Source organism: Mytilus californianus, unplaced genomic scaffold, assembly GCF_021869535.1.
Source record: "Mytilus californianus isolate M0D057914Y unplaced genomic scaffold, xbMytCali1.0.p SCAF_9, whole genome shotgun sequence".
NCBI lineage: Eukaryota > Metazoa > Mollusca > Bivalvia > Mytilida > Mytilidae > Mytilus > Mytilus californianus.
The window spans coordinates 77,290,138-77,412,033 of record NW_026262745.1 but is presented as its reverse complement, the minus strand read 5'-3'; the positions used below and the strand labels follow the sequence as shown (position 1 = coordinate 77,412,033).

At 31.4% G+C, this 121,896-nt stretch overlaps 2 protein-coding genes and 1 long non-coding RNA gene across 9 annotated transcripts in view; all 3 read left to right on the top strand.

Moving 5' to 3' along the window:
• Positions 1-247: 247 nt before the first annotated feature.
• Positions 248-63,157, top strand: LOC127716289 (adhesion G protein-coupled receptor B2-like). Of its 7 annotated transcripts, XM_052222447.1 has the most exons (26): positions 279-423; positions 2,453-2,712; positions 7,235-7,410; positions 11,199-11,299; positions 12,507-12,760; positions 13,321-13,482; positions 14,610-14,650; positions 17,239-17,438; positions 18,257-18,445; positions 19,417-19,488; positions 19,923-20,031; positions 20,906-21,025; positions 48,760-48,832; positions 49,290-49,404; positions 50,202-50,248; positions 50,977-51,100; positions 51,721-51,824; positions 52,862-52,964; positions 54,080-54,230; positions 54,748-54,817; positions 56,073-56,139; positions 56,455-56,540; positions 56,966-57,092; positions 58,326-58,367; positions 60,892-60,975; positions 62,863-63,157. In XM_052222447.1, exons 1-26 carry the CDS (start codon positions 316-318, stop codon positions 62,917-62,919), a joined length of 3,042 nt encoding a protein of 1,013 aa, XP_052078407.1. In that variant the 5' UTR covers positions 279-315; the 3' UTR covers positions 62,920-63,157. The 7 variants fall into 7 exon arrangements, 2 of the variants coding, with proteins under 2 accessions (XP_052078408.1, XP_052078407.1); XR_007988850.1 differs by lacking the exons at positions 48,760-48,832; positions 49,290-49,404; positions 50,202-50,248; ... (7 more) ...; positions 56,966-57,092; positions 58,326-58,367 and adding exons at positions 22,288-22,360; positions 22,801-22,915; positions 23,793-23,839; ... (6 more) ...; positions 30,145-30,271; positions 31,375-31,416 and having other exon boundaries at positions 248-423; positions 62,863-62,887; XR_007988849.1 differs by lacking the exons at positions 48,760-48,832; positions 49,290-49,404; positions 50,202-50,248; ... (6 more) ...; positions 56,455-56,540; positions 62,863-63,157 and adding exons at positions 22,288-22,360; positions 22,801-22,915; positions 23,793-23,839; ... (5 more) ...; positions 29,083-29,168; positions 30,145-30,203 and having other exon boundaries at positions 248-423; positions 57,025-57,092; positions 60,892-60,930.
• Positions 63,158-66,305: 3,148 nt separating this feature from the next.
• On the top strand, positions 66,306-73,447 carry LOC127716319 (uncharacterized). Its single transcript, XR_007988861.1, has 3 exons — positions 66,306-66,570; positions 68,313-68,393; positions 71,744-73,447. It is a non-coding gene; the product is annotated as an uncharacterized LOC127716319 (long non-coding RNA).
• Positions 73,448-117,607: 44,160 nt separating this feature from the next.
• LOC127716294 (fibropellin-1-like) overlaps positions 117,608-121,896 on the top strand; it is a 16,445-nt gene continuing 12,156 nt past the window's right edge. The window contains exons 1-4 of the mRNA XM_052222455.1: positions 117,608-117,737; positions 119,379-119,540; positions 120,511-120,551; positions 121,262-121,375. Coding sequence (XP_052078415.1) covers positions 119,413-119,540; positions 120,511-120,551; positions 121,262-121,375 — 283 coding nt within the window. The 5' untranslated portion in view covers positions 117,608-117,737; positions 119,379-119,412. The remainder of the gene's footprint in view (positions 117,738-119,378; positions 119,541-120,510; positions 120,552-121,261; positions 121,376-121,896) is intronic.

Genomic DNA, 121,896 nt, shown 5'->3' with positions numbered 1-121,896 from the left:
CAGTCTTTGATGAAGTTTTTGATATAAATAAGTGTTATCTAATCAACCATAACATATAGACGTACAAACATAAAAGTAGATAAATAGGGATATAGAAAACGCTAGCGGGACTGACATAATTAAGGTACTTTTTCTCAGACAGGAAATATGAAGTACTGTCTAAATTTATGAAAAAAGTTGTAAATTTCGGGTATCATATTCTTTGTGGGAATCTATTAAATAGCAAAAATGAGAATAAAGAAATACACACAAAGTGTTTGGCTATATTTAAAGGTACAACATAATATGTAGTAGTCCTTTAAAAGTAAACAAAATATGCATGTCGACATTATAGTTATTGTATTGATATTAATTATACTAAAAAGCGTTGATGGATCCCATTTTCTCGGAGGAATGATAACATGGAAACATACGGATAATCAGGTACTATATAATTTATGTAATCATTGTGCACTGATTGTAGAAACCCTTTTACATACATTAATAGTGAATGTTTTACAGTGTATCTTTACTTTTTGGGATATGATTCGTCCTGTTGATTTACTTGGTTTTTTTATGTAACTTGCTGATAAAACATTATAAAAATAAGGAGATGAGGTATGATCGTCAATGAGATAACTATCCACCAACGTTTAGATAAAGTGGATGTAAGCAATCATAGGCAACCGCACGGCCTTGGACAATGATAAAATCCATACCGTATTGTCGGCTTTAAAGGCCCCGACATCAAAAATAAGCAACAATTTAATTGAGGAAACTAACGGCATAATTTGTTACAAAAAATTTACGAAAAACAAATATGACAGACATGAACCAGCGACAACCACTGAACTACAAGCTCCTGACTTGGGACAGGCACATAAAGAATGAGGCAGGGTTAAACATGTTTGTTAGTGCTCAACTCTCCCCCTAACCTGGAACAGTGGTGTAACAGCACAACATAAGAACAAACTATCAAAAATCAGTTGAACAAGGCTTAACTCATCAGATCGACACAAAGCAGAAAACATCAAACAAAAACTCAGACCGGACGTGGCAGAGTATTGTTCCATCCCTAATCCCTAACAACAAAAAGGACACTAAGTACAGATCTGAGAGCACTCACAGTTACTGACAGCTAGTTCAAAGTTAATTACAACAAATAAAAAAAATCATGTATTTAAGACTAAAATATCAATCAGTACACATCCAACGTCCAATGGATTTAGTGTAAAGACGTCATTAACAGTCAGAAAAAAAAAATATGACCTATACTTTCAAAGGGTACATTAAACGCATGTAGATGAATCGGTGAAATTATGTAACATTTCAAATTATAATTGCAAAGTGTTATGGATGCTATCAATACCCTTTTTAGCCTGTTATACACGTTTTTATGTTACAACTGGCCACTTAAACGCTCCACATTTCCATGTTCGTTTTTTTGTTATTTGGAAAATTAGATTTATCACTCCTTTTTCGTTTGTTACTTAACGAAAGCTACTGAAACTGTGACTCGGTAAACTATGGCTTACCCCCTTTCCCCACCCTCTCCATATCCCGGGAACACCACATCTTTAAGACTGTGTAATACTTTTTTTATGTAACTTTATCTCTCTATGTCGTCTAATATGTATCAAAGTCACAATAAAAGCTTGAACACGTTAAATTACTTATATTCAATGCATTTTGCGCCGTTTTGCATTTAATAACTATATACCATATAGTGAATTTTAGAAGGCCCTGACATGAAAAAGTTTAAATAACTGAAATGAGAAATTTACGAAAAATGAATGAAACGCGAAACAACGATAACCTCTGAACTACTCACTTAGAGCAGGCACATAAAGAACTTGGGAAAGTGGCGTAACAGCATAAGAACAAACTGTAAAATGAACAATTAATAAATGAATCATGTTATCATGTTATCCCAGACTGAATTAGCTATCAGTACACATCCAACGGATTTAGTGTAAAGTCGTCATAACAGGCCGATAAGCGCAAGATATTATGCTGTTAACCAAGATGAACATTTTTCTGTTGTAACAACCTCATATATTGACGTACCCTTGTCTGGTGCATTGCATCTGGTATTATGGACATAATGTAAGTAAAGCATACAACTGGTATTTAAATGCTATATTTAAACCAGTCAGTAACTGTAGGTTATGAGTTAAAGTTTCCAAGACAAAGGAATTAACTTCAAAAATAAAACAATTGTATTTTAAGAAAAGTTGGCATGATCCTGATTTAAAAATTTGAATACGAAATTACCTACACTAATTCTGCTTTATCAGTACCTAATGAAAGTTTGAAAGTATACTTTTGCATGTTTAAGTAAATGTTGTTCACTAAGTTTTTGAAAGAAAGCTTAACACGAAAATTTTAAATCAAGCATAAATCCATTTCGCGTTGACATGATTAAAAACTAATTTGTTATTTTCCATTGCTTCTATTGTTGTTTTTATTCCAGCAAATAGAAATAACATGTAGAGTATCATTCCGTCGAGATTTCTCTAACCACTTTTGTGATGAGTACAACATATTTAATACTGATGTACCGTTAAGTGGAGTAGGAGGTGAACTAGATTGCTATAGAGGTTGTAACTCTGTTCTACTGGCTGATCTGTCCTGCTACTGCACAGATTTCAGTGAAAAAGACAATTGGACATTTGGTCAGAGAACCGTAAATTTCTCTCTCCCTAAAACATCGGACGACATATACCAATTTCGGTAAGCTGAATATTAATATATGTCTTTATGCACTCACAAAATAATTACTTCTATTATACCTTACATAAATGAAAAACAATTCTATTGATTAACACGTAATACCGTGACATGGAATAATTCAGTTAATTTTCATTTAAATCCAAAGAAGGACAAAAAACTTAGAAAATCTACACCCAGCGATGATTGACCCTATTATACGACGGTGAAAAAAACCTTTTAAGCTTCTTAATGTGTATACGAGTTATCTCCCATAAAAATTACGTGACAGGCGTATGTAAACAAAATGGCAACGATCACGTAAGAAGACCATCGAGTGACAAGGGAATAAAGCTTGAAAATTCATCTAGTTCCGATAATATCTTTCATAAACGGTGCTTTTCAGTGCCTCTTATATTTTACAGAAAGAATCTTCCTTTGTTTTATATAGTCGAAATTCTAGCAGGACACATGCATAATTATTTTCTACCGTAAGTGTTTAAAGTATCTTTACCTACAGTAAGGACAGTGCTTCTTCAATGGTTCAAAATGCCCCTCCATTGTTAGTTCGGTATAAACAAAACAATTGTGGTCCCTTAGAAGCGATGCATATCCAAAATTGTCAATCCTAAAAGGTTATTCCCCATAAGGCTACGACCTCAGCGAAATAACCTTTTTTGGTTGACAATTTTGGATATTCACTTTTTCTGAAAAATCAAAACATAAATAAATATATATTGCTTTATAGGTACAGTTATGAGAACTCATTATCCTTCATCTTGTCGATACTGTTTACTTATATTTTGGCATTAAATAAAGGCAACAGTAGTATACCGCTGTTCGAAATTCATAAATCGATTGAGAAAAAAACAAATCCGGGTTACAAACTAAAACTGAGGGAAACAAATCAAATATAAGAGAACTACGACACAACATTAAAATGTAACACACACAGAAACGAACTAAAATATAACAATGGCCATTTTCCTGACTTAGTACAGGACATTTTAAGAAAAAAAATGGTGGGTTGAACCTGGTTTTGTGGCTAGCCAAACCACCCGCTTTTATGGCATTACACAGGCCATGCGTTTCTTAGACTGCTTATGACGTCTTTGCATAAATTGGTTGGGTATGTAGTGATTCGTACTTAATCTGAGAGATTATAATTTATTTATCAGTTGTAATTGGCTTTTAACTAACCTTCAGCAACTGCAAGTACTCTTATTACAGTTTGTGCTTATGTTGTTCTGTTAAGCGCTCACAGACATGTTTATCCAAGTCAAATTTAGCTTAGTCTTTAGTTTTCTATGTTGTGTCAACTGTGGTTGCCGGTGGTATATGTCTGTTATACTTGTGTTTTGTAAATGCTTTGTTATAAATTAGGCCGTTCGTTTTTCTCATTTGAATTTTTTTCACATTTTCATGTCGGGGGCTTTTATAGCCGACTATACGGTATGAATTATTCTTATTGTTGAAGGCCGCTTGATGGCCTATAATTGCTAGCATCCACTTCATTTATAACTCTAGGGAATAGTTGTCTTATTGGCAATTATACCATATCTCCTTATTATTATACACCAAAGAACAAGTGTCTTATGCTGCAGTTTCTAATTGACAACATATTTGTTTGAATTTGCGTGTAGTATTTTTCCAGCTTGTTGTTGGCATTCCTATGAGAAACAACTGTGTACTTGTCCTGATCGACTTTTTTCTATTTTCAATTAAGTCAGAGTTTCTTCCAAACTTTTCTCATTGGGACCCATAAATATATCATCCTGAAGTAGAGGTCATCAATTTTGAAATTATAAAGTGTATCACCTTAACATCAACACACCAACTTTACCAGGGATGGAGTATACATTTCTAAAATCATACGATATGTGCGACGCAAGAGGTGTTTACAGTGTTGTTTTCATTTTGTTAACTCTCGTCCTTATATTTTACTTAATTTGCACTTTATCGGGAAAGTGTATTCTAGTAAGGCATTATGTTTTAATTAACTGTATGTACAATCAACTGCAAACACTTTCTGTTTCCATTAGTTCCGTTGCAATTGGTTAATAATCTCACTTTCGATATTATCTGTTTCTATGGACTTCACTCGTTTTGAATTTACTTTGAACTTTTTAGTCGTATCATCAGTGTGAGCATGTGTACAAAATGATATAATATGTGAATTGGTCACCTATATCGCAACAACATATGAATGATACCGTTATCGCACAATGAGTATATATGAAAAAGTGGGGAAGTTTAAGCCGACGTGAGACTGATGTCGAAATTCAGACTACTTAGAATATACCTTTCAGTAAATCATTTTTTTTTCTTGCTTCATACTATAAAACACTGTACGAGAACAAAAAGAGGCTATGAACTATAACATAGAGATTAAGGAAAAACAAATCACGATGATTAACACATAAATTAAAATTGCAGACATCGAAATGGAGAAATAAATAGATTGATAGAAATTAGTGTCGGTGATTTTTTCGAATAAGCGGTAAAATATTTTCTTAAATCTTTAATTAACCTAGAAAATTACTTTTTGTAATTAGGGACACTTGTAAGCACTGCCACGAGAACATGAAAATAAACGTCTCCATGCTTCCATTAATAAGTTCGAACGAATATGACATCGCAGACTTTCCTTACAGTTAGACAGGATATTGGACATACTAAAACAAAATACTTCTCATAAATGGCATGTTTTGCCTCTCTATTATATCAATTGTAATATGGAGTTACATTTTATCCAAACGGCACGCTGGCACGTGGTCCATATCTATGACAAGATAATAAAAAAAACTTTATAGCAAACCTTCATATTTTCTAAAAACATGATATAATCATCTGAATTGCAAACATAACAATTTTGTATTGAAATATTTGTCATGTATGGAAAAATGCAGTTTCTTTTGTGCTCTAGTTTAGAAGGGTCCTTTAATTCTGTATTCTTTAATTTTATAAGCCATTTTTCTTAATTCTTTACAAATACTGCCTATTATTCTCTATTATTTTTATATTTTAGCACCCCGTTATTCTCTATTCTTAAAATACACAAAGAAAAAGGTTAAGCACCCCCTGATATATTGTATTATAGCATGTTTCCACGAATTTCAATTAAAATGCAAATAGTGATGTTAATAAGACAATTGTATAATTAAAAATATGTGCTCATACATGTGTGACCGGTAATTAAGATATTAGGGTATCATGCATGTTAGCCATGCCACCCATGCAATATAAAAAATTCAGTATGTCCATTCTTCAAAGGAATTAGGTGTTTAGGAAATGAAAACAAATTTCACAATTAACGAGTTACCATTGCAGCAAACAATGACGAAATGTGCATATCATCAACATATTTTGTATCTTCCTTGTTTTGCACCTAATTTTAAGTATATATTAGATTGGCAAAGTAACAAGAAACAACTTTATACTTGGTAGAATTATGTCAATAGTTAGAATAAAGCTTCTATTAAATCATGTTGTTGTTTCTCGGCTGTAAACGATGTTTCCACAATGAAAACAAACAGCTGAAAACTGCATACATTCTGCAGTTTTCTTCATTGTCATGAAAACGGTGGATATTATGACAGAATTGTGACGTCATAACATCAAAACTCATGTAATTCATTTATATTTGTTGTTTTTATGCATTCACAAACATTATGTGCATATTTGAAATAGTTCTCAAAAACTTTATTCTTTCGGGCCGAAATCGGCCCTTAATGCCCTACTCGTTTGGATATTTTGGTCCGGCGTTTTGGAAAAAAATGTTTGTTCCCTTTTAACATGGTATGAATATTGGAGGCTCAAAATGGCAAATTGTTGGCATGCGGTCAACAGGGATGTCCTTAAAAGCAATTGCACTTCAGATGGGCTATCACTTTACTGTTGTCAGCCGGCTCGAACCAAAACACATCCAAACCTACTCCGTGAAAAACTTGCCAAGATCCGGTAGACCATCCGTAACATCGCAGCGTAACGAATTCAATTTGCAAATAGTCCTGTTCTAAAAAGACAATGGTTACTAATAGACGTCTATCACACATAACAGTGAGTAACTGTTTGAAATCAGTAGTTGTTGACAACTATCTACTAGCTGCAAGACCTGTGTATATGAATGACAATATAAAGTCGCATCGTTCAAGGGTCGGAACTGACTATCTTCAAGGTAAAGCCGTGACTTCTACCCCATAGCCAACAATGAGATCAGCTTTCAATCATATAGATCATGTTTGGGACACGTAAGGCCGTAGTCTACAGGCAGACGAACCTCCTCTACAAAAAAACGTCAGTTGAAAGCAGCATTGCACTGGGAATGGCGACAGCTTCCACAACCCCATTATTCTCTATTCCTTATTTTCTTATCCCATTTTCCTGAAGTATTGATCCATTATTCTCTATTCTGTAAAAAACTATACAAACCAACAGTTTATATTGCTGTTGCTAGCCACATGTCCCTGACTTTGTCATAAGCTCAATTTCTTTGTTTTTGGTTAACATGACAACACTTTTAATCTAAATAAGTTATGATTACTAGATACAGTGGTTCAGCTTGGATAGATATAATTGGAGGTGGATCTGCTTGGTCATTGCTATCAACTGTTAATATATCTAAACGCCAAGATACTGGTAAAATCAATTCTCCACCAACATCATCTGTACCACCATTTATTCAATTAAAACAAGGATGTTTTTATGTATTGACAATTCCAGGTATGCCTTTTTTGTTTTATCATAGTTTTGATTCTAGAACTAGGAAATATATTTTTCATATTGACCCCTTAATATTTGCTAACAATGAAATACTTAGTACTGTAATCAGTTTTGGAATATTTGATAACGTTTTCAAAACCAGAATGTTAGGAAAATACATATTTCCTGTGACTATTATAAGACGTTAGGTTCTTTATTTACTATGAACATCAATAATTTATAAATAGTTGAAATCTGTTTAATGATTTGAGACATATTTTATTTCTAGTTTGTTGTAGTGTATAACACAACTCATCACAAGTATCAGGATTATAATTAGAATTGAGAATGGAAATGGGGAATGTGTCAAAGAGACAACAACCCGACCATAGAACAGACAACAGCAGAATATTGTATATATAGGACATGCGTTTTTTTTCGTCTAGATGGGACACATCGGTGACGCTCAAATCAAAACAGTTGAAAAGCCAAATCAAAAACAAAATAGAAGAACACGACAAAATGAAAATTCCAAAAATGTTATGCCAAAAAAAGCAAAAGCAATATATGCCCGGGGGTAGAAAAACAATATTTAAATATTTTCTAAAAAGTTGATTTACTAAAAAATGAACATATCAATGATACGATATGTCAAAACATGTCCTCATTATAAACGTGCTGTTATCTTTAGATCGCAGAAATATATATATATCCGGATGTAACAGAACAGTGATATGATATATTTATTAATTTTGTTTTCTTATTGAAATCAAATGTCCATCCAAATTAATGTATCTCAAAAGCAAACACATATAGTCGTATCTTTTTATTCATTATTTACGTAATCCCATATAAATATAGACCTAGTGTCTACGCGTTGCATATAAGGATGAGAGAACAGTCCGTTGTCATTTTGTTCTTGTAATTATTATATTAGCCAATGATATCCCTGAAGTTATGTATCATTACGTCAAATCTAGACTATCCCGAAAATATGTTAAAACTGAAAATAGAACGGTGTTGAGTCAGATATATTTCATGTTGAAACAGGATCTATTTCTTTTTATGCACTGCCAATAACGTTTCAATAAGTGTGAAAAATCCCTTATTATGATTTAAATACCCCCTATCCTTTGATTAATTAAGGATGTACTGCTTTGAGGAGCCAACAATTTCTAGAATTAAACTTTTTTCTTAACCTGATATTTGGGTTTATATGACTGTAAAAAAAAATTGGTGAAGAAACAATCATATGGTGGTGCACTTCTTTTTTTGCTACAGCCATTTGAAAGTACCTAATGTTGATGATATTCCTATTTTTCATCAATTTTTACCCATTTTTGGGCTATTATCATGAAAAAAAATCACAGTTTCACACTTAAACCTTTTTTTCATACTTTCACTAAGGATGAAGTGGACCAATCTGAATAAATTTAACTTAAAAAAACTATGGGTAGGTGTTAATATAAGAAAGTTTCATAAAATTTTGTTGCTTTTTCGTGTCAAAATTACCATGTTGTCCATTTTGTAAAGTTGGGATTTTTCTCTTTTTTTTAGAACAAAAAGCATATTGTTATAAGTGATTGAAAAAATACATATCTAATAAACTTGAAAAGAAAAAATTGATATGGAATGTACATGTATCTGGTAAATCATTTCTTGTACCCCTCACCCATATTGTCAACATTTTGGCTAATGAGATTGACTTGATTGAATATAAAATTTGAAAATTTTATTACTGAAAAACTTCTTATTGTAAATACACAATTTTTTCACAGAGTTAAGTTTGATTATAATATTTTTTTAAATTCATTGATATTTTCGACTTGTATTACATGTTTTGGAAATAATTCCAGAACGAGATTTCAACGTGACTGAAACGTCAGAAGAATACATCCTTAACACTTATATTTGTATCTTTTTATCTGTACATGTACAAATCTTTAGTTTTAGTTGTTATAATTATATAGTGATAAAGCTATGTAAACTTAGATCATGCATGAACATACTAAAAACAAAAAGCAGATCGAATGAGTGTATTGCAAAGTATTGGTGAAAAGAAACGAAAATAAATACGAGTTTCTCAATAACAGTAGAAGTCTCAATAAAAGAAACAAAAACAATATAAAAATCAATATACTTGTGAAACTAAAATCGTTAACTTTTTTCAGACTTCCTCGTTTGTACAGAAATCCTTTCTTGTATTTCTTTTTCTTCCGGTATCATTTCTCTTGGGTTTTTTCGTTAAACATCATAAATACATGAAAGAAGAATATGATATCCCTCAATTTTTTTTTATCTGATTACATAAGAAGATACAGTTTATCGCAATTGGGTATACCTGACTACCATTATTTTATATGAGGCAGAAGTTTCCTGTGAAAAGTGTCGTATAGTATGTTAGTTTGAATAAAAACAAGTCTTTAATAATAATTCAACATACACTATTATAAGATAGGAAACAAATGCAAAATTAGTTTTAGTGAAAATGAGTAAATAACGGGAATCTTTGTAAATAATGACTAAAAGCACGCCGACCTGTTTATTATTTCCTATTTCATGTAGAATTATTAATTAAATAATACTTTGATAACATGAAAACGTTACCTGAAAAACAAACCGTGTAGATTTATTTTCTTTGTTTGCTTAGATAATGACACCATAAATAAAATGCATAATAAAAGAGAGGCGAAAGATACCAAAGGGACATTCAAACTCATTACTCGAAAATAAACTGACAACGCCATGGCTAAAAATTAAAAAGACCATCAGACAAACATTAGTTCACAAAACACGACATAGATAATTATAGACTGAGCAACACGAACCCCACCAAAAACTAGGGGTGATCTCAGGTGCTCCGGAAGAATAAGCAGATCCTGCTCCACATGTGACACCCATCGTGTTGCTCATGTTAATACAAACCCGGTAATAATTCTAATTCGGTAGGTCACATGCGGGAAAAGGGGATGGGATTGTAGTTACGACATTAGGAACATATCCGCTATCATCTGTGAAACGGATATTCCGTAACGGTCAACAAACTCGTGATGGCGTCCGTGAAACATGACCAATCTCAGGGCAACTCCGTATACCAGCTTATTTTGCAACAGAAATTATGCAAAAAATGCAGTAAAACTGGTAATATCATTGTTCGTGGCTCCCTTTTGGTATCTTTTGCCTCTCTTTTAAGTATTTCCACTTTATTGTCCTGGTTATGAAATGGTATTGCAAAAAGTACAAAATAATGAATTCCTTAGCAATGATAAGGGATCCAAATAATAGATTTTTTTATTTATTTAATTTTGACAAAAAGTAAGACTGTTGTACATTGCTAGCTATGAGACTTTATAGTCTTTGACAGGTAACACAGGTAACACCTGCTCATTTAAAAAAAAATAATCAACAGAAATACATCCAAGATACCCCATTGATTTTGGTGATTTCAGCTGTTCATGATACACTAAAATATATGCATTTCGTCCACAAAAGCGTAAACCTGTGCCATTTTAAACAAATCATACAAAAGTTCGAAATTCGAATTATTATGTGAAAATAAGCCAAAACCATTTTATCACGTAATAAATATATTACACTTACATTATCAATTTGGATTTAAACTCTTAATTTGAGATGATAATAGGAGTAGTAATAGTTTTATTTTATCACTTAAACCCATGTTAAAATAGGACGTTTTATATACAGGCGTTTTCATTTTGAGCTATATCGAGGGTCAACTGTATTTATTAAAAAGGTCATAAAAATCAGTATGTTATATTCTATATTATTCCATGTAAACAATGATACAGTCGAAGACGGAGACAATGATATAATAGGATGTCGATGGGCAAGTGGCAGTAGTGAATGTGGCGGCGTATGTAACAATCTGATTAATTCAGAATTGAATAAGGTACAGGCATGCTCAAATATATATGTTAGACGCCAATGAAAAGAAAAACAATCTTTTCTGTTTGCTAGAGATAGAAAGGAAGATTTGTCGCAAAAGACATTTTTTGAAAGATTTTCTCTAACGTATTGCTTGTATTGGTTTATTATTGACAAACGTTAGTCAACAAAAAATGCTTGATATTCCATCTTGTACCTTTTGAATGTTTATATAAGATATAACAAAAGAAATGAAATGATATCTAACGTAAATGTTTCCAACCTTCATACTTCAATTAGACGACTAAACACCACCAATAATAGTATCATTTTCAAATCCGCCCATTCATGTATCAATGTCAGTAACCAAAAAAAAATTGTCAAAAGATGTTGTTTACAATAAGATTATGGATACCACCTTTATTGCTACCGATGAGCATTTTGAAAACTAATCTTTCTACAGTGAAACCAAAATATTTTGAAATTTAAACATAAAACAAACGTTGAAAAACAAAAAGATCAGAGGTAAAGCTAAACCTGAGCAAATGAATAAAAGCTTTGCATGGTATAGATACATTTTGCAATTTAAGAACAGCATATTTCAATTCCAGTATTGAAGAACTGGTTGCAAAATATGAGTAATGGGATTCAGTTGTATTTCATATTTTGTTAAAAAGTGGTATGAATTTAGAGATAATTTTAAAACGACAAAAATATATACACGGCTTTTATACTGACAGAAAAGAATTGAAAGATTTTTTAAATATATCTTAAGATTATAGAATATCCGTCTTCTAAAATAACTGGATATACAGTTACATTTTTGTTACTCTGGATGGTAATATCTCGACAAACTGAAAGGAAAGTTTTTTTTGAAAAAATTACAATTATCTGGCTGACCTTGGTGTAATATTTATTTGATGTCATTGGATTCTTTTTTATCAAATATCATATATGTGTAATAGTATTTGCATATTACATTATATATGACATGTTTTTTCATACAATTATCTATACTTGTACTTGTATTTTGGAGATGAAAATAACACTAAAATTATCCAAAATCGTTCGTACAGAACCGACTTCAATCAATCCTTAGACTCGTACTTCATATTTCCCTCCGTAACTTTTTTGATGAAAAAATGTTCAACATGCTCAAAGCGCATTTCTCATCTTGTTTTATTCCTGTTTAAGAGACTTTTGATTAAAACTTTGAGTGTCTCTTTTTTAAGGATGCATGCGTTATCTCGTATAACACAACTGTTGATCAAAGTCTGTACGCTGTTGCACTACAGATTGAGGATTTTGCCACGGAACAAAGAGACAATCATTTAAGCAGTGTTCCATTGCAGTTTGTAATCGATGTAACACAGAATGACTCAAATGAATCGTGTGAACTGAAACCAGAATTAGCCAATATTAATTCTAACGTCGTAATTCCTGTGAACACTACGTACCATCAGACTATTATAGCAATAGGAGCTGGGTGAGTAATATATGAGTGTATAATTAAATGCATGTTCCGTAAATAAAACAAAAACATTTGGGTCCCATCAATTACCTCTGTTTACAGTGAACCTGTCGATAAAGGTTTGATTTCTTTCCATAGAGTGCTGTAGAGAGGATTTACTGACGTTTCCTCATATAGGCATTGTCTTGTTCATAAAGTGTAACCACTAGTACTTGCAGACTTGGGTGTGCATTTTTTCAACAGTTTGATTATAGATGCAATTAAGATATTTATATATAACAATGTGTGTCATAGCCTTGACGGTTAAGTAATTTATGTTATTAATCGAAATGCTATTTTGGGTTTGAATTTTGGAACAGTTTTACTTAATGAAAAGTGTGTATGTGAAACTGATAATGAAGTTCAGCATTGTTCATTTTGACGGAATAGTGTCCCACATGTATTTACATTGAACTTCTACGTTGTAATTAATTGAGTGTTGCTTGCTTACCGCACTGACGGACTTTAATTATTTGAAGGGTTGATTTTGTTTATTTTTTTGAGAAAATAAAGTAGTATATTTAATTAATTTTTAGAATTTCCGAAATAAACGTTCTTACCTCGACAGAAATATCCAAATCGAGGTTGTTAAAGTATGGGACATCCAACGACCGATGGTATGTCAACGTCACATGGACACCTACAGAGATGGATATTGGAAATCATAGTTTATGTTATACAGCTTTTGATAGTATCAGGTAAACTTTTCATAGCAACATTAACGACAATACTTTTAAGTGTTCAGTTAACCTATGAAATAGCATTAATTAGACGAAAAAAATAGTATAAGATTCGATTTAAAATTCAGAAAAACTTCATGTTTTATCCTTGTCAAGTTTCTTTATTAATCAATGTACTTATATCATAAATAGATAGATGATAGCAATTTTAAAGGTATACAAATGGTACCATGATAAATTCTGAAAGAATGTTTCTTGTAAATGCTATGTAAAATTTATTTAACACTACAGAATGAATGTGAGGAAAGAACAAAGATGTCATGTAATCTACCATCACGGGTTTTATATTAAATATCATCCAATTTTTATGTTTTTATTATTTAGGTATATTTATTTATTCATTTATCTAGTATCTAATTGTAGTATTGTTCTTTTTATCTTTTTGTCATCTTGTTTGTCAGTGAAAAGTTAATGCTTTCATGGAGTATAGGTATTTTATGAATGATCGAATACATAAAATTATATTGACAAAGAATTATTAACTTAAAACATATTAATAGATGAGAATGACACGGTTTAAGGGTTAAACTATACCTAGGTAGAAATTATATGGTATAAGTTGACCGTTTTTTTTTAATTCTAGTTTTTTACTTGTTTGGTAGTACATTCTATATTGCGATCGGGGGGACAACAGTATAATTTCAGCTCACATTTGTTATTGACAGTTTTCCGTCACAGGCATATAAATCATATAATATATCTCAAATTTATGTGTTTTGATTACCGATTTATAAGATTCTAATCTGAATTACCAGTTTCTAATTTTGATGTTCTGAGAAAATAAAATGAATTACAACACACTAACGACTGGAATTTAAGAGTCCTACAAATAAACGAATATTGAACGAATTTGGTGTCAATTGAAATTGACATTGTATACATGGTGAACTTTTATATGCAATATTTGCATAGTTCAGTAATCTTAGAATGCACAGCTCATACATCAGGTACACATAAATCACATCTTGACTGGTAGATTGTAGATACTATCGAATAATCATGAATCTAATTAACTCAGCAATAACGCGACTTTCCTTTTTAAAATATCATTTAAAATCTTTGAAATGCATTACTTTTTATTGCAGTCAAGCTTCCGAAAAGAAATGTACAACTGTATACGTGACAAGTGAGTACAGGTATTGTATTTGTAATCTTGATATAGTTTGCGTATCCGTACAAGTATTTGTGATCCTATTTGTAAATGAAATGGCCATGTTTATCTGAAGCATCTTGATCGATCAAAATAATTGAAACATGTTTTAGGTTTGACATTTGGGAGATAAGTGCATTGTAATTTGTAATTCTGACAAATTCTGACAAATTATCAGCTACTGCAAATCAAATTTGGGGAAAAAAGACAAGGGATATAATCCAAATTAACTCAAAGTCATGATAAATTAGAGTATTCCTCTGGCTTGTAACCTTTGATACACTCTTGAAAGGCTGATTTGTTACTCGTATTCAGTCTGCAAGTCAATCTTCAGAAATATGAACTGAGGCGAATTCATATATGTTGAACTATCCTGTGTTCGGTCAATCTACACTAGTTAATTTTTAATACAGATATTCAGTACCTGCTTAATATTTAAGAACGGAAAGATATGGACTTGTCTTTATTTAGGCGACAGTAGTTTACCTTTGTTTAAATCTCGTAAATCAATTAGGAAGAGACAAATCCCGTACATGCATAAGACATTATTGATTCTTTCTTATACTGTAAAATTATTATTTTTTGTAATTTAATCAAAGTTACTCCTGGATATTATAAATATATATTTAAAATGAAATAGGAACTAGAACCATGGTCAAGCATTTGATAAAAAAAAAATTGTAAATTAAAATTAATAATAGAAAAAGATGTTTAACACTTTGTTGCCTAAACAAATAAACTTATGAGCTACACATCCTTGTATCTTTATAATAATATTTTGATCCCAGGTTTTCTGATAGTATTTCCATCACCCCTTTAATTATCATTTTGTCGTAAATCGTTGCAATATTTAATTGGGTGTAAGCTTAAACATTTCGAAAAGCTAGAAAAACCTCCACATTGAACAATAAAATGCTATGTCTTTAGTGTGATTTTTAAAATCCATTTGAATGGAACAGGTTTATTTACACAAGTTTTTGTTTCATTGTGTCGTTTTATTATGAAACGTCGTAATTGAAATAAATCAACCCTTTAAATTATAGTTATCGCTTGAATAACACGGATTTATTTATTGTAACGGAACTTCTTGACATAATCAAGTGTGGGTAGAAAGGTATGTCAATTATATAGATTTGATAGCTATTTGTAAGGCTATCAAAAGATATATCCAACGGAAGGGTGTTACGCCTTGAACAGTTTCACGCCTTTAAACAAAGTTAAAATGTTTGCTTAGAAAACCAATATACAAGACAAGTACAAATGATATCGTAAGGTAACATACTACTTTTTTTAAGTAATCATGAACCTATCGTAATGTATCAAAAGTTATTAAATTCATTCATTTCAATTGTTCGTGCCGAATCTCGAGATACATTGGATGAATTGCTTTTTTCATCATTTCAGTTTGACAAAATAGCTTACTATGGAATAAATCCATCGACGGACATATCTTTCAAAATATCTAGTATAATTTACATATATCTTGTTGCATTTTTACTCAATAATATCTAATGATTTATCTGTGTGTATAATGTATTTGTAATGACAGACAATCATTTAATCATTTTGATTGCATGCACGCAACCTTTAATCTAACCTAGATGGGCGAGTGGTCTAAGAAGTCGAACTACTCTATCACTAGCCTGTCACCACTGAGGTTGGTTGTTCGAATCCCACAATTGGCATGTGCGCCCGACTCATATCTTACTTGACTAGTTTGCCAGTTTCATACCGACGATCAGTGGTTCACTTTGGTCACTTTGGTTTCATACCACGAACAAAAACTAACCGCCACGAAATTGCATAATAGTGTTGAAAATGGCGTTTAAAATCAATCAATCAATCAATCAATTTAATTTGACACTTTTGTGCTCAGCATATTCAGTTATTAAAGAGAACAGCATGTAAAATTGTATTCCAACCAGATAGCCATGCGGAAGTACCATTTTCTTGACTGATTCGTCCAAGAAAAGCATTTTCTTGATGACCAGCAACAGTCTTCAGGGTTGTTTCACTTGTTTAATTATGTATTCTAGCCCAACACTAAACAAGAAATGCTAATACTGTATTATAATTTCATAGTCTTACGGTAACCATCACACATAGGTTGACCGATACGATATGACCTTATTTTCAATTCAATATCGACATATCTAAAATACCAGAATAATCCTATATTTTGAAATTTAAGCGATTGTGTTTTTCCGATTGTTATGTTTTGAAAGATTATGAATTCGCATGGCTGGTCATGCAAGCATACCAGATGGCGCTTATCCTGTCGACGTACCTAATTATGTAACATTGTTATTTGAACGTCACTTTGATGGCATTAACATTGACAAGATCGATAAGATATGATGAACAAGAAATAGTCCAAATCATACATGCTTAGAAACATTTGTAATTTTTTTCAAAGACACATAGTGTCGTACTTATAAACTGAGGTCGTTGGTCGATATACTAATAGTCGAGCGTTTTGATTTTGTCATGTTTAATGGACTTTCCCCTTTTTTAATTTACCTTAGATCTAATATTTTTGTTAATTCTTTTTTAACGTATTACAGATTCGACAAATATTTGTAGAGAAAATCTGGACAAATTTAATACTAAATGGAATATAGCAGCAGCAAATACACACGCTACATTAGCCTGCACTGGTGAATACACTGGTAATGCTTCGAGATACTGCGATAATGATGGAAAGTGGGAGGAACCGAACTACATCAATTGTATAAGTAAATCAATACAAAATCTGAAAGACCAGGTACATGTAATACGATCAACAAATTGGTTGTTTTCATACATGACACTTGTTTTATATTTTCTCAAAATCTTTGCCAGTTATTTGTTCTAAAAAAAAACTAAATATGTTGTTAAATTGTCAACTTCAATCAGACATATGTATGAAACAAACATAAAGATGTAACTAAACATGATCCCTTTATTCTCAATATAATTCAACGATGTTTTTTTTATAAAAAATATATTCTACATTGAAAGCAAGTGATGAATCACAATTTGTTTTTTAATTAAGAGAATAATCAACTATTGCGGATCTTCAAAAATAAAGTATACATGTTATTAACAGTGTGAATCTGAAAGTATAGCTTTAAACATAGCGATATATAACCAGTATTATCCCAATTGAAATTAATTGTTTGAAATAAAAAAAATATAATTCTGTCGAATTCAAAGTGAAAAGCTCAAACATAATAAAATAAACCAAAGTCTACTCATCCAATAACGCTATAATATTGAGAATGGAAATGGGAAATGTGTCAAAGAGACAACAACCCGACCCAAAAAATATATAATCAATGCCTACTTATATATTGAGTGAATGTAACATATCGAATTCGCGTACTGTTAATATGACAAAATACATCCTTTTAACGGATTTATATGCGTTATTTGTTTGCAGAAAGTAAAGGTACTTTTACAAAATACACTTATGATTATAGATACAAGATATTGCTATTTAATCAACTTGCTTGTCAGTTTTCTTCGAATATCATAATTTGAAGTATCTCTAAAGAAACGATAGAAAGTTATCTGATAATGTATGAAAAACAATCATTTTAGACAGTTAAGCTTTTATCTGGAGAGAGTGACGATACACTTGTGAGCACTATATTGAGAGATTTAGAAAACATAACAAAGGGTAAACATGGATTACGTTCTGGTGATTTGCTGACATCATCAGCTGTATTGAATGATATTGCCAAGTATGTTACAGAACACACTGAAAAACTTACAGTTGATCAACTACAGGTACGTTACGATGTAATACATTACATGTATCCATACAATATGTTCATATGGACCAGTAGAGATTCAAGATACAAACAAAACTTTCATTTATCACTATTATTTCCAGATCGTTCTTATTATAAAGCATTGTGACTGAACAAAATTAAACTATCAAAGGCATAAGGGTGCAAGCAAATAGAAAAACAACGATATTCTTAACTTTATCTGACTTGTGACATGCATATAAAAATGTGGCGGGATTAAACATGTTTGTGAGAGCTCTATCCCCCTTTTCCCCGTTAACCTATGACAGTGGTGTAACAGCACAACGTTAGAACAAAATGTACAAATTTGTTGCAATTGGATACACACAATGATGAGTCACAAACAAAACATTTGACACAATGGACTGCGATGAGAGTACTCGCAGTTATTGGAAGTTAGTTCAAAGCATATTACAACTAATAAATAAATCATGTTTCCCACACTTAATTATCAATCAGTATCCATCAAACAGATTTAGTTTAAAATACGTCATAAACAGTGTTACTTTGTGCATTGCAAAAATATCGGTGAACAGTATCGACAAGATGTATAATGAGTTGCAATAACTGTACATGTATAGCAAGTTATATTTGATTATGTTTTAACTTTTTAATCAAAAACAAAGTTAACGTTTATACCAATATAAATGATATTTAAAGATTTTGCTACTGTGTTACATTGAAAACCTTTGTGTGTTCAAAGGATCAATTATTTACATGAATCTTTATAAAAAACAACACCGTAAAAATTAGGTCGCGATTTACCGTTTTAAATAAGAACTTTACAGTAAAAGCTGAACGTCCTGACCATCTCTTTCGATCTATGAACATTTGTTTATTCAAATATTCAAATGAGTATTTAGAATTTACCAACTCTTATAACATAAAGTAGCACACTGTTTACCATAATGTATAAAGCTATTATCATGATAATATTTTGTATTTCAGATCTTTGGTTCTCTTTGCGACAACATACTAGATGATAGTAACCATCAGTCATGGGAAAAACTCAACAATGAGGTTGTAAATAGATATAAGAAGATGTGGTATGAGTGCCAATGAGACGAACTCCATCAAAGTCACAATTTGTAAAAGAAAAACCATTAAAGGTCAACGCACGGTCTTCAACACGGAGCCTTGGCTCACACCGAACAACAAGCTATAAAGGGCCCAAAATGACTAGTGTACAACGTTTATTAAGACAAAAAATGCGCCTAATCGTTCTTGCCAATGATATTCTTCAAAAAAAAAAAGTTTATAAATTTCATGCGTCCGAAGCCAAGTAGAGCTAAATTCCTAAAATGATTTGCCAAAATAACCTTCCGAAAATTGGGCAATGTACTTGTATGCTCCGGAAGCATAATCAATGATGGCTTCACTTGTACCACAGAGATAATAGATGCAAATATAATTCAGACATCTAATCAATGTTCTACTTATACTTTTTTCATTAGGGATTAGGTGGTGTTACTTCACTTGTAAACGCAGTTACAGAGTACAATAATGCGTTTAATAATGTTGTAGACGGTAAATTCTCAATAATCGTTGAAAAAGAAAATGTTGGTATGTTTTTAACTTGTTTGCTTCGGATGTATTGTCGTTGTTTTTTTCAATCGATTTGTTTTTTATACGGTTGGTGTAATGGCTTTTCTCTGACACAAAACACTGTTATAAACTAAATAAGAGAAACATTCAATTACTTACATGTTTTACAAATTCTCGAAGAAGTGTTTATCAAATACGTATTTTCTCTGTCTGATATCTGTGCAATCTTTAAAGACATTATCTGTACACACGAAATTAGCTCACGGACTTAAAATAACACAAGTAACATTGTTGAAATGTTAAAAGGAGAACAGGTTGAAAAGGAACAAAAACCAGGCTTTTTTTACTCGAAGTTGATAAATAGATATAAATTTCATCACTATTAGTTTTCTTGCCGTCCATTATCAGTTGCGTATCTCTTATTGTGCGATAAAAATCGAATCAGTTTGGTCAAAAGAAACAATATTTTTATCTGCATCTCAAGGCGACAAAAGAAAACGATAGCATGAAGGATCATATTTTGCACGATAGACATTTTGCATGATTTATTTGAAAACTTGAAACTTGATGCTGACGTTGTTCGAAAATAAATGCATTGACTGAAAGAATTCGCTATTCAGTCAAATATTTCAATTGTCAACAAGAGGCTCGAAAGTGTATTGTAACATTTATAATAATCATCGGTATCGATTGTTCTTCGTGTCTGTAAATAAAATAAACCACACGAGGACTTACACGGCTAAAACCAAACAGCATGAAATACAACAATAAAGCTTGTCTATATGATTCGAAAGTGTTACTATGAATGCATGTGTATGCATCGTTTGATATATTTATATATACAAATGTATAGTCCATTAATCAGTCATTCGAATTTAATCAATTATTTCAGTAATTGAAGTAGGGAAGGCTAGTTCGGATGAGATAATTGTTCCTGATCGTTCGAAAACATCTGATTCTTGGATAGCAGATTCAGCGACTGAAATTAAACTGAAGACGAACAGATGTAGCGGTAAGTAAATAATACTGATTTAAGTACTAAGCAAGATCAACCAAGGAGTTTTGAAACAAACCTACTAAAATATGTTTTAGTTAAAAACTAAACGGGAACCCTCACATTCGATAGAATATTGACGAATTCATTGATTGACCGGTGTTGTTATATAGATCATGGATTGACATTTCTTTTTAATTATTTATCACTTACTAATTTCTGATTTTCAACAAATATGTCTATATGTATATATATATATATATATTCAATGGTGCAATCATAGATGAAGTTCCGTGCGCAATTGAACTGAATTATGATATTTGTCAATTTGTAAATCTAAAACGTTAAGTAGTCTAGCTTATGAACTAGTATATATTTTAGTTTACCAGCCAGCTGAAGTCCGGCCCGTGTGCGTGATTATCTCCCTGTGTTGAAGACACATTGGGCTTTTTTTAATTCGTTGGTCGGGTTGTTGTCACTTTGACATATGCCTCATTTCCATTTTCAATTTTATGCTACATTTATGAGATAGCCATTGATTCATATGGCACAAGTAAAACTATCGGTTAATAAAACAGCATGTAAAAATAGAGAGGGAGTTACAACTATTCCATGTTTTTGGACATGTTAATCCAAAAGGAGTATCAATTACTCCTCGATTTATATCTTAACTGTAGGCCAGAAAATGTAATGATTTGTGTTTATATTTATTGCATATAACTTAAATTTTAAGTTAAAATAGACTATGTCATCATTTATTATAGAATAATGACACTTAACTACATGGAACTTTAAACAATTCTTTCTTTGCTAAAAGCTACGTGTTTTTCTTCTTTTTTTTAAATGGCAAGATGTATTTCTATATGTAATTGAATCAGCAGATCTGAAATAAATGAAACGGGTAATTGAGATTATACAGATAAGCCGTTACCGTTAAACGCTGACAAACGACCTACATCATAAAACAATGTACTAATATATCATTTTAAAGGTTATATTTTCAATGCATTGAAACATAAACATCAAAACGAAACAAGGCAATTAACAATAAACATAACAAGTGTTTCAAGGAAATAAATCTCCACAGGGTTTACTCATGTTGCCAGTATAAGAATTATGTGAATTTTTTCAATATATCACTATATAAAGGGCAAAACTTATAGTGAGCAATAATTTTGGATGACTGTATATATCATTACATTCATATTACATATAGTTGTCAATACTTATAAATCGAAGTAAAAACGAATGTGATAGACGATGAGGATTTCTTTGTTCAGGTTTGACGGGATATAGTAGCACATTCTATAGAAATATTTCAAGACTTTTTCCGGAGTATTTAATATTAAATGGGTGAGTTACATATTTTTAGTTTCAGATTTTTAGAATCAAAGTATAATCGATTATATCTTCTGCCCATTTCTCTCACATTAGTTTATCATTCACACCAATTAACAAAAAACAAGCTTAACAGGTATTCAATTTAAATATACAATTCTCACTAGGTGAACTTCAACAACTAGAAGAATATAAGGTGACATCTTGATTATTTATACACTGATGCTTTCTATAGTATATGAAACCTGCATCTGTATTTTCTTATTAATACTTTCCTGGTTGTTCCATGTTTACAGTATAACAATTAAATCGACTCTGATCCTGATAGACTAAGATATCAGCTCTCCTGCCGATGTTTTATGCTTCATGCTGGGCCTTCTGGCTTCAAAAACAAAGTGTGCTCATCATGGCGTGAAAGACCAATCAATCGTAAAGTTTATTTATTTAATTTTCAGGGAAATACAGTCTTTTAATGGGAGTTATGATGTAAATTCTATTATAGCTGATTTTACGATTCATGGAAGATCTTGTTCGAATTTTTCCTTACTAATAAAATTCGATCATATTTTGGTAAGTTATATATTTTTTTCCGTCTTTATATTTAGCTATCACTGTTACAACTCACTACATCTACTGTTTGTGAATTTATCTTGATGCATAGAATAGTTGTGCATGTACGAAGATAGATAAAAAGATATTTTATAATTTACATACTGTGGATTCATTTTTATTCGTTTGATATCAATTTTCGTGGATTTCGTGGTAACCCGGGAACCACGAGTTTTAAAGAACAAGGAATTACAAATTTTCAATAAGAATGTATGCAGACTTTGGCAGAACCCTCGAAATCAAATATCCAAGAAAATGCAAGTTTTCCTCAATTCACGAAAATTAGTACCAACGAAAATAAATAAATCCACAGTGCATGTACCATGTTGATTTACATATAAATAAGTTTTCAAGGTGGAAATTATCATTATTTATTAATCTTTCGTCATATTTCGACTTTAATTTCCTAGGTTATTTTTCATCATATTTATTTTGGTATATACAATGATTTTCCTGTTATTAATTATATTCAAGGGTATACATATTCAAAAGCGTACACATGTGCAGGCAACATAATATTGACGAATTATGAATATGAATATGCATTTAAAGCTCATATTTGTTCATTAATACCCGAGAGGTTTTATTTTATTTTTATTAATTTATTATTATACAGTATTTATAACAGCACATTATATAATATTAAAATTACCCTCAGTGCTTTACAACATATATCCATTCTCATATAAAAGTATTAACCATAAGATGCAAAATATATACACATTACATATAGCATATAAATCATTACAAATAACACATGAAGGATCTGCAGAAAATGATTCTATGACTCAAATTTGAAGACTACGCAATTGTTACTTTTGATAATCTATTTTACAAGGGAGACTATTCCAGACCTTTTTGTGGATTCTGGGATTTCAGTGCTCCGTAAGTATAAAATTATAAATGACAGTAACGGCATATGCAATGATGGTCAAAGAAGCTACTAAATACAAAACACCAACGATGGATGTATGACAAAAGACTATAGCAATGTTAACAATGCATACTATAAAGTAGGCTATGACATACCACTACATCACAAAAAGGAAAAAACAAATTACACGAGAAAACCAGCGTTCTGATTCCTGCTTGAACAATTAACGAAATCCAATTATATAGACAATAACGATTATTGTCTTTAAATATCAGCTGTAAATACGAGGCTAAGAAACAGGTGTAATGCGAGCTTCATCATGTTCATCGAGCTATTATTGCTGTTTCGAGCCGAGTGCAAATACAGCTCATATGTACAGACACTAAACAGTTATTGTCTTTATCCAGCAATTAATTTTGTACATTTTGTTTGCTTTCAAAGACAGAAAAACTCACATTTGTTGCATTTATTTTCGATTTATAATTCTTTGAGGCCCGTGTAGAATATGAATAAAAATAACACAACCAGATAATGACCGGTACGGTGAAAAGAATCTCGCATAGTCAACAATAAAACATCGCTTAAAAATATTTGATTTCTCATTCGGTTCAGAATTTTGAATTGTCCGTGTACTATAAAGTATTCACTGATAATTGACATTGTTGCATGGTTAATTTTGTGATTTAAACATTCAAGTTTTGAACTTGAATATTGGCGTCGTACAAAATCGGCTAAATCCTGCTGTTCTTGTTTGCCTATGAAAGTTGGTTGCGAATCGGAGACTGGAACATTCAAAGATGGAGCCATACGTCATGGAGTGCGATTGCAATACACATTTTTAGGTCACAAAGTTCATACAACACTTGTCAACAGCTATACATAAAAATTGTCCGGCAGATGGCGTAGCTCTAAAGCTGTATCTGTGTAAAATACAAATATTGGCTAGCAATATCTGTTGGGCTGTTAATGTACGATAAGTCTCCCAAATTGCAAATCAAAAATAAGAAACAAATGAATTCTTGGGAAGACATTTTGATACCACTTAACCCTTTTCTTCAATATTAACAATTGTGTACATAAATACGTGTCTCCAAAAAACAAAGAGAAAAACGATGTTAAATTATACTTCTTAAGCAGATTAGTAATATTTCAAATTACTCATATATTTTAGACCAAATGAGGTCATCAAAATGAAACCTATCGGATCTCTTTATAATGTTGGAATGTTGTCTTTATTTTGTTTTATTATGCATCATCTCAATGGAACGTCTCAAATATAAAAAAAATGTTAACACTTATGTGACGTTTTCGAGTACACTTAAATTACTTAGCTATTATGTTATTTCGGAAGATGTACAGAATTTGTAACATGTTTATTTTCTTTTTTTAAAGAAATACTGTTAATGGAGCTTGGTCCTCATTTGGTTCACAAGTTGTCGATGCTACAGATTCTTACACGATATGTGAATACAATCACACAACTAATTTTGCCATATTGATGAGTCCAGGAAGGACAGTATGTACATTAGTTATTCTAAAAGATATATGTACTAGTATATCAAAGTTTAAATTACCTATATATAAAATATACGCTTTAAAAAAGATGCCGAACTGCAAGAAAATCCCAAAGGAGAGGTCAATGACACCGAACAAAAACAAAAGCCCTTGACTATGTCAATTAGCGTAACGACATACTTTTTTTTCGATTCATGACTTGGTACCGGCATCTTTCGTAGGTTTGGTAGGTTAAACTTTATTTGTGAAAATCAGTTAAACTTGTCATTACACACATTCCATTTTGACTTCCATTACGGATAGCAAATGCCGTTTAGCTAAATTTTTTTGGCAGCAGATATGTTTCAGGTATATTTTCTTGCGTTCCATGTCATATCAGTTAAAATATCAGTCTAAACAATTTCAACGCCAGACGCTCTACACAGGTCTCATCAGTGACGCTCGATTTATAAAAGTCAATTTGCCAAATAACGTACAAAGTTAAAGACCATACTTTCCGAAAGGGTTTGACAAATACAGTCAAGGTAATCTATTCCTGTGGTAAACAATCCTTATTTCGAAAAAATAAATTTTTAAAATGGATTTGTCAATCTGTCTACCACTTTGTGATTTTGGATCTCTCTTTACTATCTTTCATCTCTTTTTATATGTGTACCATCTAATTATTATAATCAAGTTAGAAACATCGATTCAATTCATTAACCATTTTATGTTATATAATTATATAATATAATTAGTTTGCAACCGTATTTGATATAGATGTCAAACCAATTTTTTATTTTTTATTTTTTTTCAAGCCATTGTCTCACCAATTACCACTTAGCCTGATATCAGCCATTGGAAGTGGAGTGTCAATTTTGTTTCTGGTCATAACAGTTGTCGTTCATTTTGTTCTATGGAAGTAAGTCATACTTATTTAAATTTGATAATTTACATTGTTTTATTTGAAATAACGTAGTTGCCTTAAATATGCACTTGCAATTATCAAATTGGCGAAAATATTTGTTCACAAAAAAAAAACAGGGGTAGTTAGTTAGTTAGCAATTACAAAGAATTGGTTGGAAATATATCCCTAAAGTTACAATTTAGTTTCAAGAACTATATTCTTGAAGATACGGAAGCTACCAAGGTAGAATCAAAATTCGTAGGTTTAGGATAGATAAATAGATTTTAGTCAAATTGAAATACTTAGAACAGACAAACAACATTAAGAAAAGGCTATAACTTAACAATGGAGGACATTGAAACACGCACCCCACCAAAATCAAGGATTTGTCAAGTTATTCCAGAAAGGAAAGTTTACACACAAGGCCTCTTTCGTGTGTTCATTGGAAAAACAATTAGTTGCTGAGCATAACCGCATTATGACAAGTAGATTTTGTTTATTTTTGTAGGTATGTGGCAAATGATAGAACAAAAACACTGATGAACTTATGCGTTGCATTAATTCTGTCGTATTTTATATTCTTAGCTGGAATAACAAGAACAGAGAACAAAGTAAGAACATACAGTTATTAACTTGGGATCCCTTTGATTCAAATCTAAAACGGAGAGAGGAGGAGTATACAGAAGGAATATTTATCACATCAGCCAAAGATTAACATTACGAAATAGTGTAAAACGACAAAAGACAAACAACAAAGTAAAACAGTTTAAAAGGGGGGCTATGCATTTGTATTCCCTAATTTTAAAGTGTTAAAACCTGAATCCGTAGGCGTGATGCACATTGACCATTTTTAATCTTGCTAGCATAGAAGCAATAGCTAATACCTTGCGTTTTATTGAAATCATAGAAATAAAGACCACACTTTGATAGCAAATGTCAAAATGATACCGTTACTGCCTGTAAACCTTTGACAAATTTATATATAATTAGTAATGCTTGTTGATATATACTATTCAAAGGTTGTATGTTCAGCGATTGCAGTTACCTTACATTATATGTTCCTAACAGACTTTGCTCTGATGCTGGCTGAGGCTATTCATATAGTGAGAATGGTTGTTATTATTTTCCCTACCAGATCTATAGTTCATAAGCTGCTACCTGCATGTTGGAGTAAGTATTAAACAATAAAACAGCATAACTCCAAATTGATGGCGGAAACTCTTAAAAATCATAGTAATGTTGTATCCGAAGAAGCATATGTGTCAAAGAAAATGTGTTTTTGAAATAAAAAGAAAATATCATGATAATTCATTTGGTATGCCACATGAAAACATTTGTTATAATCGTAACGAAGAAATGAAGGTCACTGAAAACATTTACTTGTTATAAGTTATGATTGAAAGCCCCTGCAGGCATATTTTTCAAGCATTTAGCAATTGACTTTAAATAAAAAAAAAAACAGCACAGAACCCCTTGAAAGGTGAGTCAAAAACATGAATATCATTGGGCGTGGAACAAGATAAAGCATAAAACATTGGATGTAAAATGTATCGCTGTGTCATGAAAATGATAAGGTAGTTAAGTATATTCAGGATTGTAATTGATAGGAGTAGGTTACTAAGAAATAAAATTTGTTGTCATGCGGTTGACTTTTTGATATCACCTCTAGTGATTATAACGCTTTGTTTGATACAAAATATCATTGATTCTTTATTTCCAGTTGTTCCTGCTGGTATAGTTGGAATTTCGGCCAGTGCGACTAGACTTAACGGATATGGCAATCAACAGTTGTAAGTATTTACATTATTCGTTAAACCATGATGATTATGATGCTGGAATTTTGTATGTGTTGATCAATTAAATGCATCAAATACAAATGTTCAAGTTTCAACTTTGACCCAATTGAGCTTCAAAACAAAGATATTCATCACTCAAGTCTAGCACTATCCACGAATCAAATTAAGTCTGTGTATGCTATCCCCACAATCACATTTAACATACAACAAATATCAAGGATCGATTATTTCGTGTGTCCACTTGGACATGTTAAATCAAGACAATTTAAAACGATTTATAGATATTAAAATACTTTTAATACTTATCAATTTATCTTTTATGCGTTTCATTCCCAGTGGATACAAATGTCTTTTAGATTATGATCCTACGTTTTCATTTGTGACCCAAAAAGAAATGCTGTTTAATCATTTCAGTTGTTGGTTAACCCTTGAATCAAATCTCATCTGGGCGTTCATTGGACCAGCATTACTTGTGATTCTGGTATGTATGGATGTATGTTCATGCAAGGCGAATAACATTATATATTCAAGAATATCGTTGAAAAATATAATTGTGAAATTGTAATTATTCGTTCATAGTAATTTGAACTCTTGATTTACGTGATGTTTGATAGGCATACAAATATATATTGTACGCATCATTTGAAAATGATTTGATTTTTTTCTAAAAAATAAAATGCAACAACAAAATGATAAAAAGAAATACAAAAGAAAGTAAAAACATTAACAAAAACACAAATAAAACAAAAAAACTATGACGCAGTCAGTGCAAAGCGTTCAAATGATTATTTTATGTCTTCTTTTAACAACGGCAGATACTAGGATTGCTATCTTCTTCTGTTTTTTGTTTTATGGCACATGAAACATTCATGTAACAATACAAATCAAATATCGAAGAGACGCCAAAATTATACTAGTAAAACAACTTGTTAAATATCTGTTTAAAGAGAACTTAAGATTGAGTAACACATAATAAAGCAAGACCGAAGCTTCATGTTCAGAACACTTTTGTTTTGAATATGTGTAATAATTTTTTTTTTTATATCGCATGTTACAGATTAATTTGATTATCATCATTATAACTGTGCATAAAATGATGACCACTAGAGGGCTTGCTGCGAAATCACTTAAAGAGAAATCTAAGTAAGTTTAGTATTGGTAGTGAAAAGAGTTAACAAAAATACCGAACTCTTTTAAGTGAATTAGAAAAGAATCTAAGTCCGTAAAACCTGACTTAATCAGACGCTCGACAAAATTTGTCAAATCTTATATTTGATACCGTTAATGCTATAATTGGCATATTCGTTAAATTTGTTAAATCTATTTTGTGTTATTTATTATAAATAAAAAAAAAGAAATGTTAATAAACCTGCATAGCTACAAAGAAGCATGATGTTTGTTATTACGTATTGTCAACAGTCTTCATATTGAATACTGCCAAAAAAAAGGATTGATACATTCATGACATTTATCTTGTCATACAAGTGAGAGGTTTACCTAGCTACAAAACTAGGTTCAATCCACCATTTTCTACATAAGAAACTGTCTGTACTAAGTCAGGAATATGACAGTTGTTATCCCTTCGTATGATGTGTCTGAGCTTTTGCTTTTGCTATTTGATTAGGGACTTTCCGTTTTGAATTTTCCTCGGAGTTCAGTATGTCTGTAATTTTACTTTTTAATCATCAACAAATTTGTATTGATGAATATCAGAAAAAATTCATATGAAATAACAAAATCTGAGGGATGACGAAATTCATTAATCACATTTAGATAACTGGTAATACCAAAACTAATTAGGAGTATCCAAAAAAAAAAACAACACATGGTCTGTATGGATAAAGGCAAACAATAACGTATAATTCCGTTTCCTCTGGTACAGAAAAGACCTGCTGATTAATATTTATCACTTTTCTAATTTGAATGACATAGAAATTTGTCTTTACTCAATGAAACATAAATATACCCGCAATGATATGGTTGGCTGATAGTGAAGACTGCATGCGGTTAATATATCAAAAACATTAACATTTATTTTCAAATGTCACTACAGAAAGTTGAAAATTTTCTATAATGTTTTATGACATTAAACCTGTATGCTGTTTTTTTTTCTTCATAGGATTGGTTTGAAAAGTATTTGTGTCATCTTGCCGTTGTTTGGAGTAACGTGGGTACTAGGTGCTTTTTCTGTGAACGATGATCTAGTCATTTTCCAATACCTATTTGCAATTTTCAACTCTCTTCAGGTACTGTATACTATTACCTTTTTATCTTCGAATCAATTATATTTCAAAGAAATAAATCACATTAGTGAACAAAACCTACATTTTTACAAAAATATGGTGATTGTATAGTTAACAGTAAAACAAATCCACTTATGATTTCACGCATGATCACGTATAGTAACATCAAAACCATGTTTAAAACATTTACTTCACCAATAATTGAACATCAGAATTTTTTTTTTTATGACAAAAATCAATGGCAAGTTCATATTCTAAATCATTGGTTTATTGATCATAAAAAAAAAGAATATGTAAGGTGAAATATGCATGTTGTTTTTAACTTTAATGTCATTTGGTCGCAAATAGAATGTTGTTTCATTGACAACCATACTATAGGTACATCTTCTTTTTTTTATTTAATGTAAAAGACATTCAATGCTTGGCTCAAAACGAACAGCAATCTATAAAGGGCTCCAAAATGACTAGTGTAAAACCATTCAAACGTGAAAAGCAACGGTCTAATCTATATAAAAAACGAGAAAGGAGAAAAACTTATGAACCACATCAACAAACGGCAACTAATGAACATCAGGTTCCTGACTTAGGACAGGTGCAAACAAATGCAGCGGGTTTAAACGTTTTAATAAATACCAACCTTCACCCTTACCCGAAACAATAGTATAACATTATGACATGTATAACATGGAAAGACACACTATAAAATATCAATTGAAAATGGCTTTACTTAATCAAAAGACATATTAACACAAGTGAAAATACACTGAACGAATAAATTTGATCAATGACACAATGTAAATACAAAATCAATAAAATAAGGGGTGAATAAATAAAGGCAACAGTAGTATACCGCTGTGAGATGTTAAATAATTTCTAAAGGTCAACCATAACCTTAAACAAATAACCTTGCCGCCAAACAGAATAATGTACACAAGTAAAAGAAAAAAAAAATGTTGTTAGGTATACAGTAAAAATGGAGAACGGAAATATTTTTTAAAGTTTTGAAATGGAGGTAGTCTCTATTGTAATTCCTGTCTATGCTTATATGCAGGTATCATTGATTTTATTGTTTTAGAAGTAATCTTAATTTTATTTCCTTTAAACAGGGTCTTTTTATATGTCTGTTTCACTGTTTCTTGAATAAGCAGGTATTTATCTTAAAACAATGGAAAGCAAACGTTCGACGAAAAGTCAGATATTGACAGTGTTTATCATATGCATATATATTATCTGAAACATTAAATTTTAATGTAACATAAATGAATAATAATTTCAGACAAATGCAAAATAAACGTTGTTTGTTTGATATATCAGCTTTATTTGTTTAAAATTGTCTACAAGGTTAATTAAACTATTTCATCATAAAAATAATGGAAATAAATCGTTTTTCATATGTTGTATTACTATTTTGAAATACAAATCTATCATCATCATTAGAAAATATAAACTGTGTAAAAGCTGTGTCTTATAAACTAGAGTTGAATGATTTTTCTTTCCATTTTGCTCATTACTTACGTTTCGAAATGTATCCTGGTAAAAAAGACACATAATAAACCTAAAACACCAGGAACATTTTTAACGACTCAGAGGTATTTGAAAACTCTAAAAGCCAACTTTCCCTTTAAACGAAAATTTTTTTTAAAAATGACTCGGTAAAACATAAACCGAAACATAAACCAAGGATGATCCTAGATGCTATGGAAGGATAGGTAGATCCTGATCATAATGTAACACATGTCATTCTTTTCCTTTGCTATATGTTGATACAGATGGGTGCAGTCCTTACCTGTCCGAAAGTTAACTTGGAGAAGACTTGTTGACTGCTTTTCAAGTTAACTTGAGTTATTGTAAGCAGACACGCAAGTTAACGTCGTTGTTGGTAGACCAGACCTACGGTCTGCTTCTTTAGGACTGCTGCAGACCTATTGACACGTCTGCTCCAGACCAGACCTGTGGACAAGTCTGCTTTTGACCAGTCTTGAGGATAGGTCTGCCACAGACCAGACCTGTGGACAGATCTGCTTCTGACCAGTCCTGAGGACAGGTCTGCCACAGACCAAACCTGTGGACAGGTTTGCATCTGACCAGACCTGTGGACAAATCTGCTACTGACCAGACCTGATGACAGGTCTGCTTATGACAGATTACCGTGTTTAAGACTTTACATATTAAACCTTAGCCTTTATTATGTAAACAATAATCGCATTATTCTTTTTTCCCAGTATAGCAAATTTCATTACTCGTTAGACTCTATAGATATTGTACACATTAAAAGAAAATTCATTTCATATTCTTATATATATTAAACAATGGCTATAAAATTAGGTTATATCAAATAAATATGAATTTGTAGTGTGAATTTATATTTCATATCGTGAATAGGTCAGACAAGGCTACCGTAAATATCAAAAACGACGAAACGCTAATCGCATGGATTCTAAACTATCTACTGATTCTTCTAATTATGTAAGTATAAAAGATTCTAAACTATCTACTGATTCTTCTAATTATGTAAGTATATAAGATTCTAAACTATCTACTGATTCTTCTAATTATGTAAGTATATAAGATTCTAAACTATCTACTGATTCTTCTAATTATGTAAGTGTATAAGATTCTAAACTATCTACTGATTCTTCTAATTATGTAAGTATATCAGATTCTAAATTATCTACTGATTCATCTAATTATGTAAGTATATCAGATTCTAAATTATCTACTGATTCATCTAATTATGTAAGTATATAAGATATCACAGTGGTTAAAAGTTAAATAGAAACTGGGTCATACCAAAATACAACGATTATAAAATATATCCGATTGAATTTGATATAAATGATACAGAAACCGAAATTTCTCAGTTATAAGATGAATTTTATCAAAAAGTGCAAATACAGCAATATATCAATATTTAGAAAAACTAAGTGCATTTTCATTGTTCCCAGTTTAGTTTGATAAGGTAATTAGTATATATGTTTTTTTTTTCCTGTCGTAATGCTATGACTATCAACCTTATTAATAGTTTATTATATGTGCATGTACAAGCAGTTGCCTATTGCATTCTGATCTTTCGTATTTGTTCGCTCTTAATGTATTGCATACGTCCAATACAGCTTCATTTTTAATTGAGCTTTAGAAATGCATTTTCCAAAGTATTGTTACGTATATAATATAAAAGATATATATTTCTGTATTGTTTTTAAAACTAAAGTGATGCCACGGTGGTCGAGTGGTATAAGTAGTCGAACTACTGTATCACTAGCGAGTCAACCCATAAGTTGTTAGTGCGAATCCCGTACGGAGGAGGTCCACTCAACTCCAATCTTAATTGAAAGGATTGTCAGTTTATCTACCGAAGGTGGGTGGTTCGCTCCGGGTACTCAATCTACCTGCGCCAATAAAAACTGACCGCTGAAAATGGCATTAAACACCAATCAATTAATCAATGTAAACGAAATCATTTTTAAAGTTGGAATGAGTTGCATTGTCATATACTATTGATATTTATTTTGGGGATACACCTTTTGTTGCCTAACAATTGCTTAATTCCGACATTACAAAACAAACGAATAATATATTTTATATTTTCTAAGCCTTTTCTATAACCGATTCATTATCAACGTTCAGAAAATATGAATAGTACATAATTAATATACAAGTAATTATTTATTTTCATATAGGACAGTAACAAAACACAACAACGCATCAACGATAATCGGGTACAGAAGAAAGAAACGAAAAATTACAAAAACGAAAGTCAAGACCAAAATGTACAATCCAATCTTAGATATAAATATACCAATTCAGCCTATTCGCAGGATGGTTATTAACTGTCTTAGCAAATTACTAATAGAACTTATGAGACACATTAGTAGTGTTTATTGTAGTAATGATTCGATTCATACCATGAAACAGAGAAAGACACAACAAAGAGCATACCACATTGGTATAAAGTAGTTTATAAAGTGTACGTTACTAATTCAAAAAGGACATAGTTTTTATTTATATTAACAAAATGTAATTATAATATTACAATATTTTTATCTATTAAAATTATCATTACATAATAAACTTTTTTTATTACTACGCACACTAAATCAGTATATTTGTAGAATACAATGGAATATATGAATGCGATGCCTCCGCCTAGACTAATATATAGTAAGTGATAGTGGACTCTTCGAATGAAAAGGCTGACCGATTTACAAAACATCGGGTTCTTTTAAGAATATTTTGCCATCATTGTGTATATGACTTAGGATTTGAAGATAAGACGAAAAGGGGTTCGGGATTGCTCTTTGCAAATAATCATTCAAAGTAATGTGTAATGCTGAATCGGTTGCAAAGATCATTTACAACAAGCAGATTTATTCCTAAACCATAACGATCAAAGTTGATATGATATTCCAGGGCTTGTAATTCCAATCATGATTTCCTTGAAAGATAGTTACTGCCAAAAAGGAATCATGAGTTCCAAATGTTGAAGTCGAAATGATCCCTTCTCAAGTTGTACAGACGCCATCACCAGTTGGTTGTTAGTAATATAATACCCGTTTCATTGATAATAGTAGATATGTTCATAATGTCGTAACTACAATCCAGTACCCTTTTCCCGAATGTTATCTACAGACTATAGAACTAGACTTATCAACTTGTTTGTACTTACATTAGCAACACGACGGGTGGCACATGTGAAGCAGGATTTGCTTACCCGTGCGGGGCACTTGATATCACCCCCAATTTTTTGTGGTGTTCGTGTTGCTCAGTCTTAAGTTTTCTATGTTGTGTTTTGTGTACTATTGTTTGTCAGTTAGTCTTTTTCTTTTTTAGCCATGACGTTGTCAGTTTATTTTCGACTTTTGAGTTTTAATGTCCCTCTGATATTTTTTGCCGTTCTCTTTAATTGAGGTGATGGCATACATTGTTCTGTTCATTTCTTTGATACGTGTTTCTGTTTATCTCAAGGTGGGTACCCAGTAGTGAAAATAGTTAACATAATATTGCTTCAGTGAGAAAATACAGTATATTTCCCCTTTTAAGTAGAATATGTTTCATACATTTGTAACATAAAAACCTTCGTCATCTTAAAATATATTGATTACTTGGTAATTATCTTAAGAAAGTACATGGTAGAACCTCATTTTGTACCTTGTGGAAGCTCATACCTTAAATTCAGTAAAATATATTGCTGCTTTGTACTTAGATCCTGCTCTTTTAATACAAAAATAGATAAAGTACTTTCACCTTGAAATTGTGTACCTTTATAAAGATTATTTATCACAAAGTCACCAGATGAAGACATTATTTTCTTATCCTTTTTAAGTTCCTAGGAAGTCCTCACTAGGGATATCAGCAGGCAGACATTTTCAGTAAACATTTTGACCATTTACTTGTTTTTCAATTTTTTGCCCGTCCTACGTTTTTCCCTCTACATTGTCTAATGTAAAAGGTCAATCTATTATCCTAAATGTCGTTTTTTAGTTATCATATTGAGTATCAAATAGTTAAAACTTTAAACCGAACGAAAAGGAATTTCTGATTTGGACAAAACATTCCTTGAAATAACATAAACGGTACCAATGTTTCTGCACCAGATGCGCATTTCGACAGTCAATGTATCGTCAGTGATACTCGAAGCCACAATATTTGAATATCCAAAAGTTATTAAAAGAGACGAAGAGCTATAAACCAAATAGGTCAAAAAAGTATAGCTAAAGCCGGGCAATGAATCTATATTAAAAGAAATTGTAGCTAATGCATCAAACAGTATCCACTATGTATTATGATTAATCGTCCCACTGTCTATATCACTCTGCTCAACTCTTAATAAAATTGCACAGCTTCTCGACGTCAAATACGTAATTTGACCTGAACACACCAACGACGCATAATGTTTGAACGACGTTGATAAGTTTGACCCGAACTTAACAAGTCAGCTACCGGTTGCTGTTAAAACTAAGAAAACACTTCCAAAAGAGGCAAATATAGCCCGATAAATCGATTATCAGGTTATCTGCATACTGATATTGTAAACTCCTCTCATTCAACAAAAAGCTCCATATTGTGACTCGCAGCTGATATTTTACAATATCAACATGCAGACTATTTGATAATCGGTACTTATTTCACTTAGTATAGCATAAAAACAATTGAATGGTGACCTTAACAACTGCATTTTGTACCCGTTTTAGAGTGTTTGCGGTATCATGGGATCGTTAACTTTTCTGGCGAAGTTATTTTTTAGATGGATTTAATTTTTATGGAAAAGTTCATGTCTGCAAAACGATCTTTATCGTACAGTATTCTAAAATAAAGTGTATTTTTTACAAAATATGTTATTGATATTGTAACGAGTTATATTCAAAGCTGTCTTAATTTGTTTCACACATCAACAGGAGATTACAAATATAGTCAGTCAAATTCTCAAGGATACACGTACATTAACAGCAGTTTCTAACACACTACAAATCACGAACACAACAAACCGTGTATGGAACCACTCAAAACAAACCATAATTTGCCTTAAATAAATCCAACGTCGACAACACTAATGAGCCCCGTTTGGTGGTGTAACAAAATACATATACATTGTATTGTAGTCATTTTTCATATGATGGCTTCTGGTACCGCAAATACATTGTATACAACATAATTAAGTGCCAACACGTTTCATGAAAATATTTACGATCATATACTTATTGTTTAACATAAGCAAAAACGTATTATATATTGAAATATTGCCATTACGTGTAGAAAAATTCAAATTTGGTTATCTAATGTACCCTCCTTTTTTAGGAACAATCAAAAGTTCCCCGACCTTCATTGCGGACGGCCTCTATAACATCAATTACAGGATTTACTTATTGTAATTATTGTAAACCTCTTTTTGTCCTGAACAGGCATGACATATTAGACACTGAACGTTTAGCCAAAACAAGCAATCAATCTTAAAGGACTGGTATTGCAATGTTTACAGACAATTTTGGTGATGTCAACAATATTTGCTCAAATTCTTATTCATATATATATTCTTGTTATAAGAATGATACAGTATATATTAACTGTGACGATGGATAATTCTTATAGAGAATATTTTTTAAACCGTTATTTATTGGACTTGAAATTATCTGCAATAGAAAAATGTATCAAATACTATGAATTTCTTTATTTTCTGCATTACAACACCTCCCCATTGTTACATACACAACCACAATAAACATGAAAGTATGTGTTCCACATTGAACTGTGTTCTTCTTAAAGGAGAAATGCATATTGATGTTATGTGTCATTGACAATTCTTTATTCATACCTTATTGAATAAAGAATTGTTATTACCAAAATATATATTAAATACATTTTGACCTATTTAGAATAACACATTTTTTGTACGTTTAAATACCTGTCAATCTCGTATTTAAAAAAACGAAAATACCCATAATGCTTATAGTTGAGAGGTCGCGAAAACAGAATAATTGATCATAAGTGTTCGTTCTTTTAATGTTGAAAAAATATGTTCGTCGACATTATTGTTTATGTGTTGGTTATAATCAATCCCGTGTGGTTGTGTGATGGGACGATAACATGGTGGTACAAAGACATTCAGGTAAATATAAAATGTATTGGCAACATGATGTGTTCGATTGTGAAAGAAGATTTGTTTACAAATAACAACGTATAGCTTCCTTTTATCGTATACATAACTGTTACACTGATTTTCTTTCTGTATTCCTTATTGATGGTGTTACCGAATGAAACTATTAATCGGCGTTGTATTTGTTTCGTGCAATACGACGCTGTAAATAATCAAACATGTATTGCATAACGTCCAAGAACCTTAGTTGATGGTGAGGTTGTGTAACATACTCCTAAATTGTCTGTGTAATAATTTATTCTTGTTTTACGTTAGATATAAATGGCCATCAAGTTGTAAGCTTTCTTCAGTATATTTTTTCGATTGTTGACCTAATTTTACTTTCTCATATTTTAACAAAATGCGTAGGTAGTTTTTACATTTAAAGGGTATGTTGCAAAGGGCACTATTAAACAATACATCGATCAATAGAAATAGTACGATGGTTAAAAAAGGACCACACAAAACACTGAACGGATAACTATGATATCGGGTGTAATCAGGTGCTCTGGCTGATTTGGCAGTATCTATTAATATAAAACTGTTGTTATTTGCTATAATAGATATATTAAATATAATATTTATAGTTAAAAGACTACACTATATAATCGATTTTTCTTATTATATGTTTTAATTCTTATTATCTTAATAATCTTAGTCAAGTGCTTCGAAACGGAAGTTTTTTTCAAAAGAATGATTTCGTAACAACGTATTAAATGTCGAAAACGTTGTGTAATTGAAGTTTGATAATTGCCTTACTCTGACCGTTTAAATTCTGTTTTAACAATATGTTCTGGTCTATTTACTTACGGGAATATCAAGGTTAACAGATTCAACACACGCAAATGTTTAATTAAATTGTAGTAATTATTTGATAAAAAACAGCGAGTACATTTCTGTTCTACATCGGCGTGAATATAATATTGACAAAACATGTACATTGTACACGTTTCTTGAAGCTCTAATGATTATATAGCTCGAAAAAAATGACGTATATCATGTTCTAACTGTGAAAGCCACTATGTCCTTGTCTCTATCGACGTATTATTAAAAAGTTTACTCATAAAAAAGTAATACGATGATCGCTCCTGGACGAACAGTACTGTCTAACGTTCGAATGCGTCAGAATGTTCTTTGTTTGGTGTCTTTGGTTTTTTTTTATTTTTCATTTGTTAGTTTTAGTCTTGTTTTATATGGTTTTATATTTTGTCTAGTTTTGTATTTTTTCTTTAAGTATTTCTACAATTTAGTGTTTATAGTCAATCACACATTTTCGTGCAGTGTTTTTTTAGTTTATTTTTATTTTCTATCATGCCAGCCTTTAATTTAATTATCAACTGTATTCCACCTGTTATCTGTTTTAGCGTTGAATGCTGACATTGTTCTACGGAATCCTATAAAAATAAACATAGGTAGAATGCAATGATTTCTTTGTGTCTTTGAAACAGTCACTACTGAAGTAAATTATAACTTAGTATACCTCATAATGCCTTAACAGTTGAACAAATTATCTTTAAAATTCCAGAAATTCTAATGGTAAATAATTACATAATGTTATCGGTGTATTTCTTTCACAGCAAATATATATAAACTATTTTTCGACGAGATTTACCTGACCATTTTTGCGACAAGTCTGTAGAAAGTTTTTTAAAAGTACCACTACTAGTATTCGATTAGTAATTGACCAAACATGTGCACTCAATGCAAATGAAAATTAGACCTATGATCAAAACACGGTAATTGTTACTTTCAAACATATATAAAAAATCATACACAATTTGTGTTAATTACAATAATTGATATTCATTTTTGTAGTCTTAATTTGGGAAATAGTATTTGTTTCCCTTGAATAACAATATCTGCAAAAACAACACAGGGCTTTCATTAATGACTAGCTTTTAACGATTACTATGACACCCTTCAAAATTTACCGGTGGTACCACTGTAGATCTCACATCCTAATTAATGTAAACAGATGAGTTTATAGTTATTTCGTGAAAATACATGGTTGATAAAATGTATACATCAGATTAATAGAATTTAGTATTAAAGGAGGATCACCGGTATGTATTTCCTCAATTCGAATTTTCTTATACATTTTTCAAAATGCAGATTTTTGAATTATATAGTGAGAGAACATCATCTATATAGCGGAAAGTAAAGTAAAAGGATATTGCTCACTTCTTGTCTTTCTTCCTAATAAGTTCCTGTATGAAGTAAGCCTCATAAGGATAAAGGAACAAGTCGGCAAGAAGAGGGCACATTTGGTTCCCATGGTTATGCCGATAGTTTGTTGAAAACTTGCCTTTTAACCCCTATGTATTATTTTAAGCCATGTGGCCATGTTTGTTGGGAACGTTGTCATCCGACAAATTTTTTAAACAGTATACCCTAATGCTGATTGTGGCCAAGTTTGGTTAAATTTGTCTCAGTAGTTTCAGAGGATAATTTTTTTGTAAAAGATTACATAATTTAACAAAAAAATGTTGAAAATTGACTATAATCTTCTTATATCTATGTACAGGGCAATAACTCCTTAAGGGGTCAATTGACCATTTTGATCATGCTGACTTATTTGTAGATCTTACTTTGCTGAACATTATTCATTTTGTTATTGCTGTTTACAGTTGAGATATCTCTATAATAATAATTAAGATAATAACTAAAATCTGAAAAATTTCCTTAAAATACCAATTCAGAGGCAGCAACCCAACAACTGGTTGTCTGATTCGTCCGAAAATTTCAGGGCAGAACGATCTTGACCTGACCAGATTTGCTTTAAATGCTTTAGTTTCAGAGATATAAGCCAAAAACTGCATTTTACCCCCATGTTTTGTTTTTAGCCATGGCGACCATCTTTATTGATGGGCAGGGTCATCGGATACATTTTGTAAACTAGATACCATATGGATGATTAAGGCTAAGTTTGGTTAAATTTGGTCCAGTAGTTTCAGAGAAGGAGATTTTTGTAAAAGTTAACGGAAGACGACGGACGACATGGACGACGGACAACAAGTGATGAGAAAAGCTCCCTTGGCCCTTTTGGGGGCAGGTGTGCTAAAATGGTGTCACCAGACTTGTTTTCCATCAAGAAGTAAATATTTTCATTAAACTTCCGATCCAAACATATCAAACAAAGTTAAATATTTGGTATTTGTTAGAACAGTCTTAATAATGCAATGCATAACTTATTTTTCTTAATTTAAATCAAATTATTGATACTCTGGCTCAAAATTTGCAGATAACAAAACATCCGGACCGATTGTGAACTGTTTTTACAATCCGGACCGATTGTGAACTGTTTTTACAATCCGGACCGATTGTGAACTGTTTTTATACAATCCAAGATGGATGTAAACAGTTTATCTACTTTAACTTATTTTTCAGTCAAAGATGAAGGCGGTTATATAATAAAATGTCAATTGGCTCTGAATTGAAAGTATTGGTGGACAGATTGCTATGACGTAGTATGCCAAAGGCCCTGTAATGTAGTATTGAATAAGGTATACTAATGCCGTTATACATAAATCTTTGGACTTATCAATACTAGTACATGTATGTAAAAAAGGTGTACATCTCATGTTGGGTTGATCTCTACTGTGAATAAAATAGTTTTTTCTGCTGTTTTGATATAATACAAAGGCGTACAAATCACATTTAATCACACCAATGATATAAACAAATCAGTAATTGGCCTACATGTATGCTGTCTAGCAAGTAAACACCAAAGAGTCGCAATTATTAACAAACTGTTTAATTGGCAAATTAGTTATTATTCTTGCAACAGTATATTTATTACTCAACATGCTCAATGTAACGCGCATGTCTTAATTTGTTAAATTATATTGTTTACCCCTTAAAGTTTGTCTGAATACACATCTGCTAGGACGTACATTGTAACTGAATATATCTTCGGTCAAATTGTTTAGTTTATTGTATACAAAATTAAAGTTAAAGCTTATTTACAATTTAGATTTCAATTTGCATCTAAAAGACTATTGAGAAATAGATAAAAGGAACAGCTCAAGCTACCCGTTATCTCAGAACGGCTACTTCCTCTGAATCAAGAACTGAAAATGTATCCTTTGATCATTAATATACAGGATTTTTCTATTCATCAGCATGATCATTTATATTCTATCGATAGCAGGCACACATGTTTTATGCGCTTACATTTTTGTAACTAAGATCATCAATGAAAAGTACTTATTTTATTTTGCTTTAATTCTGATGTAACTCATCGGTACATGAAAACTCAGCATACACAATAACTTTGATAGTAACAATTTATGCACTGCATGTTTATTTTTTACTTAAGTTGTTTATTATCTCTTATAAATCTATGTTTAGTGCAAGCCCGTTAAATCGGGTTATCAGACAAATACTTGCAATAATTTATTAAAAGTAGCTAGCATGTCTTAATTTGATTTCACGGCATATACTTTTCTACATCTATAGCACTCCTCGTAATTCTCTGAACACTTGATTTACAGGGACGTAGCTGAATATATCTAAGGTAAGACCGTTGAGTTTATTGTACATATTTAAACCCATCAATCCGTCTTACTTTGGTATTTTTAATACTGCTGTTTTATTTTTTATTTAACAGATCCTGGATTTACAACACTTTGTCAGTGGCTACAAACACACTTACCGCGGCCAACCTCCTTTTGACAAAATGATAATGCATTATCAGTTGTTGTACACCATATAATAACTTTTTGAGTGTCTTTATTTTCAGCCCAAACATAGTTTCTCGTGCTGGTTTGGACATCTGATGCAACTATGTTTTTTTTAAATTTTATTTCATTGTTTTCATTATCTATTTTACTTTATTGATTGTAGTTACATTCTTATTTTGAATACGAATCACATGTATAATTCTGAATTTGCTTTTAAATGAGTTGTGAATTTGCTTCTACTTTAGTATTGAATTTGCAACTAATTTAGTTTAGAATATGTATCTAATATATGGTCACGGTTCACGGGTTGGTAACCAAAAGAAACCTTACTAAAGAAATATACATTTTACTAATACAGTGTTACTCATTATATATTCTCTCTTATAACTGAAAAAAAGAAATAACCCGAAGTCTACTCTGTGATTTTGGCAATGGTATCCCTTTTTTTCTACTTGAGAACTTTACGAAACAGAAGATACAAAAATTATTAAATCTTTTATTACTATTTGTCTATATCCTTTTGTTAAATTTTGTGAGAATAAGTTTTACATTTTCAGTGACTGTTTTACTATATTATTGTAGATGCAGCAAATCTTTGTGGAGAAAATGTGGACAACTTCAATACTACATGGAGTTTGACAGCAAAAAACACAATAGTTGTCGTACCTTGCACTGGTGAATACACGGGTAATGCTTCGAGATACTGTAGTAGTGATGGAAAGTGGGAGGAACCGAGTTACCTCCATTGTATAAGTAAATCAATACAACAACTGAAAGAACAGGTAAACCTTGTATTTACGATGACCACATTGGCTTGTTCATGCATGATATATATCCGATATTTGTGCAATCGCTATTATGGAATAATATGTCAGAAAGACAAATCTACATACAATAGTTTATAGTATATTCTTTATTTTAAAAGAAATACAGCGTACAGATATCAAGAACAATTCAAATTACATTAAATATAGTAAGCAGTGCAATATAGTTATACACTTTTACAGTTCATACAATGTATAACAAATCTATAGTATGTTATGAATGAATAGAATTTAACAATGCTGAAGTATGATTTACACATTTAACAATTACTATTTGTTTCGGCATAGAATAAATACTTTCCAAAGTCGTTTTAATAACAGAATATGTTTAACACTAACGACTTCGAATCCACGACTGGAGAAAGTCCTCCAGGATGCCATCAGCGCATTAGTCAGCAGTTTATAAAAAAAAAAAAGTAAAATCACAAAAATACTGAACTCCGAGGAAAATTCAATCGGAAAGTCCCTGATCACATGGCAAAATCAAATGACAAAACACATCAAACGAATGGACAACAACTGTCATATTCCTGACTTGGTACAGGCATTTTCAAATGTAGAAAATGGTGGATTGAACCTGGTTTTATAGCGCTAAACCTCTCACTTGTACGACAGTCTTATCAAATTCCGTTATATTTACAACGATGCGTGAACAAAACAGACATTATAAATAAAATAGTCAAAATATGGGTACAGCAGTCATCACTGTGTTACAATTTCAAAATAACAATTATTTACAAAAAAGCACAAAAGCATCTATCAAATTATTGTATTCTTAACCATACATATATTCATGAACAATAAAAAAATATATTTAACACTGCACTCTTGAACTCCATTGAAAACAAACAACATACATATATAACATCTGACAGGTTCAGTGGTACAATTGTAGTATTGTTGTAACTCATAGACATTGTGTGAAAGTATTTATTACTTCTCTATAAGAAGTAGACTGATATATTGTGTTATTTTTGTTCTTCCTATCATTTTAAAACATATCTTTAGGTTATATATGTCGCTGGGTCGGTAACATATATCCCATTGAATAATACTCTAAGTCTCGTTTTACATTTGGAATCATTGTTGTATGACCTTGCAACTCTTTAGTCTACGCACATAGAGTTTACATTATCTAACATTTTATAAACGTTGTGTCGACGTTGTGTCTAGTGTCGACGGTTGTAAAATAATGAAGCCTTACATCCAGTTTATTTATGACTCTTTTGGTACACATGCTTCTCATTGAAAAATACCACTTGTCGCGTTTGATATATCGAAGCATAGCTTTATGAATTGCAATTCCTTTATTCGCAACATATAGTATTTACAATCATTAACCCTCCCTCAAATGTGTGCTAAATATATTGAGTTTGATGTTTAGATTTAAAAGTAGATCATTTTGAGTTGCATAACTTGCGTTTTGAAAACATTAAATTACTATAAAAGGATTACCGATTTATGTTTATTTTGCTAAAAGCGATGTTACTTGATTGAAAATAAACTTATCATAGATACGAGACTTGTACCCCCAACGCGCATTTTTGTCTAATAAAGACTCATCCGTGGCCCCTCGAATCAAAAATATAAAAATACGAACAAAAGTAAGAAGATGAATAGTTATACACTTGTGCATGCTATGATAATAGATATACGATGTTACTTATAAATAAACTTACACATTTGATTATCTAAATTGGGAGCAGCAATCTAATCAAACAAAGAATGGTCATCTTATAAAGTTTTAAAATATTTTAGACAGCTAAGCTATTGTCTGGAGAGAGTGATTATAATCTGACCATTATTCTGAAAGATCTAGAAAATATAACAAATGATAATGATGAGTTGCGGTCTGGTGATCTGCTTACATCATCAGCTGTACTGAATGATATTGCCAATTATGTAACCGACCACAAAGAAAAACTTGAAGTTAATCAACTAGAGGTTAGTTGCATAGGTCATATATTATTATAACTAAATTTTATATGGAACGGTGAAGATATTAGACGCAAATGAACTGTCATTTCATTTTACCAGAACCTTTTAAATGTAAAGAACTGTGAATGATTGGAAATATGGTGTAAATGACAGTGAACGTAAATTAATAACACAATGATCCCATAGCAAATCAAATATGACGATATTTTTAAAAGCAAGTAATAAATATTCTACTAAGGACTAAAAACAAACTGTAAAATTATAGCCCCCGAAAAAAGAAAGCGTTCAACCTTTACAAAATCAGATAAGGTTAGTTTAAGTTAGTGTATGAAAATGGATATGATTTAATGTATAGATATAATTATTCTCCTAAAATATATTGTATTGAAAAGATTTAATATCGTGCGTCGAATAATTATCTACCTTACTATACATGATATAGGTATATTTAAAAGTCTACGTGTCATCAAATAAGGTATCTTTTACCTTTTCATATACAATTGTTGAGCAATGTCTAACTAACCTACTTTTATAACAACATAAATGACAACATACTTAACAAATATAAGATGTCTATAAAATCATAAATTTGTAACCACAATATTTTGTTATGGTACATAACAATATAGAACACTCAATCGAAAGGGCAGAACACAGCTTTATATATACAGTAGAAAACATAAGTCTGTTGATATATTGTTTGTAACACAGTCTTCTAAACATGTTTTTGGATTTTTATTAATCACACAAAAATAATTCGTCAATTGAAAGATTAAGTAAACGAAAATAGACATTCAATGTATATGCAACATCTTAAGTTGACAATGATTGATTTAAGATATTGACCGATGCACGTTTTTGCAGTACATTTTTAGTATACATTTCAATATTTATCAACCGCAGATCAAATATGATAACATAGTGGTGTGCACTGCCTTCACCTATCTATCAAATTAAAATCGTTTTTTTTTCAGATTTTTGGTTCTCTATGCGATAATTTACTTGATGAAAGAAACCATCAGCAATGGAAAGAACTTAACGATCAGGTTAACATTTTGCTATAAGATGTATATTTGAAAAATGTTGGCCCCTTTTTTTTATTCCTTTATAATGTTGAAAAAAATACCATAAACAACATTTATTTGTTGCAACTTTCAATATATTAATTGTGTGTAAAAGTAAAACAAAATTACAAATATCTAATTCAAATTCAAAACTCGAAAGTCCATAAAAACTCACAATATTAAACGCTATCAATCAACGGGACAAGTCGGGTATTTCTTCGACAAAGAGAACAAAAGATCGAATAAAACAAAAAAATATATAAGAAAAAAAAACAACCTCAAAAAGTGTGCAAGTGTGTGAATTATGTTTTCTGGCAAATTCAAGAATGGTTGAATAGTGGCACCGCTATCAATTGCAGACATTTGTTTAATGTTATATATATACTAATTTATTTCTTTTTCTTCAGGGGTCAGGAGGTGTCACTCCACTCGTAAATGCGGTTACGGAGTATAATAATGCATTTAATGAAGTTATTGACAGTAATTTTTCCCTTGTTGTTGCAAAAGAAAACGTTGGTACGTTTTGAAGCTATTTTGACTAATGTGCTACTATTGCTTTTTACTTCAATTTGTAATTTGCTTGTGTAAATGTGAGTGTACTAGCCTTTCTGTGTACTAAGAGTGATTAACTCGATGTGAGTAAAACCGGAATGCCAATTAACACTTGTATTTAAAAGATGAGAGAGAAAAATCATTTCACCTTTATATTTGTACTTGTAATACACATAATAGATGAAGGTTTTACGAATGTTTAATTTTGCATTTCATCTTTCCGGTAGCCGTTTAAACTTTGCAGGCAATACTGTTGCCTCCGAATTTGCATGAATAATACAGGCTACATTATTCAAAATTTTGACAGGATAACAAATCGAAGAAGACCGAACTGCATTCTTTAGAATAATATGCTGCCACTAGAAGAATCGCATATTCAGTTCATGTTTATGAAAAAAAAAATGATTTTATGACGTTGACCTCTTTTAATGTAAAAACCACCAAGTACGAAACTAGATCATACGAAATTATTAAGCATCAAAGAACCATTAATCGGATTCTTATATTTTATGAAATTTTAAATATTTTTTTTTTATGCAATCCAAATTTATGTACATGTTAAATCAATTATTTCAGTAATGCAAGTAGGGAAGGCTAGTGTGGATGAGATAACTGTTCCTGATCGCCTAAAAACGTCCAACTCGTGGATAGCAGAATCAGCGACTGAAATAAAACTGAAAAAGAACATATGTAGCGGTAAATAGATTATACACATTTCAAAAAGCAAAACACAGGAATCTTGAGTCATTTTTATATCTTACACCCAAGACAAGATCTTTTAGAAGAAAAAAGTTTAAACGTTTGAAATAAAGCAGATTTTGTACATTCATTTTAATTGACAGTCGACAGATATTATAATGCGCTGATGTTGTCATGTAGCATGATTGTTGATATTTCGTATTGCAATCATTTGAGGTTTCAGTTTGACAGTTGAACAAATAAAACTTAAGAAAATAATACGAAGCTTATATGTATTTCTTTTTCAAGACCACAATGTTCAGCAGATACGGCATACTTTTGATTTGATATAATAGATACCTTTGTTTACTGTGATACACTATGGACCGCCCATGAATTAGACAGCATATGTGATTAAATTTGGTGTCTGAAATAAATATGATGATATTAGCTAGTATGTATCGAATAAAAATATTTCGAGTCAAACAATTAAAACATAATAAAGATATGCAAATAAAAGAAAAGACAATGAAATACAGTCTGACATCAGAACATGCTGTTCTTTAACTACATGTCAGTGCGTTATCATAGCACAATTGTTCTTCCGCCGACCGATAATGAAACCCTCACCAACGTGCAGCATCCGATCGACTGTGCGAGATATACAAGTTAGCATTCACGTCGGTTCAGAATGGGGACATTAAATTCAATGCCTCGTGTAAAGAGGGCTCTGTGCTCTTTGCACGTAAAGAACCTTTGCAACAACTCATTGATGGTTCCGTTGGTGACAAGGCTTAATTTCTGTCCTTATCAAATATAACCATAGTTTCTCCGTGGCAGTCTTACTTTCCCCGACCTTCTTCACGGACGTAATCTATTTTATGACCTATCTATCTTGTTTATTGCTTATTTATTCTCGTCCTTAACATGCAGGAAATATTTGCCACCTTTATCGTCTGAATACATGCATGAATCATTTTCGTTACATTTAGAGGAGCCATCAAACAACAATTCATTTTCGTATTTGATATTTAAGGGGGGAAGTCATAGAGAAGTATATGTATGGATGTATCAGAAACTAAATAAAACGATATAAGATGCATATTCAGTATTTCTTTTCCAGGTTTGACGGGATATAGTAGCACATTTTATAGAAATATTTCAAGTTTTTTTCCGGAGTATCTAATTCTAAATGGGTAAGTTTCAGGTTTGTTTTTTGTGCTGAAATTTTTATCTATTAGAACAAACTACATGTATCTCTCATACTTTACCATTCACCATTTCATCAGGTTCAAAATTGAACAATTAAAACTTGGGTAGAAATTAGGTATTTTTTACTTGTTGATCCCATCAACTTGAAGACTATATGGTGAACTGTCAATTTTCTATACGCTAAGGTTTTTGTCTAGATGCTTAACCCGGCAAATAATTTTATTATTCATGTTGTGTATACATTTTTATGTTTTAATGTGTCTTGTTTTCTTTTTTTTAATACCATTGCTACCCATATTTCTTCGTACATATTTAAAAACAATTAAGCTTCTTCCAAAAACACTCGACATTATTATATACATTTGTACAATGAATTAAACCTAAAAAATTTTTTAATTTGTTTTATATAATTAATCATCAGTTGGTGTATTTTATTTTCAGGGAAATAAAGCCATTTAATGGGAGTTATAATGTTAATTCTATTGTAGCTGATTTTACGATTCATGGAACAGCTTGTTCAAATTATTCCTTAATCATAAAATTCGAACACCTTTTGGTAAGCAATATTTTGCTTAAATACTCTTTATATGATTCTGTCACAGTTAAGTCTAACTACATCTATTATATTATGAAACTGTCTGGGTGTAAAAAAATATGTGCAATCAATTTTACCTAGCAAAATGGTTATCTTTCTCGCTTTTGTATATATAAACAAGTTATTTTCTATATCAGGTATACAACATTCTGTACATTTAAATATAGCATTGCAGTAGAAATGTCTTTTTTTTTACAAAAAAACTCAGTTAGTTCGACTATTATCCCCATAATTGTTTACTGTATTTATTATGTTTGAAAATTACAATAACTTTTTTCTTATTGATAATTGTGACTGGGTGTATAGAATGTAACTATGCAAATCAATAATAACTAACAAAACGTTTCTCGCATTTATATAAACAAGTTATTATTTCTATATCATGTAAAGCTATACAATATGCTGTACATTTAAGTATGACATTACAGTATAAACTTGTTTTTTTTACAAAAATCCTCAGTTTGACTCGCCTGGTAACGCCTATTTTTCATTTTGTTTGTTGTGTTGGAAGGTACAATAACTTTTTTTATTAATAATTGTGAGTGTTCGTGAGGCTGTCAAAACTACAAACTTGCAGGCCGCATAAGCACGAAGAAACATAAATATGAAACTCCAAATAAGTTATATACCTGAAATTAATTATCAAAGACAGGGGTTTTTTTCGTATACAAAACCTAAACACATGACAACTTGCAGAAAATGATGACATTCCTCAAATGTAAAGATTAACATGTGTTTCTAATATTCTGTTTAAAAAGGGAAAGTACACCAGACCATTCTGTGGACATTGGAATTTTAGTACTCCGTAAGTATCTCAGTCTGTATTACAGAAAGGACATTTGTTCTGTTGGCCAATGAGGCTTTTGTCTACTAGAAACCAACAGGTTGGATGTTAGCCATATCGACTACAACAATCATTAAAACACAGTAAGCTTGATATGTCACGCATGACAAAATGAGAGAAAAAACTTTTACGAAAAAGTAAGTGTGCTATTTTCTGCTAGATGTTTCAATATAAATCAAATATGAGAGAGAAATAGACAAATATTGTGGGGTAAAGCATATATGAAACCATTCAACTCTCTCATTGTGTCTCTATTATCATGGAATTGTTTTTTTTTAAATTGATGTGTCTTATAAATGTGTCTTATAAACGAAAATAATGTTGTTTGAATTTATTTTGTAAGCACATTACTCATCAGTTACAATAAATGACATATATTATGGAATATTTATCAATATATTAATGAAGACACAATATCTGAATTGGAAGATTATGTTTCCTTTTTGGGACCATAAATGATGGTCGATATTGATTCCCCCCCCCCCCCTTCTGTTTTCCTTGTATTGTTTGGTTTTGTTGAATGACCAACCTGTATTCTAAACTTTCAGTTTGATCTCAAACATCATCTTTTTGAAACACCTTCAACATGAGATCATTTTAACATGAATGTAATGTTTTCACAGTTAGTCTGCGACGTAACTTTGCAATATAAGTACAACCATAATACATATTTTACACTTACTTTATAGGAATACTGTTAACGGAGCTTGGTCGTCTTATGGTTCACAAGTTGTTGAAGATACAGATTCTTATACGATATGTGAATATAATCACACAACAAATTTTGCCATATTGATGAGCCCAGGAAAGACAGTATGTTCAATTATTTCTGCCAAATAACATATAAAAGATCTACAATAAGATATCACTAAATACATTTAGAAATATTTTTGAATTTACAAATTGAATACAAAGAAAACAAACTTTTCGTCGACATACATTTGTATGTCATGAATGAATATATACATCGGTATGCATCGTTAGTAAGGAATGCAACTCAAGGACACAAGACTTTTAAAATAAATAATGCAGATGGATCTAATTTTTTTAAAAGAGATATTGATATTGGCGAAGAGACAGCAACCCGAACAAAGAGCGATCAACAGGCCTATGTATTTAAAGCAATAAGCAATTTCCTCCACCGGATCTTGCGTCGGCATAATGCTTCAGCTGGCCCTATAACAATAATGTATATTAGTTTTGTAAATGGACGCCACATTTCACACCGAAATATACAAATGAACCAAAATTGAAAAGAAAGAAACACATTAGACTAACAAAGATTGATTCAAACCTGACTTTGATCACGATTTTAGTAAAAAAAAAACATCTATAGACAATTTTCGATAGAATATATAATTAGCTTGCAGAAGTATTTGAAACTGTCAATTAATATACTATTTTTTTAAATAGAATTTTACATTTTTTTCAAGCCATCGTCTCATCATGATCCACTGAGCCTTATATCAGCCATCGGATGTGGAGTGTCGATTTTGTTTCTGGTCATTACAATTCTTATTCATTTCGTTCTTTGGAGGTAAGTTATGCTTATATATTTTGTTGACATGCATATAAGGTTCGAGATAGGGTTTACAGAGTAGAGAATAATAGGATAAAAAATGGACAATAAAGGGCAACGTAAATTGTTAATAGAGAACGTATTGATGCTTCGATATATAAAATACAAAATAGTAGGCAAAACAAAAACTAAAATACAGAAAAAAAATTCAAAAAAAAAAGAAAATGAAAGACCCCCTCCGGTCCCAACACTTCCTCGTCAGGACCATTGAAATATAATATTATCAAATCATCGTAAAGATTGTTTTCTATCATTAATCTTTCAATCAATTCTTATATTTACTAATGTAGAAAAGAAATATTATTAAAACATACATTATGAATAAATTTTCTTATCAGCATAATTATATCATAGTTATCCTCATGTCACGTATACTTATCTATAATTATAACACTAATTATAGATATATACTTCTCTCAAAAACACTTGTTTTTTGTTTTAATTTAAAAGGCCTTGTGTAAGAGCAATCATGCAGACTTTGACTTCATTCATTTAAATACAGTACACAACTGAGCCCCCCTCCCCCTCCCCATGGGGGTGTCTAAGTAATCACATTATCACAATTTTGTTGTCAATATAATCACATAATCATTAATTATTTTTTAAACAAGATAATCAAAAATACAGTCACAGATGATCAAATAATCGAATAATCATGACATATTTGGTCTTGTAATCAAATAATCACTATAATAATGGCCAAGTATTCACACAATCAAAAACCCCATGCGGAGGCTGACACGTCAATGTGGTTGGCGTACCTAGCGGCCAGTTATAACCTTCAACAAATTAAAGTAAATGATCACACTGAGAATAAAAATTTATTTCTGTCTTTATACTATAATCACCTAACATGGATTTTATCAGATAAGTGCATTTCGTAAATGGAAAAAAGTGTTTTATGTATATGTAGACCTGCTGCATCTACGGAGAAAACAAAACTCTAGATGAAAAATATTGAATTCCTCGTGTTTTATTATACTTTTTTTCTGTAGGTACTTGGGAAATGATAGAACAAAAACACTGATGAACTTATGTGTGGCATTAATTCTGTCGTATATACTATTCTTAGCTGGCATAACACGAACAGAAAATAAAGTAAGAAAACTAGGAAAGTAGTCATATAGTATATTACTGTTGATACACGTGATTCAAAACTGAAAAAGAGGAGACAGATACCGAATGAATATTCAAAAGCATTAGTTGAAAGCAGACAGAAGTCTACAAACACATTAATAAATTGAATAATCAAATATATTGTATTGTGGAGAAGACTTTATAAGTATGCTTCACTTGTGCCTGATGTTTTTTACTTTGAGGAAATAAAATATGCTTAAACTTAACTAAAACTCCAAACACAACACAAAAAGCTTGGATAATTTCAACATCCCTAGTGGCTAAGTCAAAACAGTTGTTGTTAATTCAAAACATACTTTAATCATCAGTGTCCATATCTGTCAACCAACAATGGTGACAAAATTTTAGCACGCATATATAAATTTTAAATTATTGCGTATATTCAAAATATATAATATAAAGCATATTAATACCATTCCACTGGCTGTATGGCAAACATTTTTCTTGAGGAAACTCCGACCTATGCAAACAATTTAAAAAAGTTTATGCGGATTTCGATGAATCTGATGTTTTATATATAATAATTTACAAAGCAAACTTACAGCAAATACATAAAACTAAATGGCAGCAAAATAAGGAGACAACAAACAAATACCCTGAATGCAAGGTTCAAAGAAATTTCCGGTCAAAGAAGAAGATAAAGTGTTCGTTCTATTGCATCAAGGCCTAATTAACCCACATGTACCTAGTACAGAACAAAAATAGTGCAGAGGCGCTATATTACTTTTATATCATAACACGATGTCCATTAAACATGTTTACTCGTGTTAGCTAAAATGGAATATCTGCTACATAGATTTTACCTTTCATGACTAAAACTGAACATGAAAGATTTGTATGACACCGTTTGGAATTCTGCGAACACATATTTCTTGGTAAAATTTCACTAGGTACACACAAATATTGTCAATATTTTGTTACGTGAAATTCAGAAACAATGATGTTGTTTTGAATATACGATCAGAAGGATGCAGTTTTATATAGCAAATGTCAAATTGATAGCTTTATTACATCCAAACATTTGTCGCAATATTGCATGTAGATATTTGGAAATTTTGTTTTTATCTTATTTAAAGGTAGTATGCACAGCTATTGCAGTTGCTTTGCATTATATGTTCCTAACAGACTTTGCTCTGATGCTTGCTGAAGGTATTCAGATAGTGAGAATGGTAGTAATTGTTTTCCCAACCAAATCTATAGTTCATAAGCTGATACCTGCATGTTGGAGTAAGTATTAAGCACATATACAACACCATTCCAATTTAACGGGGCAAATCTACCAAAATTAAAATTGTTTCTGATACGGAAATGAGATTAGCAAAGCGAATGCTGTTTTCTTATTAAATAAGTTAAAAAAAAATTGGATGACTCATTTGCTATGCCCTATGGAACTATTGTTTGCTATTTGATATAAGTACTGAAAGGTCATTATAAACCTTCATCTATTATGATAACAAGAGAAATTTGAGGATATTTTAGATCTAAGTCAGTGTAGGACAAGCATCATTACGAAACCATTAAATCCATCAAAAACGGGAAACCCAGAAAAAGGTGATTTAAAAACACCAAAATCACAAAGCGTGAAGCAAAACATGCGGAAGTCCTTATAACAAAATAGGATGTAATAAATACAACGGATATGTACTATTTTTCCCAATCCGTATTTCAAATATTACTGTGTAAACAAACTTATAAAGATGGTAAGTAAGCTTCACTATATTCAAGGGATTTTATTTTATTCCAGTTGCACCTGCTTGTATAGTTGGGATTTCTGCCGGTGTGACTAAACTTAAAGGATATGGCAATGAACAGTTGTACGTATTTACCAGTTTTTATCAATTAGTGCATTATACAAAGACATATGCAAATAGTTAGGTAGTGGACATATATGTTGTTTCAAACATTATTTGTAAATAAAAAAATGTTATCAGTATATGATGATGGAAATGACGTTAACTGATGGCTGATTTAAGTGCAGGGGCAAATTAATCGCATATTAAGGATGACAATGTTTTTGTAGTTTACATAATTATAAACCTAGTTTTAACCGATATGCAGTGCCAGAATGAAAAAATCCGATTCACACGGCTGACATCCAAAATACTTTATCCTGACACAAGGCGACCAGTCTTAGAATTTGCTCCTCAATGCTGCCTGCCTGCTTATCAGAGACACAGCAAATACCAATGTTCAAGCTGCTTGCATTGACAAGACTTTGGATAAAACCTATGACTAACTTCACTCGAGGCAGGCACAAACATATTAAAGTCTGTCAGCAAGGATAAATTTCAAAGGATAAAGGAAAACATTAAGGATCAATAAGCTCTTGTTTGCTTTGAATAAGGACAACGTCAGACAATATACTGCCTTTTATAGATATAACGTATAACTGATATTAATGAATTCGTTAAATCCTAAGCAATTGACAAATATTTCATACGCAAACTGTTGATTTGTTTAACCAAAAATCTATTTTCGGGAATAGTGTAACAAATCCTTTTGTATTTTATTGCGTGGATTTTCTGTTTGTTGTTGGAAAATATGCTCAAAAATATTGACTTTATTTTCCTATCTAATTCCCAACCTACCCAACACCAATAGGGAAAACAACAGACTATAATTTGAATTCTATAATTAAGACTGAAAACACTTTCAGTTGGTATGATCTGGAAGATTGAGACGCTTCACCTCATTTAGAAGAAAAGATGCGTTGCGTACGGCTGCATTTTTCTATTTATCCCGTTGCATTCGACGAACATATACAACTAACGCATAAGTTCAGTTCATTATGATCTTCTAGATCAGAACTTATTTCTAAAATAACATTATATACCATATTCAGCCACACACTCGCATTCCTATAAAACAATTGTTGTAATCGCATAAAAAAAAAATACACATTATGAATTACATGCGTCTGAAAATCTTTTCTGGACGAACCTTCATCAGAAAAGCGCATGTTTGTTTATCCTTTTTCTGTGTCCATTTTCTTAGCGTTTGTAAAATAATAGAATAATGCAAAATGAAATACATATATAATCCACAGGATGATTGTTCTTATCATTTCAGTTGTTGGTTAACCCTTGAATCTTACCTCATCTGGGCTTTCATTGGACCAGCGTTACTTGTAATTTTGGTATGTATGGATGTATTTAAGGACGATAACATTGCAAGTTCATGAATACCATGAAACCATATATATTGTAGATGTGATTTTTTGTCTCTTTACTTCCTCAATTTTGTGATGATTAATTGACAGGAAATTATGTTTTGTTCACACTTCATGCAAATATTACGAATATAAGTCCAAAAAACCAATTCAAGAAAATGAAGATTGAGTAACGCACCAAAATAAAAATAAAAATCAAATTCCCAGGAGGAAAACCAATTTTTTTTTCTCCAATAATGTATTATCAATTATTATTTTCTTTTTCAATATCGCATTTTTCAGATTAATTTCATTATCATCATTATTACTGTGTATAAGATGATGACCAGTAGAGGGTTAGCTGCGAAAACACTAAAAGTGAAATCTAAGTAAGTTTGTTATTGGTAGCAAATTTATAACAATCTTTTAACGTTTAAGTTAATATTGTCATAACATCAAATAAGTTTAATATAGCTCTAGTAATGATTTTAACTCTCAAACGATCATTTTGATATTAAGATGACTTAAAAGTCCGAACAATATATTATTCAGTTATGTTAAGTATTTCCGTCAATGTTCGGACTTATCCCCTGCGGCGAATTCAGTACTGATCATACAATTAGCTTGCAGTTAATTCAGCACTGTTCAGTAGCTTTTTAGGCAATTCGTTATTAAGATGAAGTGTTACAGGTAAATCACTGAAAAACTACTGAACTGCTAGACTATTGTTTGAACAATTCTGAAATTATTTTTACGCCATAGCATAAAGTTGACAAATGTGTGTAATAGATAAAAGCTACATGCGCTTTTTTAGAATTGGTTTAAAAAGTATCTGTGTCATACTGCCGTTGTTTGGAGTAACTTGGGTACTAGGAGCGTTTTCTGTTAATGATGATCTGGTCATTTTCCAATACCTATTTGCAATTTTCAACTCGCTTCAGGTACTGTATACTGTTACTTTGTAAATCATGCGGTCAAATGCATATAGTCAATGGTGAGAACCATTTGATATTATTTGAGAGAAAACAAGTTGAATCTAATGTTTACGCCAAAATATATTCCAATGGCAGCTGATGCACATTCATAAAAACCTCAAATTGGTTATTTTAAGTCATTTAAAGGAGAGCAGTAAATTACAAAAGTGAATTTCAAACTCATAACTCAAACACGAAATGACAACCTTAAAGACAATGCAAAAAAAAAACGACGTAAAGACACCCAACAGTCTACAAAACCCAAGACAAAAAACTTAGGGAATTACAAAAACGAACCAAACAAAAACCGGAGGGACCTTCAATGCTCTGGAATGGTAAAGTTGGTGATACGTCTCATTTGGTGTTAGGTCTCATTTTGTAATGGCACATTCGATGATAATAGAAAGGAGTGGCAAAGACAACCAGAACAGTTCCTCAGTCATCTGTGTAATATATATGTTTATAGCGGTGAGAAAACTTGTGAAAACAGTTGGTTTAAAATTTTTCTTTATAACATTCTAACAAAGGAATCATAATACAAAACAAAACCTGTATAATACCGTCTGCGTTGGGATATATATCGGCCATATACAGGCGCTGCCAGAATGTTGATGAGGTGAAAAATATATTTTAAAAATCATTGTTTTAACTTAACCTTACAATTGTTACTTTATTCAACAAGCTGAACATTTGACATGATAATTGTCTAAGCTATTGTTTCAAGCAAGGAAAACCTTAATAATGAACTTAAACATGTTAAACGTCCTATTTGATTTGGCCGTTCACTTTTTGTATTACATGTTTGAGTGCTATTGATGAGTCTGATCAATACGAAACGCGGGTCTAGCGTATCATTTAATAGGCCTAGTATCTTTGATAAGATTTTATGAGAAAACACAGTTTATTACAAGTTACGTTTTGTGAACAAAACATATAATTTGATAAAGATAAAAAAGAAGATGTGGTATGATAGCCAATGAGACAACTCTCCACAAGAGACCAAATGACACAGAAATTAACAGCTATAGGTCACCGTACGGCCTTCAACAAGGTTTCTCTTGGTATAAATATCAACGATCACGGATAAAGTAATTCATTGTACATGTTGTACGTGTTGAGTTAGGAAACTGTTTAATTGTATTATAGTTGTATTAAAGTTTGGTTTCATATAGTCTTCAGTTATTTTTTACCTTTTGATAGGGTCTTTTCATATGTGTGTTCCACTGTTTACTGAATAAGCAGGTATGTATCTAAACATTAGAAAGAAATAAAACGAAGGAAAAGCAACCATAGACCTTTCTGAATCATAGTCTAGTACGTTACGGACTAAAACTTTAAAATTCCAATAACAATTAAAAACAAATGATTTGTATACACGACCTAATAATCTTATCGCATTCTAATGGAGTATTTACGTCTTCATTTGCGCTGTAAGACCAATGCCTGGCAGAGTCCTCAATTAAGTCAAATAGCATATTTTTAAAGAATTGCGTTAACAATATATGGATTAGGGTAACGGTATTGGGGTAATTTAAGCTAACCGAATTATATAGGAAAGGTGAACTAACACAGGTACACCATGTGTACTCAGGAGGTTTAGACATGAAGTCTACAGTATTGAGATCCTTCAAGACGTGTTTATTATTGAAAATGTAAATCACAATACATGCAATAAGATACAGAAACAGATTGATATTTCAAGTATTAATGTATTTTCGATTGAAATTGATTATAATTAAGGATGTTGCATTGATTGACGTCGAGACCTAATTGGAAAAAGAAAGCTATAGAACAGACAGTTTCTCCGTAACATACATGTATTTTTCAATGCTAACCAGTCAGAAAGGTGTATGAGTTAACACAACCGAGATAATGCTGTTAGTTTTGATCGGTTCGAAAGTTGTATAGAGTTCCGTAAGGAGTTGTTAATAAAACTTGCTAGGATGTGATGAATACCAAACGGCTTCTGTATCTATGATAGGTCATTACGTAGAGCAGGAGATTTATAATAACGATGACGATTGTTTTGGATACGTAAAGGAGCAGAGTTGAAAATGTTCATCTTATTCATCATGATGCAGGAAGTTCTAGACAGAAGTGCCTATACCATCATTTTTTTCATTGCAATCTAGGGTGTCACATTTGCCAACAATCAAAACTAATAGTTTTCCTTTTGTTAACGGAGAGGATTTGCAAAAGAAGGACTGTTAGTCCTATGGTATCTTTTTCAGTGATGCAACTCGCACAGAAAGGACTGAAAAATTGCCGATAAACGATGTCATGAACATTGTTGTTATTATCTGATCTATATTAATATAAAAAAGAAGATGTGGTGTTATTGCCAATGAGACAACTCTCCACCAAAGAACAAATGACATAGAAATTAAAACTATATGTCACCGTATGGCCTACAACAATGAGTAAAACCCATACCGCATTGACAGCTCAAGAAAGCCCCGAAATGATAAATGTAAAACAATTCAAACGAGAAAACTAACGGCCTGATTTATGTACAAAATAGCGAACGAAAAACAAATATGATATACAGCAACAAACGACAACCACTGAATTACAGGCTCCTGACATGGGACGGGCACATACAGAATGTGGTGGATTAAACTAGTTTGAAGCCTCCATTTCGTGCGCTACTAAAATATAGAAAATCGCACCGATTAAAAAGGGAACCGTAAACAACAATTTATTGAGTTACAATTCAGTTCACCAAAACTCATAAAGATGAGATATTTGTTTGTAAAATTACTTGCACTCGTAAACTGAGCATCTGCCTAAAAGTGTTATATGTTTTGCAGTTTTGATAAGTTACACAAGTTTCAAATGTCTTGTAACTGAGTTCTACATAGTCATGAGCGACTATTATTGTTATGTGATGAATCTGAGATATTAGTTGGTTGAATAAGATGCCTGTTATAGACGACATCTGTTTTGGGCTCGTCCGAGCAAGAATTATATGCGATTTTCTTAGTTTCATGGGGACATTCAAACCAAATAATTTGAAGAGAAACTGAAAATACGATTGTAAAAACAAAATATCGACAAAGAGATAATAATTACATTAGATGTATGTTTCATTATAATACGTTATTCTGATTGGCTAACTGCAATCTCGCCTTATTCCTTAATCAACTTCATTACACAATGAAATTTATCATTCATGATGACACGAGGTCCCACAATAAAGTGTACAGGTAAATTAAATAAAAACTTGATAAAAATCGTGTTTTCATGATCCTAGTTAAAAACTGTAATTTTAAGTATTGAATGCTTCTTTTTGTAACTTCATAGGGGTGTAAAAGCGTTGACCGTGCGCATATTTTTAGAATGAACCGCTTCCGCGCTTCATACAAAATGTACTTCGGTCAACGCTTTTACACCCCAATGAAGTTACAAAAAGAAGCATTCAATTCTTAAATGAGGTTCACAAAACACTCAATACAAAACCTGAGACTATACATAAACACCAACAGAACTGGATGCAATCTCAACTGCTTCGGAAGGGTGAGCATTTCCTGCTTCATATTTGACACCCGTCGTGTGCAATCTTTTTTTAATATGATCATTAATGATATCAAACTATAAATCTTTACACATCAGGTGAGTGGTAATTGATTCCAATTGCATCCTTAGATATTTTCAAAACCGTCGGTTGTTTTAATTTTTCTAATCATGAAACTTGAAGATTATGTTGTGCACTTTTTTCATTTTTTAACATATATTTATATTTTTTAATGTTTTATTCTCTGTAAAGGTCAGGCAAGGCTACCGTCAATATCAGAGACGACGACACGCAAATCGCATGGATTCGAAACAATCTACCGATTTTAGTAATTTGGTGAGTATATAGATATCAGAATTAACAAAAGTTAAACACCAACTGGGTGATGATTATACCACGAATACAAGTCTTCGTTATATCTTTGTATGTAGCAACTTTCAAGCTGAGCCTGTTTAAGCAATATATATATATATATATATATATATATATATATATATATATATATATATAAAGTCTAAATTGAAAACAACGTTCAAACCTATGATTGCGTTGGATAAAAACCGCAATTTTTATACGTGTGCATGCAAAACAAATTTCTTGGTAGAGGGGTCTAAATACAGCACAAACAACAATTTCCAAAAGACCAAAAAAAAGTGAAAAAGTCTATTTTAACAAAACGCATTTGACTAACAGGTCGAACAACTGATGTTCTTAAAGCCTGCTGACTGCCATTGGCGATTGCCAAAAAAATTGATCACCAGATCTAACAAAATGGATCTTAATATTAATTAAATACCAAACAGAAAACAATAAACTTGTGGAAAAGATGGTATACCACAAACATGAGGTGCAAAAATTTGTACACCATATCCGGATTACGACAATAAATGTCTCTTCAGTGATGTTAGGGATCGAAACGGTATTTGGAAGGCCATATGATTTACCTCAATTGAGGATAGACTCTTGAATTTTAAAGAGTCGAAATAGGATGAACGGATCATATAAACCTGAAGGAAAATATAATACAAGCCCAAACGAAAAAATATAAAAAGTCTAAATTGAAAACAACGTTCAAACCTATGATTGCGTTGGATAAAAACCGCAATTTTTATACGTGTGCATGCAAAACAAATTTCTTGGTAGAGGGGTCTAAATATATATATATATCCTAATTGATACAGCATTCCCGAGCTAAATATCTTTTTTTTTTGTCCATATCTTTGTCTGCATTTTTAAAAATGGTACCTTTTCCTTTTTTTATACATATATCACAAAAAAAAAGAATTGTCAATCGTAAAGAATTTGATATAATTTTGTCTAGGGTGAACTAGTTCTTCCCATTTATATCCTTATAAAAGTAGAACTGCAAATCTAAAATCTAACGTGGAGGACAGCAACTTTAATATTTAATAGATGTAGTGGTTTATGCTTTCTGTATCTTTTCAAAATTCTTGATAAGGTTTTCAGTATTTTGATATGTGTATAGGGGGTTTTACGCCTGTTAGAACGGCATATCAGCTAATAGGGCGTTTCGTACTATGGGAACTAACTACGATCTTCATTATATGTCTATGTCGAAGTCATTACAATTGACATATTGGCATTGTATTGACACTTCAATAACTTGTTTGTAATAGTGAAATTATTATTGATTAAAGTGTATTGCGGCTCAACTTTTTAAAAGATATTGTTGGATATAGAAAAGAAAAAAAAAGTCTACTGCATCGTTGTAAAAACTGAACAGAACACTTTCTAATAGTTGGAAAGATAGTGTATTGTTAAGTTAAAATTTTGCTCGTAATATGTACCGTTACAAAAACAAGTTTTAGTGATATGCAATAAAAAAAAATACTTGCTATTTTGTTTTAGAAATCGGTTTACTCCGACAATATCAATAAGCAAAATATTGATATACTTTCATCTGATTTGTTTTTCTATAATCTAATATTAAAATAAGAAGATGTGGTAAGATTGCCGATGAGACAACTCTCAACAAAAAACTTAATGACACAGAAATTAACAACTATAGGTCACCGTACGGCCTTCAACAATAAGCAAAGCCAATACCGCATAGTCAGCCATAAAAGGTCCCGAAATGACAAATGTTAAAACGAGTAAACTAACGGTCTGATTTATGTACATAATAATAAACATATTTCCTATCTATTCGAAAGTATTAAGGATACATAATTTCTTTACTGATAATCGTTTATTTTCATATAGGACCGTCCAAAACCACGAGATAGCATCAAAGACAATATCCGAGCACAAAAGAAATAAACGAGGGAATATACAAGTCAATTGAGCATTCAAATCTTGTATATTTGATAATTAATGAGCCAAATCAGCTTATTTGCACGATGATTATGAAGATGTTTTACCAAATAACATATGGGACTTGTACATGGCATGTGTCAAAATAAGTTGCTAGCTTTAGTATTTTACAATTATTTCAATTACTGGTGTGTTGTAATAAATATTGGATCCACTAGAAAATAAACTATATTATGGACGATCATTTTGATGTTGATATATTCTTGAAAGTTTGAATGATATATGTTTTGGATATAGTTACGATACTGTTGTCAGGTCATTAAAGATTGCATATTTTGGCGTTGATATTGATTCACTTATAAGGTCTTTGCATCTGCACTAAACACATTTATTTAAAAACCAGTTGTTGGCATGACACGGGTTATGTTCTTCTCATATATGTTATGATGGTATGATACTAAACCCCTAACGGGAAGGATTGTGCCTGATATTCATATGATGAAGACATAATCTTTCAATCAGTTTAATTGAAGTCTGGAGCTGGCATGTCAGTTAACTGCTAGTAGTCTGTTGTTATTTATGTATTATTGTCATTTTGTTTATTTTCTTTGGTTACATCTTCTGACATCAGACTCGGACTTCTCTTGAACTGAATTTTAATGTGCGTATTGTTATGCGTTTACTTTTCTACATTGGCTAGAGGTATAGGGGGAGGGTTGAGATCTCATAAACATGTTTAACCCCGCCGCATTTTTGCGCCTGTCCCAAGTCGGGAGCCTCTAGCCTTTGTTAGTCTTGTATTATTTTTAATTTTAGTTTCTTGTGTACAATTTGGAGTTTAGTATGACGTTCATTATCACTGAACTAGTATATATATTTGTTTAGGGGCCAGCTGAAGGACGCCTCCGGGTGCGGGAATTTCTCGCTGCATTGAAGACCTGTTGGTGGCCTTCTGCTGTTGTCTGTTCTGTGGTCGGGTTGTTGTCTCTTTGACACATTCCCCATTTCCATTCTCAATTTTATTTGTCTGATTGAATCGTTCAATCAATTTTCAAATGTATTTACGTTGGTACAATTCTCTTGCAGTCAATTCAGTAGCTTTTCAGAATTCTATTTGGTCTCATTCCGGAAGCAGTGCTTTATTTTAATTTTCAGACAGTTCAATATCGACTGTACTTGTCAGTCATATTGAAATTTTGAAAACGATCTACATCTGAAATGATAAAATACTCAAACACTCAAACGGAAAATATGTTTTGCACGCTTCCCTAATTTTAATCATCCCTTACATGTTTGCAAAATATAGCAATATAGGTTTTATTGTTTTTTTTTGCAATAAATATTTCTTTTCTCTTACCATTCAACCGAAAATTAGTACTGTATTAGTAACTTGATCACACACTTCATTGTTCAACTATAAATACGCTTAATTATTAGTTTTGTAAAAAATATTTCCGTATTCCATTACTGTATACCTTACAACAAAATTATTTTCATTTACCTGTGTACATTATTTTATTTGGCGGCATGTTGTCCAAGGTTATGGTTGTCTTTCTTATATAGTTTAACATCTCACCCCTTATTTTATTGTTTTTGTATTTACATTGTGTCATAGATCAAATTTATTCGTTCAGTGTATGTTCACTTGTTTGTGTTAATATGTCTTTTGATTGAGTTGAGCCATTTTAATTGATATTTTATAGTGTGTCTTTCTATGTTGTGATGTTACACTATTGTTTCGGGTAAGAGTGAAGGTTAGTACCTATCAACACGTTTAAACTAGCTGCATTTGTTTGCACCTGTCCTAAGTCAGGAACCTGATGTTCAGTGGTTGTCGTTTGTTGATGTGTTTCTCGTTTTATTTATATATATATATAGATAAGACCGTTGGTTTTCCTGTTTGAATGGTTTTACACCAGTCATTTTTGAGGCCCTTTATAGCTTGCTGTTCGGTGTGAGCCAAGGGACCGTGTTGAAGACCGTACGTTGACCTATAAAGGTTTACTTTTAGAAATTGTGACTTGGATGGAGAGTTGTCTCATTGGCACTCATACTACATCTTCTTATATCTATTTTAGGTTAATATATAATGTATTTAGGCAGAGGAAATGATCTGTTGTTAAACATTATGTTTCTAACTCGTACTCTGTTCCGCAATGTTTATTAAATAAAATGTAAGATTTTAACCTCAATTGCAAGGGATACCCTGAGAATATTTATTTTCGCGTTTGAAATAGATACTTATCAAATTTGAAAATTATTTTAGTGCTTTTATTTATTCATAAATTAAAGTTTGGAAATTTCTAAAAGTAATATAGATTACATCAATGAAGGTTGATCTTTTATCTTAATTAGTATTTCACTGACATATTAAAAGGTTCTATGTGGGATTTGTTTCTAAAGAAAAGGGGAAATGTATGCCGCCACCGAGCGTTTCTGGAGAAATTTTTATCAGGTTTACTCGATGTTGTAGTTGGAACACATATTGTTAAAGTATAGTTCCACCTAAGAATCATGCAATATGAAGAAAAAGTGATTTACCTTATGTTACCAATGTGCTTAATAGTTGGTTATGTGACACATTTTGAGTAAAAATTGAAATATATTCAACCATAATTGTTGATGCCTACTATAAATGTCATTTATACCCTAATAAAAACTCAGATGGGCATGTTTTCCTCACTATATAAGCATTGGGAATATGATGGATGTTATAACATATATCTGCTGTGAACAGGCGATTTGTAGTAAACCATTTAGCATTACAGAAAATATGGAATCTTCCAAACAACATATCAATTTTTTTATTTGTAGCCTTGCACCTATCTCAAGTTATTTTCATTTTAAATTAACCGCTTTTTCTTACTATTCCAAGAAAGACAACTCATGTTGAACTTCAAAACAAGTAAAAAAAAAAATATTTCATATTGTATGCTGCATCTTTTGAAAAACAAAAAATAACAGTTTGTGAAATTGTTAATTTAGTTAAGATTCATTTGTTTATGGTGTTAGATTGGATAGATTTATAATTTTTACTAATCATTTTTGTCAAGTGCATCTTGTATATTGTTTACAATTCATCACTTCCGGTTCTGCTTCACTACATGTGGAGGCAAATTTACGATTTTGTTTGTGCAGCTTTCTGCAAAGTAATTCTAGTTGTGGTCTTTACTAACGTTACTCAAAAGACACAACTCTTATTAAGCTAAGTTTGTGTCACACAGAGATGTTAAATATCACTTGAATTAGCCGTTGGACTGAAATTCTGAATGTAGAAGTATTGCTGCGTACAACTACAAATTACTACAATCATGAACGAACAACCACAGGCACTTGTTTCTATCCTTGGGAAGCTCCACTATCAACGTATATTACGTTGATAGTGGGGCTTCCCAAGGATAGAAACAAGTGCCTGTGCGAACAACTGAAGAAAGCAGACCTGTTTAAAGTGTTATCCCACAGAGAATGGATTTTTGCTACTAATATTTCACTCAGAGTTTATCCATCACTCTGTCAAACTTGGTATAGAGTATTGACAGGGTGAAGGTTACTTAAACTTGTTCACATCTTGACCATAAAGGCAAAAGACAGACATTCAGAGGCCTTTCAAGTTTCCATAGACAAAGGATCCTGGAGGAATACAAATATTTGGAAGTGGTAGGTTTAACATGATTACTTTTTTTATTATTAAATGTGAAGTACAACATGTACAAGTACATTAATAATAGGATTATTATTTTAATTCTTTTTTTCTTTTTCTTTTTTTTTTTGGGGGGGGGGGGGGGGTCTCTATTTACACATGTAGTATTTGTTCAAATGTTCGCTGTGTTTCATGTATGTGACCAATAGCTTTCATGTTGGTCTGGGCCCAGCGGGATCTGTCCCTAAGGCCAATTAAAAAAAAATATGTGTGTTTCCTATTTCCTTACCTACCCTAGGCCTATAATTTTAAGCTTAGGCACACATGTGCATGATATACGGTACGGATACAGTACATGTACCTTAAAGTTTTTTGGTCAATTTTCAAAAAGCACTGTTCAAGTCAGAATTTTTCTCACATAGACTCAATATAAAAAAAAAATTGTAAAATAATAAAAAAATTCCTACCTGCATGTACATGTACCTATCCCATTTTTTTCAAAGATGTAATCATGGTACATGTAATAGGAAACACACATACATACATATTATTTTATTTAACGTAACCCATCCATCCCTAAAACTTAAATCTACCAGTCCCCATGCATATTATAATTATAATGTTGCAATTGAAATGGAATGCTACCCATGTAGTCATGACAGTTGACTTGTTTAATTAAATTATTTATTATTACTAAAATAAACCCTAAATATTTGAAATATCAAAATAGGAAGATGTGGAATGATTGCCAATGAAAAATGTTTTACTAGACATGCTAGAGATCAATTGACAGTCACATAGAAGTAAACAACTTTCTAGATTACTATCATTAACACTGTACAGCCTTCATCAATGAGTTAACCCATTTATATTGTATAGTAAGCTATAAATAGCCCAGAAATGACAAATGTAAAGCATTTCAAACAGAAAAGTAACAGTCTGATTTATATACAATTTAGTTTTTTAATTAAAAACAAATATGATATATACACAAAGTACATGTACAGAAACAACATGAACAAAGGACATCTGAATTACATGCATTACAGGCTTTTAAGGCTTTTTATGGATTTACCATTGTGTGCTTCCTTGTTATCTTTTATGTTATTTTTTTTTTTGCCATTTACTTGAATATTGGGGATTTATGGATGCAATATATCTCCATTATGCAACTCCAGATGTACAAAGACCAGTCCTTGGATTGCAAGAAACTTCAGAAATCTTCATTATCATGATTAAAGGATGGTATGCCTTAATAATTATTCTTATATTCTTAATTCTATTATTCTTAATACGAGTGAGGAACTGAAATACATACATGTACATTATATTTACTGTATTATTTTGGTTATATATCATGGTGGACATCACTGACTTCATATCACTCTTAACTGTTGCCAGACTAACTTTAAGGAACCTTGGAATTGCATTTGTATTTCACTTTTCTTCCTATTCCTAATTAAGCCTGATACAAACAAAAATATGTTTTTGAGAAAAGGTATGAATATAAAAAAGAAGATGTGGTATGATTGCCAATGAGACAACTATCCACAAGAGACCAAATGACACAGAAATTAACAACTATAGGTCAACATACGGCCTTCAACAATGAGCAAAGCCCATACCACATAGTCAGATATTACAGACTTACAATGAATGAAGATTATTCTATATTTATACAATTTTTTTGTTTTGCTTTATTCAAAAATCTTATGAATCTTGTGACGTGTTGTTTTCAATTTTTTAACTTGTTTTTAAGGTATCTAAAATGTAGCTGCTACCAGTGCCATTTAAAGTTACCAGAGCAGAAATTTAAGTTAAGGAGAAAGTGATACACAAGGTAATTTACCAATAGAAAAATATTTTTTTTAAAGGTATTCATAATTCTTATATCAGAGAATTTACTTGTCAAAACAAATAGAGAAATGTTAGTAGATTGCGCCACTTTTGTTCTCCTGTGTACACTATTTCAATGCCTTTATTTTACTGCACTGATACTTTTGATTTCTATACACACATTATGTAAAGTACATTAGATTACAACTGGGCTTGAAAAGTTCAATTTCATTGATATGAAACTTTGACCAATTTCATTTGTAACAATATATCATATATGGTGAATCAATGTGCTTGTAACTTTTAGTTAGAGTCTGATTATATGGTTATAATGTACCTTGGTACGCAGGGTTGTCAATAAATTCAAACGGTTACACGCCATTATTCCGACAGCCCATTGTTCCGATAACCCTTTACTCCGACAACCGAATAATCCGACAGCCCAATAATCCGACAACCCATTGCTCCGACAGCCCAATAATCCAACAACCCATTAGTCCGACACTTAGAAATAATTATATTCCCCGGTATCGGGGTTACAAAAATATGTCTGTCTGTACTGTAACGTATATGTTATTACGTATATAGTTCTAATACTTTTTATATAGTTACTTAATTCATAATATGTATAATTATACATAATTACAATTTGTGTATAGAGGTTCCATGTATATCATTCAATTATGTTTTTTCGCGCCTTTTTGTATATACAGAAATCGCTTATTATTTACGGAATTACGAAAACGAATATACAGAACTATGTCCGTACGGATAGACTTGTATATACAGAATTATGATGTAAAATTCTTAGCTTACGCAAAAACAGACTATACAGAATTTTAATTACGTACTATATATAAGCAGAATTCAAATTACAAAACAAAATGTACGTTATACAGGGAATTGTTTATTCAGATTCTGATCAAACAAATTTCAACAAATTAGGCGGGGTCAGAATATGATATGCTGATATTGTGTGGCTCCAATATCACCAAATCCGACCCGCCACCTTAGGGATTAGGTGGGCGGCTCATTCAAAACAACCTACGACTTTTAAAAAAAATCTAAAATGTGTGTGTCTTTTTATGTTGTAATGTTATACCACTGTTTCAGGTGAAGGTTGGCACCTGTTAAAACGTTTAAACCTGCTGCATTTTTATGCACCTGTCCTAAGTCAGGAGGCTGTTGTTCAGTGGTTGTCGTTTGTTGGTGTGGTTCATAAGTGTTTCTCGTCTTTTATATAAAGTAGACCGTTTGTTTTCCTGTTTGAATTGTTTAACACTTGTCTTTTTTGGGCCCTTTATAGCTTGCTGTTTGGTTCGAGCCAAGGCTCCGTGTTGAAGGACGTACTTTGACCTATAATTGTTTACTTTTTACACATTATGACTTGGATGGATGGTTGTCTCATTGGCAAGCATATTGCATCTCCTTATTTTTATATTACACAAGAACAAACAATAGACACTTAAAACTAGTTAATCTAAAACCAACGTATATATATTGACATCCATTGGATTTTGTTTTGTTGTGATTGTTTTTCACGAAAATTTATGTAAAAATTAAAAAGAACCCCATTTTGATACATACAGCCAAGCGTTAAGAATAATGACCCGTGATTTTTCTGACCTAAGTGGTTGTGGTGGCTCTGTTTTCGTGTTTTCAATAAAAGAATATACACTGGGTGTACGAAAAATCACCCTGTTTCTCACATTTTCTTGCCTTTCATGAAAAATATAACATTTTTGCTGCGGATCCTAGTACAATTTCTGCATAAAAAAAACTATATATATTGATGGGAGGGGGGGGGGCGGGGGGGGGGGGGGGGAGGGGGGCAAGAGTCTATTTTTTTCCAATGAAAATACAAAGCAAAACAAAATTTTAATTTCAAACTATTTCAAGAAAAGAAATTTATTTTAGAAACAGTATTTAGTTAACGGATACACAGCGTTCAAATAAAACACATTTTGGGGGGCTTTATTTATGAATCAAATATTTTTTATACAAATCAAACAATTAAGACAAACAACACCCATCCCCCCCCCCCCCCCCCCACCACCACCACCACCACCACCACCACCACCACCAAAAAAACAAGATATGGTCGTACCTTAAAGTATGTACATTTTCGGGTTAATTGAAATATACAACTCAAAAAGGCAAAATACCAAATGCTCACAATCAAAGTTAAAATTATTTCCCATTTTCAGAATGCACAACATAGATTTCTCTCTTACATATATTCAGGAGTTAAACTGAGTAACAACCCATATTGTTAAAAATACTAATTTAATTAATTTAAACAGCACAGAATGATAATGGTCACACAAACGCCGAAATGTAAAGACAAATAAAATACCCGGACCCGTAAAAAAAGGGGGACGAGAATAAGGACTCAGCAGTTGCAATAAGCATGTATATCAACTCCAAGGCACTGAGACAAATATCCCGCATGAAGAATAATCGGAATGTAAAATGACAACTACAAATATTATCGAGAACGGAGTTGGTCTTTTGGAGAAAATTTACCCATGCACTTATGACAGATGCATTGTCAGAATAATGAGCTGTCGGAATAAGGAGCTGTGGGAATAATGGGATGTCGGAATAATGGTTGTTGGACTAACGGGATGTCACCATTCAAACTATTGCATTGCAGAACTTAAAATACTAATGCATATGACAACACCACCTCAAAGAGCCCACAATTTTTTAAAACTTGGATCAGATATATAATATAGAAAAATAAATGTACTCTTTATTTTTCTATATTTATCAAATCTATTTATAACTTTCTACTTTCACTTTTAAATTATTTCCTCTGCCAGAGCGATATTCATTTTGATACAAAAATATAATGTAGGAAGATATGTACTTCAATTTAAAAAAACAAAATTTAACAGTTTCGAGTTTTTGACATCACATGCTTGTTGAATTAAACAGCCGATTTTATTTGAATTGAATTTTGTTGTACAGACTTCATCAGATTTTGTTTTCTATCATGGAGAAATAAACTACTCACTGTTCCAAGTTACTCAATGTGTACTACAAGTATAACATTGAGTAGTTTATTTCTCCATGATAGAAAACAAAATCTGATCATTCCTTAATCATCTTTTAAAATCAGTTGGCAGTCTGGCCAAAATGAATTCTTGAAAATACAATTTTCATGAACATGATAAATGTAGTAGAGATAACACTACACTTTGTATGAATTAACTTCAGTTGGACTTGATTTTATCTTTTATGACATTTGATTTCTATGATTTTCATGCTTACAATTTTTTTTTAAACATGATCATACATGTACATGTACCATTAATTGGCACTAATACATTTGTATTTCAATATTTGCAGATTTTCCAGAAGAGCTACATAATCATTAATAAGCTACATAACAGACATAAAGCTATCAGAGTCACATATAAAGTCTTGGCGGCAGCATGTTATAAGATGTTTGAACCAAGACCGTTGACATACTACCCTTTTGGATGATTTAAAGCCTGAAGAAGTTTTGATCATTATGGACTGGGCCATGAATTTTTTGCCCTAATCCTTCAAGGAAAAGGAATCAAAGTGGTTTGGTTAGAAGGGACTGGATTGGCTTGTGTGTGTCTGCATCTTCAAAGATATTGACTTGATTGATTATTTGTGAAATTTTTTTCATAGAATTATAAAGAAAATAATGCTTTTAACTGGTTTTTGTCTTGCCTGTAAAAAAAAGGAGCACTATGCGAGACTTAGGGATTACTATCTGACTGCATCAGTGTGAACTATTTGTGTAAATCTTTATATTTTAGAAGGGGGAAGACCTGAACGCTTCACACCTTGTATGTAGATACCTTATGCTAATAAGTTTCCTTCTGTCATGTGTCCCTTTTCCTTGACCTCATTTTCATGGTTCAGCAAAACCATAAAATATATATTTACCAGGTGGTTAGTGTTGAAAAACTTTAAAAACAAATCAGTTTTTTGGTCATGTGAATTTCTCACTTATTATGAATAATAAGATTTTTTATGCCCTTCTTAGGGCATTATGTTTTTTGGTCTGTACGCGTTAGTTTGTTCGTCTGTCTATTCGTTCGTCCATAGCCCACTTCAGTTTAAATTTATTGGTCAAGGTAGTTTATGATGAAGTTGAAGTCCAATCAACTTGAAACTTATTACACATTTTCCCTATGATATGATCTTTCTAATTTTAATGCCAAATAAGAGTTTTGACCTCTAATTTCACAGTCCACAGAACACAGTATTAGAAAATGGTAGTGTGAGTGGGACATCTGTGTACTTTGGATACATTCTTGTTGTATATATGGGTTCCTTGTAATTCTAACATGTCTGTCAGAGAGGGTTCACATGACCTTGACCTCATTTCATGGATCAGTGATCAAGGTTTAAGTTAGGTGATAAGGTCCTTTTCTCAGATACTATAAACAGTAGGTCAACTGTATGTGTGTATGGTATGATTGTAAAGGGACACAATAACTACTAAATTGAAAGGGGTTCATACCCCCCTCCCTTTTTTCCAAAGTTCACATGGAATTCCTCTAAAATTTTAAAGAATAAGTACATTTTGCAATAATTTAAAGGGTATTAATCCTGCATTATAAACATATCTAAAAAGCTTTCATGTATTTATTATAGAGCTGATACTGTCAGAGTTAACATCCAGAAAAGGGGTGACAAATACATGTATTTTTAAAGGGTTATTTAAAAGTATAGAGTCAATATTTAATATTTATGCTCCTAACAATGATTATGTTCAGAAAATTATAGTTTGAACAAATATTGTTAAGGTGATTTGAAATGAAAATTTGTCAATCTAGTCATTTGTCTCCATGGCAACCAAATTTACTTTTGAAACTAATTTCTTTATTTTGAATAATTTGATGATACTTGATGGAAAAAAATACAGAAATAAAATGAGAGATTAAATATTTTATCATTATAAAGCATACATTTATTAAAAATGTGTATTTCTCAAAATCGTTGTGTTCTGTTTCCATGGAAACTGGTAGTTTGATTTGAGGATAATTATAAATAAATAACTGTTTTCTTTACTTTTTTTATAATGTTTATGTATAATAGAAGTTAAAAAGACATAATCATATGAATTGTGCTATGAATACATGAAAAAAATTAGCCTACTGTAAAAAAAAATATGAGCAAAAAAAAAATGAGACAAAAAAAACTTTTTTTTCCCAAAAATCTAAAGGAGGCTACAAATGTTTATTTTTAATATGTTATAGACAAAGGTTCAATGAACAAATGCTAACAAACAGTTTATTCATAGGACTCTGTTCATGGAAGAAAATAGAATATGAAAAACGTTATTTTCACACCTTTTATGAAAATGAAAAACTGCAACGATTGGTTGCCATGGAAACAAGAGTTGCCATAGTTGCAACTTCTGTTTATCAACTTTAATTTTTAGAACAAATGTGAAACTATGATAATATGTAGATGTTTTATCGAAATTAATTAGCTGTTTATAAAAAAATCTGTGATGAAAAACGGTAATTTTTGAGGTTTTAGGACTAAAATTAAAGAGCTGTTATGGTGCCATTGTAACCATAGCAACCAAATGTACAACACATGTTTTACTGTTATTTTTTTGAGTTTTCTATCAAGATAGAACAAATGAAGCCCAAAAAAGTCAATTTAACAACCATCACTGTATCACCCTCTGCATGATTCTTAGGTGGAGCTATACTTAAAACACCAAAGTGCAATGACAATAATAATGGTTGTACTATAGGTAAACCACTAAAGAGTATTTAGTATCCGAACTGTTGCATTAAACTTTTTCTGTATGTTGTTATTTGTCAACATGTTCCTAAATACATTAAAGATTTGATTGGATAATTTAATCAATCACAGTTCTGAAAATATTTATGTCAATGTTGAGCATAGTATAACTTTAAAAATAACATGAAACAACTGCAACATTTCAAATCTCCCGTCTTTAAACCAGGAACAGTATAGAGTCAAGATGTTCGACTGATCATCCGTCTGTTGTGTGTACCACTATTCTTTCTACAGTAACTAATGACCTTCATAAATATTGTGACGAGGTTAACTCAACCAGCGATGTGAATCAGATATAGATTCTTATAAATTCGACTGATCTACTATAAAATTGGGATTTTTTACGCTTTTAACGAATACTCTTAAAAGCGTTATTGAAAGATCAAATAAATCGGCTCTCTAACCAGTGCTTTTTTTGCGAGTTTCTGGTTAAGGTCATCATGAATCATACTATGTGCTCTGATTCTCCTCGCCGGGTATAAAGGTGAACAGCACATTGTTTCATGTTAAAATATGTAACCGCACCTTTACCGTTCATACATTCAATAATTCATATTTTTTAGATTATCTTTGTATTGGTATATTAAAAAATTGTTAGTGTGTATAATACTAAAATTGATGTTGTGTTTAGCATTGACTATGCGAAGTAGTATCCTATTCAGCTAGTAAACTATACTTTATTTCTTTATTTCGCCTTTTAAACTTTTTTTTATTCGAGCGTCACATGAGTCTTTTGTAGACGAAACGCGTGTCTGGCGCAAATACAAAATTTCAATCCTGGTATCTATGATGACTTTATTTACATCTTGAATACTATTTTTACTAAGTCAATGTTAAACATTATTCATTTCTCAAACAATGTGTGAGCAAAATTACAATTACCTATCACACAATTGATCTTCATCTTTTTCCCGTCCAAACACATGCGTTATAGTAGAAAGTCATCATTTTATATGAATTTTGTTTTTCATATGTTCATCATGTTCATGTTTGATGATGTAGAAACTCAGGTAGTCGTTTGCTAGTTACAACTTTGTATAATCATGCCAGCTCCTTGCTGACGTAATTCCAAGTGTAGAGTTGAATTATTTTTTATATTGTAACTAGATAAAGTTCGGTCTCTTTTAATTTCCTTTCCTGCAAAAATGAAACGCTGCTAATCCTCAGGAATTCCCGTTTTACCCACAACTAGTGATTTTAAAATTTCAGTAGTATAAGAAGAGGAAACTTCAAGTGAAAATATTCTTCCTGTTAGCTCTGGGACAAACATCCGCATCTGAAATGGTATTAAGTGTTCTTCAATCCAGAAATATCTTTACAATAGTATTACTCGACTTGTTTATTTTTGTATACTTATTTCCTTATTCTAACCCCATTTTTTTATCATAATATTGTACTGTAGATGCCTTACTCACTTCCTTCTAAACTCTTTTATTCTTGAGCTATATCACTTTACTATATTCAAACCCGCTATGAGTGAGATACATTAATGATTGTGTATTTCTATTAAAGAGGTTAGCTCTCGTATATATCTTACATGTACATTTAAAAAGTTGAAAAAATATTCGTTCCGCAATGATTAACTGTTACAACGTTAGATTCAAAACCTCTAACATAATTAAAATACGATACAATAAATAGCGCGAGTAACTCTTTGTTTGTTGTCTAAATGGATAACTTTACTGAAATTAAAGACAAGTGGATTTAATGAATTTGTTTACCTTTTGGTTGATATTTTGACGACAAAAGGCATCTTTGTATAGCAGGAACACTTTTAATCGACAACCAGTCATGTATAATAATGATTTGAAGTGATAGGCACTACGAGTATAGTATGTTGAAGTCTGATTCAAAAATGTATTTTTTTTTACATAAATTTTTCTCAGAACTATTGAGTAAAATAGTACTGCCATACATTCTATACAATCAAACATTTATAAAGGTTAAAAAAATATTCGTTCCACAATGCTTAACTATTACAACATGTACAACGTTAGATTCAGAGACTCTAACATAATTTAAAGACGATACAATGAATGCGTGATTATCTGTTTGTTCGTTGTCTAAATGGATAACTTTACTGTAATTAAAGACAAGTGAATTTAAAGAATTTTTACCTTTTGCTTGATATTTTGATAAGGACAAAAGGCATCTTTGTATAGCCGGAACACTTTTGATTGACAACCAGTCAGGTATAATAATGTTTTGAAGTGATAGGCATAACGATTAGGTATGTTAAAAGTTTGATTTAAGAAAATTGGTTTTTTTTACATAAATTGTTTTCAGAAATATTGAATAAAGTAGTACTGCCATACATTCTATACAATCAAACATTTCCTAAGTAACGAATAATCTTTCAATAAAAAAAACATTATAATTATTTCGTTTTTGTATACATTTTTGTTGTGTTATTAAAGTCCTGGTCGATGTTGGTGGTCGTCAAAATCGTTAACACATATGGCAATGATAATATCTATTTAGCATTGCAGCGGAAATTTACCCAAGGGAACTTACTTTTAATAAATCTAATAGAATAAAAAAACATTTTTTCTAGATTTGTGTATTTCAGTTTAACAAGGGAAACTCTTTACGAAAAAGAGAAATTACTAGATTCCTATTGCTAAAACGTCCTTCTTTATGTGTATATATTTCTAAACCCGTCCATTTTACCTGTGTCTTACTTGACTTTTTTTCAATGAATGTTATCAATGTATTACTGGTACATTTTAAGGTATGAAATTATGTTAACACAAGTAACCAAAATAAAACTTCACTTGATTCTTTCATAAATACATCAAAGGAGTGGAAATTCCAAGGGGAGAATCAAGAATCCAAAATAACAAACTAACTGTAGATAAAAAAATATCGACAAGAGGACAAACAATACAATTAAAGCTTTACAAACAGACGCGATATCGCATCAAAATGGTCACTCTGGTGTTGCCTGAAGATTTCGTAATATTAGATCATTTCATGCCCGCTATTTACTTATTTATTCTTTATATAAGTTTATTACTAAACTGTTTGTCATAAGACATTTCATGCTTTTCTTAATCGATAATAACATCGAAATTGTTTTTATATTTAGGAATCGCACAAAGACGTGTATTTTCGTGCTGTTTATGCAAACAAACACAGATATGAACCAGGACGATATTTTCCTGAATGAAAAATTATTTTCTAAATTCTATAACAGACATTTAAAAAAAAACTTCATTCCAGTAGCAAAGAAAGAATAAAATGAAAATTTTCATCGACATAAAATGCAAAACTTTACCCTTTCCGTTTGATGGGTTTTAGACCTTTACTTATCGAAAAGACACAATGGAAGTTCAGGGGAATAGAGCATTTGCAACAAAGCTAATGCAAATGCCATATTGGACTCCTATAAAATCAAATTCATAGAATATTCCCCCAAAAGAAATTGAAGACAATTTGTCTTTTGGTCACGTGGTTTCTCTCCAAAAGTCATGTGACTTGCAGGAAAACTAAAATATTACGAAATTTTATAGGGGAAACGTCGTTTAGAGATATGTTGTTGCGGTAATAGGGAACAGTTTTGGTGCAATGGCAAATTTCCAAGTCTGTTCGACATAGGCAACTTGCTATATATGGTATAATAGAGGAAATGAGCGCTATATGCAATAAGCTATACAATTATTTGTAGTATTAACTGTCAGGACATAAACCTTCTTGTGCATGTAGCTTTCAGAATAAACAAGTTCATCCTGAAATACGAAATACATGTGTATCAGTTTGCATAACACAAATTTGCAGACTTCAGATTTTATGAAAATACACTCAAACAACAAATATACATTTTTTAAAAGAAAAAAATATGACAACTTTCCTTTTGCCAAACTTTCAAATATAATAAATGGATTATAGGTATCTTTTCAAACTAAAATTTCACACTACATGTAAATTAAACTAGAAGACAACTTGGTTCACAAAAAATAGTCGTCAACCTTTAACCAAGCATACAAGTGACAACAATATGAAAAAAAAAATTATAGTTCGATACACGAAATCTTAAAGAAAACATTTCAACATGACTTGCTTAAACTTGATCAATGTGTTGTTTGTACCTTGTGTTTAGATGAAATGTATGTACTATATTATTTATTTGGTTTGTTTTGCATCATCATTAACTGACAATGCCGTGGCAAAAACTGAAAGTCGACGAAATGACAAACAACAGTAAACAAAACACAACAAGCAGACTAAAGACTGAGCAAAACGAACCCAACCAAAAACTTGATGTGATCTCAGGTGCCCCGAAAAGGTAGCACATCCTGCTCCACATGCGAAACCCATCGTGTTGCTAAAGTAAGTACAAGTCAGATGAGAAATCTATATCGGTACATGTAGGTTACATTCGCGAAAAGAGGGCGAGATGGTGATTACGACAATTAGAGCATACCCATCGTCATTTGTGAAAAAAAATATTCCAAAAAGTTAACCAACTCGTTTTGACGTCTGCAAAATTTTCGAAGGGGTGATTATCTTCCTTGTAAACAACAACCATCATTCAAAGAAATCGTGATAGTAATGCAAGCTTTGAACTACCGTATCAACTGGGAGATACAGAAGTCATATGGAGTTCTGATAAAGAATTCACATTTGCATGTTTTTTCTGTTTTTTATAAAAAAAAAATCGTGTTTTGATTGCCAATTAGTAAACTCTCTAACAGAGACCAACTAAAATAAAATATATAACATTTATAACCTTTTGTTCTTAAAAAAGGGAATCAGCACATATTCTTAGATATGGAATAAATAGATTACCTACACTGTCAATTTTTCTTCAACAAATCTGAGATAAAAGCTTTTTTGAAATCACAAGATAGCTATGGTTACCAGATTAATGTATTGAAATTAATATGATACAATTCATATAAATCGTCTTGGTTTTGTTTTAAGCTGCTACAATGTATATATAAACACAAAGGAGGAGCGCCAATTATACAAAGTATATGGGTCAAATACAGCCAAGATATTCGACTGATCATCTTTCTGTAATGTTTACCACTATTCTTACTACACATTGCTACAGTAGCAGATGGCCTTCAGAAATATTGTAACGAGGTTAATCATTCAGGTATGTCAATCTGATATATATTCCTACAATTCGAGAGATCTACAATAAAATCGTCATTCTCAATCTACAACGTTGGAGTAATGTTATGATTTGGATTTTGTTTACGCTTTAAACGAATATTCCCCAAAGCATAGTTGAAAGATCAAATAAATCGTCTCACTAACTAGTGTTTTTTTTAACACAAATAGAAATCGTACATTCAAATTTCTGGTTAAGGTCATCATGATTCTTACTTTGTGCACTAATTCCCCCAAAAATAAAACAGTTTTGATAATTATTTGTTGATTTGGGTGGATTGATACTATAACAGGCAGTCGATATTCCAATGGATATTAATTTGTACTCAGATAAAGCATAAATCATACAAAACATCAAAAAAAAAAACATCTTGCAAAGTTGTGAAATTTAACTCTCAGATATATTGATAATGTCTTGTCTCTCAATAACCAAATTCCATTGAATATTAGCATCTCATATATCCCAATGAACTTGAAAATTATTCTATTACCAACGAAGGTTTTATCTTGGTCTTTTCCGCGATAGTGACACAGAAAATGTTCCAACAGAGTTATGAAAAAGACCCAATTGTCACTACATGACTTTTACGGTTACCACAAAGAGTTAGATGGCCGATACGACATGTCTGTGTTTCAATTTACTAAAGACATGATGTCGCAATAGTAGACCTTAAGAAATCATAATACATCTAACATTAGTTATATACTGGTGTCTTAGTAGACATTAAGACCTTTACAGTATTTGTATGACTTAAATTCATTTAGTTTTTTTCACACTATACATTTTGTATTTGTAGTTGTAAATAGACTATAAAGAGACACATAAAAAATAAAATTAATCCGTGATCTCGATATGGAAAAATCTAGATAATGGATTATTAATCCGTGAAAACGGATTACGAATCCGATAATATGGATTATTAATCCGAGATCACGGATTGGGAATCTATGATCACGGATTATTAAACCGAGATCTCGGATTGGGAAAACAGATAATGGATTGGAAAACCGTGATAACGGATTATTAATCCGAGATCACGAATTGAGAATCCGAGATCATGGATTTAATTTCATAGAAATTGATCCAATATCCACCCATTTAGGTGCGAATCATATCTCTGGCCTAATTTCATAGAAATTGATCCAATATCCACCCATTTAGGTGCGAATCATATCTCTGGCCTTACATTGATACTGTGCTATGTACGCAATGTTTCGGGTTATTTCGGAAATGTTTTTATTCCAGGGAAACCTTCATCAGAGACCACCCCTATTGTTTTTGTTTTGTTTTTTCATTTATTTCTTTTTTATTATTACTATTTTTTCTTTAATTTATCAAAGTTTTAATTTTTTTTTTTTTTTTTTTTTTTTTTTTTTTTTATAATTTTTTAAATAGTTTTTGAATTGTGTTTTTAATAATTACACTTTTAAATTTGTTTTATTTTTATTTTGGTTTTCTGAACTTTGTCAACCAATGTTGAATTAATTACGCGTTTCATAGTACAAACTTGTCCTCATAAGAATATCAGTTTACATGTGTTGTTTACATGATGGTCATTAATTAGTTCCGCACAGTTAAATGTTTAGTAGGAACTGTGAGGTTTAGATAAATTATTTTATAGTTCGTTTACCTAATTCACCAATGTTTCTGTTTCTTTTGAATCATATTGATAGGTTTTTATGAAATTTAGCACCTATTGTAGAATCCGTTTTAATAAGATGCCAGTATTTCCTGAATACTTTTTGAAGTTTTTCTGCTTGAGGATGAAAATTTGTAATGAATGATATATTATATTTATTTTCAACTTTGTTCTTTATCTTTAATTTATCTTGTCTGTCTTGGAATTTGATTTTTGATAGAATTTGTTCTACCAATTTCAGTTGATATCCTCTAATTAATAGTTTTTCAATAAAGAGATTTTTTCTGGTTTGAAATTCACTGTCAGTATTGGTGTTTCTAAGTATACGAATGCCTTCGCCTTTAATAAAGGATTTAAAGTTTGAAATGGGGTGGTTTGAGTTTTTATGAAGATATTGGAATTTTTCGGTTTTCTTTGTAAAACATTTCAGGTCTAAAACACCAGTATTTTTGAAGCGTTCGCCCTTGAAGATTTCAAGGTCTAGAAATTTTATGGAATGATTATTGCATTCATAAGTGAACTTTAGCAGGTCATGTTGTTTATTTGCATTTTCAAACAGAAAATCAATTTCAGACTCTTTTGCTTTTACCATCAGTAGTCCGTCATCCCTCATTCTTTTATGAAAAATAATTTTTTCAGAGATTGGAGAGTTTTTAAGGATTGAGTTTATGTGATTGTAAATAGCAATGTCACATATTTCAGGGGAAGCTGTTGCTCCCATTGATGCTCCAATGATTTGTCGATATGAATTTCCATAAAAGGTAAATTCATTATTGGAAAGGATGAGTTTTGTTATTTCAATCAAAAATTTGTTGGTAGGTTTTGTTATAGAAGATTCAACTTTTTCATGTTCACCAAGCGCTTTTTGTAAGGCTTCTGTGATTTCTTCAAATCTGAGATTGGTATACAGTGATGTTATATCATATGTAACAAGTAGTACATTATTATCAAATGTGCAGTTTTCAATATTTCTGATTAAGTCACCTGTATCAGAAATGTATGTTTTTTGTGTTTTCACTAAGGGAAGTAAGAAATAATCTAAATATCTCCCTAACCTTTCAAGTGGTCCATTACACTGTGATATTATTGGTCTACCAGGGACATTTATATTTGTTATTTGATTATTCTCGTTTTCAATGTTTTGTAAAACTTCACTGTCCAGTTTGTGAATTTTAGGGAGGAAGTATGCAAAAGGTGTTTTTATATAATTTTGTTCATTTTTAATGTATTTGAAAGATATTTCATCAATACAGTTTTCTTCTTTCATTTTGTAAATTACTTCATATACTTTTTTCTGAGTGTTTTTAAGATTTATCTCTTGTATTTGTTCATAATGTATGTTGTCATTCAATTGTTTTTCACCTTCTTTCAGGTAGTCGGAAATATTTTGAATAACTGTTACATTGTTTTTATCAGCTTTATGAATGATGATATTTTCATCGTGTTTTAGATTCTTCAGGCAGTTCCTTTCTTGTAGTGAAAGGTTAAATTGTGTTTTAGGGATATATTTAGATAATTCCATTTTAGTATAGAAAATACATTTTTCAATAGGGTTATCGGCAAACGCCGGCACCGAAAATTTAGATTTCTCCTTGAAGGGATGAATTTTACTTTGTATATTTGGATTTTCAAGGAAAAAGTATGAGAGTCTCAAATTCCTTTCAGTTTTTTTAAAATCTTTCATTATTTGTTTTATGGATGTTTTTGTTGTTGGAACAAAGTTTAGTCCTTTAGCAAGAACTAGTGTTTCTGGTTGTGATAATGTTTTTGATGATAGGTTCAGCACAAATTGTTTTGCAATTTTCAGCTTGATTTCTTGTTTATGTAATTTTATTTTATTTTTGACGGCTTTGAATTTTTCAATGTTTTTAGACTTTTTCTTATTTTTATTAAGTCTTCTATGTTTTCCCATGCTTTTCTTTTTGCATTTGTTAAGAATGTTATTTTGTATTATTTCATATACTTAAATATGATTCTGTATCACTATTCTCATTGGATGTTTTTAATTTTGTAATGACCACAAGGGGTGTGTCCTTTTCATCATTGTTTTGGTTAGTATCTATAATTGCTATCTAGATCAATCGTGGATACGCAGTAGGCAATAAATAAACAAATCTAGGGATATAATATTCCCAGGTTTATTGATTTACTGTCATTAATTTGCAATATATCAACAATCGAAGTAAAAGCAAAAGTAGAGTTTAGGTATTTAAGTAATCATTTGATAAAAGACAAAAGTTTAATGTCGATTCTATATAATTTAATAAGTAATGATTACAGGTTTATCTCACATGAAATAATTATGAAATTTATGGTTCATTAATATTCGTTTAAATCCATATGTATAGGAATGAGATATTATCCTTGTTTATTCATGATTAGTTTTCACTTTATGCATATAATCAGTTACTTGTGTTTGGCTAACAGTTTGGCTAGTTCATTCAGTACTTGTCCATTTCCATTCTTCTTAGTATCGGGTTTCCTTCTGCTAGTAGTACTCTTTTTGGTTTCATGTTTCAAACTTTTAGAGTAGTTCCTTAGACGTTTTTCGAATTCATCATTAATTTCCCTAGACTTTCTGTTTATAAGGTTTCTTGCTTCACCACTTTTTTCCGTAATAACTCCAATAGATTCTATTGTTTCAGTATATGCACTATTTAACATTACATTCAGTTTATCAATATGTTCTTTCAGCACTTGTATGATAGAATCCTGGAGATTGTCTATTGCGGGTTTCAAGGTTTTATTTATATCTGCATTGACATCATTGTTGGTCTTCGGTCCTACGTTTCCATTGAAATGTACGGATATTATTCCAGATTTAATGGAGTGTTTCTTTTGGAACTCCAACAAAGTTTTCATTGTTAAAAGAGGATATCTTCTCCTACTAAGTTCTGTAATAGTTTGCATTCCCTCTTCAGCTATTTCGATTTCATCTTTAGGTTTTTGACTGTTAGGGATTTGACTGCAAGGTATAGTATAGTCATCGTTTAAATCCAGATTTTCATCTGAGTACAGATTTTCTGTGGAAATACTAAAATCCATATTTTCAGCCATAGTGTGTTGCTTTGCGTTGGTTATACTTGAACTAGTGAAATTTTCAAAAGTTTTAAGCTTTTAAAATTGCAGCAACCTTTAATAGTGTCCTTGACCACTGTTATTTAGATGGGCGTGGTTTAGTATTAGAAAGATTTTAATTGGTTAAGTCTTTAAATGACTATTGACCAGTTCTGTATTTACAATATGGTTTTAATTTTAGCTTGTCTTTTAATTTCAATTAAGATAATTACTTTGACAAATATTTCATATTTATTAGTTTTGTTACAAATGTTTAAATGATCATTGTTGGTTTTATTTTTATTTTAGTTTTTGATTTTTGTTTTTGAGGATGAATTTTGATGTTTGAATTTTTTTTTTTTTTTTTTTCAATATTTGTTTGTATGTAGCACAGTATCAAGCTCAGAGATACAATTTTTAGCAGCCACAAACAGGGACCATGATCACAAGTGATCAGATGCACGGATGAGATCAATAAAATAAGATCTAGACATAATTTCATAGAAATTGATCCAATATCCACCCATTTAGGTGCGAATCATATCTCTGGCCTTACATTGATACTGTGCTATGTACGCAATGTTTCGGGTTATTTCAGAAATGTTTTTATTCCAGGGAAACCTTCATCAGAGACCACCCCTATTGTTTTTTTTTTTTTTTTTTTTTATAATTTTTTAAATAGTTTTTGAATTGTGTTTTTAATAATTACACTTTTAAATTTGTTTTATTTTTATTTTGGTTTTCTGAACTTTTTCAACCAATGTTGAATTAATTACGCGTTTCATAGTACAAACTTGTCCTCATAAGAATATCAGTTTACATGTGTTGTTTACATGATGGTCATTAATTAGTTCCGCACAGTTAAATGTTTAGTAGGAACTGTGAGGTTTAGATAAATTATTTTATAGTTCGTTTAACTAATTCACCAATGTTTCTGTTTCTTTTGAATCATATTGATAGGTTTTTATGAAATTTAGCACCTATTGTAGAATCCGTTTTAATAAGATGCCAGTATTTCCTGAATACTTTTTGAAGTTTTTCTGCTAGAGGATGATAATTTGTAATGAATGATATATTATATTTATTTTCAACTTTGTTCTTTTTCTTTAATTTATCTTGTCTGTCTTGGAATTTGATTTTTGATAGAATTTGTTCTACCAATTTCAGTTGATATCCTCTAATTAATAGTTTTTCAATAAAGAGATTTTTTCTGGTTTGAAATTCACTGTCAGTATTGGTGTTTCTAAGTATACGAATGCCTTCGCCTTTAATAAAGGATTTAAAGTTTGAAATGGGGTGGTTTGAGTTTTTATGAAGATATTGGAATTTTTCGGTTTTCTTTGTAAAACATTTCAGGTCTAAAACACCAGTATTTTTGAAGCGTTCGCCCTTGAAGATTTCAAGGTCTAGAAATTTTATGGAATGATTATTGCATTCATAAGTGAACTTTAGCAGGTCTTGTTGTTTATTTGCATTTTCAAACAGAAAATCAATTTCAGACTCTTTTGCTTTTACCATCAGTAGTCCGTCATCCCTCATTCTTTTATGAAAAATAATTTTTTCAGAGATTGGAGAGTTTTTAAGGATTGAGTTTATGTGATTGAAAATAGCAATGTCACATATTTCAGGGGAAGCTGTTGCTCCCATTGATGCTCCAATGATTTGTCGATATGAATTTCCATAAAAGGTAAATTCATTATTGGAAAGGATGAGTTTTGTTATTTCAATCAAAAATTTGTTGGTAGGTTTTGTTATAGAAGATTCAATTTTTTCATGTTCACCAAGCGCTTTTTGTAAGGCTTCTGTGATTTCTTCAAATCTGAGATTGGTATACAGTGATGTTATATCATATGTAACAAGTAGTACATTATTATCAAATGTGCAGTTTTCAATATTTCTGATTAAGTCACCTGTATCAGAAATGTATGTTTTTTGTGTTTTCACTAAGGGAAGTAAGAAATAATCTAAATATCTCCCTAACCTTTCAAGTGGTCCATTACACTGTGATATTATTGGTCTACCAGGGACATTTATATTTGTTATTTGATTATTCTCGTTTTCAATGTTTTGTAAAACTTCACTGTCCAGTTTGTGAATTTTAGGGAGGAAGTATGCAAAAGGTGTTTTTATATAATTTTGTTCATTTTTAATGTATTTGAAAGATATTTCATCAATACAGTTTTCTTCTTTCATTTTGTAAATTACTTCATATACTTTTTTCTGAGTGTTTTTAAGATTTATCTCTTGTATTTGTTCATAATGTATGTTGTCATTCAATTGTTTTTCACCTTCTTTCAGGTAGTCGGAAATATTTTGAATAACTGTTACATTGTTTTTATCAGCTTTATGAATGATGATATTTTCATCGTGTTTTAGATTCTTCAGGCAGTTCCTTTCTTGTAGTGAAAGGTTAAATTGTGTTTTAGGGATATATTTAGATAATTCCATTTTCGTAGAGAAAATATATTTTTCAATAGGGTTATCGGCAAACGCCGGCACCGAAAATTTAGATTTCTCCTTGAAGGGATGAATTTTACTTTGTATATTTGGATTTTCAAGGAAAAAGTATGAGAGTCTCAAATTCCTTTCAGTTTTTTTAAAATCTTTCATTATTTGTTTTATGGATGTTTTTGTTGTTGGAACAAAGTTTAGTCCTTTAGCAAGAACTAGTGTTTCTGGTTGTGATAATGTTTTTGATGATAGGTTGAGCACAAATTGTTTTGCAATTTTCAGCTTGATTTCTTGTTTATGTAATTTTATTTTATTTTTGACGGCTTTGAATTTTTCAATGTTTTTAGACTTTTTCTTATTTTTATTAAGTCTTCTATGTTTTCCCATGCTTTTCTTTTTGCATTTGTTAAGAATGTTATTTTGTATTATTTCATATACTTAAATATGATTCTGTATCACTATTCTCATTGGATGTTTTTAATTTTGTAATGACCACAAGGGGTGTGTCCTTTTCATCATTGTTTTGGTTAGTATCTATAATTGCTATCTAGATCAATCGTGGATACGCAGTAGGCAATAAATAAACAAATCTAGGGATATAATATTCCCAGGTTTATTGATTTACTGTCATTAATTTGCAATATATCAACAATCGAAGTAAAAGCAAAAGTAGAGTTTAGGTATTTAAGTAATCATTTGATAAAAGACAAAAGTTTAATGTTGATTCAATATAATTTAATAAGTAATGATTACAGGTTTATCTCACATGAAATAATTATGAAATTTATGGTTCATTAATATTCGTTTAAATCCATATGTATAGGAATGAGATACTATCCTTGTTTATTCATGATTAGTTTTCACTTTATGCATATAATCAGTTACTTGTGTTTGGCTAACAGTTTGGCTAGTTCATTCAGTACTTGTCCATTTCCATTCTTCGTAGTATCGGGTTTCCTTCTGCTAGTAGTACTCTTTTTGGTTTCATGTTTCAAGCTTTTAGAGTAGTTCCTTAGACGTTTTTCGAATTCATCATTAATTTCCCTAGACTTTCTGTTTATAAGGTTTCTTGCTTCACCACTTTTTTCCGTAATAACTCCAATAGATTCTATTGTTTCAGTATATGCACTATTTAACATTACATTCAGTTTATCAATATGTTCTTTCAGCACTTGTATGATAGAATCCTGGAGATTGTCTATTGCGGGTTTCAAGGTTTTATTTATATCTGCATTGACATCATTGTTGGTCTTCGGTCCTACGTTTCCATTGAAATGTACGGATATTATTCCAGATTTAATGGAGTGTTTCTTTTGGAACTCCAACAAAGTTTTCATTGTTAAAAGAGGATATTTTCTCCTACTAAGTTCTGTAATAGTTTGCACTCCCTCTTCAGCTATTTCGATTTCATCTTTAGGTTTTTGACTGTTAGGGATTTGACTGCAAGGTATAGTATAGTCATCGTTTAAATCCAGATTTTCATCTGAGTACAGATTTTCTGTGGAAATACTAAAATCCATATTTTCAGCCATGGTGTGTTGCTTTGCGTTGGTTATACTTGAACTAGTGAAATTTTAAAAAGATTTAAGCTTTTAAAATTGCAGCAACCTTTAATAGTGTCCTTGACCACTGTTATTTAGATGGGCGTGGTTTAGTATTAGAAAGATTTTAATTGGTTAAGTCTTTAAATGACTATTGACCAGTTCTGTATTTACAATATGGTTTTAATTTTAGCTTGTCTTTTAATTTCAATTAAGATAATTACTTTGACAAATATTTCATATTTATTAGTTTTGTTACAAATGTTTAAATGATCATTGTTGGTTTTATTTTTATTTTAATTTTTGATTTTTGTTTTTGAGGATGAATTTTGATGTTTGAATTTTTTTTTTTTTTTTTCAATATTTGTTTGTATGTAGCACAGTATCAAGCTCAGAGATACAATTTTTAGCAGCCACAAACAGGGACCATGATCACAAGTGATCAGATGCACGGATGAGATCAATAAAATAAGATCTAGACATAATTTCATAGAAATTGATCCAATATCCACCCATTTAGGTGCGAATCATATCTCTGGCCTTACATTGATACTGTGCTATGTACGCAATGTTTCGGGTTATTTCGGAAATGTTTTTATTCCAGGGAAACCTTCATCAGAGACCACCCCTATTGTTTTTGTTTTGTTTTTTCATTTATTTCTTTTTTATTATTACTATTTTTTCTTTAATTTATCAAAGTTTTAATTTTTAATTTTTTTTTTTTTTTTTTTTTTTTTATAATTTTTTTAATAGTTTTTGAATTGTGTTTTTAATAATTACACTTTTAAATTTGTTTTATTTTTATTTTGGTTTTCTGAACTTTTTCAACCAATGTTGAATTGATTACGCGTTTCATAGTACAAACTTGTCCTCATAAGAATATCAGTTTACATGTGTTGTTTACATGATGGTCATTAATTAGTTCCGCACAGTTAAATGTTTAGTAGGAACTGTGAGGTTTAGATAAATTATTTTATAGTTCGTTTAACTAATTCACCAATGTTTCTGTTTCTTTTGAATCATATTGATAGGTTTTTATGAAATTTAGCACCTATTGTAGAATCCGTTTTAATAAGATGCCAGTATTTCCTGAATACTTTTTGAAGTTTTTCTGCTTGAGGATGATAATTTGTAATGAATGATATATTATATTTATTTTCAACTTTGTTCTTTTTCTTTAATTTATCTTGTCTGTCTTGGAATTTGATTTTTGATAGAATTTGTTCTACCAATTTCAGTTGATATCCTCTAATTAATAGTTTTTCAATAAAGAGATTTTTTCTGGTTTGAAATTCACTGTCAGTATTGGTGTTTCTAAGTATACGAATGCCTTCGCCTTTAATAAAGGATTTAAAGTTTGAAATGGGGTGGTTTGAGTTTTTATGAAGATATTGGAATTTTTCGGTTTTCTTTGTAAAACATTTCAGGTCTAAAACACCAGTATTTTTGAAGCGTTCGCCCTTGAAGATTTCAAGGTCTAGAAATTTTATGGAATGATTATTGCATTCATAAGTGAACTTTAGCAGGTCATGTTGTTTATTTGCATTTTCAAACAGAAAATCAATTTCAGACAGTTTTCTTCTTTCATTTTGTAAATTACTTCATATACTTTTTTCTGAGTGTTTTTAAGATTTATCTCTTGTATTTGTTCATAATGTATGTTGTCATTCAATTGTTTTTCACCTTCTTTCAGGTAGTCGGAAATATTTTGAATAACTGTTACATTGTTTTTATCAGCTTTATGAATGATGATATTTTCATCGTGTTTTAGATTCTTCAGGCAGTTCCTTTCTTGTAGTGAAAGGTTAAATTGTGTTTTAGGGATATATTTAGATAATTCCATTTTCGTATAGAAAATATATTTTTCAATAGGGTTATCGGCAAACGCCGGCACCGAAAATTTAGATTTCTCCTTGAAGGGATGAATTTTACTTTGTATATTTGGATTTTCAAGGAAAACGTATGAGAGTCTCAAATTCCTTTCAGTTTTTTTAAAATCTTTCATTATTTGTTTTATGGATGTAATTTCATAGAAATTGATCCAATATCCACCAGATATGATTCGCACCTAAATGGGTGGATATTGGATCAATTTCTATGAAACTACTTGTTACATATGATATAACATCACTGTATACCAATCTCAGATTTGAAGAAATCACAGAAGCCTTACAAAAAGCGCTTGATGAACATGAAAAAATTGAATCTTCTATAACAAAACCTACCAACAAATTTTTGATTGAAATAACAAAACTCATCCTTTCCAATAATGAATTTACCTTTTATGGAAATTCATATCGACAAATCATTGGAGCATCAATGGGAGCAACAGCTTCCCCTGAAATATGTGACATTGCTATTTACAATCACATAAACTCAATCCTTAAAAACTCTCCAATCTCTGAAAAAATTATTTTTCATAAAAGAATGAGAGATGACGGACTACTGATGGTAAAAGCAAAAGAGTCTGAAATTGATTTTCTGTTTGAAAATGCAAATAAACAACATGACCTGCTAAAGTTCACTTATGAATGCAATAATCATTCCATAAAATTTCTAGACCTTGAAATCTTCAAGGGCGAACGCTTCAAAAATACTGGTGTTTTAGACCTGAAATGTTTTACAAAGAAAACCGAAAAATTCCAATATCTTCATAAAAACTCAAACCACCCCATTTCAAACTTTAAATCCTTTATTAAAGGCGAAGGCATTCGTATACTTAGAAACACCAATACTGACAGTGAATTTCAAACCAGAAAAAATCTCTTTATTGAAAAACTATTAATTAGAGGATATCAACTGAAATTGGTAGAACAAATTCTATCAAAAATCAAATTCCAAGACAGACAAGATAAATTAAAGAAAAAGAACAAAGTTGAAAATAAATATAATATATCATTCATTACAAATTATCATCCTCTAGCAGAAAAACTTCAAAAAGTATTCAGGAAATACTGGCATCTTATTAAAACGGATTCTACAATAGGTGCTAAATTTCATAAAAACCTATCAATAGGATTCAAAAGAAACAGAAACATTGGTGAATTAGTTAAACGAACTATAAAATAATTTATCTAAACCTCACAGTTCCTACTAAACATTTAACTGTGCGGAACTAATTAATGACCATCATGTAAACAACACATGTAAACTGATATTCTTATGAGGACAAGTTTGTACTATGAAACGCGTAATTAATTCAACATTGGTTAAAAAAGTTCAGAAAACCAAAATAAAAATAAAACAAATTTAAAAGTGTAATTATTAAAAACACAATTCAAAAACTGTTTAAAAAATTAAAAAAAAAAAAAAAAAATTAAAAAAAAAAAAATTAAAGATTAAAACTTTGATAAATTAAAGAAAAAATAGTAATAATAAAAATGAAATAAATGAAAAAACAAAACAAAAACAATAGGGGTGGTCTCTGATGAAGGTTTCCCTGGAATAAAAACATTTCCGAAATAACCCGAAACATTGCGTACATAGCACAGTATCAATGTAAGGCCAGAGATATGATTCGCACCTAAATGGGTGGATATTGGATCAATTTCTATGAAATTATACCTAAATGGGTGGATATTGGATCAATTTCTATGAAACTGGTGTCATTAGTAGACTTTAAGACCTTTACAGTATTTGTATGACTTAAATTCATTTAGTTTTTTTCACACTATACATTTTGTATTTGTGGTTGTAAATAGACTATAAAGAGACACATAAAAAATAAAATTAATCCGTGATCTCGATATGGAAAAATCTAGATAATGGATTATTAATCCGAGATCACGGATTACGAATCCGATAATATGGATTATTAATCCGAGATCACGGATTGGGAATCTATGATCACGGATTATTAAACCGAGATCTCGGATTGGGAAACCAAGATAATGGATTGGAAAACCGTGATAACGGATTATTAATCCGAGATCACGAATTGAGAATCCGAGATCATGGATTAATTTTGTTTATTATGTGTCCCTTTATGGCTTCCGTATAGTTGCGACTATGTTGATTATCAATAGAAACGTCATGCATAATTTTTAACCCACTTCCAAGTTGTCGATGAGAGAACTACATTAAAAGTATCCAACTATGACCAAAAATGAGGACATATACAAATAGGGATGACTGCACAATTTGTTAATAAGCATCACCCATATCGTTAAAAAAGGTCCCGGCAGAAGAAAATGTGAAATAATTTACAAGAGAACCTATTGGCCTGATCTTAACTTAACCATAATCGAAAATCAAATATTGTAAATAGTTAACATCGACAAAGAATGGAAAACTGACTCTGGCCAAGAACAAAAATAATGAGTTTGGGTTAAATATGTGTGTTAGTGCACACCCCTTCCCTTCACCCGGTACAATGGTGTGACAGCACAAGATGAGAACAAACTATAAAATCAGTTTGAAAAACTAGACTTATTAGATGTATTATAAGCACAAAAACAATTTAAACAACTAGATAGGAAACAAAGAGCCTCTTGAATTACCTTTTGTTATACGCCTGATTTAAACTGTTATCATTCCATCAAACTGCTATATTATTTGACGTCATTGTTTTTTGGATGGGCATAAAATTCACTTCAGAACGTTGAGTAAAAGATTCGTATTCTGATGGGCTTATCTCCCTATCCGACTTACATCAATTTCTTTAAGGTTCACATATAGATTTGAATAATGTACACAAATTGAATAAAGCAGGGGTCCAGTTTGTCAAAATCGGTGTAAAATTAAAGAGTGTTTCTTCGCAATTGGATCAATCTACAGTATTATCTTTTCGCGTACATAGTTACAAATATAAATTGTTCCCATGTTAAAAAATGTAATTGCATCTTCACCGTTCATACAATCAATAATTCATTATTTTTTTATTATTTTTGTATTGGTATATTTATAAATTGTTACTGGGTATAATACTAAAATTGATGTTGTGTTTAGCATTGACTATGCAAGATATTATCTTTTTCAGCTAGTGCACTATGCAGTACATCTTGAATACTATTTTTCCATATGCTAAACATCATGCATTCCTCAAATAATATTTGAAATATTATAGCAAAATTACAATTACACTCACACATTTTATCTTCACCTTTTCACGCCCGAACATATGCGTTGTGGAGAAAGTCATCCTTTTATCTGAATTTTGTACTTTCATATGTTCATTTTTGATGGTCATGTTTTTGCTAGTCACAACTTTGTCTAAACTTATTATTTCCTCCTCTCTCACGTTATAACAAGTGAAGATTTGAATCATTTATCATATTGTAACTAGGTAAAGTTCGGCCTCTTTCAATTTCCTTTCCAACAATAATGAGACGCTGCTGATCCTCCGGAATTCCCGTTCGATCCAGAACTAGTGATTTTAAAACTACAATAGTATCTAATGAGGAAACTTCAAGTGGATATGTCTTTCCTGTTAGTGTTTTGACAAAAATCTTCATCTAAAATGGAATTAAACGTTCATAAATAAAAAGAGATGCCGACTTTATATCTTATTCAGAAATATCTATTCAATTGTATAACTCGACTTATTTCTATTTATATTTAGTTCCTTAATCTAACCTTTTGTTTGGATTTTTTATCATATACTGAGGATGCCTTACTCACTTCCTTATGAACTTTTTATTCTTAAGCTATATCACTTTACCATATTCTAACCCGCTATAAGTGAGGTACATTCATTGTAAGATAAAAGCGCATATAGTTCGTTTCACACGTTATTCTGTAAATATCGTAGGTATAGGTATATTGTGGGTAGTTTTCATTAATCTATTATTTGGTTAATTGTTGGATATATTTTCGGTAAGTTACGGAGCCAGAGATAATTATTATGAGTTTCTATTAAAGAGGTAAGCCTTCGTAAATATCTTACATGTACATTTATAAAGGTTAAAAAAATATTCGTTCCACAATGCTTAACTATTACAACATATACAACGTTAGATTCAGAGACTCTAACATAATTTAAAGACGATACAATGAATGCGTGATTATCTGTTTGTTCGTTGTCTAAATGGATAACTTTACTGTAATTAAAGACAAGTGAATTTAAAGAATTTTTACCTTTTGCTTGATATTTTGATAAGGACAAAAGGCATCTTTGTATAGCCGGAACACTTTTGATTGACAACCAGTCAGGTATAATAATGTTTTGAAGTGATAGGCATAACGATTAGGTATGTTAAAGTTTGATTTAAGAAAATTGGTTTTTTTTTACATAAATTGTTTTCAGAAATATTGAATAAAGTAGTACTGCCATACATTCTATACAATCAAACATTTCCTAAGTAACGAATTATCTTTCATTAAAAAAAACCATTATACTTATTTCGTTTTTGTATACATTTTTGTTGTGATATTAAAGTCCTGGTCGATGTTGGTGGTCGTCAAAATCGTAAACACATATGACAATGATAATATTTATTTATCATTGCAGCGGACATTTACCCAAGGGAACTTACTTTCAATAAATCTAAAAGAATAAAAAAAAACATATTTCTAGATTTGTGTATTACAGTTTAACAAGGGAAACTCTTTACGAAAAGAGAAATTACTAGATTCCTAATGCTAAAACTTCCTTCTTTATGTCTATGTATTTCTTAACCCGTCCATTTTACCTGTGTCTTACTTGACTTTTTTTCAATGAATGTTATCAATGTATTACTGGTACATTTTAAGGTATGAAATTATATTAACACAAGTAACCAAAATAAAACTTCACTTGATTCTTTCGTAAATACAACAAAGGAGGGGAAATACCAAGGGGAAAATCAAGAATCCAAAATAACAAACTAACTGTAGATAAAAAAAAAAATCGACGGGAGGACAAACAATACAATTAAAGCTTTACAAACAGACGCGATATCGCATCATAATGGTCACTCTGGTGTTGCCTGAAGAGTCCTTAATATTAGATCATTTCATGACCGCTATTTACTTATTTATTCTTTATATTACTAAACTATTTGTCATAAGATATTTCATGCTTTTCTTAATCGATAAGAAACATCGAAATTGTTGTTTTATTTTGGCATCGCACGAAGACGTGTAGTTTGCCAGACAGTTTATGCAAGGTAAACAAACAAGGATTTGAACCAGGATGACTTGAGTCGGAATGAAAAATTATTTTCTAAATTTTATAACAAACATTTAAAAAAAAAAAAACAATAACTCTATTACAGTAGCAAAGACAGAATAAAATGAAAACTGTCATCGATACACAATGTATGCCTTTACCCTTTCCATTTGATGGGTTTTAGAACTTAGATCTTAGTTCAAGTGAATTAAGCATTTCCACAAAGCTAATGCAAAGGCAATATTGGTTTCCTATAAAACATATAATTGATAACATCTTCCAAAAAATAAAATTTGAAGAACATGTGTCTTTTGGTCACGTTGTTTTTCCCCAAAAGTCATGTGACTTGCAGGAAAAATACGAAATGTCATAGGGGAAACGTCGTTTAGAGATAATCTGTTGCGGTAATAGGGAACAGTTTTGGTGCAATGACAAATTTCCAAGTCTGTTCGAAAAAGGTAATTTGCTATATACTGTAAATTCATTATTATTCGTTGGATACCAATTTTCGTGGATTTCGAGGCTATAGGTTAACCATGAAATTAAAAGTTCAACGAATGGCAAATTTACTATAGGCTTTTATGCAGACATTGTCAAAAACTACGAAATTAAATATTCACGAACATGTAAGTTTTCCTTAATCCACGAAATAAATGAATCCACAATATGGTATAATAGAGAAAATGAAAAGATGAAATTTTAGCCTAGCAGAAAATTTATAAAATTTTAGCAAACATAACAAAAAGATAAAATTTTAACAATCTTCGTACAACATTATATTGCAGACAGTGATTTTCAGTGAATTTCAGCATACAGATACAGGTATTGTAACAACGATTACACCATAAAGGATCTTAACCTTCAGATTGATTGATTGTTGGTTGCTTTATATCTAGTTGAAAATATTTCATGCATGTTCATGAGGAGAACAAATTAACAAAATATACAATAGGTAGGTCCGGTAAAACGGGTTAACAGGGATGTAGGGCGGGAAATTTGTGGAACAGGATCTGCTTACCCTTCCGCAGCATCTGAGATTCCAGTTTTTGGTGGGGTTCGTGTTGCTCAGTCTTTAGTTTTCTATGTTGTGTTTTGTGTACAATTGTTTGTCTGTTGATCTTTTTTTTTTTTTTTAGCCATGGCGTTGTCAGTTTATTTTCGACTTATGAGTTTGAATGTCCCTTTTGTAACTTCCGTCTGTCTTCTTGGACTGCAACTGGAAATTAGGGTCAATTAGATAGAAAAACCTAAGGACCTTTCTAAAAGTTGTTGCAAGGGTTCTTTACGTGCAAAGATCGAGGCATCCGATTGAACGTCCACATTCAGACCAGACATGGCTGTGAATTGAAACATCCTACACAACCAAATGGACACTTAAGTTTGGCAAGGGTTTAACTGTTGTTTGGATGAGGACCTGGAATTACCAAGTTTCTATTCCCCAGACATCCTTGGGGTTCTTGACCTCAAGAGCACTTACAATAATATTCAATGATTGTTTATATATGTGAACAATTGATTAACATAACTGACAATTCATTCATGAAAAGTCAAACTTAGAAAAAAGAAGATGTGGTATGAGTGTCAATGAGAAAAAAGAGGGACGAAAGATACCAGAGGGACAGTCAAACTCATAGATCGAAAACAAACTGACAACGCCATGGCCAACATTCCATATAAGTCACAATGTGTAAACAGTAAACAGTTATAGGTCAAAGTACGACCTTCAACACGGAGCTTTGGCTCACACCAAACAACAAGCTATAAAGGGCCCCAAAATGACTAGTGCAAAACAATTCAAACGTGAAAACCAACGGTCGGTCTAATCTATATAAAAAACGAGAAACACTTAAGAACCACATCAACAAACGACAACCACTAAAACAGGTTCCTGACTTAGGACTGCAAACAAATGCAGCGGGTTTTTATTACACTTTAATACATATTGTTAATATGGCCAATATAAATTAGGAGGTGACCAAAGTAATACAATTCATTATCTGATGAAGCAACTTATTTTTATCATTCATGAATAAATTAACCATTAGTTTGCCTGAACTGATATATACTACATGTAGTATAGATATAAAAAAAACTAGCCATTTAATGGCATTTATACATGTATGAAATTGACTTATAACAGACACCGATCGTAATAAATGCTGAACAATTCCAAGTGTAAATCGGTATGAACTAACAAGTGGCTATATGAATAACTGGATAAAAGGTCATGCACTGACACACAGACCTCAACAGTAATAAATGCTGAACAATCCAAAGTGTTAACTGGTATTATGACCAACAAAGTGGATATATGAGAAACTAGCCATTAGGTCATGCACTGACAAACAGACATTAACAGTAACAAATGCTGAACAATTCCTCATGGATATTGGTAAAAACAAACAGGTGACTATGTGAGAAACTGGACATAAGGTCATACACTGACTCACATATATCAACAATAATAAGTGCTGAACAATTCCTGTGATTATTGGTATGAACAAACAGTGGATATATGAGAAACTGGACATAATGTCATATACACTGACTCACAGACTTCAACATTAACCATTAATGAACAATTCCGCATGGTTATTTGTATAAACAAACTGATGGCTATATGAGAAACTGGACATAAGGTCATATGCACTGACAAACAGACATCAACAGGAATAAAAGCCGAACAATTCCTCATGGTTATTGATATAAACAAACAAGTGGCTATACGAGAAACTGGACATCAGGTTATTGCTTATAGTATATGAGATACAGACTTGATCACGAAAACGTAACCTTAAAATGAAGTCAATGTCAGATGAACCCTGTCTGACGGACATGTAGATCTTGCAACAAATAAAGTGGTCCTATTGCGTACAGTATCTGAGAAATAGACCAAACCACAAAAACACTCAATCCTGTCCAATGAACCATGAAAAAAGGTCAAGGTCAGATGAAACATGTCAGACAGACATGTACACCATACACCAAACTCAACTGATCTGACAAAGTCCTCAAGAACAGTAGAAAAATAAAGAAAAACAAAAATCAATACATGTATAAAATTCAATACACTAATGAATCTAAAATCGTTTACTTTTTTCAGCCTTCCCCATTTGCACAGAACTTCTTTCGGGTATCTTCTTTTCTCTCTTCTGGTATTGTTTGTCTCAGGACTTTGAATAAAATAAAAGGAAGGATCATCATATGATTTCCCACAAATTTGTTGTATCTGATTATCAAAAGAATATTGGCAATCAAAAAATGAAAATAAATTCTGTATAATTTCAAAATGAGTCTAGTTCTTATTCAACATATGATTTTATAGGAAACTCATCTTATCAATCAGGCAGATTTTTGTATCTGTCTCTGATAAAGAATCGGATACACTTTGCGTTTTCGTCGTTTTAAGGTATATATTATTATATTTTAAATTAAATAAGATAATACATTAGAAAAAAATCCTTTTCAGAAGATAGCGTTTGTTTGTTTACATTAAAAATTCATAAGGGGTTCCCTGTGTCTAGCCTACAATTGCTGTTGTCAGTGTTAAAGTGTAATGCTGAATTATAAAGTGAGTCCATTTATCAGTAGAATACAGAATTTAAAAAAAAATCAAACATTTTCTTTGATAAATGATAACTGTAAAAAAATGAAGTTCATCTATCAGGAAAGTACTAAAATGAAAAAAAAAATATATTTTCAAAGATTTTCTTCGGACATTATCTATTAATCATTAAAAAGCTTCTGCCAAAGTTTCATAAAACTCTACGAAGGTTTGACAAAGTAATTGGTGTGTAACAAAATTTAACCCAAGACTGTATCTACTTGTTAACTGTAAAAAAAACTAAGTCTATTTATCAGCAGATCAGAAAAAACGGAAAAATAAACATATTTTTTTCAAAATAACGGACAAGCAGTTTTTTTAAATTTCTGTTATTTAATACTAAGTAAAAAAATGGAGTGGCTATTTTGTCTGAGCCGACAAAATAGCGATTTATATATTTTTTTTTTTATTTTGCCGTTCTAATTTTAGATTTTTATTAGAATAAATAGAATATTGTTTTTATTGAAATCATTGATGTTCGAAAATGGAAGACTACACTCCGTTGTCAAAAAACTTGAAATAAACGTTATATTCAACTAATATGAAGAGTTTACTTATAGAAATGACAGGAAAATCTAAATTTGAAATAGATTAATGGTGTATACTACATATATGCAACTGCAGCACATACACATTTTCTAAGGAGTTGAATAACACAGCGTACATAATGCACGTATTTAAATGATGTATTAATTTGATCAGAATCACATCAGAGGGTTTTCAGTGGTATTCTATGATGTTGAAACAGCATTTGGTGAAGTTCGGGCCACTTCCGGTTGCCATTTTGTATTAAAATACAAGAAAAATGTCGACACTAAGTTGCAAAAAGTGAGATGAATGAAGTAATAGAATCATCTATTTAGTTCTTTGGTGACATTCAAACACATATATGGTGAATAATATTGGTTTGTTATCATTTTAGAATAAAGATAGACGTACACTTTAAAAATCAACAGTCTAAGTAACAACGGCAAAGATGACATAAAAAATTTAAACTTATTGAGACATCAGATGATCAAAGACTCAGCTTACCATTTAAAATAGCAATGAAAGAATATGTATGTTTCTTTTGTGGTTAAAAAAAAACAGATGAAAACCTCCATGAAGTAATTTCAAGTAATGTTGATATTCGTGCTCTTAAATGTGCACTAAAGCTTCAGGACACAGCTTTATTAGTGAAACTCATTGCTTGGGACCTTGTTGCACAAGAAGCGAAATACCATGTTCGATGTCTTGCTAATCTATACTGAAAGGCGTTCAGAGTTTCTAATAAAGATTATTCTGAAAAGGGAAGAGGCACAGGAATAAGCCATGGGAATGTATTAGCCGAATTGATCAGCTACATTGAAGATTCTAAAGCCGAGGAAGATTTAGCACCAGTATTCAAGATGAGAGATCTTACAAAAGTTTATTCTGAGCGAATAAGGATTCTAGGTGTTGACATTGAAGGCAGAGTTCACAGTACAAGATTAAAGAATATACTTCTTGCTTAATTCCCTGATATTCAGGAACACAAATAAGGGAGAGAGAGAGTTTAGTTGCTTTCAAAGATGATTTTAGACCCGCTCTTCAGAGAGCATGTGATGATGACTTTGACTCAAACTACATGCAGATTTTTAAAGCAGTGAAAATCATTCGCAGCGACATGTTTAGTGTAACATCTCGGTTTGACGTTAGTTTTCCAGTGAACTGTCAGGTGAATTCGGTTCCAAAATCTCTCTTAACTCTTGTTAGTATGTTGTTGTATGGACCAAATATAAAACCCGACTCATATTCTCAGGAAACAATAACGATTGCTCAGATGTTAATATTCAACAGCTACACACGAATCCGTAACTCTCCAAAGACCCGCCATCATGCATCTAGAGAAACACCATTAGATATGTACCTAGGGATAATGGTTCACTGTCAGACAAGAAAACGAGAAATAGTGGACACACTTTTCCATTTAGGATTATCGGTATCGTATGATACAGTGCTCTCAGTATCCGCTAATCTTACCAATTGACTTTGCAAGCAATATCAAGAAGATTGGTTTGTGTGTCCATCGTCACTGACGAAAGGCTTATTTACAACCGCTGCTGTAGATAATATTGACCACAATCCAAGTGCAACTACAGCAAAAGATTCATTTCATGGTACTGGGATATCATTATTCCAGCATGTGACAAGTGAAAAACAAGGTGAAAAAAGGATAAAATTTCTCCTACAACAAACACAGTGTACAAAAGTGACTGAAACTTTCCCAGAATCGTTTGCACGTGTAAGACCTGCTGTCTTGGAGACCAAAGTTCCTGAGATACCGCTGAAGGAAGGACCTTACACTGGCTGTACTCAAGATTTACAAGAAGCAGTTCAGGAGGATAGTGATTGACAGTGCAAATGCTGTTAATATGTGAAAACCCGGAGCCTTTCGAACTTTTGATGAATATTCCGGGACAATATTTTGTCCATACATTAGAAAACAGCTTGATAGTGTACAGATACTTGATGTAGTGTGGGATACCTACATAGATAACAGTTTAACGAATGCTACGAAAAGCAAGCGAGGAACAGGAATAAGGAGACGTGTTCAAGGCCAAAAATGCGTTCAAAGAAACTGACAGAGCTTCTTAAGGGTAGATAAAAACAAAATAGTGCTCTTTCATTTTTTGTCGCATTAACTGAGGGATGAAAATATTTTCGGGAAGAGAATTTTTGCTACAGATGTTGTGTGTACACCTCATCATGATGACACGTTAGGCCTTGCACGTTGCAATCAAGAAAAAGCTAATACCAGAAGTATAGTGCATATTGCAGATGCGGTAAAAGAAAGACCTATAAGAGTGATAATTTGGATAGTTGATACCGATGTAGTAGTGATTGTTGTGTCCTGCTTTCATGGGACAAATGCAGCTGAAATATGGGTTGCCTTTGAAACTGGAAAACACTTTTAACACATTTCCTTTCATGAGCTTGCTAACATTTTAGGACCAGAAAAATCATATGCATTGCCTATCTTCCTTGCATTCACCGGATGCGACACTGTGTCATCGTTCGCGGGTAAAGGGAAGAAAAAAAAACAGCATGGGTTGCATGGATGGCATTTAATGATGTCACCAGATCATTCACCAATATGCGAAACCAGGCAAGGTACTGTGAATGTCGAAGCCATTATGCCATTAATCGAACGATTCGTTTTTCTGATGTATGATCGAACAAATATATCAGAGAAGTTCAATGAGGCACGAAAACATTAGGCAGGTCAATTGAACATGTTGAAAATATTCCGCCAACAAAATCAGCTCGTTTTCCAACACACCAAACGTTCTACTTATCAAGGTAGATGTGTGTGGAGTGAATGTCTCAACTTGGAACCACAATTGCCTACCCAAATGCATTTGGTTGAATAAAAGACAAAAGCGATCAATGGCAATCGTTTTGGAGCAATATGTCAGAGGCATCATCATCATGTCAAGAGTTAACAATGCTCTGGTGAAGTCAGATGGAGGCGCTGTAGGGTTAACAGAAAACCCATCAGCCCTCCGAAGATGGATGATTGCTGGACCAGAAATGGCGAGACTTGCTAAAGAGTTTGAGAGCTGCATAGATCGATTTCTTGATGAAGAGGATATAAATCATCATGAGAAGAAACAAAGTGTTCAAAGGTCGTTTATCCACGATGTGTCGTCATTGCTTCGAAATGTAGAAGTGAAAGACTAGTTAGGAAATCCATTTCTTGAAGACAGCAACGATTTGCTTGTTCTAGATACTATTTTCTTGAAGACAGCAACGATTTGCTTGTTCTAGATACTATGTAGATCATACCCAAAATCAATATACAGTTATCAAATTTAAATGCATTTTAATATAGGATGTCATTAAAAAGGAGTGTCATTTTTAAATAATATCTTCTTAATCTACCAATAGGAAGTTACCACCCCCTCTCTTGTGATGTCACCCTCATGTACAAATTAGTCCACCAACTAATAGCCATACCAGTACTCTACATTTCAATACCAGCTACTGTAATAAGAACGAGAAACAGCCACAGTTTGAAATTTTTGCCATACCAATGCAGAATCAAGATATATCAAAATTAATTTTCCGTAGAACAGTTACCGTATGGAACACTCAGTAAGAATCGATTGGCTCGCACCATCACTGGAGGCAATCACATCATCACTCCAGGAGAACCAGCCAAGGAGAACCAACATCAACTAATGAGCTTGAACTTATGTATAATGTACATACTTGTTATTTTTTAATCACCGGAGCTGCATTTTTTTTTTTTGGATTGTTTGCGCACATCACACAACTCATATGCACACAAATCAACGTTATTAAATGTCCAATATGGATTTTGACGAGTAATGAAGTTGAAGTTGAATTACTTTATAATAAAATTATTCACAAAAACACCAAGCTTCTGGTAACATTGATAACATTATACAAACTATTGACAGGGAATACATATACACAATAGTCGACGGATCGTTTTGCTCGGTCTTGAAGATGTCTAAACTGCTCTACAGTTGAGATTAGTTCTAACTTATTTCTAGAACTGTCAGAAAAAATTACATAAATCGTGATCAGAGACAATTTAAGGAAAGCAGATTAAACAGTAAAATAATTACATCTTAGGGGATATGATTTAGTTTTGTCAGCTTTCCTTGTTTATATTTTCTTTGAAACTAAATTCAAATGAAATAAACTGTACAGTATATACTTAAGCATTGCAAACATATACTTTTAAAAAGTAGAATAACAAAAGTACCGAACTCCAAGGAAAATTCAAATCGGAAAGATCCTTATCAAATGACAAAATCAAAAGCTCAAACACATCAAACGAATGGAAAACAACTGCCATATTCCTGACTTGGTACAGGCATTTTCTTATGTAGAAAATGGTAGATTAAACCTGGTTTTATAGCTAGCTAAACCTCTCACTCGTATAACAGTCGTATAAAATATCATTATGTTGACAACAATGTGTGAACAAAACAAACAGAGATAATAAATAAAAATGTCAAAAATCGTGGTACAGCAGTCAACATTGTGTTATAATCTTAATTACTATAAGAACAAAAAAATATGTCAACAAAGAAAAACAAAATGGCATATAGACAAAGCGCATAAGCAAAAATGAAAGACAAATATACAAAAAATTATCACAGCACAACAACATATTGGCGGGATGCACAATTACCTAGCTACGCCAAAAGGGTTTATTACCAAAAATAGACTAAACAGTAAAGGTTAATAATTTACAAAAACAAATAAAAGAACACTATCACACGTAAGTAAAATGAAAAAACAACGTCAAGAACTAGAATTTATTCTTCAAGACCATCATGTATTATTTGTGAAGTTGATACGGAATATTTATCAACAAGGTCTTGGTATTTTCCGATGAACTTTTTTAGAAAAAGGACGAGACGTTCTTTGACATAACCCTGGTTCATCAACTATCTGCTTAGACACTGGTGACGTTTTATAAAGTCTGGGTAGCAGCTGCAAGCTCTTGAATGCCGAATGAGTTGGGAAATGTATACCCCATATGCCGGTGAAGTTAGTATATTGCTACTAAGGTGGGGGAAATTGACAATTTCAAAAATAAAATCGTCTGGTAAAATTTATAAAATTCCCGTCGTTGTGATAAAGATACTAGTAATATATGCTCTTTAGCCATCATACTTTCTTGAGGGTTTATTACTGGTAAAATGTATACATTACAGAGTGACCATATCGTTTTCTCGATAAGTTTTTTTTACAACCGAGTTCACCTGCATTAAATATGTTAAAGGATCTTACATACTCATTCATATGTGGTATAGTTAACCACGTGATTAAATAAACAAGTTCATAAACTTGTAAGCATAAAGAAAGAAGGAGAAAAAACAAAAATGACTTTAAAAAATATCAATACTAATTCATAAATTATGAATAGTAAAATCGATATCCAAAAGTAATTAAAAACAATTTATCTAAAGACAAAAAAAAAGCAATAAAAAAATCGAACGAAAAAATAAAATTAAAATACACACACCTGGCAATATCGAATAAAATGTTATAATTTTTTATACAAATTAAACTGCTTATAGCAATTGTCTCACCTCGTCAATTTCATTCGAGTTTAGCAATATCAGAGTTGAGAAACGTAAGACAAAAATATGGGAAGAACAGTTTGATATACATTTCATGTGCTGTTAAACATATACATATTTCTTTGTAACATACATATCAAACAGATAAGCATATTATATAGCAAGTATAACATCAGGCATGACTGTTTAATACTAAGTAACATTACGAAATGAATAGTAATGAAAAGTCAATTGAAGTTAAATGCTTAGTGTACGGTTTGTCTGAATATTGTTGTATAATGATCTTAAAATGATACGATAGGAAACAAACGGGTGACGAAGCCAAATGCGTGTATATATATATTCACTGGAATGACCGAGTGTATATCAATTTGGTCTACTATTTTAATTGTATCTATTCATAACACATGTAGACGATTTATGTAATCATGGGTACTATGAGGGATGAAAGTACCTTTTTAAATTGAAGTCTGATTTAATAGTGACGCCTTCTCTATAAAACGCAAAAAATTCAATTAAAATAGCCCAAATCTCGACATAGGTCAATAACGAACATGCTATCTGACACCTTGTAATTCAATAGCAATTATTCTTTTTAAAGATTAGCGATAAAGCCATATTGACGTTTAATCATTGTTTTGTCCTTTTTTTTAACAAAAAGGTCTATTCACATGATCGGTTAATAACATTTGTTTTAAGGTGTATTTGAAATATCACAAATTGTTTAAAAGTATCAATATGCAGGTCAAGTTATTTCACTAACGAACTGTATGAAGGTATATATTTGAAAGGTTGCATGTCTTTGTTTTATTTATAAATGACACAAAACGTTTTTATTTTTACGTTCAATTATTTGTAAGTGGACGGCATTTGGATTGAATATGACGATCTAATTAGTTATGAATTCATGTTTTGCAATTAATTAATGTATACTTAAGTAAAAATAAATAGTCTTGTTTCCTTTTACCCGACCGACCCTGTTTTTTCATGCCCGACGAAATCAGAAAAAAAAATCGATTTTCAAAATTTCAGGAATTCGGTGCCGTCACCGAACTCCGAATTCGGTTTTTCTCTAACAACATGGCTACTTCCAGTGCCAGAAGCTCTAATGTGTTGAAACTTACTTATCAAGAATAAAGACATGTTTCAAATAAAAGCCACTTGAAAGACAAAGGAGTAGGCCCAGTAAGAGCCCTTTTTGGCCCCAAAATATAGCAGTTTTACAAAATTGTTAAATTGTACATTTTTAGCTATTTATTGGAAAGGAAAATACTTCTGTTATATAAATATAGGCTGTTTTTGACAATACAATGCACATGTATCGGGTACTAGCATCATTAAGTCATGCTAAATTACTGAAATCTTCGAAATTTTAGCATTTTGGTTAATTTTTAGACGGTTTCCGTCTAAAATGGAAGTGGCCGCATTTGTGTTCATTCTTAATATTTAAATGCAAGTTGTATTTAATGATAATACATAACATATATAAAGGTTGAGAATGAACACGGATGCGGCCACTTTCATTTTTGACAAAAACCATCTGAAAAGTGACATAATATGGCATATTTGATAGATTTTTCATATTTAAGCTTGAATTTGAGCGTCTTTAATGACTAAATCAGTTCAAATCTTTCACATAAACTAATTGAATCGACTAAAGTAGACACTTAAGTGTTTAAAAAGTGTTCAAAATCAGATGAACCTGAATTTTGAGGCCAAAATCGGCCCTTACCGGACCTACTCATTTGATGTTCTGTTGTCTTCTTTCTTAAATCAGATATCGATTAAAGAAAGCATGCAGAAATTTCTTGAAAGGGATGGAAATTGCCATAGAAATAATTTTCAAAGTATTTAAGGATTGCTTTACTCTTTCTATGACCACCTGTTCTCTTTCCCTTTTTAAATTATCTACGACTATTTTATCACTGCTTAATGTTTATAACTAACCTGTTTGAACCTGCATTAATTAAAGGGAATCATTACAGATGTCTAGGGATTCATTACAATTCCGCATTTGGCGACAAGTAAAGTCTTGGCCTAGCATCTCTATTTACAAAATCTAATAGAGGATAAAAAAATAAACTCGTTTAAATGATTACAAAAAAATCGAATTTGCTATTCATTTTTTAATAGATAATGATAGAATATTTTTTAAAATCAATATTGACATAGGATTGCTTGGATTTGAAGTAATATTTTATAATTAATGGAAACAGCAATTTAATTTACATGTGAACTGAAACAGGCAGTTGATAACGGAGACAATTTCGAAAGGAAAATGTACTAAAACCAGTATTGTACAATCTTGTCAAAAAATTCTGGTGACACACAATCTTTTAGGTTGTAGTAACGTTTCAATTGCCAAATATAATTCTTAATTGATAACCCGCCTTTAATAATAAAAATAAGATTACCGTAAACAAAATTAAATTTCTATCAGATGAATTTTGGAATATGTAAGCATTTATTTATACATGTCTTAAAAAACTTTTGAATACGTATTATGAAAAGGGTGATTATATTTTTTTCTTTGAAATTAAATAAAATTTCCCATTTTACATGCACATTTTAATTTGAAAGATGTATGCTATCCATTTAATTAGGTAGTTGAAGTCTTTCTTTGTATATGTGTCAGTTATTCATAGAGTTGTAAATGAAATGCATAACTAGTCTATTAGTCAAACAACTAAAAGTGAAAAAAGATATACCTACTGTGCTGTTTACCTACTTTGAAAATAGGTGGCAATCAAATTATTTGAATTGCTAGTATATAGACATTTTAATTTTTAATGCTTAACAATAAAAATGAAACATATTCCATTTCTGTTAATGCATATATATAAAATGCAGGGCTCTTTAATATAATATAACGAACATGGCAGTATAAATAAAACATCACATCCCAAATGCGAAAGGTTAATCATTTCAATATCAAGCGCTTACCACAGGCTATAGAAAAATCCTAAGGAGAATACTTTTATCATTGGCAATCGTACCACATCTCCTTATTTTTATACTGAAACCATATGCTTAAGGATATAAACTTGAGCAACATTGGAGTATGTTGTTATAACTGTCATTATTTTGTTCCTTGAATGTTTTCTTTAAACCAAGGTGTCCAAAAACACCTTTGGAAGACAATACGCTATCCTAGGCACTGTGTATTAAGATCTGAACAGGACTGAAAATCAGCTTGAAATAACTTTATTGACCTGTCACATGTTATATTATTATGCCACAGAAGGTCATACCTGAAAAAATGAAGAGACAACGTACCTATCCTATTTTTTATCTGGCCGGTAACAGAAAACCAGACTTGGTTTTTTTTTTTTTTTTTTTTTTTTTTGCCTTAGCTGCGTCGTACATGTTGTTTAACCAACAGTTGTAGAAAATGTTATTTCCACTCGTAAGAATTCTTTTACGAATCGAACTTGTTTAATTTCAACACTGGTTTTCATTCTTACTTATAAACTGTGAACAGGCAGTGCAGCGAATTGAACCAAGGCTATATGAATAATTGCGTATTTCAGTTTTTTCGAATATTATACTTAAAATAGATTTAGATAAGTGATTAGTCTACCTGATTTTATGCATAAAAGTCCGGTGCATAATTTTATGTTTCAAAAACTATAAAGATTTAAAAATAGGAATAACCAGCTTTCAATCTAACTAAGCGTGGATCAATTTAACAATAAACCAATGTAGTTACTTCCTCAAATTATAAATGCTTAATAAAGTCACATTGCCACGCTAGTGAGTGTTATAACATATTTGAACAGTTGTATATCATAGATTCACGCACTATTTTGCTAGACAGACTAGCTTCATCAGACGCGTGCAGCCATCCAGGTGTAATTGTATGCTGATATGGAATTTGTGTAGCTTATTGCACATTTCATTTTAAAAGAATGTTTTGAAGTTTGTTGTACATTTTGATTAAACAGATATAATTATGTTGTTTAAATTGAAGGAATTTCAAGATTTATTCGTTTGGTTTAAGATAACGTGGGGTTTCATCTCTCTTATGGAGTCCATCGGTTCAAGAGTAATAATCTGGTGCATCTTTTAGCTCTCTTTCTGTGTTCTCCCTTTGGTGTCATAATTTTGGTTAGCCTCTATTATTTGATATTTTCAAAAGAATGTCATATTCTTAAGAGGTGTCTCGTGATTGGACAGTTTCTGTCTATAGTATAAAATGACTGGTGATTATTTTGTCTAATGTTAAATTTGCTTTGTTACTCTGACGAAAGTGTTCTCGGTGTATGCCACTTTACAGCACTTACAATTGCGTCATTTAGTGTTGGAATTATTGTAACAAGTGTATCTTTGAGATTTTTGAGTCTGCGGTCAGCTTTAACAGGAGGTGATGGAAAATATTTTTTAAAGAAGACAGACAGTGGATAAAATATTTAACAGATCGGGATAAAAGGTGACAACAAATGGAATTCTATTTGTGCGGGTCGTCTTATCTTTGTTTTCAAGGACGATCTGTCTACCTTTTTCATGACCATTCCCGAAAGCTTTTTCGTTTGTTTTTGGTTTATGTATCCTCTTGACTTAATTTGTTGATAGGTTGTCCTACATTATTGTTGAGTTTGGATTCCAACAAGCAAATTTCCATGGCTATGAGGTATGCTCCTGGAACAGTGTTTCGGGGTTTGTCAGTTTTTTTGTGTTGAGATCAGCTATCATGACCTCGTTTTTTACTTGGTGGTGTCGAGAAACGCAATTTTCTCGATTGAAATTCAGATGCATATTTTAAAGAATGATGGATCTTTTTCCAATGACACAAAAAATCTTGTGTTTGCTATACAGTATCGTTCTATTTCATGTCGATATCATAAATAAAACGAAGCCAAGACAAGGGTTTGTTTGGCACACCAAAAAGGGTGCGTTCTTCGACATCCCACATAAAAACGTCGACAAAAGAATTTGTTCAGACACTAGTACCGTCAAACTGTAAAATGTACTGGTCGTTGAAAACAAAGTTGTTATTTTCGAGCACTATCATAAGTGGAATTATGTAACACTCGAGAACACTTCCAACTGAAAGTTTTGTTGAATAGCAATACATTATGTTGAAATAAGTTTCAGACGATATGAAGTTACCTCATACGTAAGTTCTTTATTGTGACATTATCAAGTATTGTCGACTTTATCCATGATCTCTGATTATGAAAATCAAACACAGACAATACAATTGACAATGCTATTCATCTTCTTTATTTTGGCCTTTTAATTCTTTGATTAGATGATTCTTGAAGAGGAAACGCGCGTCTTGCGTACACAATTCTAAATCTTGTATCTGAGATGAGTTTATCATAAAATCGAAACAAAATTGTGAATAAATCTAACCAATACTACCAAAGAGTGAGAACATTTAAATGCTGAAACTATTATGTACCGTTTCATATCATTAATTAGCTTTTCGACAATTAATTTGGAGAATACAATTAAGACTCAGACGACATGAAGTATGTTGGACAATACACTGTCATATATATACGAAATGCCAGTTACAATAGAAGGTTAAAAAATTAATATTAACAATTTTCTTTAAAAAAAGGACACAATTAACCGTTGTTTGTTTAAAGTCATGACTCCAGAACTTCCAGTTCATTTGAAAACAAAAGACAGTATTTCAAGTTCAACGGGAAATCAAAATCGCGTTAAGTTGATTTGTTTAAGCACTTCATGAAAACCTTTACATAGAAAAGAGTGCAAATGTTTTAATGCAACTTGTCTTACAAAAACATGAAGAAATTGTTAACTAACAGTTTTTTTAATTTTTTGCTTTCATTATGTTTTCTGGTTCAACAAATTCATTCTAGTCATTTCAGAGGAGGAATTATAACATGGAAACAGTCGGGACCTCAGGTAAATTAATTTCATATACATTTAAAATCTGTTTAATGATATACAAATAGATGCTAAACATTTCATTCATTTCCCTGATGAACACAGTTATTTTATATATTAAAACCCACTTCCTTTAGACATGTAAGAATTGTTGGCTTCTTTTTAAAAAAAAAGCCATTAAATCCGAGGGCATAGATTTCATTATAACATGGCTATTGAATATTGTAACATTGTAAATCTATCACTTACGTATTTTTAATAATTTTTTTTTGTTTTTTTTGTTTTTTGTTGTTGTTTTGTTTATTGTATGTTTGAACTAGTATTGTCACAAAGCATGCTGTAAATGTTTAATGACAATAAAATTGATTTGATTTGATATAATGCTGATATACATCGAAGTGATAGAAAATATATTAACTGCAATATCAAGTATTGTTGTTTACTTCATGATGCACATGTTCAATGTCCCTTCCCAAAGGATTAAATATTGTTATGAACTAGAGCACCTAGAACAACAACAAATGAAGAAGTCGGTTATATTTTGTTTTTATTTTTCTCTCTGTTGTCTAAAGTAAACTCTTAATTTATATTGTAGGTAATTATGGAAGAATTTAAGAACAATAAAAACCATATAATGTAATGCATAAATTAATGAAAAGCACAATGATTCGTTTGCTTTTTTTTTTTTCTTTCACCAATCGCGACTTTCAATTTTAGGGTCATTCCGGAGCACCTGAGATCACCCCCAGTTTTTGGTGGGGTTCGTGTTGCTTAGTCTTTAGTTTTCTATGTTGTGTCATCTGTACTATTATTTGTCTGTTTGTCTTTTTATTTTTGGCCATGGCGTTGTCAGTTTGTTTTCGATCAATGAGTTTGACTGTCCCTCTGGTATCTTTCGTCCTTCTCTTCTAAATTTAGTTGATTGTCCCGATAACGCACCATAAAATTAACAATTTTGCCGACTGGCTTTGAAATTTTGATGCCGGTCGGCCTGTAAATATAGCCGGTCTGCATAACCGGGTATGGAGACCACGGCTTGCATATCAAAAAACCCAATGGATGTATATATGTATCTTATAATATACATTTTGTACTGGTCTAGATAATAGCTAAACGTACAATCCTATAATTTGTTGGATGCAAATCATTAGAGTTGTTTATCTTATTATATTATATACCGTTTCGATTCCATACGTCACTGAAGAGACATTAATTGTCGAAATCCGGATATGGTGTACAAAAATCTTTGCACCTTTGTTTGCGGTATACCATCTTTGCCGCAAGTTTATTATTTTTCTGTTTGGTATTAAATTCATAAATAAGACCCATTAGTTACACCTTGTGATCCGTTTATTTGGCAATCGCAAATGGCAGGGTTTAAGAACATTTGATGTTCGACCTGTTAGACGAATGCGTTTTGTTAAAATGTACTTTTTCACTTTTTTGGTCTTTTGGAAAATGTTGTTTGTGCTGTATTTAGACCCCTCTAACAAGAAATTTGTTTTGCATGGGCACGTATAAAAATTGCGGTTTTTATCCAACGCAATCATAGGTTTGAACGTTGTTTTCAATTTAAACTTGTTTGTATCTTATTATATACATTTTGTTTTTTTATATACTGTGTCACAAAATAAACAAAAAATAAAACATTACACAATTAAAAATAAATCATCAGAACTGTCCCCCCCCCCCCCTAACTGCAGTATTGACAAGTAAATCATTTAAAAGCATGCCAAGAAATTGCCTCCGTTGAAACTATGCAAACATCCCGTAGAATAAATTACACGGATGATAATATTGACCATTTGGTATATGGCCGTGCGCAAAGCGATACGTACATGCAGGTCATGAATTAATTTGTTGAACGAAATCAAATCTTTAACTACTAATGGGTGCCGTCGGAGGTCCACAGGAGTTTTGAGCGAAGATTTCTTGGCATGTAACAGATAGAAAACTCAGGGTTATAATTCATAGACAAGATGCAGTGGCAAATATTTCATGTATATTTTGAACACAAAGAGGGTTACACCGGCACTCTTTGCACCTCTTGTGGGTCTCTGGTTCTGCTGTCGTAATTAGTGATTTTTTTCTAGCAAAAAAGAGGGGGCTTAGTCCAAATAAATATAACGTCTTGGAAGGCTTTTTATTCTGTATTATGTTTGCATTCCTGCAAAGTCTCTGAAGAATAAGATAAGTAAAATATGATATAGCCTCAGAGAACGTCATGATTACATGTATCTGGACTAAGGGGGGGGGTTGCTATGTATTAACAGCATTAACAGCCAGGGCAGGACTCGCACGAACGCCAGATTTAGTTAGAGGGGCGATATTCTGACGCGTTTTTCAATTCTTGGTCACTCATGTTTAGAAAGAAAGGGAAAAAATGCAAACAATTACCGACCAATCACAAACGTTGTTGCAAATTTGACCTTGTTACGTCAACAATTTCCCATAATGCATTTATTGCATATAAATTAAAAACAAATATACCAATTGAATATAAAAATATTGCATTAAAATGACAAGTTATACCAATTGAATACAAACATTGCATTTGAATGACAAATTATACCATTTGAATAACAAATATTCCATTTATATGAAAAAATATACCATTTAACTAAACAAATATTGTATTTAAATGAAAAATATCAAATTTTTGCAACCAATACCATGCCATAGACTGTCGAAAAAATTGTCAGATACGAAACCTTATTTCACTTTATATAAGTGAAGTTAAGGGTAAATCTTGCATTTTAAAAAAAGTCTGATGACAGATGAGACAAATATTGCCGAATTAGTTTACGGAAAAAACCTCTATATTTTAGTTAAATCGTTCTGTGCAAAAATACACATTTATGACCAAAATCTGCCTTTACCGGTTTAAAAATGATATCGTAAAGATAAGCAAAAAAAAGTAAAAAAAAAACATTAAAGATATATAAAAACTGTAAATTATATGGAATGCAATAAATTATTATAAAAATTATAAATAAACTGATATATTTTTTTTCAATCCAGGAAATAGAAATATCATACCGATTAGCATTTCGTAGAGATTATTCCAGCAATCACATGTGTTATGACAGCAACATTATTAATGGGAATATAATGAATGGAGAAGGTGTTTTGGCATGCTATCATGGTTGTAGCGGATCTATTGTTAACCCTATGGCATACTACTGCACTGATTATAGTTTAGATGAGAACTGGTCAGCTGGTCAACGGAGCATAGCATATACTTTTATTCCAACGTCTGACAATATTTTTCAGTTCGGGTAAATTTGTTGAATGAATAAAAGTACATTGTCAATTCTTCTTTTTTTAATTTATTTACTTTCTTATTACTAAATTCTTTATTACCAACAAAATCGAATACAATGAAATGACACATAAAGGTAAAGAGACAGACATTAGGAATTTGTCGTGATAACGTGGATAGTGTACACAATGGTTAATTTAGAAATATATCACTTCGACCACGTAAAAGACTTATTTAAACCACAAATTAGGTACTTACTCTTTTCATTAAAGTCTGAACATTATACATTTTAGTATTGAAGGATACATTAAAAAAATTTTACAAAATATCACTTATACATTGTGAAAAACAACTCTTGTTTCATATCTATTTTTATTACCAAAACTTATTTCATTGTTCATATCTGTATTTCGTTATAATACACCAGTGTAATCGTACTTATATCAGGTCAAGGTCTTTATGTATCTAGTTCACTTTTGGTGAAGTATGACTTCATTGTTTAACCTAAAACTTTTAATTGTTAAAAATCATATGCATTAGTTTCATTATTTTCAACAATGTAATTTGAATAAAGAAACAAAAGACACGTTGATAAAATCCAGGTCTTTTGTAAAATATCATTACTTTAATTACAAATAGCTCGTTCGTTACTTTACAATTGCGAGTACATGCACTTTGTTTTATCTATTCATTTAATTAAAAGTTTTTAAATGCATTACAGACAATAATGGAAGAGGTTCTAACATAATTCTTTAATGAAACAATTTGTATGGGATGGTCTTTTGATATCAATGTGCAACATGTGTAAGGATAAGTCCGGTACATAAGCTAAAATCAACATAAAAAGAGATCTTCACTCATGGATAACATTCAATACAATTTCTCAAGCGCAAAGTTTTGATATATCCGACAATCTTTCAAAATGAAAACAATGGAAGGATAAAAATAACAAGTAAAAAAAAAAAACTGCCGATATATTTGACTAAGGTTAGGCGCATTATCACGTAGCAGTGTTAAGAAGTGTATCTGAATATTAAATCTGCATTAAATATTTCGACCAGTTTAAAAGTATAGGACGAAGTCAAATTGAACGGAACTGTTCATTTTTGACCTCATTAAACAGATACATTGTAATTGTACAGGGCAGATGTGGAATTGACCATTACCTGGTCCGATGAATAATAAAAGATTTCAAAAAGAATAATCCTTTGAAAATTATACTAATTTTTATTTTAGATATGATCAGAGCTCTATACAGTAGAAGTGTCAGTCGTAATTATAAACATGATGTTAAAATGTTGTACAAACGGTGCAAATATACCAAGGAGGCAATAAAAAGACATAAGTCGAAGAAAACCAAACATCAAAATTGCCAACAGACGAAAAGACAAATGACTTTCCACAAAACACTAAATAACATTAGAAACTAAAAAAGGGTATACACTCGGGTGCTAAGAAATGGACACCAGTTCACATTGTTATTGACATGTTTATCTAAAATGACGATTTAACACAGAATACTTGCAAAATAATTAACAGGCATTCAAATATAAGCATAAGACATTATGTGGTTATTTTTTATTGTTAATTTTTCGGCTTCACCCATTTACAGTGCAAAATAAAATTGTATTTGTTCACACATTTATCTAACCATGTTTATAAACATGATAAATGTTTCCAGGTATGGTAGCTGCTGTTGGATAAGTACTCTTGTGGTTGGAAGTAGCAGTAGTTGGATATTGCTTGCCACAGCAAATCTCTCTGTCAGGCAAGATACTGGCAAAATAAATACATCACCTATTTCTGCCATGCAACCTATTGTTCGTTTTAAGTATGGATGTTCTTATTCGCTAAGAATACCAGGTAATTTAAATATCCTTTTGTATATCTAAGATAAAAGTCGTCACCTAATATATATATGGAACGACCAAAATATGTCCTTATTCTTCAATTTGCAGGACATATTGACGCCAAGTTGTATTTGCAAAACTTAATCTATAAACTATTTTTGACATTTTTACCTATTATGTCTGTTTGTTTTGTTCACACATTGTTGTCAATATAATGGAATCTTATGCGACTGTTACCAAGTGAGAGGTTTAGCTAGCTATAAAACCAGGTTTAATCCACCATTTTCTACATAGGGAAATGACTGTACCAAGTCAGGAATATGACAGTTGTTTACCATTCGTTTGATGTGTTTGAGCTTTTGATTTTGACATTTGATAAGGGACTTTCCGATTTGTATTTTCCTTTGAGTTCGGTATTTTTGTTATTTTACTTTTTAATATATTTTGGGCATATTTCGGTGTAAATTGCATGTATTAATAAAACATTGATTTGTATTTGCCGATCTATTTTTGCAGTTTTTTTTTTTTTTTGACAAATATAATAACTAAATAGCTTCTAAAATGAAGTCCACAGAAAAACAACCATACATATTTGGTGAAATACTTTCTTGAAAATCTTGAATGTGTTTCTTATTCACCAGTTTGATAAACATTGTAAGTACTCAACATACAAAAAACCCTGCTTTGATGTTAAGTAGTCAAATTCAGCGAATATTTTGTACATAAATTTCTCATTATGTAATATATGTATTTAAATGCACAATTTAAAGCTTTATATACCAATTCTTTTAGTGTTCTACTTGGATCTGTTTATCACGAAAAGCACGGATATTCAGTAACTTCAATAATTGAATTGTTTAACGAATATATTGCTTTTTATCATCATTACCATCATAAAAAAAATGCATACCGGGCATTTTCCGTCGTCTGAGAATTCTGAATTCGATGGCAAAACGATATGTTTGTTAAAACATCTATCTCACATTATTTAAATTTTCAATAATTGTTTTCTTTTAGTGGAGGACGACGACGGAGACACTGTTAAATGTCGTTGGGCTAAAAATTCACAAAGTGATGAATGTTCTAATGTCTGTGAAGCATTTCCAGGAGCAGTTTTAAACGAGGCAAGTTATAAATGTAATTTGTTGTGCATATTTTAGGAATATACTGACGAAATCTATTTATAAACTTGTGCACAATATTCCATACCTATATGAAGATTATCAATACATGTAAGCTTGTTTTGATATATAAAAAAAGAGGAGATGTGGTGTAATTGGCAATGCCAATAATATCCATAACAGTTGGAATGATATGGATGCACGTCAATATTGGTGACCGCCAGGTCTTCAACAATGAGCAAGACCCATTCCGTAAAGTCTTGTTTTATCGTCTTTCTAAATTACTGCTCATAATAAATCTATGATATTAAGGAAGAAAACAAACAGCAGAAAAAATCCCTTGTTAAATGGTATTAATCACTATTAGTAATACATAGACCTGGTAGACGTGTTCCGCGAGTGAAGCAAATATGCCATTAACTTTATATATCCTTACTTCCTAGCTCCTAATCGCGATTATTTGTCATTGCGATAATAATTAATGAATTAGAGACATATTTTACCTTATGTTACGATTTCATAACAATATTACAACTCAGCACATTTTTTGACCATTCGGGATTTTACTAAATGCAAATGTAATATTCATTTTCAGGCTTCATGTATATTATCCTACACTGCATCGAGGAGTACTGGTTGGCACGCTGTTGCGCTACAGATAGAAGATTATTCTGTTTCCGACACTGCTACACCTTTAAGTAGTGTGCCGCTACAGTTTTTGGTCGATATATCTTCAACAACTGATTCTTGCGACGATAAACCCCTAGTACTGAATCTTACAAATGTAAATGGTTCGGTAGCTACCATAGCACTAAACACAACATTTTTTCAGACTATTGTGGCTAATAGTGGATCGACCAATGTGAGGTAAATATGAAGACTGATTACTAATATCATTCCAAGTACAAGTAGTTCATTTTACCTTGTAACTGACCAAAAAAATATTATGCATAAATCTACTGTCACGCAATTCCAATATAATCAGTGAGACGTTTTATAATTCGCAAGAAACATGACAAAATTGATGAAACATCAAATGAACTGCTGTGTGTAGAAAATATATAAATTAGTATATCTTTATTAAAATATCGATCTTTTTAACACTGTATTCATTCTCTTTGTAAGAGATACTCTATTCAGTTTTCAATTTGTTGTTGGAAATCTTTTGCTAATATATCTATATAGAATGAAATACACCATTCACACATTTAGTTTAAACAATATTTATTCAGATAAGTCATCACAGTCATAACGATCTCATACAATTGAAATAAATATTTAGGATTCACACTTTTAACCTACATTCGGAAGATGGAGTTGATAATTCAGTCGACCTGAATATACACTATTTCAATCATTACTCGGTTGCTTTCGTTTAACAATGGTAGCTATTTATACATCAATTCCATTGGTTCAAAAGTTCAGTGTAAAGTACATATGATTTATTTAAAAATTATACTTTACACATGGTATATTATAATTCTTAGCAGACAAAAAACTCTGATTATGGTCCTCTTGGCGCATCAATTCCCAAGAGAGGAACAAGTTTCATACAACAAATTTGCGACACTTTGAAATAACAGCAAAAAAAGATGCGGATGATACCAAATGAACATTCAAAACTTATACACGTTATAACAAACTGACAATGCCAAGGCGAAAAAAACCGGCCCAAAAACACTACACATATAGAAAAACTAAAGACTGAGCAACAAAAACCCTTCCAATTTTGATGGACGTTATGGAATATTGACCATTTTAGTACTATTGTATCTAACTTACACATTGTGAACACAAATCCTCTGACACCATTTGACAGAAAGGACTCTTAATTAATAGATTAGTTTGTTATACTGTGATGTTGACCATATTAATTCGTCTTTTTTCTTTTACCATGATTTTTATGCGACTTTTTTTTATACTTTAACAATCGTTCCACAACAACACAGTAAGAAACGCGATTTAATTTTCTTTTTATACAACGGCGAGTGTAATTTCGCTACGGCGTAGCAATCGTGTTCTTATTTGAAAAAAAATCATTGACAGAGTTGGCACAAAATGTTGAATAATGCATTGAACGTATACAGAAATTCTATATATTATAGAATTATTCTTTTTAAACGAATGTGTAGTTCATTAAAATCATGGTTTTTTAACGATTTCTTGAAGTTAAAATTGACTGAAAATGGTATAGAAATTTACAAACGAAGGTATTGGATATGTTAACCTCTATGTGAACTATACAGGTTACGATGTCGACGAAGCGATTAATCGAATGAAAAAAAATCAGCACTTATTAGATGCACTTTTCTGGATTTATCTTCATCAAGAACACCCACAACCAAATGTGAATGTCAAGGATGTATGAGAACCAAAACAGTTGAAGAGCTATATGACCATAAAGGACTTTAAAAATCACCAAATCCATTTAAGGTCAACTTTGCCTGAATGATTCAAATCCTTACATTACATAAAGATCAACGTAGAAGCGATTTCTTTTTCTTTTAGCATTACAGAAATTGTAACGGTGTCTCCTGTTGGAATGATTAAAACTGGACTTTTACCCTACGGGTTATCAGGAACACAATGGTATGTGAATGTAACATGGACACCGTCTCTATCTCAAGCAGGAAGTCATATATTTTGTTATACTGCTGTGAATAGCATGGGGTGAGTTCATACATTTACAATAAACTCATCATAGATACCAAGATTTGGTACGCCAGACCAGCGTTTCGTCTACAAAAGACTCATCAGTGACGCTCGAAACAAAACAGTTATAAAGGCCAAATAAAGTACGAATTTGAAGAGCATTGCGGGGATAAGTTCATATAACTCAAAAACTATTGTAGTGTCATTTAAGGGACTGATATTTGATCACCATTGCATGAAATACATCGTAATAACTATGCGATAGCATTGGTGTACTACAATTGCCGCTGATGTTTGTGCCTATCACTACGCAAACAATTAGTTCTAAAACGGTCATTCTGATTTGAACACTTCAAAAACCACTAAACAATAAATCGTTATGTAATTTCCAGTCTTTTAGTTAATTTGCAGGCTTTTGCGTTTCCCTCAGTTTTAGTTTGTAACCCGGATTTGTTTTTATCTCTATCGATTTATGAGTTTCGAACAGCGGTATACTACTGTTGCCTTTATTTATACCCTGTTGTAAATTCATAACTGTTCGTACAATTCAATTGCAGACAATTCAAATCTGTACAGTCTATAAGCAGAAAGTTCATTGTTGTTTTGTACCGTTACACATCAACATCCTACTGATTTGTCTGAACAGCTATTGAGAATTACTTAATTGACTGCAATTAAGCGAATTGTCTAGACGTTACTAAATTTACTGCAGTGGATAAGACTAAAAAAAATGACTAAAAGAAGGAACATCACTGAATAATTTGTTGTTCAGACTTTTCAGATGATGTTAAGATCAAAATGACCATTTAAGACTTATATTCCTTTATATTTATAATTGTTTTTTTTTAATATTTGTTTATGACGATCAAATGTTGTTTATTAATCTTCATTGATAGGTAAAGGATTAATATAATCTACAAAAGGCAATCAATAATTTTCCTTGAGTGACTTTACATTTTAATAAAGATGACATTGTTTTCTTTTCCAGACAATCATCGGACCAAGCATGCGTTACCATAAAAGTAGATGGTAAGTTCGATGTCTTTATTTCTTTTTTAATCTTTTGTTTCTAATAGACAATTCCAATCAAATGTAAATTCATCATATCACAGTAAGTTATGGCGTCTAGTCTAGATATGTACAAAAAAAAGTTATAACGAAACTCGTATACCTAAATTTATTAAAAAGATTACTTTATTTCACAAGAACCACCTGAACGCTGTATATTGGAATAAGAGCAAAACAGATACTAGGATTAGAATTGAGTACGCCAATGTCGCGTTTTCACAGACTGTTTAGTTTAGGCTTGAATGATATATGTTGATGCAAGTCTTAACTTTGAGCTAGTTTAATTTTTGAAAATTGGGTTCAGCGTATCAGTCAAGTGACAAACTGGATGTATTCGTACTTTATTTATTTGATATCCTTCCAAATACGTATGCAACATTTTCTCTTGAAGCGTCCGAGTCCAGTCATCATTCAAACAAATCTTTTTAATAAAATGAATGTTTGCCATTTAAAAAAAAGTATTTTGGAATCACACTTTTTTTCTGCATCTTACTTTCATTTCACTTTTTATTTCTAAAACAAATACGGTAACATATTAGGGACAAACAATGTATCACACAACCAGTATTGGATTTCTATTAATGTGAGAGATAATACAGGTATCCTAAAGATTCAATATGTTACATTATATGTGACAGCATTTGTAACTTTTCAAACCGAACATGTTTTAGGTGTAAATGAATGTACCAGTAGTCCTTGCCAAAATGAAGGTGTATGTACAGATGACATATCAAGATATACTTGTACATGTCCGGTTTCACATACTGGGAAAAATTGCGAAACAGGTAAACCAGTAGTAGCTAAAATCGTCAAAATAACATTTGCATCAATGTTTCGTTTTTTCAGACTTCGAAAGAAAAAATAATATATACAAATACAATTTTGATCAAGTGTATGTTTGATAAAATTCAGAATGGAAATGGGGAATATGTCAAAGAGACAACAACCCGACCAAAGAGCAGATAACAGCCGAAGGCCACCAATGGGTCTACAATAAAGCGAGAAAATCCCACACCCGGAAGTGGGCCTCAGCTGGCCTCTAAATAAAAATGTGTACTAGTTCAGTGAAAATGTACGTCATACTAAACTCCAAAACATATAAATGAATTAAAATTAAAAAACATACAAGACTAACAAAGGCCAGAGGCTCCTGACTTTGGAGAAACGTGGTGGGGTTAAACATGTTTTGTGAGATCTCAACCCTCCCCCTATTCCTCTAGCCAATGTAGAATAAAGAAACACACAGCAATACGCACAGTAAAACTCAGTTTAAAAGAAGTCCGAGTCCGATGTCAGAATAGGTAAC

Excerpts from the sequence above, each read along its gene's own strand:
- LOC127716289 (XM_052222447.1), top strand. The coding sequence starts at position 316 with ATGCATGTCGACATTATAGTTATTGTATTGATATTAATTATACTAAAA. Across the intron at positions 11,300-12,506 it reads TTAATTCAGAATTGAATAAG|GATGCATGCGTTATCTCGTA; the intron begins GTACAGGCATGC and ends CTCTTTTTTAAG. Across the intron at positions 54,231-54,747 it reads GCTGATACCTGCATGTTGGA|TTGCACCTGCTTGTATAGTT; the intron begins GTAAGTATTAAG and ends ATTTTATTCCAG.